A 121,004-nucleotide genomic window follows, 5' to 3' on the forward strand; every position below is an offset into this window, starting at 1 on the left:
AACTGAAAATTAATCATATAGATCTAGGTATAAAATGTAAAAATACAAGTATTAGTGAAGAAAACAGTAGAAAATCTTTGTACTCTCGGATGAAGTAAAGATTTTCTAGATACAACAGGAAAAGCAAAATCTATAAGAGAAAAAATGATAAATCATACTTCATTAAGTAGAATAACTTTTGTTCTCCTAAAGATGCTAAGAGAATAAAAAAAGCCATAGACCAAGAAAATATTTACAAATTGTATATCCAATAAGGACGTGTATGTAGAATATATCAAGAACTCTTTAAACTCAACAGCAGGAAAACCAACAACCCAACTAAAAATGGGCAAAAGATTGGAACAGACACTTCAAGGAAGACATAGAAGTGGCAAAGAGGCCGGGTGCGGTGGCTCATGCCTGTAATCCCAGCACTTTGGAAGGCTGAGGCAGGTGGATAATCTGAGGTCAGGAATTTGAGATGAGCCTGACCAACATGGTGAAACCCTGTCTCTACTAAAAATACAAAAAAATTAGCCAGTCGTGGTGGCAGGCGCCTGTAATCCCAGCTACTCAGGAGGCTGAGGCAGGAGAATCACTTGAATCTGGGAGGTGGAGGTTGCAGCGAGCCAAGATCACGCCACTGCACTCCAGCCTGGGAGACAGAGCGAGACTGTATCTCAAAAAAAAAACAAAAAAAGGGGCAAAGAGGCACATGAAAGCATGCTCAGCATGTCCGTCATCAGAGAAATGCAAACTAAAAGCACAGCAAGCTGCCACCGCACGCCTATTCCAGCACGACGTTAAAAACACTGGCTACACCAACGGCTGCTGGGGACGTGGAGGAGCTGGATCTCCCATCACTGATGCCGGGAAAGCAAAACGGTGCAGCTGCTTGGGAAGACAGTTTTGTAGTTTCTTAAAAGGTTTTGTATTCTTGTTACTGAGTTTCTGAAAAGGTTAACACTCACCTGCTGTACGACTCCTCTCCTAGGCCTCTCGCTGGGAAATATATGAAAATGCCTGTCGCTGTGAAGGATGTCCCCAGCTGCTTTATTTGTGATGGTTTCAAACTGGGAACAACCCAATGTCCATTGATGTGGAAACAGATAATCCGTGCTGTATCCAGCCAGTGGCGTTCCATTCCGTCACGAACAGGAGTGGATTATCCGCACACACGACGTGAAAGAATCTCAAAATTACTTTGCCGAATGAAGGAAGCCGGCATCACATGACAGAGTAAACACTGTAAGAGATTCCGTGTGTTCAAAACATGGGGAGATGCAAACTGACCTATCGTGTTAGTCGGTTCTTGCACTGCTGTAAAGAAATACCTGAGACTGTGTAATTTATTTAAAAAAAAAAAAAAAACAGACTTAATTGTAGGCTGTACAGGAAACACGGTGGCTTCTGCTTCTGGGGAGGCCTCAGGAAACGCACAATCATGGCGGAAGGCCTTACTCATTTTTAAGCGTATATTTAAGTAGTGTTAAATATATTCACATTGTTGTGCAACCAATCTCCAAAACGTTTTCATCTTGCAAACAACAACTCCCCATTTCCCCTCCCCTGGTCGCTGGTAACCGACATTCTACTCTCTGTTTCTATGAATTTGACCACTTAGAACTTTGGGAGGCTGAGGCGGGCAGATCACAAGGTCAGGAGATCGAGACCATCCTGGCTAACACCAGTGAAACCCCGTCTCCACTAAAAATACAAAAAATTAGCTGGGCATGGTGATGGGCACCTGTAGTCCCAGCTACGGGGGGGGACACAGAACCGAACCAGGTCCAGTCTGTGGCTGGCCCAGTCACGTGGCTGGAGCAGGAGCAAGAGAGGGGGTGGGGAGGTGCCACACACTTTTAAACAAGTAGATCTCACGAGAACTCACTATCATGATGACAGCACCCAGTGGGGACAGTGCTAAACCATGAGAAACCACCCCCAAGATCTAATCACCTCCCACCAGGCCCCACCTCCAGCACTGGGGATTACAATTTGACATGAGAGTTGGGTGGGGACACAGAACCGAACCATTACCACCTGTGAAAACAGAAGCCAGGTCAGTGGGCTGCAGAGAGAGGGTGGAGGGAGAGGGCAGGAGGAAGGTGAGTGGCTCTGGAGGCTTGGTGGGGGGGGGGGGATCTGTTCATTATCTCGATTGTGGTGATGCTTTTGGTGTCATTTGCAAAAGGCAAAATGTATCAACTGATAACACTTTAGATAAGTGCAGCTTGTTGTATGCAAATCATACTTCAGTTAGCTGCTGAAAGAGAGATGTACATCCACAAAACACCACACACAGGAAGATGCCTGCGTAGTTAAGGGACTGGGGCATAAATGTCAGCATTGAACCAGGGGCTGAGTTCTGCAGCAGGAGTGGAGTCCCACAGCAGGAAGCAAGCTGAATACACACAGAGACCATTAGGACCACGCAATGGCACGGTGGCCACAGCCGCCGAGAGTGCCAGACGGGCCAGCAGCGCAGCAGGAGCTGCACCAAGGGGCTGCCCCGTCCAGGAGAAGTCTAGAAACCACAGCCAAGGACTGGCCCTGAATATCTCATTCTGGAAGCAATTCCAAGGGAAGCCCAGCCTTGGCGGCTCTGCAGAGGTGACTCAGAGCAGTGGTCCATCCTGCCATGCACAGACCAGCCTCAGAGCAGTGGTCCATCCTGCCATGCACAGACCAGCAGTCCTCCCTGGGCAGAGGGACTTCAGAATGCACCAAATTCATGCACTTGGTTCAGGCAGTTTCAGAAAGTTGCAGTCTGCTTGCTCTCTCTCCCAGGTGAGCTTTAGGCAAAGATGTTCTTTTGAGGTACCAGATATGTCCTCTCCTTGCTCCCGGTAAGGGTGGCTGAGAGCTGCTGCCGGACACTGAAGCCCTTGACCACGTGGGCACTGCTCATGGGATGTCCTCAAAGCTGTCCCTGAAGGACATCCCTGGAGAGCCACCAGGGAGCCTGTCCACCTCCTAACTGGCTCGGCCAGCCCCAATTTCAGCACACAGGGTTCCTCTACCTCTCAGCTCTCATGAGTGATGCTGTTGTGAACATGCAACATGGGTGTGCAAATATTTCCTTGAGACCCTGCCTTCAATTAGATGTCATTCCTTTTTATGACTGGATAATATTCGGTTGTGTAGATTCAGCCTGTGTTTCATCAGTTGATGGACATGTAGATTAATTTCACATTGGGATATTACAAATAATGCTGCTAAATTTTGTGGACAGTTTTTTGTGGACAGGTTTGTGGACAGGTTTTTATGTGGACACACTTTCAGTTCTTTTGGGCATATATGTAGGAGCAGAATTGCTGGGTCATGTGACAACTCCATGTAACCTTTGGAACAACTGCCTGACTCTGTTTTCCATGGTGTTCACACCGTTTTACATTCCCTCCAGTGATGAATGAAGCTTCCAATTTCTCCAGTCCCCACCAACACTTGCTGTTTTCCAGTTTAAACAAAATTATTAACAGAGATTGTAGCCACCCTAGTGGGTGCATTTCCCTGAAGGCTAGTGATGTGGAGCATGTTTTTGTGTTGATCGGTCATCTGCGCATCTTCTTGGAAAAATGTTTATTCACATGCTTTGCCATTTTTTAATTGAGCTGTCCTTTCATTGTCAAGTTGTAATTGTTCTTTGTGTCATATAACCCCCTTCATATATGCCAGATACAAGTCTCTTATAGACAAGTGATTTGCAAATATTTTCTCCCATTTTGCAGATTGTGTTTTGGTTTTCTTGATGATGTCCTTTGAAGCACGAATTTTTTTGATTTTGAGGAATTCAGTTTATCTTTTTCTTTTGTTTCTATGCTTTTTGGACCATATCTAAGAAAACCAAGGTCACAAAGCTTCACCCCTACGTCTTCTCAGTGATTTATAGTTTGAGTTCCTATGTCTAGGTCTTTAACTTGCTTTGAACTAATTGTTCTATGTGGTGTGAGGCACCTGTCTCTTCCTAGTGACGACTGCACTCCCCCAATAATGACTCCTGACTCCACTGCATATGAGTCCCTCTCCCCTACCTTCTGCCTAGAAAACTCCTATTCATCCCATCAAAACCCAGCCCTGGGTGGCTGCTGGGTTATGGTTTTTTCACACTCCTCGGCAGCTTTAACTGCTGCCTGAGATGTGGGCTCAGGGCCAGTGCCCTGCAGGGCCTGTCATAGCCCTTCTCACCAGCACTGAGACTGGTCACCTCTGAGTCTGGTGGGCCCGGGGCCCCCACGCAGATGCACACAAGTGTTGCTGTGTCACTGGTGATCATACAGTCGACATTCGCGGTGACATTCATGCACCGGGGACTTCACAATTCCCCAGACTTGTCATGAGAGCTGCTCAGCCCCATGTTACAAATGGGGCTGGGGGGATTGAGTAACTTGCTGAGTTCACACAGTGAGTGGATGGCTGGATGAGTTCCTAAAACGAAGGTCGATTCTGCATGATGAAGCCAAATTGGAGCCCAAAATTCTCTCTTCCAGCCCCCAATAGCATATTATTGGTGCCCTGAAAGGAATATAAAAAGACCAGATGCCCAGGACAGGGGGCGGTGCCTGATAAAACAGCTGCATTAGAGAGTGACTTTGCAACTCTGGAGGGAATCCACTGAAACCCAGCGCTCCTATAAATAGCAGCTCTTGCAAAGCAGCGGGTGTGATTTTTCGTGGTGTTGGCGAATTCAGAGATTCAGAAATCCAGAAATCCATGTTCCTGGAGAAGGGAGTGGGGTGGGGAGGGAGGTTGCAAACAATGCCATCTTCAGGAACAAAACTCCTGCATAACGAAGCCCAGGTTTCTGTGTTTTCGTGGGAGTTCCCAGGCACCTTCGGGCAGGTGGCCCCAGGCGATGTTGTGTGTCTCTCCTGGCTGTGGACGAATGGACGCCTGGGGTGACGCTGGGCCAGGGGCCTGGGGCTTGTGGGTGTCGGCTCCCATCTCTGGATTCTCCCCCGCTCTCCTCCCACCTCCTCAGCCCTTTCCCTCCTCCCACCTCCCCCGCCCTCTCCCTCCTCCCTCCTCCCCCGCCCTCTCCCTCCTCCCTCCTCCCACCTCCCCCGCCCTCTCCCTCCTCCCTCCTCCCACCTACCCCACCCTCTCCCTCCTCCCACCTCCCCCCACCTCCCACGTCCCCCCACCTCCCACGTCCCCCCACCTCCCACCTCCCCCACCTCCCACCTCCCCCCACCTCCCACTTCCCACTTCCCACTTCCCCCGCCCTCTCCCTCCTCCCTCCTCCCACCTCCCCCGCCCTCTCCCTCCTCCCACGTCCCCCCACCTCCCACCTCCCCCCACCTCCCACCTCCCCCCACCTCCCACCTCCCCCACCTCCCACCTCCCCCCACCTCCCACTTCCCACTTCCCCCGCCCTCTCCCTCCTCCCTCCTCCCTCCTCCCACCTCCCCCGCCCTCTCCCACCCGCGTGCACCCCCCTCTCCGCGCTACTCACCGCCCCCCATTCCCTAGAGGCCACTTGCTCCCCCGTCCTTGGCCCTGGGCCCCCAGTACCGCCCCGTGCCCGCCTCACTTCTCCCCTGGAAGCGCGTCCGTCCGGGAAACGGTCCTAAGGCCGTCCCCACTCGCTCCAGAGCCGCCGCAAACGGCGATCAATCCGTCATTCAGACGCGAAGACAAAGCGTCCCTGGCGCAGCCCTGAGAAGCAGCGGGACGGCGGCGCGTTCCTGAGTTCCCGCCGCGCGGGCGCCTGGCGAGGGCTGGGGGCGAGGGGGGACCGGGGGAAACAAGGTGGGGGTCGGGGGGCGCTGGGCTCACCCCAGGCCCGCAGGTGTCTCGGGACGGCCCGGGCTCCCCGCGCTCCCGGCGCTTACTCCGGAGCCGCCTCCTGTGCGAAACGCATCCGTGCCCCGGCGCGGGGACCCTGCAGGGCTGTGGGTTCGCGCGGCCGCTGATCCTGCATCTTCCCCCCACGGCCCCGCGTCCAGCCCGCCCCGCCCGCGGTGGGAGACGCGCCCTCCAGGTGCGGGGGAGACGCGCGGACAGCGGGATGGAGACGGTGAGACCCGCCTGACCCCGCCCCGCGCTCCAGCTTCTCCAGGAAGAGGTTTCGCCGCTGCCCGGGGGGTCCCCGTCCCTCCCCAGCCCGAACCCCCGAGCCACGGCCCCGCCCCCGCCTGGCGCTCCCGGGACCGCGCGGCCTCGGACCCCCAGCCCCGCGCAGCCCCCTGTCCCCGGCTGGGTCCCTCGGACGCCGCGAGGCTCGGCTCGGCGTGTTCAGAAGCCCCCCAGCTCCCGCCGCAGCTTCGAGCCTCAGAAACGCGGGGCAGAGACGCGGAACGGAGCCGCCTGGCGCCGAGACTCCCCCGTGGCTGCGCCGCCTTCTCGGGGGCCCGAGGCGGGGCCGGGGGGCGCGCTCGCTTCTTCCCCTCGCGGGGGTCTTCCCAGCCCACCGGCCACGGCCGCTCCGTTCCAAGCGCGCTTTTCATTCCGCGTCGTCTTATCTGACAAACGTTAAAAAGAGCGAGGATGGGAGGCCCCAAGTCCCGCCCGAGCCCCCGCGGGGCCGCCGCCCCCTGGAAGCCCCCGTGGCCACGGAGCCACCGCGGGGAGGGACGCCAGGGCCTGGGGGGCGCCTCCGGGGGACAGAGGCGGTCACGGAGGGGCTCCCGGGACACTCACGAAATTCAGATTCACGGGCAACCGACTTCGGACCCCCTCACTCCCTCCCTCAGCAGCGCGGTTCACCTGCCGGCCCGTGAGTCTCTGCCAGTCTCTCTTCTCCTGGTCTCTTTCTCTCTCTTTTGTCTCTCTCTATTTCTGTGTCTCTGTACCTCTCTCAACTCTGCCTCTTTCTCTAATCACTCTTCTGTTTCTCTCTCTTTCTGTCTCTATCTCTGCTTCTCTGTCTCTCTGCCTGTGTCTCTCATGCCTCATCTCTGTCCTCTGTCTCCCCCTCCCCTGGGCTCTCTCCCCTGGGCCGGGGTCCCTCCACCCCCTCACTCCAGGAGCTGCTCATCTCTGGCTCTGTTGTCCTTGCCGCGGCCTCCTCCTCAGCTCAGGCCCGCAGGAGGCCCGTCTCCTGCACCCCTCCCCGAACTCCATCCTTTCTGGTCCCCCATCTCCTCCACACCTCTGCATCCTCCATCTTCTGGTCCCCAGAGACCCCCTTTCAGTTCCTCACCCCTGTCTCGGTGTGATATGGCTTGGCTCTGGGTCCCCACCCAAATCTCACGTTGAATTGTAATCCCCATAATCCTCCCGTGTCAATCTCGGGACCAGGTGGCCGTGACTGGATCGTGGGGGCGGGTCCCCCACGCTGTTCTCGTTATAAGGAGTGAGTCTTCCCGCCAGAGCTGATGGTTTTATAAGAAGCTTCTCCCTCCCCTTAGCATTCATTCTCTGTCCTGCCGCCCTGTGAAGAGGTGCCTTCCTCGGTGATTGTAAGTTTCCTGAGGCCTTCCCAGCCTTGCAGAACTGCGAGTCAATTAAACCTCCTTTCTTTATAAATTACCCAGTCTCGGGTTTTCTTGATAGCAGCGTGAGAACGGGCTTGTATAAGGTGTGTCCCAGGCTGGAGGTTGTCCGAGTCCCGGAAGGGTCCCCAGCACCAAGACTCCCCGGTGATCGCTGACCATGAGGCCCACGGGGGTGGAGGGTCTGGGCCACGGTGGATGGTTCTGGAGCTGCCCAGCCTCCAGCAGGAAACCTTCCTCTTCTGCACTTGAGTGTCTGCGGAAACTCCCATGACACTTACCAAAAGGAGGAACCTTCTCACTGTGCTGCGCCTGTGCCTGGGAACAGCTTCGGCATTTCTCAGCCGCTCATCTGTCAGGGCATCCAGTGGGACCCAGCACTGCTCCGAGGGTGGGGGATGCAGCTGATGAGATCACATGCATCTGTGAGCGTAAGCATGTGCAAGCATAAGGATGTCACCTCCAGACTGCACGGATGTGGCGTGTGTGTGTGTGTGCGTGTGGGCACCGTGAAATAAGATTTTGAAATCAATACCCTTGACATTAAGCAAATACCTTTGTAAATAACTTTCTGGTTGGAGAGGAAATGAAAACTTGTTTGCAAGTTGTTTAGAGAAGAAGGGCCTCTTGAGTTCTCCAAGCAAAACCTCCACAAAGTCGCCAAAGGGAGCTCCGAGGGCAACTTAAAGGCCTTGACTATAAAACAGGAAAGATAGAAAACAAGCCAGTCAGGCTGCAGTAAGGCAGTAAAACACACTCCAGGAAAGTGGAGGAAATGAATTATTGAAAGCAAAATAGAAAGTGATAAAATAGAAAAATTAAAAAGCAGACTTGCTCAATAAAACCCAAAGCTAGACTTGGAAAAGAATGAATTTGACCAAGGTAAATAGAAATGAATCAATAGAAAGACAAGACCAGCCAGGCGCAGTGGCTCAAGCCTGTCATCCCAGCACTTCGGGAGGCCGAGGTGGGTGGATCACTTGAGGTCAGGAGTTCGAGACCAGCCTCACCAACATGTTGAAACCCTGTATCTACTAAAAATACAAAAATTAGCTGGGTGTGGTGGCAGGCGCCTATAGTCCCAGCTACTCGGGAGGCTGAGGCAGGAGAATCACTTAAACCTGGGAGGTGGAGGGTGCAGTGAGCCAAGATCACGCCATTGTGCTTAATCCTGGGCAACAGAGCAAGACTCCATCTCAAAAAAAAAAAAAAAAGAGAGAGAGAGAGAAAGAGAAAGAACGAACGAACAAACAACCATGGGAAAGAGGAAAGGGAGTAAGGATAGATTCTGAAGAGGTTTGAAAATTCAGAGAGAAAGCTTCACACACATTGATACCGATACATTTGAAGACCTTGATGAAATGGATCATTTCTAAGGCAACATGGGGAAAACGGACTTCTTCTTTAACTCATTCATTCCTAGATATTTGGAGGCCTCTCCCAGGAGCCAGGCTGCTGAGACCGCAGGAGACAGACAGACAGACAGGGACCCACGCCTTTGAGGCGCTGACCTTCTCACAGGATCCAAGTGAGGCAGAAAACCACGACGAGCCACGACCAGGAAGACATAAGATGGTGCCCATACCCCCACCAGCAGCCAGGGGACCTGCAGAGCCAGCCCCGCAAACCTCCAAGAAGCAGGCTTGGCCTGTGTTACGTGGACACAGTGTCCAGGGACTGATGGACAGCTCCCACGGCTGGGGGGCCAGAGCTGGGCACGCCCAGGCCTTATACTGTGGCCCACCCATGGACAGACATGACACACACAGAGGCAGACACGACACCTGCCCAGAAGTACATGCACACACACAGACACTGAGAGACACAGACACACATACACACTCACCTCAAAATATGACAAACACACACATCGAGATACACACAGAGATGCACTCAGCTAGAAATACACACAGACACAAACGTATCTAGACACACACAGAGATGCACCTACATCCAGACACACAGAGACGCACTCATCTAGAGATACAGACACACCCACATCCAGACACACACAGACACACTTACACACAGACACACCCACATCCAGACACACACAGAGACACACAGTCACCTAGAAATACACACAGACACATCCAGACACACACAGACACACTCATACACAGACACAAACACATCCAGACACACACACACTCACCTAGAGATACACATAGACGCACCCACATCCAGACACACACAGAGACAGAGTCACCTGGAAATATAGACACAAACACATCCAGACACATACAGACACACCCATAGTAACACACACACACTGGCACAGAAAAACACAGGTGCACACACACCCAGTGGCACAGACACAGACGCAGACACACACACAAATGCACAGAGGCAGACACCCAGTAATACACATAGACACAGCCAGTAACATACAGCAAGAAAAAAAATGGAAAAGAGAAAACCACAGGACAGTATCACAGAAAAATATGGATGCAAACGTTCTGTAAATTTCCATTTTATAGTTTTAATTTCACAAGCCACGCATAGACGACCAGCGACACAGATGGTGTCTAGATCCCCCATGGCTGTCCCATGGCCCAGCCCCTTCGCCTCCCTAGAGCTGACGCCATCTGCCTGGTTTAGGGTGGCGTCTCTGCTGCATATGGAAACACACAGTGTGACTCCCGTCTGCATGGTTTAGGGTGGGGTCTCTGCTGCTTATGGAAATGCACAGTGTGACCACTGTCTGCCTGGTTTAGGGTGGGGTCTCTGCTATATACAGAAACACACAGTGTGACCACCGTCTATATGGTTTAAGGTGGGGTCTCTGCTGCCTATGGAAGCACACAGTGTGACCACAGTCCACAAGGTTTAGGGTGGGGTCTCTGCTGCATATGGAAACACGCAGTTGACCGCTGTCCGTCTGGTTTAGGATGGCATCTTTGCTGCATATGGAAACACGCAGTGTGACCGCCGTCTGCATGGTTTAGGGTGGGGTCTCTGTTACATACAGAAACATGCAGTTGACCGCTGTCCGTATGGTTTAGGGTGGGGTCTCTGTTACATACAGAAACACGCAGTGTGACCGCCGTCTGTATGGTTTAGGGTGGGGTCTCTGTTACATACAGAAACACACAGTGTGACCACCGTCTGCATGGTTTAGGGTGGGGTCTCTGCTGCCTATGGAAGCACACAGTGTGACCACAGTCCACAAGGTTTAGGGTGGGGTCTCTGTTACATACAGAAACACGCAGTGTGACCGCCGTCTGTATGGTTTAGGATGGCGTCTCTGCTGCTTATGGAAACACGCAGGGCTGCCTTCTTGGTCGCCTAAATAAAACACAGCAGACAGAAGCCAGCGAGGGATGGAAATAGCACCTCGTCATAGTCAGAAGCGAGTTTATCTCAGCACGCGAGGGCGTTCTGACAGTAGGGAGTCTATTAATGCAGTTCAGTACACCCGGAGCTTGGGTGCAGTCTCAGGAAATCGGGAATGGAAAAGCACTTCCTGCGTTCCATCCAGGGCGTCTACTGAGACGCACAGGGGCTGTCCTATGTGTTCTAAAAACTCAGAGGCATCCAGGAATCCTGGAATAAGATGTGGGTGGGGATTTGCAGAGAATTGACATCCCTAACACCACCGAGTCTTCTGATCCCTAAACAGGGTCTATTTCTCCATTTCCAGTGACAATCTTTAATTTCTCTTGAAATGTCGTAATTTCCACTGCCGTGTTCTTCCACATCTTCTGTTAAATTTATTTATAGACACTTGATATTTTGGGTGCTGTTTTAAATAACAGCTTCCAAATTTGATTTTTAGTGGTTTGTTACTGATGTGTAAATTTTTATATATTAATTTCTTTATTATGTTAAAATACACATAACATACAATTTACAGTATTAAACTTTTTTAAAAAGTTTGAGACAGGGTGTCACTCTCTCCCAGGCTAAGTGCAGTGGGACAATCACAGCTCACAACAGCCTCCACCTCCTGGGCTCAAGCCATCCTCTGGCCTCAGCCTCCCAAGTAGCTGGGACCACAGGTGCGAACCACTACACCCGGCTCATTTTTTCATGTTAAATACGTTTCAGTGTGTAGTTCGGCAGCACTGAGCACGTTCCCAGTGCTTGATTTTTCCTGTGGGGTGTTAAGTAGCTGGTTCAGGCTGCCTTAACAAAGCCCAACAGTTGGTCGGGCGCGGTGGCTCACGCCTGTAATCCCAGCACTTTGGGAGGCCGAGGCAGGCGGACCACTTGAGGTCAGGAATTCAAGACCAGCCTGGCCAACGTATAGTGAAAACCTGTCTGCACTAAAAAACACAAAAATTAGCTGGGCATGGTGGCACACGCCTGTAATCCCAGCTACTTGGGAAGCTGAGGCAGGAGAATCACTTGAACCTAGGAGGCGGAGGTTGCAGTGAGCCGAGATCACACCACTGCATTCCAGCCTCAGTGACAGAGCGAGACTCCATCTCTAAAAAAAACAAAGCCTCGGCTGGGCGCGGTAGCTCAAGCCTGTAATCCCAGCACTTTGGGAGGCCGAGATGGGTGGATCACGAGGTCAGGAGATCAAGACCATCTTGGCTAACACGGTGAAACCCCGTCTCTACTAAAAAATACAAAAAACGAGCCGGGTGAGGTGGCGGCGCCTGTAATCCCAGCTACTCGGGAGGCTGAGGCAGGAGAATGGCGGGAACCCGGGAGGCGGAGCTTGCAGTGAGCTGAGATCTGGCCACTGCACTCCAGCCTGGGCGACAGAGCAAGACTCCATCTCAAAAAAACAAAAACAAAAACAAAAAAAACAAAGCCTCATGGGCGGGCAGCGTGAACAGCAGACGGTTACTCTCACAGTCCTGGAGGCTGGAGCCCAAGATCAAGGTTTCTTCTTGGACCCGCACAGGGCTGGGTCCTTCTGAGGCCTCTCTCCTCGGCTTGTAGACAGTGTCCCCCTCATGCACAGCTCTAAGTGTCCTCCTTCTACTAGGACACTGGTCATGATGGACTAGGGCCCACCCTGATGGCTTCACTTTAACATCATTACATCTGCAAGGCCCTATCTCCAAATAAGGTCGCCTCTGAGGTCCGGGGGTCAGGGCTGTAACGTCCGAGTACAGGGCGGGGGTCACCTCTGAGGTCCGGGGTCAGGGCTGTAACGTCCGAGTACAGGGCGGGGGTCACCTCTGAGGTCCGGGGTCAGGGCTGTAACGTCCGAGTACAGGGCGGGGGTCACCTCTGAGGTCCGGGGTCAGGGCTGTAACGTCCGAGTGCAGGGTGGGGGTCACCTCTGAGGTCCGGGGTCAGGGCTGTAGCATCTGAGTCCAGGGTGGGGGTCATCTCTGAGGTCCGGGGGTCAGGGCTGTAACGTCCGAGTCCAGGGTGGGGGTCACCTCTGAGGTCCGGGGTCAGGGCTGTAGCATCTGAGGGCAGGGCGGGGTCACCTCTGAGGTCCGGGGTCAGGGCTGTAGCGTCCGAGTGCAGGGCAGGGGTCATCTCTGAGGTCCGGGGTCAGGGCTGTAATGTCCGAGTGCAGGGTGGGGGTCACCTCTGAGGTCCGGGGTCAGGGCTGTAGCGTCCGAGTGCAGGGCAGGGGTCATCTCTGAGGTCCGGGGTCAGGGCTGTAGCGTCTGAGGGCAGGGTAGGGGTCACCTCTGAGGTCCGGGGTCAGGGCTGTAACGTCCGAGTGCAGGGTGGGGGTCACCTCTGAGGTCCGGGGTCAGGGCTGTAGCGTCCGAGGGCAGGGTGGGGGTCGGTCACAGTTCAGCCCGGGACATGAGGTTCTTCGGTGTCTTCTATGCACCCAGCCATGTCCTGTGTGACGCCACCACCTTGCTTTCTCCTCTCATCTCTTCCTCCGGGCACTAGACTTCACCCCAGCACCGCACAGGGCGACACCAGGCCCCAGCCTTGCTCCTGACGTCAGGGACAGCTCCTGTGACTCACCCACAGTCACACGGGGGATGTTTCCGGCTATTCCTGGTCTGCTGGGATTCCTTGTTGTTTTTTTGAAAAACCCATGAATGAATGTTGGATTTTATCAGAAGCGCTTCTGGTGTCTGGAGATGAGTGTGCGATTTCCTTCCTTCCTTTGCTAGCGTGCTGCACGCACGGATGCCATTCCTACGGGCGGCTTGCTCACGGGGGCCTGGGTCGGTGACTCCTCAGGCACAGATTTTCCACCTTGCTGTGGGTGCCATCGCCTAACGACTGTCATCGCACTGCCTGGGACAGCTCACACCGGCAGTTCCCATCGGACGGCTCCTCCCTGGGCCAGGTTGGACGGCAGCGGCCCTCGGCAGGCATCTTGCAAAACGCCATTTCAGGACGATTTGGAAAAGGAACATGAGTCCTGCCCCTGGCTGGAGCCTGGCTTAACACCTTTCAGTGAGATTTTTTCTGAAGTGCCAGCATTAGACTTTCCAAAATCGTCAGCAGCCGCTCAGAAGAAAACTGCGGCAGTGTCAGTGGGCCACCGTTTTGAGAAATGCTGAAACGTGTCTAGGGGAAACCTTAAGACCCCTGAAGGAGGCATGAGTGGTCCTGAGCAGATGCACGCGGGGCCAAGCATCGGGCGAGGTCAGTGCAATGCCACAAAGGTCCCCACACCTTTTTTGCAGTTTTATGGAGTTAGACGGGTTGATAGCAAAGTTCTTACAGGAAAGCGCTCTGGTAAGAAGAGCTGGGAACACACTAGCAGACGGAACACTCTGAAACCTCAAAGAAGAAACTGTGGCTGGTGCAGGTGCAGACGCCCCAGGCGTGCAGACAGGAGACCCCAGGACACGAGTGGCTGCAGGTGCAGACGCCCCAGGCCTGCAGACAGGAGACCCCAGGACACGGGTAGCTGCACAAGTCACAGGGGCAAGGCTGGAATTTTGAATAAAGGGTGCTGGCTAATAACCCAGTAGCCATTTGGACAAAGACTTTGTTCTGCCTCTGCCACCCCTGAGACAGCAAGACCAGCCCCTGCTCCTCCTCCTCAGCCCACTCGATGTGAAGCAAACGCAGATGAGGGCATCGATGATGATCCACTTCACTTAGTGAATATATTTTATCTTCCTAATGAGTTTTTTAATAACATGTTCTTTTTTCCAGCTTACTTGATCATAAGAATACAGTATGTAACATATATAACATACAAAATATCTGTTCATCAACTGTTTATGTTATTGGGAAGGTTTCTGGTCAACAATAAGCTACTAATAGTTAAGTTTTTAGGAATCAGGCCAGGCGCAGTGGCTCATGCCTGTAATCCCAGCACTTTTGGAGGCCAGCGCAGGAGGACCGCTTAAGCCCAGGAGTTCAAGACCTAACGTAAGGAGACCCCATCTCTACAAAACACCAACATTAGCCGGGTGTGGTGGCGTGCACCTGTGGTCCCAGCTACTTGGGAGACTGAGGAGGAAGGATCCCTTGGGCCCAGGATTTCAAGGCTGCAGTGAGCTGAGATTGCACCATTATACTCCAGCCTGGTTGACAGAGCAAGACCCTGTCAAAAAAAAGTTCTGTGTGGGTTTTCTCTGTGCAAGCATCATTGCCCCTCAGCCTGCATTGTTCAAGGGTTAACCACACCCCCCGAACGGATGAATGCAACCATATTGCAGAGGAATGACACAGTCAGACTGAAGGAAGCTGGGAAGTAAAGGAACACCTGAAGTCACCGCGGGGACAGTGCTGACGGGACACTGACAGTGAGGCTGAAGACAAGACACACTGTGCCCGGATGCCAGGCTCTGGGTGGTGGGTCTGTCCCTCACGGGGGTGCGCCAGCAAGTCTGGAGCCAGTTCACCTGCAGCTGGGACTAGACAAGCAGGTGAATGTGTGAAAGCCAGGTTTCTTCCGACAAGAGACGCAGCAGGTGAAGCGGTGGACGAGAACAGGCCCATGCTGCTGGGGTGGGCGAGGAGGGACCTGCGCCGCTGGGGTGGGTGAGGAGGGGCCCGTGCCGCTGGGGTGGGCAAGGACAGACGTGTGCCCTGGGGTGGGTGCGGACAGGGCGTGTGCTGCTGGGGTTTGCGAGGACAGGGCCCATGCCCCTGGGGTGTGCGAGGATGGATATGTGCCCTGGGGTGGGTGAGGACGGGGCATGTGCCCTGGGGTGGATGAGGATGGGGCACGTGCCCTGGGGTGGGTGAGGACAGGGCCTATGCCCCTGGGGTGTGCAAGGAGGGGCCCATGCTGCTGGGGTGGGCAAGGATGGACATGTGCCCTAGGGTGGGTGGCACCAGCATGAGCTCACACCGTCGGTCTACACACATGTGGATGTGTTTGTGTGTGGGGGTTAGTACACAGGCATGCATCTTCTGGCTCTTTGCCCAAGAGGGCCTAGACACCGGGAGGCCCCAGTACCAAAGGAAGCACAGGGTGCAGGTCTCAGTCCCCGACATCCCCCTCCAGTGAGAGGACCCCGCAGGCCTTGGAGTCTTGGCTGGTGCCAAGGCCGGCGCAGGGAAAGTCAGGCTGAGCCTGGAGCACTCACAGTCCCAGTACGTGAGGAAATGCGTGAACGGGAGCAGGGCTTGTGGGGAGGGGACCTGGGAGTCACGATGAAAGCCCTCAGGGCCGGGTGACAGTTTACTGGATTGTAACCCTCAGAATAAAAAGCCGCGAGTCCACAGTGATGCACACGAACAATTTGGTGCGTGAAGAAGTTAGTGTACATGGAGCTGCCCTTTCTCAGGCTGAAGAAGTTCCTTCCGGCCCTAGTGGGAGAACTTTTATCGCAAGTGGGTGATGGGCTTTGTCCAGTGCCTTTCCATGTCCGCCAGGATAGAACAAACGTGACGTTTGTCCGTGGTTCTGTCAGTGTACAGCACGTCACTGATCACTTGCATGTGTGCCCAGAACCGGGGCGGCCACCCAGCCGATATACATGCAGGACCCGGCTTGGCCTCATGGGATGGCAGCTGTGTCTTGGTTTTTATTCAGTTCAGAAGGTGGGTACGGACTGGGCGCGGTGGCTCACGCCTGTCATCCCAGCACTTTGGGAGGCCGAGACAGGCGGATCACTTGAGGTCAGGAGTTTGAGACCAGCCTGGCCAAAACCACCCATCTCTACTAAAAATATAAACATTAGCTGGGTGCGGTGGCGGGCGCCTGTAATCCCAGCTACTCAGGAGGCTGAGACAGGAGAATTGCATGAACCTGGGAGGTGGAGGCTGTAGTGAGCCAAGATTGCACCACTGCACCCCAGCCTGGGTGACAGAGTAAGACTCCGTCTAAATAGGGAAGGGGAGGGGAGGGGAGGGGGGCGGGGCGGGGCGGGGCGGGGCAGGGCAGGGCAGGGCAGGGCAGGATTCCTTCAGGTCCTGCATATGATGAAACTGCTGACTCAGCGGGCCCGGAGGACCCCACTGACACCCACTGGCCTCACAGCAAAGAGACAGTTCCTGGTTTTGAAATACATCTTTGCTGAGTTTTCCGTGCTCAACTGGCACCCCCTTTCTCTTCTGAGTTCCTGGCCTCCTCAGGGGTCTTGTGGCCTCTCCGGGGGTCTTATGGCCTCCTCGGGGGTCTGGTTAACCGTCCTTAGTTATAGGAAGGGCCTCATTTGAGGAGATTCCCTGGAATAGGAGGGAGAAGCTTGCAGAGCAGGATTCATGAACAATCCGTGTAAGTGCGGGGACGATACCTGGCATGTTACAGTCCAGATGCCGGCTGTCAGGAGCATGGTCACAGTCACTCATGTCTGTGGTTCACTTCCCACGCGAGGTCTTCAGCCCTATCGACCCCCAGGGCCCCAGACTCTGTAAATGGAACCACCAGCCACCCATTGCTTAAGCAGAAAGAGAGCCAGGAATGATCATGACTTTCCCCCACCCTCACCGCCACTTCCAAACAACGCTGGGGACCAAGCAGGGGTCCATGGCCCAGGCGCTGTGTTTCTGGCTAATGATTAGTTGGAAGTTCCTTTGGAATAAAACTCCAAGTCCTTGCCACAGCCGGCAGGGGCAACATTCTGCAAACCACACCCGCTTCCACGTCACCCTCCCTCAGAATCACAGGGCCCCTCTCTGGTCCTCAGACACTGTGGGGGGTGGAGGGACCAACCCCAGCCTCCTTTTCCCTACCCACCTCCTGAACGAAATGAAAAGCAAGACCCTGAAGTGAGCACAGGGGGCCAAGCTGGGTCCTGCACATGGATCAGGCTGGGCGGCCGACCCCGGTCGTGGGTGTACAGACGTGGCCCCCTGTGGGGTGCTTGGGGAGAGCTGCATCCTTCCACCCGCGAGGGGAGATTAAATCACTCACAGAAAGCACTAGCTGGTGGCGAAGGACATGCTTTATCATATACGGCAAAGCCATGTGGGGACGGAGAACCCAAGGAAATCCCAGTTCCCTATGGGAAGCGCGTCTGTCCAGCGTCTGGGGGAGGGGCATGTGGTCCTCAGGAAGGCCATGCAGGCCGCCCACCCCAAGCTCTCCGGGGACGGCCTCTGCGTGCGGCCTCATGACCTTGTGACCTGGGTCTGGGCTCTCAGGAGCACCAGGCAGGCAGGGAGGGCACACCCCGGAGGAGCCCTGCCTGTGGCCGAGTTGCCGTTAGAATTTCAACGAGGGCCACTCAGCTTGAGGACAACAGACCTACGACTCCTGCCACCCTGGAGGCCTGAGGCCCCACCTGCTCCGTCTGCTCAGGAGACACCAGTCTTGACTCAGCCTCTGTCCCTTTGTCCTCCCTGCCAGGCCTGGGAGCCCTGCGCTGTGGCTCCGCCCTGCAGGCCAGGGGGCTGGGTGGACATCCCTCAGGAAGAAAAGCCCCTGCCTGGAGCCGCCAGCCAGTGCTGGGGGGGCTTGGAGACCCCGGGTTGTGGACTTCGGGGCTGCAGATGGCCCAGGCTCTGACCCAAATCTGGTGCTCGCCGGAGTGGGTCTGTGTGTCCCTCCACTGGGCCTCTGGACCGGAACTTTCCAGGGACTCAAGCGTCCCCCTGAGACGTCTCAGCTGACCCAGCCCCTCCTATGCGGCGGCCAGCCTGAGGTCTGGTGGGTAGATTTGCTCCTGCAGCATCTCAGGGCTGGTGCCCTGCGGAGGGAGAGGCGCTGTCTGTCAAGCCTCACTCACTCCTGGCGAGGGCTCTGGTTTTCCAGCCACGTTACTGCACGGAGAGCAACGCACACAGACAAGGTCTCAGACGCTGCCTGCGCCCACCCTGGTCCTGCTGGATGACTCCTCCCTTCCCTCTTCTCAGGCCGTCAAAGCCCCCGACAGAGGGGACGATGGCCCTGGGGGACACAGTCCCTTTCCCCAGCTGTTCCCAGAGCACGGCTGGCTTCAGCCTGCATGCATCCACATCTTACGAGTCCAGCCCGAGTCCATCCACTTCTGAGGGTCCTGCTGCCCTCCCCCACCTGCCCCACGCTCCACAGAGCCCTGCAGAATGAGAGGGTCCTGGACCCGGCTCCTCTGCCTCGGAGAATCTGACTGCTGCAGGTGCAATTGGGGCTCTAGGAGAGGCCCTGGCACCCTGACGCCCGGCAGGCAGCGAGGCTGACCTGGGAGGGTGAGGCCACCCCTGCCCTGGCTCTGACAACCCTCTCTGTGCTGCTGCCCAACCCTCTCCCCATGCCTCCTCCGCTTCCCCCGGGGTTGGCACCTGGGAGCCTCCTCCGCTTCCCCCGGGGTTGGCACCTGGGAGCCTCCTCCGCTTCCCCTGGGGTTGGCACTTGGGAGCCGCGCTCTGGGACGACACTTCTTTTTGGCTCTGGGAATTTTTCCTCCCACATGGAGGCCCCCACAGCAGAGGACACCACCCAGCTAGGCCCACCTGACTGGTCAGGCTCAAACCCTCTGGTGCCCGCCCCACCCATAGGACCAGGTATAAACCGGGCAGCGACACCCCAGACGTGTGGCCCTCATCAACTCCCCTGGGCTCCTCTCCCTCCAGCCGGCCCTTCTCTGCCCAGGAAACGGTTTTCTGAAGAGTTCTCCATTCTTGAGCCTTCCCACTGGGTGGAAGACAGTTGGCCACAAGGCTGGAGCCGTAGGAGGCCGGGGAGGGTGGGGCCTGGGATCTGCTGCTCACGGGCTGTGTGACTGTGGGCACGAGACTTCATTTCCTGATTCATAAAGGTGGGACACGATCAAAGCTACTCCTCAGACCTTTGTGAAGGTTAAATGAGTTAAAACGTGGAGCACTCCTGACCCACGGTGAGGATTGTAAAACGCTGGCCACTGAAATTTTTCGTTTTCCCCTTGGCATTGTGACAATATATCCCCAATGGCATAGGATTTTAAGTGAATGTACCATTATCTGCTCAACAATTCTTTCACTGTGGACACTTGAGTGATTTCCATGTTCTCTCTCTCTCTCTCTCTCTCTCCTCTCTCTCTCTCCCCTCTCTCTCCTCTCTCTCTGTCTCTCTCTCTCTCTCCTCTCTCTCTCTGTCTCTCTCTCTCTCTTTCTTTCTTTCTCTCTCTCTCTTCTCTCTCCTCTCTTTCTCTCTCTCTCTCTCTCCTCTCTCTCTCTCTCTTTCTCTCTCTCTCTCCTCTCTCTCTCTCTCTCTCTCTCTTTCTTTGATAGAGTCTTGCTGTGTCGCCCAAGCTGGAGTGCAGTGGCGCAATCTCAGCTCACTGCACCCTCTGCCTCCCTGGTTCAAGCCAAGCCATTCTCCCGCCTCAGCCTCCCAAGTAGCTGGAATACAGGTGAACGCCAACACACACAGCTAATTTTTTAACTTTTAATGGATAAGGGGTTTCGCCATGTTGGCCAGGCTGGTCTCAAACTCCTGACCTCAGGTGATCCGCCCACCTCGGCCTCCCAAAGTGCTGGGATTACAGGTGTGAGCCACCGCACCCCGGCCAGTAATATTAACTCTTAGAGCTAACACTCTAACATGGAAAGGACAAAACAATTGTTTCTCCTTTGGGATTGTTTCCTTAAAATTTGGCCCAGAAATTATAATCCTGAGTCAAAGGGCGTTGATGTTCTCATTATCCTGGAAGAATCAACCTGACCTTGACTTTAGAAGGTTGAATTACCTCGGACTTGCGAACGGCAACAGGTCTGTCGTGGAAGCTGGGCCGGGTCCATCACAGAGGCTGAGCCAGGTCTGTCGTGGAAGCTGGGCCGGGTCTATCCTAGAAGCTGGGCCTCACTGGATTATGCAGATGTGTTTGTTTTCATTAGTATTTCTGTGTTTTACCATTGTTCTGAGCTTACTAATTATGTGCTTTACCATTTTTCTGAGCTTACTAATTATGTTCTATTTAAATGTTCTCTGTCTACTGATCTGCTACGAATGTAATTTGTAATTACCGGGAACACCCTCAGGGTGACATGAGGTCTGATCTCCAACCCCAATCCTCCCTGCCCCCTGAGAAACAGCAGGTTGTTTCTGATGCCCTGGCAAGGTGGATGGTAAAGACTCCCGCCCCCGCCCCTCCCCTCCCAGGCCTCACACCTGGCCCCCCACTCCCACCCCCACCGCTCCCCTCCCAGGCCTCACACCTAGCCCCCCACCCCCACCAACTCCCCTCCCAGGCCTCACACCTGGCCCCCCACTCCCACCGACTCCCCTCCTAGGCCTCACACCTGGCCCCCCACTCCCACCCCCACCGACTCCCCTCCCAGGCCTCACACCTGGTCCCCCACCCCCCACCCTTGCAGCTGCCCCTCCCAAGGCTCACACCTGGACCCCCCAATCCCAACTCTTGCCAGCTCCCCTCCCAGGGCTCACACCGTTTTACGTGAATGTCTGTCCCACCCCCTCTTGCCTGTCCCAGTGCCTCCTGGAACATGGAGCCCCTCTAGCAACTCCCGAATTTTCTTCTATTCATAGCAAATTGTCTCAAAAAATGTGTCTACATGCCTCATCAAAGACCCCCATCCAAGACCTTCCATCCAAGAGCCCCCCTGTCCAAGACCCCCCTGTCCAAGACCCCCCATCCAAGACCCCCCATCCAAGACCCCCCATCCAAGACCCCCATCCAAGATCCCCCATCCAAGACCCCCATCCAAGACCCCCCACCCAAGACCCCCCATCCAAGAGCCCCCTCTCCTCTAGTCTACTGTGTGAACATCACCTCTCTGCATCTCATGTGAGTCTGCAGCCTGTGGAGCTGGCTCCTCCTCTCCATCCTTCTCACACTGAGGGGCCCCCAGAGAGGTCACCGTGGCCCAAATATCTGTCCCTAGAAATTCTTCTGTGGAAACCTTCACTCCCAAGGTGATGCTGTTGGGAGGAGAGGCCTTTATGGGGGGGTCCGACCATGAGGGTCAGACCATCCTTGTGGACGGCTTAGTACCCAGACAAAAGGGACCTCAGAGAGCCCCCTCACCCCCTCCATCACATGTGGACGTGGCTAGGAGGCGCTGGCTGTGAACCACAGTCTGCTGGGGCCAGTTGGACTCACAGCCTCCAGAGCGGTGAGTCAAATGTCGGTCGCTTGAAGCCGCCACCTGGGGTGTTTTGCTGTGGCAGCCGGAGTGGCAGAGACTGGGGAGATCCTGGCCACAGAAGCGGCAGGGCCTGCCCCTCCAGTTCCTGTCTGAGCCATCACCACAGGTGCATCCTTCACCACCTGCCCGCTGCCCTGCTGGTCCATTCTCTGCCTTCCAGACATAAACATGAGTGCGAGGGCGGGGGTGGCCTGCGTGTGCCCGGCGCTGCTCCACACAAGCTCCCGGGTGTGCCAGTGAGCCGGACGCCCGCTGGGTTCCCACGGCAGCCTCTCTGTTCTTCTCCCTGATTGTAGAGATGTGACCCTTGCCTGCCGGCTACGGCTCAGGGAGGCGTGCTGTGTGTCCTTCACGACGTGCGCTGGGGGCCGGCCCCTGACAGCTGGGGGTCAGTGCTGTGTGTCCTTCGCGATGTGCGCTGGGGGCCGGCCCCTGACAGCTGGGGGTCAGTGCTGTGTGTCCTTCGCGGGTGTGTGCTGGGAGCCAGTGCTGTGTGTCCTTCGCGATGTGCTGGTGTGTGCGCTGGGGGCCGGCCCCTGACAGCTGGGGGTCAGTGCTGTGTGTCCTTCGCGGGTGTGCACCGGAGGCCGGTCCTGTGTGTCTGCTCCGTCGGCCCCCTCAGGTGGGTAGCTCAGGCGTCGCCGTAATGGGAATGTTTACGCCACGGAAACCGGCCAGTGCCTCCAGCCAGGGTTTCGTTTCGCTGCTGAGTTGCTTGTTGCTGAATCAGCACAGCGCAGACTGGCCTTCCTCTTCCCTGCGCTGTTTTGTTATGGGATGTTTCTAACATACGGAAAAGCACAGAGAATGATGTGATAAGTACCATCAGCCCCTCCCAGCTCTAAGACTCCTTGGCATTTGGCTGTGTCTGTGCCATGATTTTAAGTGGATTCAACCCGTCCAATCCACCCAAAGTGCCCAGGTGCCCTCTGTTGTCATCACTCTCCCTCCTGGGGCCGATTCCACATCTGGAGTGTCAGACCAGGGCACGTTTGTAGACCTCACAGCACACGTGTGACCATCAGCACTACACAGCATGGTTTTGTGTGGGGTTTTTTTGGTTTGTTTTGAGACAGGGTCTTGCTCCATCACCCAGGCTGGAGTGCAGCGGCACGATCATGGCTCACTGCAGCCTTAACCTCCCAGGCTCAAACCATCCTCCCACCTCAGCCTCCTGAGTAGCTGGGACCACAGGCTCGTGCCACCACACCCAGTTAATTTTTATTTTTTTATTTTTATTTTTAGAGACGGAGTCTCACTATGTTGTCCAGGCTGGTCTCAAACTCCTGGGCTCAAGCGATCCTCCCACCTGTGCCTCACAAAGTGCTGGGATTACAGGTGTGAGCCACCACAAACAGCCCTTCTCTTCCTTGCCTGGGTTAGGGACTCACTGAGAATAAGACAGGAGAAAAGGCGGATGTGATTTCAGAATAACAACTTTCTACCCAGCCCCAGCCCTGGCTGTCCACCCACGCTATCCTGCCGTCACCACAGAACTCGGAGCTCCTGGAGCTTTGGCTACTTTATCTTTGTGGCCCTTTTCTGCCTGCTTATCAGCCCCCTTTCCCTGCCTCTGCAAACAATGCTGGTGAAATTTAGATAAGAGTTGCATTGTACACAGATATTACAGAGGCAAGGAATGACACTGTTATAACATTGACTCCAACACACCATCCTCTCTCTCTCGCTCGGTCTCACTCTCTCTCGTTCTCTTGCCCTATGTCTCTCTCTCTCTGTCTCTCTCGCTCTCTGTCTCTCGCGCGCACTCTCTGTCATTCTCTCGCTCTCTTTGTCTCTTTCACTCTTTGTCTCTCTCACTCTCTCTCTCTGTCTCTCTCTCACTCTCTCTTGTTCTCTCGCTCCCTCTTGTTCTCTCGTGCTTTCTCTGTCTCTCTCTCACTCTCTCTCGTTCTCTCTCTCTTGCTCACTCTCTCTCTCACTGTCTCATTCTCTCTCTCTGGCTCACTCTCGTTCTCTCTCTCATTCTCTCTCTCATTGTCTCTCTCTCTCGTCTCTCGTTCTCTCACTCTCTCGTTCTCTCTCGCTCTCTCTCTGTCTCTCACTCGCTGTCTTTGTCTCTCTGTCTCTCACTCTGTCTCTCTCTGTCTCTCTCTCTCTCACTCTTGTTCTCTCACTCTCGCTCTCTCTCTCTTTCACTCTCGTTCTCTCTCTCTCGCTCACTCTCTAGTTCTCTTACTCTCTCTCTCTCTCATTCTCTCTGTCTCTCTCGCTCTCTTTCTGTCTCTCTCTTTCTCTCTCTCACTCTCTGTCTCTCTCATTCTCTCTCACTCTCTCTCCCTCACACTCTCTCTCTCTCTCACTCTCTTTCTCTCTCTCTCACTCACTCTGTCTCTCTCATTCTCACTCTCCCTCACACTCTCGCTCTCTCACTCTCTCTCTCTGTCTCTCTGTCTCTCTCTCTCTCTCTGTCTCTCTCTCTCTCTGGTCTTCTTTGAAGTCTTTCATTAAACTTTAGTAATTTTCTGCTCACAGATCTTAGATGTAGTTTGTTAGGCTTATTCCTAAGTATTTTTTATTTTGGGGTTTGAGTTTTAACATCTGTGTTTGATGCCCATATAGAAAACTGCGAATGACTCTCAAATGTTGATTTCTATATTAGAGCATCTTGTTAAACTATTTTAATTCTCATAATTTGTGGATTGCAATATTTTTTGTAAGTAATCATTTCATCAATACATAGTTTAGTTTCTTTGTTTCCAATTTTTAATATCCATAGTTTATTTTTAAATTTTTATTTATTTATTTATTTATTTATTTATTTATTTATTTATTATTTTTTGAGATGGAGTCTCACTCTGTCCCCCAGACGTGAGTGCAGTGGCGCGATCTTGGCTCACTGCAAGCTCCGCCTCCCAGGTTCACGCTATTCTCCCGCCTCAGCCTCCCGAGTAGCTGGGACTACAGGTGCCTGCCAACATGCCCGGTTAAATTTTTTTTTTTTTAATTCTTAGTAGAGATGGGGTTTCACCGTGTTAGCCAGGTTGGTCTCAATCTCCTGACCTCATGATCCATCTACCTCCCAAAGTGCTGTGATTACAGGTGTGAGCCGCCACACCCGGCCCATTGTTGCTTTTTCTTGTCTGGTTTTGAGTGGGTCCCCAAGTTCTTTGTAGGTTAGAGGCAGTGAGGATGAGTTGTCTCATTCCTGATTTTATTTAAAAATGCGTAATTGTGATGGTCGCTGTGCTTTACTTTTTTTTTTTTTGGCATATTGCTTTTGTAAAGTTAAAAAATTTATTTGATTCCTAGTTTGGTAAGAGTTTTATGTTAAAATACTGTTGGATTTTATCAAATATTTATCTGCATCTATTGCCATTAACAGGTGGTTTTTCTTTTTTGCACTGTTTGTGCGGCAAATCACGAGGCTGGGCCGTGGAGTGACTGTCTCCTGGGAGACTCGGGTGGGTGAGCTGGTCATGGCTGAGCTCCACCCAACCCTCCGCACTCCTCAGTCTTCTGATTCCTTCTCCACTTCCCCACGGAACTCAATTGTTGGATCCGTAGGGAGCACGGAGGTTGACAGGCTTCCGGGAGACCTGGGACGGTGGGGTCTGGACGGGGGAGGCAGGGGAGTTGCTGCCCGGCCCCTGCTTTGTGCAGCACCAGGCACAGGTTCGGAAGACACTGCCGCCACGCTTGGAGCTCCTGGATGCCACGGGCAGAGCCTGACCCAGAACCACTCGGGAAAGACATCCCAGGTGGTGTAGTCCAAGCTTCTCCTGCGCCGTGGGAGGAAAGCACATGAGGGTGGGGGTGTGCAGGGTTGTGACAAACAGGCCAGCAAACGGGCCAGCACGGCCTGTCCCTGGTCACTGGCCACGCCCGCCCTGGTCACTGGCCACGCCCCCGGTCACTGGCCACGCCCACTCTGGTCACTGGTCACGCCCACCCTGGTCACTGGCCATGCCCCCGGGTCACTGGCCACGCCCCCGGTCACTGGCCACGCCCCCAGTCACTGGCCACGCCCCTGGCCACTGGCCACGCCCGCCCTCCTGCAGAGTGAAGACTTCCCACCAGGCCACCCGGCTGCTGCCTCCCGGCGACGGCTCTCCCGTGAGGCCCACCCGCCATCCCCCCGCAAGGGGGAAACAGAGGCCCGGGAGTCGGCCAGGCGAACTGCTTTTCTAGGTCAACGCTGGTCCTCTCTTGCCATCCTGTAAATCAGATACTGAGTTTAAAAGCTGACCACAGAAAACCAAACATCGTATATTCTCACTGCTATTTGGGAGCTAAGCTATGCGGAGGCAAAGGCATAAGAATGATACAGTGGATTCTGGAGACTCGAGGGGAAGAGTGGGAGGGGCGAGGGATAAAAGACAACAAATATGGCGCAGTGTGTACTGCTCAGGTGATGAGTGCACGAGGATCTCGCAAATCGGCACTAAAGAACTCACTCCTGGCCAGGCGCGGTGGCTCACGCCTATAATCCCAGCACTTTGGGAGGCCAAGGCAGGCGGATCACGAGGCCAGGAGATCGAGACCATGCTGGCTAACACAGTGAAACCCCGTCTCTACTAGAAATGCAAAGCATTAGCCGGGCATGCTGCCAGCCGCCTATAGTCCCAGCTACTCAGGAGGCCGAGGCAGGAGAATGGTGTGAACTCAGGAGGCGGAGCGTGTAGTGAGTGGAGATCGTGCCACTGCACTCCAGCCTGGGCTACAGAGCGAGACTGTCTTGGGGAAAAAAAAAAAAAAAAAAAAAAAAAAAGAAGAACTCGCTCCTGTAACCAAATACCACGTGTACCCCAATAACTTATGGAAAAATAAAATAAATATACAAGTAAGTAAATAAATAAACAAATGCTGACTATGCCCCATGTAAAACAGCAGGGAAGGGCCCAGGGAGGGGAAGTAGGGGGAGAAAACGTGCGTGGCTGCCACAGCCCGCCGCCGCCTGTGCATGGCACGGTGTCCTTTCCATGACTCCATAGCCACTGTGTTCTCAAAGAGGCTGAGCCATCATTCGTCGTGTTCTCTGGGGTTGTTCCAAAATGCCGTCCACGGCCAGGCGCGGCAGCTCATGTCTGTAATCCCAGGACTTTGGGAGGCTGAGGTGGGAGGATCACCTGAGGTCAGAAGTTTGAGACCATCCTGGCCAACATGGTGAAACCTCATCTCTACTAAAAATACAAATGTGAGCCGGGCGTGGTGGCAGGTGGCTGTAATCCCAGCTACTCGGGAGACTGAGGCAGAAGAATCACCTGAATCCAAGAGGTGGAGGTTGCAGTGAGCTGTGATCACACCACTGCGCTCCACTCTGGGCAACAGAGTGAGACTCCGTCTCAAAAAATAATAATAATAACAAAACAAAAAAGCAACAAAATGTCATCCATGAACGTTGGCTGCCAGGTGGTCTTGGGGAGACTCCAGGCTCAGCCTCCTCCTGCTGCTCTCGTGAAGGAGCCATCCTGACTCTCCCTGGCCACCTGAGCCCAGTGCCCCAGCAGGTCTACTGCTCTGGGGGCATGAGGACCCCCAGGCCCATGGCTGTCCAGGTGTCCCCTTCAGAAGAAACCTGTGTGTGACCTGAATACTCTGCACTAACTCAGCACCACCAAAACCCAGACGTGCTGACGTGGGGAGCACGGGCTTAGCTGACGCATCACTGGGGCCGTGCTGTAGGGAACCACCCTGGGCCTGCATGTCTCGGCTCTGGGAGAACATCACACATGGACCTGGCCCACCTTGTGGGACTGCACCCCCAGAGGCCTCGTCCTATCAACAGCTGTCACACATTGTCACATAAGTGAGCCTTCAACAGCCCATGACGTGGGTGACGTGGCCCAGGTAAAGCAAGGGAACCCATGGGTCTGAGCCCTTTCTCTCCCTTTCTTCTGTGGAATGGGACCCTGGGTTGCAGCTAATGCTTTGTGGAGGACCGTGACAGCTGCTCAGGCTCTGCCTTTGGTGTCGGCAGAAGCGCCTTGGCCAGGGACAGAAGCTCACGTCTAGAGGAAGCGTCCGTTCCAACCAGGACACATGGCTGCACCCCCTCCCCAACCAATGGAGGGGTCCAGCAGAACCAACGTCCCCCTGTGACCAGCTTGTCCCCTGGGGAAGTTTCAGGCCCACAGCTCTGGCTCTCTGCTGCTGGTTGCTGGACCTTTGGCCGTGGTGATGGGGGGGCCACATCTGAGGTTGGGCACAGCTTCCATGCCTGCTGCTGTGGGCACTGCCCAGGCGCCACTAAGCAAGCCTGGGGTGACTGGTGGCGTCGCCAAGACAAGCCTCATCCGTGGACACGCAAATATCCCCACGCCCTGTGCCCCTCTGGAAAGGTTCGTCCAGAAGCCTCTCCCCGATCTGCTTGTCATTAACCTTCCAAACGGACAGCTTCCAAGTCCTGGACCATCCGGCAAACTGTGAGCCACATTCCCTGAAGAGGTCTGGCCCTGTCCTCCTGCCCAGGCACAGGACACAGCCAGTGAGGCCGCCCCAAGCGCTGTTTACTGGGATGAAGTCCCTGTGTTGCCTCCCTCCAGGGCCATCCCCAGATGAGGCTGCAGCATGCCCTGTCCACTCTCAGCTGGTGCCAGTGTTGTCTGGAACTGTCTGGACTTACCTGGAAACTGAGTGTGAGTGTATGATTCCTCAGTCCACTGGTGGCTGGGAATTGCCCTGGAGGGCCACTGGTGCTTGTGGAGGGAGAAATGGCAATGCCGTGTGTGTGGGTGCTGTGGGCATGGGTGCTGTGGGCCTGGGTGCCGTGGACGTGGGTACATGGCACAGATGGTTGGCCACCTGAATGAGTGGGAGGGGTGCAGTCCCAGGCCCTCCCAGAGACTGCCATAGCCTCCACCCCCAGTGACGGGCAGGGATGCTGAGAACGGCAAGTTTGATGCTTGGCGAATCTTGCACTGCTTAATTCATGACCGGTAGGTCACGTGGTCATCCGACACTTCTGTCTCTACGGAGGCCCAGTGGAAAGCCAAGAGCTGGATCTCCAAAGGATAATGGTTACTTTAAGAAGAGGGCATGATTTTTCTCCAGAACACTCGGGGGCTGAGCTGGGATTCTTCTGCAGGGTTTGTTGGAAGCTCCACATGGCATCCCTGTCTGACACGGACCCGTCGTCACCATCTGATTTGCTGAGACACCCGTGCAGAGGTGCCTGATGGCAGCCTGGACCTGCCGCCGAGCCTTCTGCTGCTGCGGGCCCCTTCAAAACTGACAGCCTCCTAAGCTTCCATATGGTCAAAGCGGCCTGCTTCAATATGGTGCATGAGCTCTCCCGGGTCTGAAGAACAGGAACTTGGGGCAGGTCTCCTCCTCCTCCTCCTCCTCCTCCTCCTCCTCTTCTTCCTCTTCTTCCTTTCTCCTTCTCCTTCTCCTTCTTCTCCTCCTCCTCCTTCTCCTGCTCCTTCTCGTTCTCCTTCTCCTTCTTCTGACAAGGTCTCACTCTGTTGCCCAGGCTGGAGGGCGGTGGTGCCATCACAGCTCACTGCAGCCTTGAACTCCTGAGCTCAAACGATCCTCCTGCCTCGGCCTCTCAAAGTGCTAGGATTACAGGTATGAACCACCATGCCTGGCTGGAGCACATAGCTTCATGTACCCCAGACCATGGGATGTCTAGAAATGTCACTGAAATGGCAGAATCCTTAATTTTGTGGGGTGTGTCTCCTACTCTAGAGGCACAAATGGGCCTCACTAAGACAATGAGAATCTTTACTACCTGCTGCCGCCAGGTCTGATCTCCATCACACCGTCAGTAGAGTGAACTGGCACTTTGCCCCGTGGGATGGCCAGGACTGAGATGAGCCAGGGCCCTGAGGTCTATATTCTGACAAAGGGATGGACAATGGGCACAGCTCTGGAAAGCGTGTGCTGGGGCATATTGCTGTCCCTGTCAGGAAAAGCAGCCTTCCCCTGTGGCTCAGCGCTTGTGTGTGGAGGAAAACGCTGGTCAGGTGAGTTTCCTCATGGAAGCCATGGCTGGGTGTTCCCTCACCTGGATCACATCTGGAAGAGCTGCTGCAATTGGAGTCCCCACCCAGTTGTGTTTGCAGCCATCCACGGTCACTCTCCAAAATCCACCTCTGTCCTTCACAGGTCAAGGAGGTGAAGTAAAAGGATGTAATAAGAATCTGAGATACCGGCTGGGCACGGTAATCTCACACCTGTAATCCCAGCACTTTGGGAGGCCAAGGCGGGCGGATCACCTGAGCTTGGGAGTTTGAGACCAGCCTGGCCGACATGGCGAAACCCCATCTCTACTAAAAATACCAGAATTAGCCAGGTGTGGTGGCACGTGCCTGCAGTCACAGCTACTCAGGAGGCTGAGGCAGGAGAATCGTCTGAACCTGGGAGGTGGAGATTGCAGTGAGCTGAGATTGCGCCACTGCACTCTGGCCTAGGCGACAGAGTGAGACTCTGTCTCAAAAAAAAAAAAAAAAAGAATCTGGAATACTGTTGCCAGTATGTGCTGTAAATCTTCCTCCTAGACTTCTCTGAAGGAGTCTGCAGCCCTTTGGCAGCGTGGTTGCAGACGGAAGGAAGGAACCTGTTCGCCCTGGAGAATGGCTGGGCAGCACCTCTGAGTCAAGCATCCCACCCGCTCTGACTGGCCCACAATCATGCGGCCGCTGGTATCTCAGAGCCCTTCTGTAAGGAGGTCCGGTCGCCCGGTGTTCTGTAAAGGGATCCGGTCCCCCAGCGTTCTGTAAGGAGGTCCGGTCCCCCGGCATTCAGGAGTTCTGAGCTGCTTAGTTCTGGAATTTGGGGAAAAGCCAGGATTCTCCACCATGCTGGCTGGTGCCATTTCTCTGTTCACCAGACCCACAGGGTTTGTCACTTACAGTGATTGCCATGGTCTAAGTGTTTGTGTCCCCGTCGAGAACGAGAACGGTGATTGAAACCTAATCACCCAGGTGATGGTGTGGGGAGGTAGGACCTTCAGGAGGCCATGGGGGCAGAGCCCTAATGAATAGATTGGTGCCTTTATGAAAGGGGCCCATGGGAGCCTTGTTTGCCCTGTGTAGGGGTGCAGCCAGAAGTCACTGTCTGAGAGGAAACTGGCCTTCATCAAACACAGCTGGCACCTTGGTCTTGCACTTCTAGCTTCCAGGACTGTGAGACACGCTTCTGTCGTTTATAAGCCACCCAGTTCTTTAACGATATTTTTGTTATGGTGGCCCAAACAGAGACCAGTGAACGCTTTGGCAGGCTACTTACGTGTTTTAGTCCTGGGGACACTTCAATCAGTTAGACATTCCCCAAAGTCCTATGGGGTGAAGGATGCAGGTGCTGCCCTGGCCCTGTCCCCCGTTGAGACCAGGATACGCCATTGTGCTGGAGCTGCTACCTGGTTGCCAACACTGAGACAGCCTCTTTAATGAGAGCAACTTCCACCACCGTCTCGGTCCACAGAGCCTCCCAAGATGTGGTGCCCTCCACCAGCATATTGCCCATGCCTTTCTCTCCTAGGAGGCATTGCTGGGGTGGATGAACAGGGCCATGGGATCAGTCCTCTAATGTTACCACGCCTGCGCTTTTGTCTTCTTTCCTCTCCGTTGTGCAGGGGAAGTTTTGACAGCTCACTTGGGTGGTGTGCAAGCTTCTGTCAAACAATGGGACAAACCGTGAGAGCCACTCCCAGCCAGTGCTTCTGCACACTTCTCTGCTATGTGAGTCCTCGCCGGTAAATCTATCCGGATCTAACATTCTGTTACCTCCTTGGTGGTCCGACAGCCCGAGAGTCCATGGCCTCAGAGGCCCCTGGGTTTTTGCTGATGTGAATTGGCCAAAACTTGCATTCAGTGTGTATGTGGCTTGTCTTGGGTCTGACTGTGCGTTCATCCCTCTGCACCCGACTCTAGTCATGGCTCTGGGAATAATGAGGGTCGGTGGGGGGTGATCTGAAGGGGGATTTGTCATCTTGCGGGGCTGTTTCCTCAAGTGAGGCCATCGCAGACCTCTGGGTACAGTTTGACTCACCTCAGACTCTAAGGAAGGGTCACTTCTGCTTACAGGGAGACTCAGGAAGGTCTAATGTTCAGGGGACTCAGAGTCAGAGAAATCCACCCTCTCCAGTTCTCGAGGTCTCATTCTTTCCAAATAAATGCCTTAACTTTGACTTAAGAGATTTGGTAAGACATTGAATTATTCTTTAGTTATTATTCACTAGCCTGCAAGATCAAATTTGTGCTCTGCATTAAAAAAGAAAAAGTTGACTCTGCAGCTACGTGAACGAAAAATTTTTTTAAGACAGTCATAGGAGGACTCTGGTTCTGTCTATACATTGAGCTGAGCACTTAAGGCCACAGCTTGTCATTTCCTTTGTCAGTTCCCCAGGATAGTCAGAAGCAGCTGCCCCAGGCCACATCCTCATATGCATGGTTTCTATCCCCATCCTAATGTCCTATTGCAAGAGCCCCCTGGTGTCTGAAACCCAGGCTTGTGATGGGCACTGCATTGCAGAGACCTCAAGGTGACGATTTTGTCAGTGACAACGTTCATGGATTATCTGCATCCTGCTTCCCACTCCTCACGCGGTCATCACTGACATCAGATGAAACCTGGTCTGTCCAATTACTAAGCCCAGATTCCCATCTTCGAAGTTCTGCCTTCCTGGAAACACTGCTGGTACCAGGAATGGTTGGTCAGGAACACTAAAGTCACTCTAGGTACTTTGGGTAGAAGGAGATTCATTGCAGGGAATTTTAGACTTACACAAATGTTGAGAACTTTGGGGAAGGAAGGTTATTTCCGGAGATCTGGAAGGGCAGGGATAGAAGGGTGGTGTCCACTGCCCCCTGACCACTGTACCTCTGACATGGTTAGAAACCGCCCCAGTGATCCCAGCTGCCTGCGGCACCTCAGGGTGATTCTCAAACTGACTCCAGAAGCCAAGCTACACCTGCCGCCAGTGACTGCAGGGGCCTCTGCAGAACAGACGTTGATGAATGAAACAAAGTGTGGTCTGCCCGTAGCAGGGAATGTCATTCAGCCTTGAAAAGGAAGGAAATCCTGGCCAGGCACGGTGGCTCATGCCTGTAATCTCAGCACTTTGGGAGGCCGAGGTGGGCAGATGACAAGGTCAGGAGATCGAGACCATCCTGGTTAACACGGTGAAACCCCATCTCTACTAAAAATAGAAAAAATTAGCCGGGCGTGGTGGCGGCACCTGTAGTCCCAGCTACTCGGGAGGCTGAGGCAGGAGAATGGCGGGAACCCGGGAGGCGGAGCTTGCAGTGACCCGAGATCGTGCCACTGCACTCCAGCCTGGACCACAGAGCAAGACTCAGTCTCAGGGAAAAAAAAAAAAAAAAAAAAAAGGAAAGAAGGAAATCCTGCAGCTTATGCCTGTCATCCCAGCTCTTTGGGAGGCTGAGGCAGGAGCATGACTTGAGGCCAGGAGTTCGAGACCAGCATGAGCAACATAATGACACCCTGTCTCCACAATAAATAAACAAATAAATTTTTAAAATTCACTGTAGTCCCTGCTACCTGGAGACTGAAGCAGGAGGACAGCTTGAGCCCAGGAAGTCGAGGTTGCTGTGAGCTATGATCTCGCTTATCTCTAAAAAAGAAAAAAAAAAAAGGAAATAAATTAATTCTCACACAGGCTACAAAATGGATGAACCTTGAGGACATTATGCTGAATCAAAGAAGCCACTCGGCAAAGGACAAACCCTATAAGGTTCCCCGTATACAAGGAACCCAGAGCAGTGAAATCCCCAGGGACAGGAAGTGGATGGTGGGTGCCAGGGGCTGGCGGAGGGGATGGGGAGTCAGTCTTTCATGGGACAGGGACAGCTTCAGTTTGGGAAGTTGAAGAAGTTCTGGAGATGATGACGGTGGTGACGGCTACACAGCAACGTGAATGTATCTAATGGCACTCAACCGTACACTTTAAAATTTCGTGCATTTATGATGGTAAATTTTCTGTTATGTGCATTCCACTGCAGTGAAAAAGAGTTAACTTCACATGAAATGAATTCGTGTGGTAACCACTGGTTCTGTGTTAATAGCATGGATTTCCATTGTTTCTATATAAAGTGGCAAAATATCTTTAATGCACATTTTAAAGGCATTACCACACGGGAAAGAAGCCAGACACAAACGAAGACAACGCAGTCTGATTTCACTGTTGTGCAATCCAAGAGCCGGCAAAACGGCCCAGGGTAATGGAAGGTGGGTCGCGTTTGCCCTCGGAGGGGAGGCTGGAGCGGGGGAGGGGCTTCGGGGCTTGTGGCGACCACATTCCTGGTTCCCTCGAGGGGTGTTTTGGGCACGTTGGGGTGTGGCCCCCACCACAACTCACGCAATCGTATGCACTGAGAACCTTTGCATCTCACTGCCTCTGATGTTTTCCCTCTTGATTTAAGACAAACCCATGAACTAAATGTCGTCAATAAAGCCACACCTGACATCAGAAATCCTTTTTTTTTTTCGAGACGGAGTCTCGCTCTGTCGCCCAGGCTGGAGTGCAGTGGCCGGATCTCGGCTCACTGCAAGCTCCGCCTCCCGGGTTCACGCCATTCTCCCGCCTCAGCCTCCCCAGTAGCTGGGACTACAGGCGCCCGCCACCACGCCCGGCTAGTTTTTTGTATTTTTAGTAGACGGGGTTTCACCGTGTTAGCCAGGATGGTCTCAATCTCCCGACCTCATGATCCACCCACCTTGGTCAACCAAAGTGCTGAGATTACAGGCGTGAGCCACCGCGCCCGGCCTTGTCATTGGAAATCTTAACCCGCTTCCTCCGGTAGACAACAAAACAAGGAAAAAGACCAATGACCTGACAGGCGTTCTGGAGCCCATGACAGACAGACTCGCTCCCAGAAACACAACCTGTGGAACCCCGCCCCCGCTTCCGGGCGTAAATGGAACACGGGAGCCCACGCCGTGTCGTGATCCACAGCACAGATGGCCACCTGGTTGAAAAGTTGGCATTGGACAGTGTTCACTGGGCACCCCGGAACCCAGGGGTGGGAGTAACAGGAGATCCCCCCATATTGGGAGATGGAGACCCTGCTCCCAGCCAGGCTGTGTGCGATGGGCACGTTCCAGCGCTTCTGAGGCAGGGCAGGTGAGCCCCAGAGTGGAGCTTGGCCCTTGGGGACTCTTGGCTTTGCCCAGGAAAGAACCCAAGGGTGAGAAGGCAGAGAGCAGCTGCTCAGGGCAGTTTGCATCACGTTTAGACCCACTTGTAATGACATGCAGTTTAGAGAGCGGTTCATGCAGAAATGTCTAGGGAAGGGGTAGGAACTTCTGGGTCATCAGGTCGTTGCCGTGGAAAGGATCGGCAAGGCTTGGGTGTTGCCACGGCAACGGTAAATTGACCTGGCACAGCAGAGGGCAGGTCTGACTAGAAAGCTGCTTTTACCCTGCCCCGTTTTACGTAGTCCTCAATCTGGTCCGGTGTCAGAGCCTGGCCTCTGGAGCCAAGTCCCGCCCCCACCTCAGCTCCACGTGGCGCTCAGGGCTGCACTGGGTCCCTGCTCGCTCACCCACAACACCCGTTTCACCCTGCCCCAAACGCCCCTGTGTTCTGTTGCCCCAAAGCCACCTGGAGCCTCCTCCACCCTGCTGGAAAGTGACCTTGGGCCCTGGCAGGACTGGACGCAACCTCTTGCTGTAGGGCCACCGTGCCCTGCGTCTGCCTCCCCGGCCAGGCCGGCCTCTGGGGTTGCCCTCCAGGCAAGCAGTGCCCGCCTCTCCGTCTCTCCTTCTGCAGCCGTGGCCTAGATGCTGAGTGACCCTGAGCCCCATGCCTCTCACCTGTGACCTTGGGGACACCAGGCCCCAGCTCAGGGCTGTTTTGGTGAGTGGAATAATCCGGGTGAACGGGTTTTAGGAAACTCAGAGCTTGGTTCACACACAAATCATCGTTATTAACTTTGCGAATGGCGGAGGAGGTGCCGGGTCCCTGATGCCAACGGGGCTTACAGTCGAGTTGGGGAAGCAGCAGTGACCCACACGAAATCCATTCAACAGACCACGTAATTGCAACATAAATCACGCACGTGCGTCGGGGACGGGAGCTGGGCGAGCAGTCGTCTTCTGGCACCCACGGCCTCCACGCCCACCTGCTGGGTGCTGACGTGGGCTTCAGCTCAACCCAGGGGCCGCCCTCCCGGTGGGAGGTGGGGGTCACTGAGGAGCGCCTGGGCAAGCTCAGTGACTCAGCCCTGAGCGGAGCCGACACTTACTGGGCACGTGCAGCCCCTAGCAGTCCAGGGTGGACATGTGGCCCTGCAGGAGTCCTAGGGGCTTCCCACAGGAGGGGAGCCCATGACCCCTGGCCAGACCTCAGAGGTGTGTGTGGGCACCTTTGTATGCCGGGGAGAACAGGACGGCGGTGTGTGAGGGCACCTGTGTGCGTGGCAGGGAGGGCGGAGATGTGTGTGAGGGCACGTGTGTGTGCTGGGGAGGACAGGGAAGGGAAGGGAAGGGAAAGGAAAGGAAGGGAGAGGAGGTGGCGTCCAGGGAAGGGCTGAATGGGGACCTACTGGCCAGTGGAACGTGGACCCCAGGGTGGAGAGGACAGAGGAGCCAGGGCACAAGGTCCCAGCCTTCACCCAGGGAACTCAGCAGCAGATCAGGGAGGGGTGAACTGGCTGGAACTTCCCACATCTGCTGCTCTGGTCATTTCATGGAGGACCCGAAGGAGGCAGGAGGCGTCTCAGAGCCGCTGCAGTGAGAGGTTTCTCGGCTCAGGCCCCCGCTGTGTTACCAGGGTCTGGGCACTGCATCCTCTGTGGCTGTAGGAAGGGAGGCAGTGGTGGAACGAGGTTGGGGTTGGGGACCCAGCAGTCCAGCGTGGGGTGGCCGGGTGGGTGAGGTGGGGCCAGGTTCCAGGAGCTTCCTGCCTGGGGTCCCCAAAGCTATCAGAATGGGAGAAAGCTGGCTGTGCTCTGGACGGGCGTGGGAGGCCTGTGGCGAGAAAGGGACTCAGGACAGCCCTGGAAGCAGGTGCGAGGGGAGCCCAGGCCAGCAGCAGATGGTGCTGGTGTGGCCCGTCGTGCATTCCCAGAGTGGCCTCAGCGACCCTTCTGGTCCCACCTGCTCCTCCCAGCCCTACCACCTGGCAAGAGGTGGGCCCCCTGCCCCCATCAGCCCATGGAGGAGCCGCATGTCGCCTGAAGCCCAGTCCAGCTAAGTTCTCCAGGGACAAGCAACGCCGGGGAGGAGGAGAAGGAGGAGGAGGAGGAGGAAGAGGAGGAGGGGTGGTGGGGCCCATCCTGGCCGGGGGTCCCCCTTGGCCGCCCTGAGTGTGTGGGGAACTCTGCCAGGCAGGCACTGGGTCTTGGTGGGGGGTCCTGACCTCGTATGACCTCTCGCCCCCCCCCGCCCACTGCCCTCCACACTGGACGAGGGGTGCTGTAGCATCTTCAAGCCCACGGACACCTGGCAGGGTCCCCTCTGTGCCCTAAGTCCATCCTCCCGTTCGTTTAGGTGGCACAGACACACACAGCAGAGGTGGACTTGAATCTGTCCCCGGACCCACACCCAGGGTCCCAGGGCAGCCCATGGGGCAGCAGGGCTGTGCAGGCAGTCAGGAGAGGCCCTGGGTGCGTTAGAGGTGACCACGGGCATGCACCTGTGTCTGTGGAAGGCACTGCCGGGGACTGGAGGGAGGCTGGTGGGGGCTGGTGGGGCTGGAGGGAGGGGGAGACAGCGACCCTCACATTGCCAGCCCTGGGCCCTGGCCTTGCTTGACAGTTGGACCCAGTCTGCCCTGGAGGGTTGTGAGCCTCTGAGGGTGGCACTGGGCGTTCTTACCCTCACTAGACAGCAGCACACCCAGGGCTGGGCAGCGGCGGGAAGGTGCTGAGGGTACTCTCGCCTGCCCGGGCAGTCGGGGAAGTGGGGACCACAGTGCCACAGGGCTCTCCCAGAGCCTCTCTCGCAGGCCTGCAGACACCACCTCTCCCTGTATTCTCATGGGGCTGTCCACCTGTGCACAGGCTCCCCGGGGGGTAGCAGGGGGGAGTGTCCAAGTCTCCTCTTCTTACGGGGACCCCAGCAGACTGGAGCAGGGCCTGCCCTTAAGGCCTCATTTTAACAAAATTCCCCTTCGAAAGGCCCTACCTGCAAATGCTGTCACACGGAGGTCCTGGGGGTCAGGACTATGACGCATGAATCTAGGGGACACGATGTAGCCGATGCAGGATGGCATCAGTGACACCTGCCCGCCATGTGCTTTTGCCTGCATAGTTGGGGCTACCCCTGGCTCTGGTCGTCCTCCCTGGGGGCCCTGCTCTCAGCCTCAGCATTTGTCCCCTGTCCCCTCTCACCCCAGCTGTGGTTTCCGTCCCAGAGGGTCCTGAGCAGGGAGACATAAAAGGCCAACGCCGACGCCAAGGAGCCAGTGACGGGGGCTGTTCCCCTCAGCAGGGGCTGGGACCGCCGGGCTCACGGGGAGGAACCAGGTGGGGCTGGGATCTTCACCAAGAACACGTGGACGGGGACCTCGTGTGGGAGACGGGAGAAGGGAGGGGGCTGCAGACCAAAGACCCCAGAACACCCACGGAGGGGCCCGGGTGGGAGGAGTCATGGGGGAGCCGGGGAGGGAGCAAGGGGAAGAGATGGTGGGGGGAGCTGGGGGCCCCGAGCCCGAGGGGAGGCCACGGGACACAGAGCAGGGAGCTCTGTGCACAGGGGCCAAGGGGGCCAAGGGGGCCTCGGGGACCACAGGGGCCCTGGGAGCAGAGGTGCAGCAGGTGTGGGAGAGACGGAGGGAGTGGCCGACCTTGGCGACCTGCAGTGCCCTTGGCCTCCCTTCGGGTCAGGCTGGCCCATCAGGCTCTGCACCCCCCCTGCTGTGGCTCCACGCTGGGATGGCGCTGGCTGAGGAACAGAGAAGGAGGAACAGGCTCCCGGCCAGGGAGCACCAGGGAAGGACGGAGGACTCAACCCTTTGAGGGCCAATGGGCCATGGAGGGAATCTTCCCTGGCGCCACTGGGCTGGGGTGGCCCTTCCTCCTTCCCCTGTGGGAACGGGGCCCTCTAGGATCAGCCCCTCAGGGACCGCTGCCGCCCTGTCCCAGCCACTGCACTGAGGCCCAACCATGGCCTCCCTCAGCAAAGGGGCCTCCAGGATTTTACATGGGGTCCCAGCGACCGCACCCAACCGTGGGAGGCTTCACCTTCAGGTGACCAGAAAAGAGTGACTAATCCTACCCTGAGCTCACCCTAATCCCAGGCTCCCCCATGGGGGTCCGGCTACAGGGACCTGAGCTCACCCTAATCCCAGGCTCCCCCATGGGGGTCCGGCTACAGGGACCTGAGCTTACCCTAATCCCAGGCTCCCCAATGGGGGTCTGGCTACAGGGAGTCTCTGTCCAAAAGTGCCTGGCTTCAGGGCTGCTGCAGAGCTGCCTTCGGGGTGGGGGTGACAGCCAGACCCCGTTCTCCTACAGGGAGGCAGGGACTTTTTGTGGGGCTCATTCACAGGAGGGGCTGGAGACCCAAGGGCCACAGCTCTTTGGGATGGTGGATGAGACAAGAGTTTCTCCAGGAAGCCAGCACAACGCGCGCCGGAGGGCCGTGCCCCCAGCCACAGATGGTCTCACACCAGAGACAGGTCAAGGTCAAGTGATGCAGCCGGGTATGGTGACTCATGCCCACAGTCCCAGCACTTTCAGAGGCTGAGGAGAGAGGATCGCTTGAGCCCAGGAGGTCAAGACCAGCCTGGGCAACATATGGAGACCTCATCTCTACAAAAAAAAAAAAAAAAAAACCCAAAATTTAAAAAGTTAAAAAAAAAAATTAGCCAGGCATGGTGGTATGCACCCGTGGTCCCAGCTGCTTGGGAGGCTGAGGTGGGAGGATGGCTTGAGCCAAGGAAGTCGAGGCTGCAGTGAGCTGAGACCGCACCACGGCACCGCAGCCTGGGTGACAGAGAGACCCTGTCTCAGTAAAAGAAGATCAAGTGACTAGTCCTGGTATTGAGGGGGGTCTGGAGAACCAAGAGAAAAATCCCTTATGAAACGCAGATTTCGTGAAAACACTAACTTTACAAAACTGGAAATCTGCCAACTATTTAGGCATGAGGAGTTGTCATGCAGGGTTGCCTAGCGATGGACAGGCACATTTCAAGAAATACGGGCTCAATCCATCAGGCCATATTATCCTACTTACTACCATTCAATGTAATTATGAGCTATCTTTCTCCTTGCATCCCAGGAAACTCCGCTCCTGTGCGGCGGGCTGTGTGTCCCTGTTCTGGGAGTGAGAGAATGTCTGAGGTACTGCTCCTAAATCTGAAAAACAAATAATAGTAATGATAAAAAACAAATTGAAATCATAAATAAATGGTCTCATTACAGGCGAGGTGCAGGCTGCTGGGAAGGCGGGGCTGGGGCACCCCTATGGCCGCGGTGGCCGTTCTGCGGCGGGGACCTCGCCATAATCTCGAGAGCCATAGTTCATTAAACAAGTAAATACAAAGACAGTCACAGTAAAAATTCATGGGATATTAAGCCACAATTCACCAGACTATAAACATCATTACGTCCTGACTTTCCTGTTATCAATCAGATGGGAGCTCCTCCTGGCGCATTTTCTGCTCAATTGTTTTGGACACAGTTTCTTTCTTTCTTTTTTTTTGAGACGGAGTCTCACTCTGTCACCCAGGCTGGAGTGCGGTGGCCGGATCTCAGCTCACTGCAAGCTCCGCCTCCCGGGTTTACGCCATTCTCCTGCCTCAGCCTCCCAGTAGCTGGGACTACAGGCGCCCGCCACCTCGCCCGGCTGTTTTTTTGTATTTTTTAGTAGAGACGGGGTTTCACCGTGTTAGCCAGGATGGTCTCGATCTCCTGACCTCGTGATCCGCCCATCTCGGCCTCCCAAAGTGCTGGGATTACAGGCTTGAGCCACCGCGCCCGGCCGGATACAGTTTCTTTCTATCTCACTTCTTCGTGGCTGTCTCAGGAAGGGACAGGAGGGAGGAGAGTGGCCTCCCGGGCTCCTGCGGCCTCTGCACGCCCTGCTTTGTCAGTAAGCGTGATGTCAGGCGTGGCCTCCCCACTTTCCTCCTTTGCGGGTGGGGCCCATTGTCCCTCCTCACTCCGCTCCCGTTAACTTCGGGGTGCACCATCATGATGCTGGTTGCGCGGACTCGGCCTGTTCCTCCCAAGGAATGGGATTCATGCTCCAAAAGTATCCGGCCTGCACCTGGGAGCCCCTCGGAGACGACACCCTCCTTCCTGCCCCTCCCACCCTGCACCCAGCACCAGCAGGAGGGAGCCTGGTGCAGCCCCCAGAAGTCCACGGAGGGGAAAGTAGGAAAAGTTACACTTTTAAGAATGTGGCCCCCATGCTTTTTCCAGCTCGTTTAAGCATTTTAAACATTGTTCTGAAATACACATAAAATGTGCCACCTGTGACTCCTCAAGGAACTAGAACTAGAAATACCATTTGACCCAGCCATCCCATGACTGGGCATATACCCAAAGGATTATAAATCATGCTGCTATAAAGACACATGCACATGTATGTTTATCGTGGCACTATTCACAATAGCAAACACTTGGAACCAACCCAAATGTCCATCAGTGATAGACTGGATTAAGAAAAGGTGGCACATATACACCATGGAATACTATGCAGCCATAAAAAAGGATGAGTTCATGTCCTTTGTACATGGATGAAGTTAGAAACCATCATTCTCAGCAAACTATCGCAAGAACAGAAAACCAAACACCGCATGTTCTCACTCATAGGTGGGAATTGAACAATGAGATCACCTGGACACAGGGCGGGAACATCACACACTGGGGCCTGTGGTGGGGTGGGGGGAGGGGGGAGGGATAGCATTAAGAGAAATACGTAATGCAAATGACAAGTTAATGGGTGCAGCACACCAACACGGCACATGTATCGCGTATACCCTAGAACTTAAAGTATAATACAAAAAAAAGTGCCACCTGACACATTCTAAGCGTGTACAGTTTGGGAGCGTTCAGTACATTTGCACTGATAAGGTTTGGCTCTGTGTCCCCACCCAAATCTCAGGCCGAACTGTAACCCCCAGGGTTGGCGGTGGGGCCTGGTGGGAGGTGATTGGGTCTTGGGGACGATTCCTCACAAATGGTTTAGCGCCGTCCCTGGGTGCTGTCTGCTCCACCCGGCCTGAGTTCTCTCTAGCTCTGGGTGTTAGTAAGGACGCAGCAGCTCCCGCTCACGCCCTTGCTGCTCCCACCAGGTAAGATGAGCCTGCTTCCCCTCGCCTTCCGCCATGACTGAAAGTCTCCTGAGGCCTCACCAGAAGTCAGGTAGGGCACCAGCATCAGGCTTCCCCTGCAGCCTGAGCAACTGAGAGCCAATTCAACCTCTTTTCTGTAGCAAGCACCCAGTCTCGGGTGATTCTTTATAGTGGTGCGAGAACGGACGAATACACGTCCTGCTGTGCCACCCCCCCCCCGCCCCCCACAGCCTGCTCTCGGGCTTTTTATACCCCCACCTCCTCCTTGCTCATGGCTGACAGATACCTAATGAGGAGGGGACCTGCAGGGGCCCACGCTTTTCCTGCTGGGTCATAGGCAGCAAGCAGGGCCGCAGGCCTTCATCCAAAGTCGGGTCTGAAGTTTCCTATGTTCCCAGCCATCTGACCCCTTCACTGCCTCCCACCCATGTACGAAGCCCCACCCAGGCTGGGCTGAGTCTCCTGGGGCCCCAGGATGGTGTGCCCACCTCTGAGTCCCTGGAAGGTCTTTCTGTGTCCTGCGACTGGGTCCTGCCCGCTGGGACTTGGGCCTCAGAGTCACCCAGGAACAAGGCACCCATCTTTCTCCAGCACAGCCCGTACTAATGAGAGGCAGACACAGACTCCGATCCCCCTCGCGCTCCTGTTTCCCTCCTCAGCACTTCTCCAGCTGCCCAAAGAGTGGGCAGGAGCCATCACCCTTGGGCTATAGAGGCTGAGACTCCCAACCCCAGCAGACAGAAGTTCTGGGAGCCACCTCAGCACGACCCAGCCAGGGTGGGCAGCGGGGACGGGCCACGGGGTGCTATGCATCTCAGCACCTGCTCCCAGCCCCTCCCACCCCCCTCACCTCTCCTTCCCCCACCCTGAGTCCAGGGGATAGGGTGGGGCCAGCCCAGCTGGGAAGAGAGTGGAGCTTTCACTTGGGGTGCCCCAGGGTGAGCTCGGGGTGTTGAGGGGGTGACACAGGTGGGCAGCACTTGGCCCTCACAAAGGTTGTCATTTTCACAGCAGAGAGTAAGGCCTGCCAGACACAGCTCTGGGATCTGCTCTGGTCCCCTCGACAGTGCGGTCAATGCCCTGTGGGTGGCCAGTGACCCACCTGGTGAGCCCGGTGGACAGGACAGTGTCCTTGGGGATATGGGACCGGCACCTCTGAGGCAGGGCCCGGCCTGAGGAGCCTCTGGGGCCTGCTGGGGTCCTTGGCCTCCGTCCACCGTGCACCTCCCATTCCCCCAAGCCTCTCCTCCGCACCCCTCCCTCCTCGCCTCTCAGGGACCCTGTGGCCCCTTCGTAGCACCCCAGCTTATGTGACCTCAGGTTACACAGGCAGCAGCTTGGGGGCACATCTGGGCTCCTCTGTCAAATCATCAGGAGGACCTGGCGGGCCGCACTTTGGCCGACGGTCCATGGAGCCATGGCCGGGACCAGAACAGAACCACTGGGGCCCAGCCCTAGACGTGAATTCAACCGCGAGGAGAGCTCTGACCTGGAGCAACAGCCCGAGACCCCTGCTGCACTCGAGCTGTAGAGAGGGAGGCCATGAGCTCCGACAACACAGACAGAAGGCCAGGCGCGATAGCTCACGCCTGGAAACCCAGCACTGTGGGAGGCCGTAGTGGGTGGATCGCCTGAGGTCGGTGGGTCACCTGAGGTCAGGAGTTCAAGACCATCCTGGCCACCATGACGAAACCCCATCTCTACTAAAAACACAAAAGTTAGCCAGGCATGGTGGCAGACCCCTGTAATCCCAGCTACTTGGGAGGCTGAGGCAGGAGAATCACTTGAACCCAGGAGGCAGAGGTTGCAGAGAGCTGAGATCTCGCCACTGTATTCCAGCCTGGGTGACAGAGTGAGACTCTGTCTCAAAAAAATAAAAAATAAAATAAAATAAACACAGATGGGAAAATGTCCCCAGCCCCCAAAATACCACAATGAAACCGAAAGCCAAACAAGCTCAGAAAGATACATTGCTGCATGCACGCCGTGGAGAATGCTAACATCTTCCGTTTACAAAGGGCTCTTATAAATCAGTATTAAAAACCGGAAAGGACATGAACAACTCACAAAAGAAAAAGGCAAATGGCTACTAAATACGTGGGGAAATGCAGAACCTCAGCAGCGAATGAAAACGTGCAGAGTAATGAGCGTCAGAGTGCGGCCGCTGAGGGCCCACCAGGGCGGCTGGTTCACATCCACAGCTGACGGAGGAAGGAACCGGCGTGAGCCCAGTCAGTGCAACTCCCAGGGCTTCTTACTGCAGCATCCCTCCACGTCCCACTCCCCACCCTCTGGCCTGTCTTCTGACAAGCCCTCCTTGGGTGTTTGGTTCCTACGTAGGCAACACTTACCTCCGTGTGCTGGTGACCCGTGGAGCTTCCAGAACAATGTGTGCAGTGTGGAGCTGACACCCCTGCAACCCCCAACAGCGGCTGCCTGGGCACTGCACTGCCCAGGCTTACCTTCTCATCCCTTAGCGGGGGCATCGTGGGGGTGTGAGCACACATGGTCAGCAGGTGCTGGATCTGTGCTGGGCTTCTGAGCGTCAGAGGCCCCACCGTGCCCCTCCAGGCTTCCTAGTCACCTCCATTGGGCACAGCAGGAAGCCCCCAGGCTGGGGCAGGGGCAGGAGTTCAGATGGAGACAGGCAGTTCAGCAGCTAAAGTCCCCGTTGTAACAGGCGCTGCTTTCCACCAGTGTGTAGCACCTGGTGGTGGGGACACCCAGAGGGGCCTGGGTGGCAGACCCCCACACCTGCTCCCACCTGCTCACTGACCTCCTGCCTGTCCCTATGGGGGTCTCTAGCCACCTGTGTACAACAGAGGGGGAATTAGACTGTGGCCACCCTCTCTAGACCTGCACCCCGTTCCTTTCTGCAGCAGGACGGGCTGGCCAAGAGCAACCGATTGTGGAGGTAAGAGGCCCATAGCTGTCGGGCATGGAGCTGGTGGGCGTGGGGCTGGCGGGGCGTGGGGCAAGCCTCTGGGAAGGGACTGCTGAGAGAGCAGCAGGAGGACCAGAGGCGATGAAGGGAAGGCAGGGCGGGGGCAGCAGCAACAGAGGCCCTAACCTGAGCCGCCCTGACCCCGCTCTCTGGCCCCTGTCCAGGGACAGGTGCGTGTGGGAAGTGAGCAGAGAGGACAGAGGCAGGTGTGACTGTGGGCAGGGCGGCCTCTCTAAGGTCCCCCGGAGTAGTGGGGGATCTGTTTGCAGGACAGAGTCATGGGAAGCCTGGGCCAGCCAGGGAGGTCCTGCCAGTGGGGAAGGAGGTGGCTGCTCCCATGGCTGGGCCAGAGGTGTCCCTGATGTCTGTAGATGGTGCTGGGAACCAAGAAAGCGGCTGCTCTTCCTCCTCCACACACGGATCGAGGTGAGGAGGACGGGACGGGTCAGGGATGGGGCGGGCGCAGGAAATCCAGCTCTCAGGCAGGTGAAGGGGGCCGGTCCCGGAGGGGGTATGAGGCTGGCTGGGAGGCCCCGGGAATGCGCGCGACGGCAGGCCGGCTGCCCACCCGTGCCACCTGCCCTCTCCCCACAGGTCCTTGGCCCAGCTCCTGGGGGCCGTAAGCTTGTCCCGCAGCAGCTCGGGGGATACTGCTTAGCGGGGCGCCTCGTCATTGGTCGTTCGCCTGCTCAGTCTGGGGCAGGGGCTGGGACAGCGTCTTTAACCCCTGCTGCGGGTGCGGGGATTAGGACAACGTGGAGTGAGTGAAGGGATGGTGCTGTGAGCTCTCAGCGCGGGGAGACCCACGCCTGGCCGGGGCAACAGGAGCGCGCGGGGGTGGGGAATGGGGGGAGCTGGGGGGAGGAGCTGGGGGAGGAGCTGGGGGGGAGCTGGGGGGAGGAGCTGGGGGAGGAGCTGGGGGGAAGAGCTGGGGGGAGCTGGGGGGGAGCTGGGGGGAGGAGCTGGGGGAGGAGCTGGGGAGGAGCTGGGGGAGGAGCTGGGGGGAGCTGAGAGGGAGCTGGGGGGAGGAGCTGGGGGAGGAGCTGGGGGGAGCTGAGAGGGAGCTGGGGGGAGGAGCTGGGGGGGGAGCTGGGGGGAGCTGGGAGGGAGAGAAGGTTGATGACGTCAGTGGTTCAGTTCTGCAGCAGCCGTAGGCCGCGGACGTGAGACACCAGCTGACGCCCAGAGCCTCACAACCCCTGGACGCACATTCTCCCAGGGCCGGTGCCTGGAAACAAAGGCCACCCCCGCCGGACGGAAACTTCTAGGCTGGCAATGGAGATGGGACATCCGATGACCCCCTCTGTATCCTCCTCTCCCCTGGGGTCCTCCAGGAAGGCCTGCGTGGTCAATGACCCACTTTGTTTTGTTTTGTTTTTGAGATGGTGTCTTGTTGTGTCTCCCAGGCTGGGGTGCAGTGGTGCGACCTCGGCTCTGGGGTTCCAGCGATTCTCCTGCCTCAGCCTCCTGAGTCGCTGGGACTGCGGGTGTGCGCCGCCACGCCCGGCAATTTTTTTTTTTTTTTTTTTTTTTTTGAGACGGGGTCTCACTCTGTAGCCCAGGCTAGGGTGCAGTGGCGCTATCTCGGCTCACTGCAAGCTCTGCCTTCCGGGTTCACACCATTCTCCTCCCGACCAGCTGGGACTACAAGTGCCCTCCACCACGCCCGGCTAATTTTTTTTTTTTTTTGGTAGTTTGTTTTTTTAGTAAAAACGGGGTTTCACCGTGTTAGCCAGGATGTTCTTGATCTCCTGACCTCATGATTCACCGCAGCCTCCCAAAGTGCTGGGATTAAGGCGTGAACCATGTTGGCCAGGCTGGTCTTGAACTCCTGACCTCAGGTGATCCACCTGCCTCGGCCTCCCACAGTGCTAGGATTACAGGCATGAGCCACTGCACCCAGCTTCAATGACCCACTTGTCCACTGCCCTGCACTTACATCCTCAGGCAGCTGGAGCCACCTCCTGCAGGAAGCCCTCCCCCTACCACGCACTCACCCACAGGCGGGGCTTCCCCTTGGGTTGCCATTGACCCTGTGGTCGGCAGTGCACCCGGTGCTCCCAGGTGTGCCTCCCTGTGTGGCCCATGAGCTCTTCTGGGTGGAGCTCAGAAATGCTGCTGGGCAGTTTTACTGAAGTTTGTACATATATGATTCGATGAGTTTGACAAACGACCCAGCCGTCAGGATGCATGAGAATTCCTACCACCCTGGACCTGCAGCCACCCCTCTGCCTTCTGTAGCTACAGTTTTGCCTTTTGTAGAATGTCATAGAAATAGAATCATACAGCACATGGCTTTCTGAGGCCGGATTCTTTCACTTGGCCTAATGTGTCTGAGATTCACTCACATCTCGGCCACGCTCCCCGGCCCGCTCTGGTCACGGCTGAGTCGTGTTCCCCGTGTGGGTGCACCACAGCCTGTCTGTCCAGTCAGCACCCAAGGACAAAGGGGTTCTTTCCACTTCTTGGGTGTTACAAATAAAGTGGCTATGAACATTTGCATGCAAGTTGTGTGTGGCTGTAAGTTTTCATTTTTCATGGGAAAATACCTGTAAGTGGGATTGTTGGATTGCACAGTAACGGTGTGTTTAATTTTTATAAGAAACTGGGCCGGGCGCGGTGGCTCAAGCCTGTAATCCCAGCACTTTGGGAGGCCGAGACGGGCGGATCACGAGGTCAGGAGATCGAGACCATCTTGGCTAACACAGTGAAACCCCGTCTCTACTAAAAACACAAAAAAAAACTAGCCGGGCGAGGTGGCGGGCGCCTGTAGTCCCCGATACTCGGGAGGCTGAGGCAGGAGAATGGCGTAAACCCGGGAGGCGGAGCTTGCAGTGAGCTGAGATCCGGCCACTGCACTCCAGCCCGGGTGACAGAGCAAGACTCCGTCTCAAAAAAAAAAAAAAAAAAAAAAAAAAGAAACTGACAGACTGGTTCCCAAAGCATCATTTTGCACTCCCATCTGCAACGTCTGAGCATTCCAGGTGCTGTGCATCTACTAAATTTTAGTCATTCTTTTTTTTTGAGGCAGGGTCTCACTCTGTTGCCCAGGCTGGAGGGTAGTGGCTCTATGACAGCTCACTGCAGCCTCCATCTCTCTGGTTCGAGCAATTCTCCCACCTCAGCCTCCCAAGGAGCTGGGACTACCAGTGTGGAGTCCTGGTGTGTAGCCATGTCTGGCTATTTTATTTTTTATAGAGATAGTGTGTTAGGCTGTTCTTGTGTTGCTATAAATACCTGAGACTGGGTAGTTTATTTTAAAAAGAGGTTTAATTGGCTTATGGTTCTACAGGCTGTAAAGGAAGCGTGGCATCAGCAGGCTGTAAAGGAAGCGTGGCATCAGGAAGCTTCCAATCATGGCAGAAGGCAAAGGGGGAGCAGGGGTCTCACATGGCAGAAGCGGGAGCAAGAAAGAATGGGAGGGGAGGTGCCACACACTTAACCAGATCTCACAAATACTCACCATTACAAGGACAGCACCAAGCCACGAGGAATCCACCCCATGACCAAAACATCTCCCACCAGGCTCCATCTCTAACACTGAAGATTCCATTTCAATATGATGTCTGGGCGGGGACAAATATCCAAACTATATCAGATGGGGTCATTTTTTTTTTTTTTGAGACAGAGTCTTGCTCTGTTGCCCAGGCTGGAGTGCAGTGGCACGATCTCGGCTCACTGCAAGCTCCACCTCCTGGATTCACGCCTTTCTCCTGCCTCAGCCTCCTGAGTAGCTGGGACTACAGGCGCCCACCAACACGCCCAGCTAATTTTTTTGTATTTTTAGTAGAGATGGGATTTCACCCAGATGGGGTCTTGCTATGCTGCCCAGGCTGGTCTCAAATTCCTGGGCTCAAGCTATCTTTCCGCTTTGGCCTTCCAAAGTGCTGGAAGTAGTAGCATGAGCCACCGCACTTCCCAGCTTGTCAATTTAAAAAATAAAAATTAAAAGAAAATTTTAAAAAATATAATTAAAATTAAACTGATTACTTAGACATTTTAAAGTCTCACTCAATATGTTGAGAGATATATAATAGTTTTCTGTGTACAGGTCTCATGCAAATTCTGTTAAATTTACCCCTAGTATTTTGTGGTTTTTAAATTCTCTTTTTAAGTGGTACTGCTTTCATAATTTCAATTTCGAATTGACTGTTAGTACACAAATAGAATTGACCTTTTTTTGGCTTTGTACCTTGTGGCTTTGGTAAACTTGCTTATTCGTTTTAGTACCAGTTTGTAGCTTAGAATTTTCTGCAGACAATAATGTTATCTTCTTGTTTTGAGACAGAGTTTCGCTCTTGTTGCCCAGGCTGGAGTGCAATGGCGCAATCTCAGCTAACTGCAACCTCTGCCTCGTGAGTTCAAGTAATTCTCCTGCCTGAGCCTCCTAAGTAGCTGGGATTACAGGTGCCCGTCACCAAGCCCAGCTTATTTTTGTATTTTTAGAAGAGACAGGGTTTCACCAGGTTGGCCAGGCTGGTCTCGAACTCCTGACCTCAGGTGATCTGCCCGCCTCGGCCTCCCAAAGTGCTGGGATTACAGACGTGAGCCACTGTGCCCGGCCATTAATGTTATCTTCTAATAAAGATCACCTGAAATTTCGTTTTCAACTGGTACAAATTTTGTTTTCCTTGCCTCATTACTTGGGCATGTCCTTTGGCATAACACTGAAATAAGTGGTGACGATGGACAACCGTGCCCTGTCCCTGACCCATGGAAAAGCTTTCAGTTTCTCACCACTAAGCGTGACGTTGGCTGTGGGTTTTTGTAGTTTCCCTTTGTCAGGTTGGGAGTGCAGGAGTAGAACAGATTCGAATCTCCTCCTGGTTTACTGAAAGCTTTCGTCGTGAATAAGTGTTGAATTTTGTAGAATGCTTTCCTCGTGTCTATGGAAATGACCGTGTGGTTTTTCGGTGTCGGTCTGCTAACAGTGAACGACAATTGATTTTGAAATGTTAAACTAACTTTGCATTCCTGGGTAAGCTCCACAAGGTCATATGTATCCTCTTTATATATTGCTGGAATTGATGTGACGTTTTGTTAAGGGATTTTTGCGTCTAGGCTCCTGAGTGGACTTTAATTTTCTTGTCATGTCCTCGTCTGGTTTTGGCACCAGGGTGATGATGGCTTCACAGAGAAGCTGGGAAGTGGCCCGTCTTCCTCTGTGTCCTGGAAGCGTCTATGTAGCAGGGTGCTTTTCCTCCATTAGTGTTTGATGGGCTCCACTGGTGAGTCTTGGCCTGGACTTCTTTATGAGACGGGCCCTTTCCTAACTCTGGCAACAGACCTTTGTGCTCAAGAGCCCTGGCTCCCTCGGGGCTCCTGCCCCCACCTTACACGTGACAGAGGGGGACCAAGGGCTGTGGCATCACTGTCCTGAGCGCCTCCTGGCTGGCCACACCCTGGCACACCCCCTCCTGGAGCACCCCAGCACCAGGCCCGCTGGACGGAAGGGCAGTCGTCCTGTTGACCCCCACGAAGATGGGGGCAGGGAGGGCACGGTGTGCCATCGATAAAGCGTTGAGTCTGGGGTTTTGTGCAGCACATTCAACAGGAGACAGCAGGAGGGCCGAGGGAGGCTGGAAGGGCAATTTGAGGATGGGCACTAAGAGGCTGAAGGCTGAGTAGCCCCTAGTGCCTGGAGGACAGGCAGCGGGCCAGAAGAGAGGCCCCAGACTGAGCTCCAGAGGCCACCAATGGCACAGGCTGCTCAAACACAGACAGGGAAGAAAAGACCTCAGAGCTGCAGCAAGGGGTGGGAGAGGGATGCAAGCTGGCAAGGAAGTGGCAAGGAAGAAAGCAAGAATTTTGGCCACTGGAGCAGCTGTATGCAAATGGTCAACAGGGCGAAATGCTGCTGAGGACACCACAAAGCTGCGTCTGACTCTGCTGCAGGCTAGGAGGCCAGGTGACCGTGGCAGCAGAGAGAAGGCACCTCGGGCCAAGTGCCCCTGCCTTCTGGCTGTGGCCTGACGCCCTCTCCTGGTCTCCTGCACACCCTCGGCCTCTGTTGGCACCTGGACCAGACCACTCCCAGTCAACCTCCAGCCAGATGTCACTGCCTGACAGTTTCTCCAGCTGGAGGCCCCAAACACTAAATTCAGCTAAAAACGACTGCTGCCCCCACTCACAGCAGCAGCAGCCGGGGTGGGGGGGGGCCTCTGCCTCTGTCCCATGCTCTCAGCCCCCCTTCCCTGCCCCCACTGGCAGGGCCCTGACTGTTCATGCTCAGAGGCCCCAGGATTGGGCAGGGAGAACCCTTAGCCCACAGCATTTGAAGGGGAGCAGGGCGGGGGCGTGCCGGCCGAGAGTGGACAGGCCCTTTGGGGCCCACTGCCCTTCCCCAGTTGGAAATGCGGACAGCCCAAAGAGCAGGAGGGCGCGCTGGGAAGGCCCTGCAGTTTCCTGAGCTCATACAGGCTTCCCAGGGTGGGGAGCGAGCCACGGTCAGCAACAGTGTGTGGCAGAGCCCACAGGAGAAACGTTGCCTGCAGACCATACACGGGCAAGATCTGGGACCTCCACTCTGCAGGGTTCCGGGTCCCCCTCACTTCTCCCCACCCACCACCTTCTGCAGCACGGGCTTAAGGAAATATCAGTGCCTTTCTGCAAAGAAACAGAGGGTCCGTCCAGGTCTGGCTGCCTCTTCGGCTGCCTGTGTTTAGATCTCCAAAGGCTGCTCCCGGCAGCCCCTGCCCAGCTGCTCAACCTGAAAGAGGGGTTGGCAGCAAGGGCTGGGAGGCGCCAGGGCGCTGCGGCCAGACCCCAGGTGAGTTCCTTGACTCAGCGCCGCGCGGGTCACTGTGGCATAGCTGGGAAAACTGCCGCTTCTCCCTCGGGAGCGGAGGCAGAGGACCACGTCCTTCTTGGGGGTGCAAAATTACTGCTTGGACAACGCCTGCGTGCAGCAGCCCCACAGACTCCCATGCAGTCCCCCCGCCACGGGTGCAGCACCCCCGCCCCGCATGCAACACCCGCCCCCTCCGGCACAGCATGTCCCCCACGTGTGCAGCACCCCTGCCCCGAGTGCAGCACCCCCGCCCCGCATGCAACACTCGCCCCCCTCCAGCGCAGCATCCCCAACCCCCGCGCGTGCAGCATCCCTTGAGGGGCAGGAAACTCTTTGGGACACCCGGGGTCACGCCCTGCAGGGTAAAACCCCAGTCCTGGGCAGCCATCTGCAACCCCTCGCCATAGGCCCACCGCCTGCTCCGTCCCGGGATGCGCCTTAAGGGCGGGTCGGGCGGCAGCGGGAGCTCTGCTGCCTGATGGGACCGGACGTGGCAGGCGGCTGGCGGGAAGCTCCCAGGTCCCGGCCTCGCCCTGGCCTCGCCTCGCCCCCTCGAGTCTCCCCGAGCGCTCGCAGCGGCAGGGCGGGGCGGAGAGGCGCTGATTGGCCGGCGCGGGCACCGCTTGCAGCCGCCGCCGCATCCCACTGCGTTCGTACAGGCTCGTGTCGGCTCGGCTCCGCTGCGCGGCCCGGCTCGGCTCGGCTCCCCTCAGCTCCGCTCGACTCGGCTGTTCGGCTCGGCTACACGGCTCGGCTGCGCGGCTCGGCTCTGTTCGGCTCGACTCGGCCGCTGGGCTCGGCTGTTCGGCTCGGCTGCGCGGCTCGGCTCGACTCGGCTCTGTTCGGCTCGGCTCGGCTGCGGGACTCGGCTGTTCGGCTCAGCTGCACGGCTCGGCTCGGCTCGGCTCGGCTGCGCGGCCGCGGACGGGCGTGCGCTGGGGGCGCGGGGCGCGGGGCGCGGGCCTCGGCGGCGGCGGCGGCGGCGGCGGCGGCGGAAGCCAGGTGCCCCCGCCCGCCCTGTCCTCTCGACGAGGCGGAGGCGTCGCCGCGGGCCGGGCCTCGGACTGCCGCGTCGGAGTGGACGCGGGGGGCGGCGGCGCGGGCGGACGCGGGCGGCGCAGAGCAGCGGGGCCCGCGGGGGCGCCCCGGCCCGGTCGGCGCGGACGGCGCTCGGCGGACGCGGGCGGACGCTGGGCGGCCCCTCCCTGCCCGCGCGCCCGGGCGCCCCTGGCCGGCGCCGGGCCCCGGAGCGATGACATCGACGGGGAAGGACGGCGGCGCGCAGCACGCGCAGTATGTGGGGCCCTACCGGCTGGAGAAGACGCTGGGCAAGGGGCAGACAGGTGCGTGCGGCCGGGGCGGGGGCCGGGGCCGGGGAGCCCGCGCTGGCAACGCGCTGGGTGGGGGGCGCCCGAGGGAGGCCCCGGCCGCGAAGCCACGGGCCCGGCCCGAGCCCCGGCCGCGAACAATGGGCGGCCCGTGCGCCCCCGTCCGCTCGTGCGTCCCGGTTCCGCTGCGGACCCCGCAGGCCGCTTGGCTGCGGTCGGCCGGGCGCGGCCCAAGGACACGCGGCGCGGCGCGGGGCGCGCGGGCTGACGGGGGCGCACGGGCCGGGCCGGGCAGGCTCCCCTCGGGCCCCGTTGCAGGTGCGCGGCCCGGGCCGCATTGTGCACCCCGGCGACCGGGCCCATTGTGCCGCGGGAGGAGGGGGCCGCGCGGGCGCCCATCTGCCGTCTGCCGCGGCCGCGCTAATAGGCGTGCTGCCCGAGCAGCTGCGCCCCCGGCGGGACTCCCACCTCCGCGCGCCGGCCACCGGGGCCTCCGGGCAGGCCCGATCTCCCTCCGCGGTGGGGGCGGGAGAGTGCGGGGACCTGCAGAGGGCTGGACAGCGCCTTGCGCTGCTCCGGCTCGGGCTCGGGCGGGCGGAGCGTCTGTGACCTGCATTCCCGCGGGGGAGGGAGAGGCCATTGGTGCCGGGACCAGAAGTGCGTGGGACCTGACCCGTGGAGCGGCCCCGCGGCCTGCCGGTGGAGGGGGCTTCCCGGTGGGGCCTGGCTGTCATGCTAGGGAACAGACGGGGTCCCTGCCTGTTCTAGGGAACCGGCGGAGGCCCAACCCAGGCCAGAGACAAGCCAGGCTACCCTCGCATGTGGCCAACTCTCCCCGGCCCGCTGGGCTTGGCTAGCCCTTCATCTGGTCCGTCAGGCGCGTTCACAGAGTCGCCTTTGTGGAGGCTGGGGCTCAGCCATTTTCTTTCTTCTCCTAGGACCGGCCTGTCTCTTGGTGTCCCCGAGGTCCCAGGGCACTGCTTCTCCCTTCCAATCGGAGAAGTTCCTTAGACCCGGGCAGGCAGGGGTGGAGGGAAGGAGGAGGAGGGCGCTGGTGCAGGGTGGAGGCTCAGCCCCTCACGGCTGCACAGAGGAGGAGCTGGGAGGTGGCGTTGGGGAAGGAAAGTGGGCCAGGCCCAGGCTCTTGGGGGAGGACCGTGGCTGTGATGTAACTAAGGCAGAGCTGCAGGAAGGGGTTTGGGCCGGGGGATTCAGGGGAGCCCCCTTGCATTGGGTGCACAACTTTCCCCCACCAGCCACGGCTCGGAGGGGCCCCTGGCCACAGAGCAGGGTCTGGGCAGTTGGATTGGTGTGGCCTGGGTTGGAGAGGAGGTGGCATTCAGCGCGTGTCACCTGGGTTCAAAATTCTCGTCTTTCCCGGAAAGAAAAACTAGTTTGTGAAATTCGTGGTGAAGGAAGGGCCCAGGGCAGCAGGATGCAAGAGTCAGTGAGATAATCCAATTAGGGTCCCAATAAAATGTTATTATAAGGAAACATTCGCGTGTAAGTGAAGATACGATGAGTTATGTGCTGTGCGATGAGTTATGTGCTGTGTGCGGCCTCGGTGGGAAGGGGCTGGTCTCCAGTCTTCATGGAGTTCTGCTGGCGGCAGTTAATTACGGGAGGTTTCCACTGTAATTAACAGTAATGAATACAAAAGGATGGGCTGTGTGTGTCTACAACGTGCTGAGAGAGATATTTAGAAAACAGCTCGAGGTGGGGGCACAGAGCGGCCCCTCTCGTGAGTTCTGACGGGCAGAGCGCAAGTGCGTCGCTGGCAGGGCCCTGGAGAAGGCCACCATTTCTGTATGTCTTCCCGTTGCTGCTGCTGACAGCTCACTGGGAGTTGGGTGGATGTGGGGCCCCGAGTGTGTGTGCTGGGCCACTTGGCACCAGATGCCAGGAGAGCTGCCAGGTCCCAAGCTCAAGAGGGAGATAGGCTTCCTGCCAGGAGACCTCCGTGGGAGAACGGGAGGCTGGGCTTCTGGCCGCCACTGCCCGAGGACGGTCTGGTCCTGCCGTTGAGAACGCTTCTCCGGGGACCTGGACACAGGGGAGTTGTGGAGGCCTTGCTTGGGGGGCTGTTGGTGTGGACACGACTCCAGCCCCTTCCCTGTGTCTGTGGCTGGCAGTTTTGTTTGGCCCTCTCTGTTCATCTCCTCCCCTCTGCCTGAGTCCTTGGAAGTGGGAGCTGCTCGACTCGAGGTGGCCACTGAGAGGGAGGTGGTCAGTGGCAGTGAGCCTCATGGTACCACGAGAGTCCTTCCACCCAGCTGACCCAAGCTGGGCCTGTTGGAAGGTGGGCCAGAAATTTGCTCCAAAACCTGCCCTTGGGGAGTCTGGCCGTGTGGGGAGGGGAGACCACACAGCCTCCCTCTGGGGCCTGGAGGATGCCGCTTCTAGGCACTTCTAGGCACTGTAGGCTGTCTTCTTGTGCCTTTCAGCGCGAGTGCTCCATGGTCTCACCTGTACAGCACCCGCCTAGCTTGTTGGGTCTGTGCCTCCTGCAGGGCCGGTGTGGCTGCAGGGTCATCCTTCTGCATGGGGTGTTCTCTGCACAGCTCCCCTCCGTGGCCGTGGGGGTCGCCTCCAGTGGTCCCACTGCTGGAGCCAGGCACCAGGTGAAGCCATCAGAGCGCGGAGCAGCTGTGTAAGCCTCGCTGGCTGCTTGGTGGTTTCTGGCCGAGACCTGGGGGGATGTAGGCTGGGGTCAGGGTGGGCACCCACCTGCAAAGGTGCTGCCCCAGCTTTTCTCGGGGCCGAGAAAGGCTTGTGTGGCCTCATCTGAGCTTGACCCTTGCAGAGATGCCGAGACACAGTCCCTGCCAGCGAGGGCAACTGTGGAGGTTGGAGGGTGCAGACGCTCCAAGTTGGGGCATGCAGGTCCAGGAGGGTATGTGGCACAGGCTGGGTGGCGTTCGTCCCTGTGTGCCTTTGTCCCTGTGCCCCATCAGTATGCAGAGCAGTGCACCTTCTTGCCCAAACCTGGGCTCAGCTCCTGAAACCTGGGGGGCCTGGGAGGGCCCTGTGGGAGGAGCTGGAGAACCTCGGGCCCTTGGAGCTGTTTTCGGGGGCAGGCGGGTGGGCTGCGTGGGACGATGAGAGGCCTGCCCTTGGGAATCCTCTGTCTGGGGGGCGGGAGAAGGAATGTGGCTGGGATAGGGCTCCCCCGGGAGGGAGCAAAGGAGATAGGATGAGGGGCTGCACTGCAGCTCACCTGGCGGTGTTCACCTGCTGTGGCGTGGGGGAGGGCCCTAGGCTGCCAGGGACCTGGGACATCCCCTCCACATTCTCAATGGCCTTTAGGAGAATTGAGCCCTGGTGGCTGCCAGGGTGGAGAGGGGTCCTGGGGTGGGAGGAGCCAGTGAAGATGGAACAGGTGAGGGGAGGGAGAGCCTGTGCCTGGGAGACCCTGGGGGTGACCGCAAGTCCAGAAGCTGGAGGCAGATGTGGAGGGGAAGGAAGCTGGCCTGAGATGAGGTTGGTTTAGAAAGTTGAACAGGATGGGCAGTGATTGGCTGTGGTGTGCAGGCCCCTGGAGATGGCCCTGGAGATGGGCACTGGAGATGGGCACTGGAGATGGCCCCTGGAGATGGGCACTGGAGATGGGCCACCCCTGGAGATGGGCCCTGGAGATGGGTCTTGGAGATGGTCCCTGGAGATGGGCCCTGGAGATGGGCACTGGAGATGGGCCACCCCTGGAGATGGGCCCTGGAGATGGGCCCTGGAGATGCCCGGGGAACCGGCATGGCGGGCAGCCCTCCCACCTGAAGTCTCCATGGCCCCCTGAAGTCCCTGGAAAGGCCCATTTGGTGTCGTTGGCCACCATGCCAGTGACTGCGCCAGGGTGGAGGCCTCAAGTTGCTGCCCCTAGAGTCTTCCCACCCTGGAGATGGGCCCCGGAGATGGGCCCTGGAGATGGGTCCTGGAGATGGGCCGCTGGAGATGGGCCGCCCCTGGAGATGGGCACTGGAGATGGGTCCTGGAGATGGGCCGCTGGAGATGGGCCGCCCCTGGAGATGGGCACTGGAGATGGGCCCTGGAGGTGGGCACTGGAGGTGGGCTGTGCAGGGCCGAGCCTGGAGAGCTCTTGGGCAGACAGGACCCGGCAGCCTCCCTAGCTGTGAAAGTGGACTCCGCGTGCGAGACCCTGGGAATTCTGCGGCCCTCCCCGCGTCAGGCCCTGGCTGTCTGACCCCAGCTGTTTTGTTAGAGCGGCAGCTGTCTGGGGCTAGGCTGAACCCCTCATCTGCCCTGCACGGGGTTTCCACAAGCTGGGGTCTCAGAACGCTGTTCTCAAGGGCGCCGTGCACAGAGCCCGGGGAGCCGGCATGGCGGGCAGCCCTCCCACCTGAAGTCTCCGTGGCCCCCCGAAGTCCCTGGAAAGGCCCATTTGGTGTCGTTGGCCACCGTGCCAGTGACTGCGCCAGGGTGGAGGCCTCAAGTTGCTGCCCCTAGAGTCTTCCCACCCTGCATGCCCTCCGCGGGGAGCCCCTTTCCAGCTGAGAGCTGGCCTTGAGTGTCCCTGTCAGGGCCCTTGGCACAGAGGTTCCGGGTGGTGAGGACAGGCGGTTCCCCAGGCAGGGGTGGGACGGTCGTTGGAGGTGGGAGGGTCGTTGGAGGCGGGAGCCCTAGGCCCCTGTCCTGTCCCCACCCGCTGTGGCCTTGGACACCTCAGGTGTGTGTGTGTCCCTGTGGACATAGGTTTCCCTGCCTTGTCACTGGCTGGCAGTGGCTGAAAAGACACTGGGCAGAGGGCACCGCCCGGCCCTGACCGTGCTGGCCGTGCTGGCCTGGCTCTGCTGAGACGTGTGTACGCCGTGGATTTCCTGGATGTGGAAGATCTCAAGGCCAGGCTGTGCCCCCACCCCCAGCTGTGCCAGGGAGGGCTTTCCAGAGGCACCGCGGCTGGCTTCCGCCCCGCCTGCTCCACCATCTGCCCAAGCAGGGAGTTGTGTTCAGAACCACTGGGGCATGCAGGGCCTGGGCTGTGATGCGAGGTTGGCCCCTAGGCTTCCAGGGGATCTGTTTGTGGCAGATCTCACGCGGGCCCAGCTGGGGCTACTAGGCTCCTGCCCGCCACCAAAGCTCCAGAGACTGGGTCCCCATCATCGTCGGCTGCCACGGTGGTCAGGGCCCCTTCCTTGCTCTGAGGGTGGCTGTACAAGGTTGCGCTGTACAAGATGTGTGTGGACCCCCACGTCCCCCACTCCTGGTGCCTCTTCCCTTCCAGCCACCTCGAGGACTGTGTGGGGCCAGCAAGGCCTATACCCCAGGACACCAGAGTTGCTCAGACTGGCTTCTGGACCTGGGCCTGAGTGACCTCTCCTGGTTCTCACTCCCAGAGTCGTCTGCTGAGTGACCCCGGGGCCTCTCATCATGGCCTCACCGTGCTCTGGCGCTCTGGGAGCCTTGCAGCAGACAGGAGACCCCCTCCAGGCTGGCCCGAAGGCAGGTCCGACCCCAGTCCCCGGGAACAGCCTGAGTGGGCTGCGCCTCCCCGTCGGCCACTGGCTGCACCAGTCTGCCACTGGCACTCAGGAGTAGCCGTGGGGAAGGCCCCTTCGCCATCACCTGGTGGCGCTTGTGTGAGGGCTTCTGTGCCTTCCAGTCCTCACTAGGCACAGACCAACTTCTTTGGGCACCTGGGGAGGGTCAGGCTGTCCCTGAAGTCAGCAGCGCTGCTGGGCAGCTGGCACCAGGAGAGGAGGCGGGCTGACCCCTATGACTGCCGGCCACCGGCATCCACCTGTGCGGGGCTGTGCCTGGATGGTGGCACTGTGGGGCGTCACCGTGCAGTTCTGGGCCCTGCCCTCGGCTCTGGACAGCCCACCTGGACCCTGGCCCCTTGGAAGCAGAGGGACTGGGGCCTCAGGGCCCCTGTGTGTGGAATGGGGTTTCCCTGAAGCTTGTGCGAGGTTCCAGTGGCTGGAAACACCAGGCCGAGCAGGAGGACGGCAGACCAGCATCTGTCAGGCCCCTTGGGGCTTGCATGTCTGGTCCTCTGTGCTGCCCTGAGCTCTGCAGGAAGTTAATGGCTCCGCACCACCTCCTCTGTGCAGGGCAGCCCCGTTTCCACCTGTCGGGCTGGTGCCTGTGTCAGGCCTAAGCCCCAGGTCCTAGCCTGGGCTAATGGAGCTGCCTGCAGGCCTGCCCAAGGCCTCGTCCCAGGGATGTCCGCCGGGCCAGGCTGCCCTGAGCCAGCTGCCTGGGGCTCTGGACAAGATGGAGGCTGGGCTGGGGCAGAGGCTGCAGGGACAAAGCAGGGATTGTACCAGGCCGGCTGCCTTTCAGGGCCCGGCCCGCCAGGTCCAGGCCTTGTTCCACCGCCTCTGAGGGGCCAGTGTTCTGGGCCCAGCAGCTGGGAGCCAGGCCCCACCCACAGAGCAGTGCTCCCGAAAGTCCTGCAGTTAAAGAGAAACTCCTCGTTTTCCTGGAAGGCTCCAGCTTCCCAGGCTCTTTCTGCTTTCAGTCCTGGGGCCTGCGGAGGCTGTGGCAGACCTGCGCTGCTCTGCCCCAGGGGCCTGGGCTGCAGGCTGGGCCTGGCTTCCTCCCCGAACCCTGGAGAGTGACAGCACCACCCCCGGTAGATGGCAAGGTCCCATCGGTTGGCATGCGTCTCTCTGGGCACCGTGCTCCTTGTTGGGTGCCATGTCCTTGGGCTGAGCTTGGGTCCTGTCTGCCCTGGGGGTGCCATCCTGTGAGGACAGAGCTGCCTTTCCTGGGTGGCCATGGCAGCGTCGTGGCGCTGACTGAGGGGAACTGACACTTTTATGCTGGGGCTGGGCTGTGTGGGGCTGGGTAGGGCTGGTGGGAGTCCCAGGCACCTTGACCTGAGGGGGATGGAGGTGCCCAGGGCATTCACGCCGTCACTGCCCACTTGGCTTAAGCTGGAGCCCAGGGCCCTGGAGGGCAGGCTGGCCTTCCCCGCCCCGGGCAGAGGCAAGAGGGTGCCTGGATGGCCGCCTGCATGGTCCCGTGATACAGCGGGGACGGCTGCACATGGGGCTGAGTCTCAGAGCCGTGGGTTGTTTGCGGGGGCACAGGGAGCCTGCTTGGCCAGGAATGTGGCCTCTGTGGGTGGCTTGGCCTGGGAGCCCCCGGGGAACCCCTTGTATGGGAGAAGGGGTCAGGATAGGGAGCGAGGGGCAGTGCTTGGTGGCCCTCCATGCTGAGGGAAAACCCTGCACAGCTGTCGTCAGGCCCGTGTCCTCGGCACCCTGAGTCAGCCGCAGGGCCAGCCGCTGCCTGAGCTGCCTGGTTGGGGCTGGCCTGGGCCCCTGATTGGCTGCTTCCCTGGGTGGGGGTGACGTCACTGCGCTGGGTCCGAGAGTTATCTTGTGCAGACAGAGGTGACAGGTGTGATGCCTGCCCCCGGAAGGGTGGTGGCTAGGGTGGCCATGTCAGGCACCTTGACCCTGCCCCCGGGAGTGCAGGGGGTGGAGAGGCAGCCCCAAAGCTGGGTTCTCAGAGACCTGGGGTGGCCAGATGGGGGCTCATTCAGCTGCCCACTGTGTAGCCCCTTGCTGTCATTAACTTCCTGCAGAGCACAGGGCAGCACCGAGGGCCAGCCAGGCCAGGGGGCCAAAGGTTCCCTCCCACACAGGCCCCGAGGGGTCCAGGCAGGAGGCAGTGGCCCCAGTCCGTAGAGGCCAGGGCAGCCTCTTCCCCAGGGTTAGGCTGCAGGCCCTGCCGGTGTGGCTTCGGGAGCCCTGGTCCCCATGCTCAGGCTCCCTCCTGCTCATCTGTGATGGGGCCTGGGTGTACCCAGGTCCTTGGTAGGCACCAGGAGATGCTTGGGGTCCCCTGGAGCCTGGAGCCCCCCAGCCCCTCCACTTGCTTTTGGTGTTTGGGGTGGAGACTGGCCGTTGGCACCTGCGGCCGTCCCTGGCGTTCATCCTGTGCCATCCGGGGTCTTGGGGTCCCTGTGCCAGCCCCATGGTGACTTCTTGCAGACAGGGTTTGCGGGGGGCTACAGAATGACTCCGTCCCTTCCACAGCACATGGGCACCTCCAGCCAGAAGGAGCTGGGCAGGCAGCCCCACCCCAGGCCAGAGCCACAGAGCTGTTGTGACTGGGGGTCTCTGGTCAGGATGCTCCTGTGCTGTCTGTTGTGGGCAAGGCCCCCAGCGCAGGGCCACCTCCAGGGTATGTGGTTCCAGACACTGGCTGAGTGGTCACTTGTGTCCACATCGCAGTTTCCCTATCTGTGAAGTGGCTTGGATGGGACGGTGGGGTGGTGCCAGGGGGTTGCGCCTGCCGGGACTGAGCCCAGGGCCTGGCCCTGCCGCTGGGGCCAGCGTCACCCTCAGGGCAGAGCCAAGGAGGGGAGATGGCTTGTGGGCCAGGGTGCCCGAGGGTGGGGAGAAGCAGTTCAGATGGCATCAATGTGTGGCTCTTACCCAGCCGATGGGATTTCTGTGGAGCTCTCTCTGCTGAGGACAGCGAGCGGGGAGCTATGAGTTGTGAGCTGTGATAGGGATTGTGGCAAGGCGGGGCTGGTCAGCTGGGCCTAGCTGGGGACGCCAGGGCTGCATGGTCCCTCGGGGCTCAAACTGGCGGCTGCACCCCCAGGGCTCTGGGCTGGTGAGGAGCTTGTCCTGCCCGTCCCTCTGCTGCCACAGTGACCCTGGACGCATCCCATGTCGCCCACTGTGGCCCTGCCTTCTGCCGGGTGGATGTGGGGGATTTGAGGTACAGGGGAAGCAGTGAGTTCTGGACCTGACCGAATTCCCTGGTGCCATCGGGCCCAGCCTCCTTCGTCCTTGGTACACTGGGGTGTGGTGGCTGAGCCCCAGCTCTGTGGTTCCCGAGGCTTTTCTGGGGTGGAGGCCTCACTCCAGGTCCTGGTGTTTTCACATGGGAGCAGAGGCGAGTGCCCCAAGCCTGGGGAGCGCTGCCCCGTAGCCGCCAGCAACACCCCCCACCTCTGTTATGCAGAAATAGTCCCAGGCACCGTTTGTTGTAAACATTTGGTGTGCACATATAACAGAGGAACTCTTGAAAACCAAAGGGCCGTTATCACCCTGAGAAATTAGCACTGATTTCTAGAAACCGGCAGGAAGCCAGTCAGATGCTGGGATTTTAACTTTAAAAGAACATTTCCCAGGCCTGGGCCTCCACCACCAGCCCAGTCTCCCTGCAGGAGGGACTGGGCAGGTGCTGGGCTCTGCTTGGAGCTGTGGACTCAGTCTCCCGCCCTCTCCATGGCTGGGGGCTGCTCCCAGGGGTCCTGAGCCTTAGCGTTCCCCGGAGGCCCGGGCGTGGGGTGGGCCTGGGCTCCACATCACTCAGGATTTTCCAGATGAAGCTGACACTGGTTGGGGGACCCCATTGGAGAGCCGGGGTAGCGGTGGCCTCCTTTTCCATAACCCCTGACCCCGGGCGGTGGCCGCCTCCTCCGTAACCCCTGACCCCGGGCGGTGGCCTCCTTTTCCATAACCCCTGACCCCGGGCGGTGAGCTCCTCCTCCGTAACCCCTGACCCCGGGCGGTGGCCACCTCCTCCGTAACCCCGACCCCGGGCAGTGGCCGCCTACTCCGTAACCCCTGACCCCGGGCGGTGGCCACCTCCTCCGTAACCCCTGACCCCGGGCGGTGGGCTCCTCCTCCGTAACCCCTGACCCCGGGTGGTGGCCGCCTCCTCCGTAACCCCTGACCCCGGGCGGTGGGCTCCTCCTCCGTAACCCCTGACCCCGGGCGGTGGACTCCTCCTCCGTAACCCCTGACCCCGGGCGGTGGCCACCTCCTCCATAACCCCGACCCCGGGCAGTGGCCGCCTACTCCGTAACCCCTGACCCCGGGCGGTGAGCTCCTCCTCCGTAACCCCTGACCCTGGGCGGTGGGCTCCTCCTCCGTAACCCCTGACCCTGGGCAGTGGGCTCCTCCTCCATAACCCCTGACCCCGGGCAGTGGACTCCTCCTCCGTAACCCCTGACCCCAGGCGGTGGCCGCCTACTCTGTAACCCCTGACCCCGGGCAGTGGGTGGCTCCTCCGTAACCCCTGACCCCGGGCGGTGGGCTCCTCCTCCGTAACCCCTGACCCTGGGCGGTGGGTGGCTCCTCCGTAACCCCTGACCCCGGGCGGTGGGCTCCTCCTCTGTAACCCCTGACCCCGGGCAGTGAGCTCCTCCTCTGTAACCCTTGACCCTGGGTGGTGGCCTCCTCCTCCGTAACCCCTGACCCCAGGCGGTGAGATCCTCCTCCGTAACCCCTGACCCCGGGCAGTGAGCTCCTCCTCCGTAACCCCTGACCCCGGGCGGTGGGTGGCTCCTCCGTAACCCCTGACCCCAGGCAGTGAGCTCCTCCTCCGTAACCCCTGACCCCGGGCAGTGAGCTCCTCCTCTGTAACCCCTGACCCCGGGCGGTGGCCGCCTCCTCCGTAACCCCTGACCCTGGGCGGTGGGTGGCTCCTCCGTAACCCCTGACCCCGGGCAGTGGGTGGCTCCTCCGTAACCCCTGACCCCGGGCGGGGGGTGGCTCCTCCATAACCCCTGACCCTGGGCGGTGGCCGCCTCCTCTGTAACCCCTGACCCTGTATGGCGGCCGCGAGTACCGTCTTCCACCCGTCCATGTCCTTCCTGGGCAGCAAATGCTGCCAGCACCAAGCTGGGCACAGGGCCAGCAGAACGCCCTGGCCCGCCTCGGGACACACATTCTGGAATGTTCACTGTGTGTCCCACACATGCAGGTGGTCTTGGGGGGCAGACGCCATGTGGGAGAAGTGGGGCCCTGTCAGCTCTGTTCTCCGTTGTGGTGGGGGCAGGGAGTGGAGGACCCGCCAGCTCTGCCTGGGCCCTGTGGCCGCCCACCTGCGACACTGTGGCCCTGGGAGGCGTGCAGATGAGGAGCCGGCCCAGGGCTGGGGCTTCCCATCTAGCCGTGGCCCTCCCCAGGCTCCTCGTGGTGCTGGGACCCTGCGGCGTCTGCTCCTCTGGCTCAGGGACTGCCAGCAGCACGGCTGTGTGACCCTCCCTCCTTCTGTCCCTGCTGGTGCCCGGCTCCCAGCCTGGCCTCAACGTGGGGCATGGAGCTCATTTCATTCAGGCCACATGAGTGTCGGGACAGCCACCGTGGGGCGTTGGGGAGGACCAGCAGACAGAACAGTGGTGGAGCCGGTCACAGAGCGGCAGGGGGCAGGGGATGCCCTGCCCACTCCGCAGGCCTCTAGGCTCCCGTCTTTGCAGAGCTGCCCTGCTGAGGCGCCTGGCCTGTGTCTTTGGCACGTGCCCCTGGTGTCACACCTCACCTGTGAGCGGTTGATGCGCGGCTGCCCTCACGTGTCCGTATTTTGGGATTTCCTGCCTGGTGTCTTGTGAGTCGGTACTCTCGCCTGGGGTATGGGTGCTCTCCCGGATGTGCCTGCGTCTCACGGTGAGTCTGTCTGCCTGGGATTGTCACAGCCTGGAAGAATAGGTCGCTTTGCCAGCCCCCCACCTTCCTGCACGGTGTTGGGGGCTCAGGAGCCCCTGGAGCCAGGGCCAGCGTACCCGGGAGTATGTTCCTGGAGCAGGGGGACCTCACTTCTGGGCCAGCAGCCCTGCCTCCTGCAGGCTGCTCAGAGCCCCTTTGGGCCCACAGCAGCCGCTGGCGCAGCCCCTGCCTGTCCTCTCTGGTCTCCAGGGAAGGCAGCGGCGGCCGTGGGTGGTATGGAAGCCCCTGCTCTGCTCCCAGAGCGGACTGTGGGAACACAGCAGGGAGCTAGCGGGCTTTGAGGAAGAGGAAGAGACCTTGCGCCCTGTTCCGCAGGCGGGGAGGCCCCAGGGAGCTGTCCAGCACCAGCCGTGCTGAAGTCTGCAGCTTCGGCCTCCTGTGAGGGCGCCTCCCTTGGCGCTGGGTCCTCACAGCCCAGCTGCAGCTGGAGAGAGATGTGTGAGGGTCAGGAGTTTTTGGCAAGATCCCAAACCTGTTCTCAGCTGTGGTTCTCTGGTTCTGTGCTGAAGAGGGGCAGGAGGAAACCAAATGTGCTCGGTATCTCCTGCGGGCCAGTCCCCCCAGCCCTGGGCCCTGAGCAGACCCCCAGGCCCCACCCCTCGTGCCCTGCCAGGGCCTCTCTGTCTTTAACTCAGGAGAGAGGGAGGGCCAGGGCCCCGCAGAGCTGAGGGTGCCCCTGCGTGTGGGTGCCGGAAATCAGGCATGGAGCAGCCTGGGGAAGGCTGGGGGGCCTGGCCTTGCACTCTCCTGAGGCTGTGGGTGTCAGGGCTCCCCGAGGCAGGGCAGGCACCGCAGGCTGTGGTGGGGTCTGGTCCAGGTGCCCTGGAGCTCGCTCCTGGGAGCCCTTTGTGACAAACTCGTCCAAGTCACCTTGTTTCAGGGCTCATGTGGCCTGAGGGTAGGTGACTTGCAGGAAGTTGAGAAGGTGGCCTAGGGTGCAGATGGGCATGGGCAGAGGAGCTACTGCTGCAAACCCAGCTCCAGGCTGCCACGACCTGAGCCTAGTCCATGCCTGAGCCCTGCCTCCTGGGAGGAGCATTGCAGAGGGTGGGTGGTGCTGAGTGTAACCCTCTGGCTGCGCCACCCTCCTCCCGGGACTTGCCCCTAAGGCCAGCTGGGCCAGCCCTCCTGACTCCTGGTGGGTGAGAGGCAGCGTCCCCCTGGAGCTCCCCACACACAGGAGAGGGTCCTCTAGGGCCTCATCTCATCCTGCCTGGGCACTGGTGGAGGGCCAGGACTCAGGAGGCCAGGACAGAAAAGGCCACTCAGGCCCACAGCCCCTCACTCGGGGACAGAGGGTCTCCTGCCAAAGGGAGAGGGAGTGGAGTGGGAGCAGCTGACCACCGAGAGGGAACAGGCGTTGGGAGCCCAGCCCCCAGCACAGGAGGCGGGAGGGGCGCTGAGCTGGAGAGCGAGGGGCTGTGGTTGCCTCTGAGGAGACAGAGGGCTCAGATCAGCTTGGATGTTTGTTGACCCTAAACCCCAAATCCCCGGGGATTTGTGACTAATGGAAGTGCACAGATGAGCACCTTCTCCAGCAGAAGCCGGGGCGGCCGAGGGCGTTTGCAGATGGTGTGGGCGGGAGGACGGGTGGGCCCCACAGGGCTTCCACCAGGGGAGGTGCCTGGATGCAGGCATGTGCCTGGCCCCTGACCCATGGAGTGCTGAGTCCCCCATTCCACAGCTCGCTTGTGGGTCAGCTGGCATGGGGCCTCGTCCTCAGGGGACCTGTGTCCACGCTGCCCTTCCCCTGGGGCAGTGCCCTCGTCACTGCCTGCTATGACCGGACTGGCCAGGCGTGCCTGCCGGAGGGAACTTGGCAGTCGTCCCCGAGCCCAGGTTGGAGGCTGCTGTGTGTAGCAGAGCGTGTGAGGTGGCCACCCCTCACCCCAGGCCACAGCGTCCCTGGCTCACTGGTCACTGTGGGGTCCTCCCCAGCAGGGCTGTCCTGCTGGTGCCCCTGCTGGTGCTGGGGGTTGGAGCTGAAGGCTGCCCTCGGGCCCTGGGCTCCTGGCCTCAGCCCCCTCTCTGCTCCTTCCACTCAGGAGGCCACAAAACCCTCAGACTCATGGGGCATGGGCAGGGGCAGCGGAGGAGGGGCCCTGGTGGTTGGAGCTGGCTGGCTGGTGTGAAAAGGGGATAACTGACACCCCACCTCTGACAGTGTGGCCTGAGCCCCCATCACCCCAGTTGGGTGGTATCCGGCAACCCTGTTAGGTCCCTTACCTGCTGGTGCTGGGTGACAGTCCTGTTGTGGCACCTGGTGCACTGATGGTCGCCTGTGGACCCCGTGCTGGTGGGACAGAAGTGGGCTCTGTGCTGGGCTGTGTGGCTCGTGGTGACGTTGGATAGACCAAGCCCCCACAGGGCCTGTGCTGAGAGTGACCTGGGAATGTCCAGGCATATCTCAGGGAAACACGTTGAGTGCTTACCCATGTGGGGAGGCGGCCGGGCTCCAGGCCCCACTGCCCAGCTTGGGGTGGTGGCATCGTGAGAGTTGGGATGGGAGGCAGGGGCAGCAGACCTGGTCAGAGGGGGCGAGCGGGGTGAGCCTGGCCTGGAGTTGTACCCAAGCCCCTGCTCCTCTCCTGGGCTTCAGTCACCTGCTGGGAGACCTTCCAGGGCCCTTGGCCTCTTTGGGTCTGTCTGGGCTTTCCTTAGAGGGGCCTGCCTAGCTCCGCTCAGATTCTGGGGCTGTGTTGGGTGTCTCAGCTCTTTCCCACCCCTCTTCCTACCCCTCCAGGTCAGGTGGCAGCTGCAGGTCAAGGACTGACTCGCTTTGACCAGTCAGTGTGAGCTGACTTCGCATCTGTCTGGGTGAAATCCTCCAAAGCCAGCACCCTCTCCCCTCCTCCACAGAAGCTGGTGTGGGTGCACAGTGCCTGCAGCCTGGCCTGAGAGATTGGAGACTCAGCCCTGCGCCATTGTGTGGATTGCCCCTGCCGCAGCCGCCTGCAGGTGCAGCGGGATCCAGGCGCGGGCAGCTGGCTCCCTGCCCAGGGCCTCACTCCTCTGTGTTGCCCTCCTGCCTCCGGGCCCCGTGTCCTTGATGCTGCCCCTCTTCCTGACCCTGCTGTCCTGTCACATCCCCTCTTCAGGTAGTGGCCACGGGAGGAGGCTGTTGTCCCAGCCAGCCCTCCCTCTGCCTCAGCCTCCCAGGACGGATGTCCCGTTGGCCGAGTGTTGCACCTGCCTCTGCTCCTTGCCTTGCTCTGCCTTCCCCTCCATCCCTGTCCCGGCACCTGGAGGAAGTTGGGGTGGGGAAGGGTCCTCGGGGGAGACCATCTGCACGGTCCCTCCCTGGAGGTCAGCTGGAGCACTGGCCTCTGGAGGGCATAGGGGGCTCCCTGGTTCCTGATGTGGCCCCTGCCTCCAAGACCACAAGGCACTCAGGGACAGACGCTGACGTTTGGAGGGCAGCAGCCTGCGGCCCCTGCCTCTCCCCTCTGCCCTTCCTGCAAGCCACCTGCTACCCACTGTCCGCTAAGCAGCTCTATTCTTACTGCGCCCTGGAGATTACCTCTGCAGCGGCTCCTCTGGGACAGGCCGGCTTGCTGCGTTGGGGGCAGGGCTCAGCACTTCCGCCCTGTGGGAGGGTGACCAAGGGGCCCTGCATGGAGTCCCTCCCCAGCTCTCACTGCACCTGTGTCCTGGCACAAGGCCCCTGAAGGTGTGGCAGGCAGGTGGGTGTGCAGGCCCCCGCCTCTGGTGGTCTAGGGGGTGGGGGTGGCTCTCTGAGGGGTGTGGGCCTTCGTCTCTGATGCTCTAGGGAGTCGTGGGGGGGGCTCTCTAAGGGACCTGAGCAGCCTCCAGCCCCTCCCCAGGGAGGTCAGTCGCCCTGGGAGGGGGCTTGGGAGCAGCCCGGGCCAGGCTGCCTCGTCCACAGCCCTGGGCCAGCTGGTGGGGCAGGGAATATGGACACTGCCCTCCCAGCCCTGAGCTCAGGACCCTCCACCGCTCCGCACTTGGCACAGGAGCTGATGTTGCTCCTGAAGCCCTACGTGCCAGCTGGCGTGGGAGGGGTGTGTGTGTGTGTGTGTGTGTGTGTGTGTGTGTGTGGCGTGTCTGCATGTGCAGGTGTGTGCGTGCGTGCCCACCTGTGTGTGCAGGTGCCAGCCTTGCCCAGCTTTCCTCCGTGGCTCGTGAAGCTCAGGATGGCTGGCAGAGCCAGTGGCAGCCCCACCGTGTGAGAGCTGAGGAGTTGCGATCCCAGGGCTTGCCTGCAGCCAGCACCCCACAGTTACAGGCAGCGACCTGCCCGCCCCAGCCTCTTCCTCTAGGAAAATATGCCCCATCCTGCTCAGGGGTCTGGGATGGGGGACTGACCAGCGGCACCAGCTCCCCGCAAGGGCACAGGCTTGGCCGTTGACCTTTGCTCCCCAGCTTTGAGGACCCAGGGTTGAGCCAGGAAGATGGGGTGTGGAGCTGTTGGGCTCAGGGCAGCCTGAAGATTGTGCTCTGTGCCGAGGTGGGGAGGTCCGTCCTTTCCTGGTGTGGCCCCAGCCAGCGACCCGCATCTCCTGCGCCCAGTCCTTCCTGCCTGCCTGCGTGGCAGTGACCCCATCCAGCCGCTGCTCCTTGACCCCGCAGGCCCCGCACCCCTTGCAGAGTGACTGGCCCAGCCCCAGGCGCCCCTCCTGTCCACATCAGACCCTGGTCCGCACCTGTGCCATTCCATCCCCAGCCTTCCCAGATCCCCACAAGACCCCACAAGCTCCTAAACCCACCCAAGATACGGAGACAGGACCCTCCCGGCTCTGCCCCAGCTCCTCACCCTCTTTGTTGCCTGCACCCCTGCCGAGGTCAGGGTGTCCCTTGGCCAGCGGCTCCTCCTGCCTGCCCTTCTCCCAGGCTTGCCTTCCACTCCCTGCCTGGCCTTCCCCTCCTCCTACCCGGCCTTCCCCTCCCTGCCTGGCCGCCAGAGGCCACTTAGAAGATAAACTGGGCCCAGCATGGTGGCTCACACCCGGAATCCCAGCAGTTTGGGAGGCCGGAGCGGGTGGATCACAAGGTCAGGAGTTCAAGACCAGCTTGGCAACCAGGTGCGGTGACTCATGCCTGTAATCCCATCACTTTGGGAGGCCGAGGCGGGTGGATCACGAGGTCAGGAGATCAAGACCATCCTGGCTAACACGGTGAAACCCCGTCTCTACTAAAAATACAAACAAACAAAATTAGCTGGGCCTGGTGGTGGGCGCCTGTAGTCCCAGCTACTGGGGAGGCTGAGGCGGGAGAATGGTGTGAACCCGGGAGGCAGAGCTTGCAGTGAACTGAGATTGCACCACTGCACTCCAGCCTGGGTGATAGAGCTAGACTCTGTCTCAAAAAAAAAAAAAAAAAAAAAAAAAGATACACTGAGCCACACCTGGGCTGTCCCTGCCACTTAGGACCCCAGAGGGTTAGCCCCACTTAGCCCCACTGCCTACAGCCAATTGCATGGGGGGCGAGCAGAGCTGGTGTTTGGCAACATGGGAGGGCCAGGGCCCCGAACCCCTGCAGAGGATGCCAGCGAGCCCCAGGCTCAGGATAGGCCACAGAGAGCTGGCATGAGGAGGCCTGCAGAGGCCAGGACAGCTGTGCCCAGCACTCGGCCCCCTGCCGGCTGGAGGGTGCGGGGGGTGGGCCTGTCACTGGGCCATCACAGGGCCTGGGGAGGGGCTGAAGGGTGCGGGGGTGGGCCTGTCACTGGGCCATCGCAGGGCCTGGGGAGGGGCTGGAGGGTGCGGGGGTGGGCCTGTCACTGGGCCATCGCAGGGCCTGGGGAGGGGCTGGAGGGTGCAGGGGTGGGCCTGTCACTGGGCCATCGCAGGGCCTGGGGAGGGGCTGGAGGGTGTGGGGGTGGGCCTGTCACTGGGCCATCGCAGGGCCTGGAGGGTGCGGGGGTGGGCCTGTCACTGGGCCATTGCAGGGCCTGGGGAGGGCCTGGAGGGTGGGGGGGTGGGCCTGTCACTGGGCCATTGCAAGGCCTAGGGAGGGGCTGGAGGGTGCGGGGGTGGGCCTGTCACTGGGCCATTGCAGGGCCTGGGGAGGGGCTAGCAGGGTGTCAGCCTGCAGCTCGGAAGAGAGAAGCCCAGGTGTCTGCTCCCTCCATGAGGGTGCTGAGGTGCATGCATGTGTGTGCACGTCCGTGTGCAGGTTTGTGTGTGTGCGCCTGTATACCTATTAGTGTGTGTGCGCGCGTCTGTGTGTGGCACGTTGACATGTGCAGGTTTGTGTGTGTGCGCCTCTATACCTATTAGTGTGTGTCTGTGTGCGTCTGTGTGTGTGTGTGTGCGCGCGCGCGCACGCGTCTGTGTGGCGCGTTGACATGCGGGTGTGTACATGTGTGCCTGCCTGTGTGTGCAAACGTGTGTGCACATGCATCTGTGTGTGCAGGTCTGTGCATCCTTGTCTGCCTGCATCTGGGATGACAGGCAGAGGCTCCTGGGGTTTTGCAGGGAAGGGGGCCCCAACGTCACCACGGCACCTTGGTAGCCATCCCCTGGGCTGCCGAGGGTGGGGCCTGGCAGGTGCGAAGCAGAGGGAGCTGCAGGCCCTAGAGGAGGCTGCTGTGGTGGCTGCAGCATCTGCATGGGCCCCCCACATCTGCTGTCTCTTTCCCATCCCAGCCCTCTCTGAGGCCAGCGTGGGTCACCGGCTCTGACTGGCTCCCGCCAGCCACCTCTGCGGTGTCCACTACAGCCCCACTGCCTGCAGAGGGCCCTGCTGGCCCCTGTGCCACTCTGGCTATGCCATGGTGTCCACACAGGAAGTGTGTTCCAGCCCCACAGAGTCCACTTGGGGGGCTTCTCATGTCAGACCCTTGGCCACAGCGTCATGCTCATCTTCCCTTCACGGACCCCCTCTCTGAGGCCCTTGTTCCTGCTGTCTGCCCTGCATGGCCTTCAAGGAAATTGCTGACCCCCAGGACACCCCCTCCTTCATGGGGTGCCTCAGGCCCCAGCTCTGCGGGGGTTCTAGACCCTCTAGGGGCCTCCACACAGCCCCTAAACTAGGACACTAGCTTCAGAGACTGAATCACCAAATAGTTACAGGATTCAGTCAAAATGTTTCATCGGGCTAATCTCACAATATTGACTTGTGAAAACCGGTTAATAGAAGTCTAACGTGATCATCTGGGCTCCGCTGGGACTGGGTCCCGCCGCCTCCAGGCAGGTGCAGCCTCCAGGAGGGTTTTCCCAGAGTGTGGGCAGGCCCGGCAGGGAGGGGCTGTTTGCTGCTCCATTTGCCCAGTGTGCCCTCAAATCCACAGCCTCAGGGCACCTGTGCCCTCCAGGGAAGGCCGCCTGGGTCTCCTGCCCACCCTGGAGTTGAGCCCACCTGCCCTGCAGCTAGAGGGGGCGGGGGCTGCCCAGGCGCCTCCTCCATCACCTCCTGGTGGAGGGTTCCTGGTCCCAGGTCCTTCCACTCCAGAATCCACCTTTGAGCCCCATGCCGTCCGCAGCCCATCCTCTGGCCTCCCTGGGGCGAACAGTGAGGCTCATGGTGTGGGGAGCACAGGGCGGGCCTGGCCTTGGGCCCCAGCCTCCCTCCACCGCTTCCCAGAGCCCACAGTTCCACTGCTGGGGCTTTCTCTTGGCCACCTGGCCAGTTCCCCTCCCTGTGTCCAGCAGTCCCCCGCAGCCCCACACTCATGCCCCAGGGATCCATCCAGCTCCTGCTGGTCCCTTTTGTAACCCCTGGCTTTGGGGAGGGTGGAGTCCAGGGTCCCAGGTCACCATCCACCTTAGGAGTCCAGCGTCCAGCCCCAGGGCAATAGTCATGGGAGAACTGGGGAGGAGGCTGTGCGGGGTGGGGGTCTTCACACAGTGGCCACCAGGCTGGGGGTATCCTGAGGCCAAAGCCTGTGCCAAGTCCCCCCTGTCTTCCCAGAAGGCACCTGAGTGCTGCGGCCACTCCTTGTCAGGTCCAGGGCCTGGACCCTCAAGGACACCTCTGTGGCTGCCATCCTGACGAGCAGAATTCACCACAGACCCTCAACCTGATGGCACAGGTCAGGGTTCACGTCGGAACCCTTCCCGCTGGTCCCTACTAGATCTGAGAGTGAGTCGGGTGGGGTGTGTGTGTGCACATCTGTGTGTGTGCAGTGGTATGTGTGCACATCTGCCTGTGCAGGTGTGTGTGTGTGTCTGCCTGTGCTGGGGTGTGTGTGCGCACATCTGCCTATGGAGGGGTGTGTTTGTGCATGTCTGCCTGTGCAGGTGTGTGTGTGTGTCTGCCTGTGCTGGGGTGTGTGTGCATATCTGCCTATACGGGGTTGTCTGTCCACCTGTATGGAGATGTATGTGTGTCTGCCTGTGCAGGAGTATGTGTGTGTGTATGTGTCTGTACAGGTGCTTGTATGCCTATGCAGGGCTGTGTATGCACATTTGCCTGTACAGGGGTGTGTATGTCTGCCTGTGCAGGCATGATGTGTGTCTGCCTGTGCAGGGATGTGTGTATGTGTCTGCCTGTGTCTGCCTATGCAGGGATGTATGCGTGTCTGCCTGTGCAGGGATATGTGTGCACATTTGGCTGTGCGGGTGTGTGTCTGCCTGTGCAAGAGTGTGTGTACACACATCTGTGTGTGCCGTCTGACCCCAGAGGCATGGGCCTGGCTTTCCTAGGGGCCTGCAGTTCCCACTCTGGTTCTCTGCCCCACCCTAGCCGTCCCCTTCACCCCTTGCTGCCTGGAGCTGGGGTAGTTGGGGAGAGGCTGGGGCTGCAGACGGGCAGCTGGCCTCCTCATGCTCCCAAGGCCGCCTGGTCTCCCTGTGCTTGGTTGTGCTGCTTGGGCTGTGGGAGTGGAGCTCCTTTGCACAGGTGTTCGTCATCTGTGTTTCTTTTCTTTTGAGAATCGTGTTTCCTTGGAGAATTACCTGTCCTTGGCTCATTTAAAACAGTTGGGGTGTTGGTGGTTTTTGTAATGATCTGGTCAGGGCACTTTCCACGAGGAGGGCCGTCCCCCCAGTTCACTGGGGCTGCCCTGGTCAGGGCGTGCCGGGGGTTTTGAGTCACTTCCATGTCTCCTTGGAGGCTGCGTGGCGTCTGCGGAAGCTGGTGTCTGTGCCGTGGGGTTCTATTTGTGGGTGTTGTAGAGAATGCGCCGTCCAGAGACAGAGCCGCTGCTGTGGTGGGTGGGGGGTGCCTGAAGGGCACAAGGACGCTTTGGGGGTGTCAGGTGTGTCGGCCCCCAGGTCGTGGTTTCACACACATGTGCTTTAAATGTGTGCTGGCTGTCGTGTGTCCGTCACACCTCCACAGAGCTTTGGGAACTGCCGAGATGGGGAGCCTGCCGGAGACACAGGTTTTCTGAGCCCACCAGCGGCTCCAGAAGCAGAGGGGATAGCCCTGCATGCACATGGGGCGCTCATGGCGTCGTCCTCGCAGAGCGGTGACGGACGCAGAGTCGGGGTTCAGGAGTTCGTGACGTCGGCCTCCCAGAGCGGTGACGGATGCAGAGTCAGGGTTCAGGAGTTCGTGACGTCGGCCTCCCAGAGCGGTGACGGACGCAGAGTCAGGGTTCAGGAGTTCGTGACGTCGGCCTCCCAGAGCGGTGACGGACGCAGAGTCGGGGTTCGGGAGTTCGTGATGTCGGCCTCCCAGAGCGGTGATGGGCACAGAGTTGGGGTTCGGGTGTTCGTGACGTCGGCCTCCCAGAGCGGTGACGGACGCAGAGTCGGGGTTTGGGGGTTCGTGATGTTGGCCTCGCAGAGCGGTGACGGCCCAGAGTCCACGCCCAGTGCAGTCATGCTGCTGTGTGCGATGGGTGCTGGGCCTGCAGACCTCGGTGCTTCGAAGGCCCCACTGCCAAGCACAAGATGCCCCTTTTGTCCTCATCAGGCTCTCTGGTCTCCAGGAGTGGATTTGGGGGCTGCGAGTGCCAGGCACACACTGTGTCCCCGAGGGCTGGTCCCCCACCCAGGCACACCTGTGGCCCTGAGCCAGCACAGCCTGACACCTGCCCTCAGAAGCCCTCACCTGCCTGGGGTGGGGCCATGGGGGAGGCTGGTCCTCCATTCTCGGGGACTGGGGGACCCCCCTTCTGGTTGAGAAGGCCACAGGTGCCCCCCCCCCGGCACAGCGGGGCACCGCCCAGACCACCGTGGCCTGAGGAGGAGGTTTGACAGCCACTTGGTAGGAGGGCCTGTGACGGCCCTTTTGTGCAGAAGGTGGGTGTTCCCCGGTCTCAGAGGCCAGGGCCCTTGCTGGCTGGGGTGGGGGCTCCTGCCCAGGGCCCCGCTGAGGGGGGCAGGAGCAGGGGCGGGGAGAGCAGCCGTGCGTCTGCCTTTTCTGCTCCGTCACCATGGCAACAATGGAGATTTGGCAGGAAGGAGGAGGGGGCGGGCTTTGGAGGAGGCAGCCCAGGTTTGGAGACCAGCTGGGGATCCTCAGGGGCCTGAGGTGGGGGCTGCAGCCTCCGGCTGGCTGGGTTCCTCCTCCCTGGCCACTGAGCCAGCCTCGCTGAGGGGAGAGTGGGCTCTGGATGTGCTCTGAGCTTCCTTCCTCACAGCCTTGCTCCTGGGCCAGAGCAGCAGGAAAGGGGCCGGAGCAGGGGGCCCAGTTCTGCCCCATCTGGCCCTAGTTTGGGGAGGGAGCCTGGCAGGGCACCAGCCTCACCCTGTGAGCCCTGAGGGCCACCCCAGCCGATGGGCACATCCCCGCCGGCCCGCACCCCACCCTTCCTCCCTCTGCTCCCCAAGAGAGCCCAGGTCTGGCCCAGCGGTGGGCAGGGGAGGGGCTGCCGATCACAGAGTGCCAGCTGGCCACACTCCCGGCCCACAGCTGCTCCAGCCACGCCACCACAAGGCCAGACCTGGCTCTGCCCGCAGCCCAGCCCAGCAGGTGTGTGCCGTGCTCCCTGGCTGACCAGGGCCCCTGTGCACTCACACGCATGCTCAGGGGAGGAGTGTGCTCACACGTGAGGGATGCAGCCCCCACAGCAGGGATGGGGCACCTCGCCAGCACCTGGTGGGCTGCACCTGCCAGGAGGGCCAGCTGTGCAGATTCCCGTGCTGGTGCTGCCTGCCCCCGTGTGTGGAGGCTTCTGTCCACCAGCCTGGCTTGGCATCCGGGCCCTCGTCTCGCCCTCCCCAAAAGAGCTCAGCCCCTGTGCTGTGCTGTCCTGTGGGGAACGTGTCCTCGCTCACGGCCTTAGCAGCAGTGTGGTGGGAGGAGTCTGAGCTCTTTGGTCGGCAGGGCCAAGGGAGCAGGTGCCCTCGGAAAATGGGAAAATGCGGGACAGGGTCGGGCTGGGGGGAGGGGTTCAGTGGTGGGAGGGGCCCAGCAGCGGAGCTGGGGAGTTTATGGGAAAACCTTTCCTGAGCCAGGGACGGTGGCTGGGGGGTCAGATATGGCAGCCCCTGCCCACATGGGATCCTCCTGCCTGCTGGGAGTGGGCAGCAGCACCCTGGCCACCCAGAGCAACCCCGCGTCCCAGGCCCGTCGGGTCTCTGCCCCGGCCACACACAGCAACCGCGCGTCCCAGGCCGTCGAGCCCCACAGCCCACATGGGCCTTGGCACCCAGCTCCCCAGTAGGACTTCCCCACGCCAGGAAGGAAGTGGGCATGGGCGTCTGGGGTCTGTGTGCCTGGAGCTGAGCCATGTGGCCTGGGCTCCCTGCACTGCCCACCACCCACTGACCCTGACCACGCAGGTCCGCAGCGGGGCCTGGGCAGAATGGGGAAACCAAGAGGAGGGGCCTGAACTGAGCCCGGGGTGGTGGGGCCTGGCACCCCCGCTCCACCAGCCCCTCCTGCCGTCTCTGGGGGCATCAGTGGCCCCAGAGCCAAGGAGCAGCCTGAGGGGCTGAAGCTCAGGCGAGGACAGGTGGGCGGCTGCTGCTCCACAGTGGTGGGCAGCCACAGCGCCCGGCCCTGCCTTCCGCCGCGAGGAGAATGGGCTGCCTCCCACACTGGACACGCAGCGCGTGCCGCTTCCTCACACGCTTTACTGTAGCCAGACTTGGAAACAGTCATGTGATCCCCAGGGATAAATAACTGCGTTTTTTCTCCATTGTCCTTAATTTAAAAACAATTGTTTGTTAATTTAAAAGGAAGCGTTTATCTTCAAATATAAAGAGATTCAAATTTTCCTGTATGAACTAAGATTTGTGTTGGTCAAAAATACCACACCCCAAAGTTGCCATTGTTCCATTGTTTAAAATTCTACATGCAAATGGAATCTCCAGAGGCCGGGCAGGAGGAGGACGGCCTGGGAGTGACCAGGCTGCTTCTCCGCCTGGACAGCTGTCTCCGTGCCCCTGTGGCAGTTGGAGGCTGGGGATGCCACTGCCCCACAGTGTGCTCCGGGTATCTCAGGATGCTGGGAACTTCCCTCTGCAGAGAGTTCGCGTCACTGGGATCCCAGGATGAGCTTGTGTGTGGAAAGGAGTGTTCATTAGACGCTAAGGAACCTCAGAGCGTGCTAAGGTGCAGCTTCAAAGGCAGCAATTCTTTGGAACTTAGGCCAAGGAAGATTTGTGTTTTGGAAATGGCAGATATTTTATCACTGACATTGTTTAGTGTAGGGTGATAAAAAGTAGACTGAATTTTTAAAATTAAAATGAAATTCACGTAATATAAAATTAACCATATGGAAGTGTACAATTCAGGGACCTCGCATTCACTGTGCTACGTGGCCACCATTGTCTAGTTCCAGAACATTCCACCCTGCGGGACCCTGCACCATTGTGTCTTCTTGCCCCTCCTCCATCCGTGGGAGCGTGGCCTGCCTTCCGTTTCTGGACACGTCACAGACGTGGGTCCCAGGCTGTGCGTCCATCTGCGTCTGGCTTCGTTCACGCAGCAGAACGTCCTCAGGGCCATATCTGCTGCCATCCCTGTTGGGGTTTTCTTCCTTTTGAGGCTGAATGCGCTTCCCTATGTGGACCAGACCACATTGTTCACGCATCATCTGCCGTGGATGCGTGGCTGCCTCCACCTCGTGGTTCTCAGGAGTGGTGCGCTGTGGACCTGTGTGTGAGTACCTGCTCGGGTCCCTGAGCTCAGTTCCTGGGAGCCTAGACCTGGGAGTGGTAATTCTGTCTTTACCTTTTTAAAAAAATTAGTTCATTTACTTTTTAGAGACAGGGTCTCACTCTGTTGCCTGGGCTGGAGTGCAGCGATTCGATTCTGGCTCATTGCAGCCTTGGTCTCCTGGGCTCAAGCAATCCTCCCACCAGCTTCCCAACGTGCTAAGATTACAGGCTTGAACCACTGCACCTGGCTTGTGTTTAACTTTGAGGAGCTGCCAGACTTTCTCATTGGACCTAGTTTTAGTCAGCCTCCTTTTTTTTTTCTTGAGACGGAGTCTCACTCTGTCACCCAGGCTGGAGTGCAATGGCGCGATCTCAGCTCACTGCAACCTCCGCCTCCCAGGTTCACGCCATTCTCCTGCCTCAGCCTCCCAAATAGCTGGGACTACAGGCACCGCCACCACGCCTGGCTAAGTTTTTGTAGTTTTAGTAGAGACGGGGTTTCACCGGGTTAGCCAGGATGGTCTTGATCTTCTGACCTCGTGATCCACCCGCCTTGGCCTCCCAAAGTGCTGGGATTACAGGCATGAGCCACTGCACCTGGCCCTCATTTGGGTTTTTTAAGGCCCCACAGCAAAGGCAGCCCTAGTGCCCACTGGACGGCTGGCACCCCTGCCTGCCTGGGGTATGCCTCGCCCCCTCGGGTCCCTCACTTTACTTCGTAGAATGCGTTAGCTTGGAGGAGCCTGTTACCTGCTTGCTGCCCACAGGGTGGTCCCGGCGGAGGACTTGGAATGGCTGCCCCTTCTGTTGCACGGGCTCCACCATGGCCTCCTCGGCCACTGTCCCCTGGGAGGGCAGTTGTGGTAAAGGCTGGAGCTCCAAGCTTTGGGCAGGTGAGTGCCCCTGGCGGTTCTGTTCTGTGATGTAGGTTTTTCAGACTGGGAAAAGTTGAGAGTTTCAAGGTCCGTTGCCAGTGGGAACTGGAACCAGGCAGGCTAAACCAAGTTCATTATTGCTCCCGGCAACCCCAGGGCTCACCTGGCTCACGGGGACCTCTGCAATGGCCAGGGCCTGGGACCACCCGATCTAGGGCAAAGGGAGGGGGAAGGGGAGGGATGTGATTATAAAATTTCTGTTTTAATTTCAAATACAATAATGTTGGTAGATAAAAACACACAAACCAAAGCACTTTGATTTTATCAGTAACTATTAAGAGTCTGGAGGGTCCTGAGGCCAGGGGGTCTCACGAGCACAGAGTGTGATGCCCATGAGGACGTGACCACAGCATTGAGTGTTCTGTTTCCTGGGTGGCACGTCCGCAATGCCATCCACTGTTTGGCAGAGTCAGTCTTCTAGAGATGCTCTGGTAAGAACAGGTTTTTAGGCTCATGTGCTCCCTTCCCGGTGCCCGTCATCCCTGCCTGAGGCTGTGGCCCAGGCTCAGCTCCCTCAGGCTGAAGGGCTTCCCACACGTCGTGTCCAACACATTCCCCCAGCTTTCCTTCAACTGCCGATGGTGGTATTTAGCCTCGGTTTTGGAGGATACTTTTGCTGGATGTAGAATTCTGGGTTCCTTCAAGTGCTTAGCAGGTGCTACACCGTGGTCTTCTGCTGGTGGGAGGCAGCCACCACCAAGGCCCTGGGTGTGATGCTCGTCTCTGGCTGATTTTGAGGTTTTCTCTTTATCCTTCGGTTTTGTGAGTTTCGCAGTGACCCACCTTGGTGTGTTCCTCCAGGTGTCTGTCCTGCTTGAGGTTCAGTGAGCCCCGTGGATACACAGACTGATGTATTTAGCACATTGGGGAAAATTCTTCATTTTTGTTTTAAGTTTGCCCTCTTCAGCCGGGTGTGGTGGCTCATGCCTGTAATCCCAACACTTCGGGAGGTCAGGGAGGGCAGATCATGAGTCAGGAGTTTGAGACCAGCCTGGCCAACGTGGTGAAACCCCATCTCTACTAAAAATACAAAAATTATCCAGGCGTGGTGGTAGGCACCAGTAATCCCAGCCACTCGGGAGACTGAGGTAGGAGAATCACTTGAACCTAGAAGGCGGAAGTTGCGGGAGCCGAGATTGCACCACTGCACTCCAGCCTGGGGGATAAAGCAAGACTCCATTTCAGAAAAAAATAAAAATAAAATGTGTCCTCTTCCCTATTTGCTCTCTCCTGTTTTGAGGGACTCCAGGAACAAGTGTCTTAGACTATAAGACGGACCTGCAGGCGTCTGACATGCTGTGAGGTCTCCACCTCCCTCTTTTGCTCTGGTGCTTGTCAGGATAGTTTCTGCTGGCTGGTCATCGAGGTCACTGTTCATATGTGTGGTATTACCTTACCCTTTTCTGAAAATCCTAACATTTGGGTCACCTGTGTCCTGCTTCTGTTGGCTGTTTCTTCTCTTGAGGGTGGGTTACCTGTGTCCTGCTTCTATTGGCTGCTGCTTCTCTAGAGGGTGGGTCACACTGTGTCCTACTTTTGTTGGCTGTTTCTTCTCTTGAGGATGGGTCACCTGTGTCCTGCTTCTATTGGCTGCTGCTTCTCTTGAGGGTGGGTCACTTGTGTCCTGCTTCTATTGGCTGTTTCTTCTCTTGAGGGTGGGTCACCTGTGTCCTACTTCTGTTGGCTGTTTCTTCTCTTGAGAGGGGTCCCATTTCCCCACTTCTTTGCATACGCCATAACATTTTGTTGGATGCTGCGTGTTGTTTATTTAGAGCAGCAGTTCAGACTGAAGTAGGAGCCGTCATCCCGGTGGGGCTCCCTGCCTGTGTTGGGCTTGTGGGGGGCTGCTCAGCCAGATCCAAACAGGACTTCAGCTGGGCTGGCACTGGGGGCCTGCCAGCAAATTTCTGTTCAGCTGTAACACATATCCAAGGGCCTGAACCCCTGGGTGGGGAAGTTGTTTCTTTTTTTTTCTGTAGTGCCGTTAAGTGCCTGTCCCTAATAGAAGCTCAGTGAATACCTAATTGATTGACTGATTGATCGGTTGATTGATTGAAAGCAGCAAGTGTCTGGGAGCTCCTGGTTACAGGTGCGTGTCAGGTGTGAGTCTGGGCACCAGGAGGCCTTTGCCCAGCTGTGTTTTGGGCCCTGGGACGTGATTCCCTCTTGGGTGGTGTTTCCAGCTGCTGGCTGCTCAGGCAGCTCCGAGCACTGAGCTGTTGGGTTGGTGGCCTCTCTGCATCTTTCTGTTATCTTGTTCTGCTCTGCTGGGTATTTTCTCATTTTTTCAGTCCTTATTTAAATAGTTTCTTATTCTAGCAGTTATTATTTTTTATGTCTTAGAGCACTTTTATGTTTCTTAGTTGTTTTTGTAGACCTTGTTTATAGATGCAATCACTCATTAAATCCTAGCACATTGGTGCAATCAACAGAATTTTTGAAATACTTGTTTTGGCCAGACGCAGTGGCTCACGTCTGTTTTCCCAGCACTTTGAGAGGCCAAAGTGGGTGGATCACTTGAGGTCAGGAGTTCGAGACTGTCCTGGCCAACATGGTGAAACCCCGTCTCTACTAAAAATACAAAAATAAGCTGGGTGTGGTGGTGGCACACGCCTGTAATCCCAGCTGCTCAGGAGGCTGAGGCAGGAGAATCACTTGAACCCGGAAGGCGGAGGTTGCAGTGAGCTGAGATTGTGCCACGGCACTCCAGCCCGGGCGACAGAGTCAGATTCTATCTCGATAAAAACAGAAACAAGAATGTTTGAAATACTCATTTAACGAGGGCCAGTGCTCCCGCTTCAGCTCCAGGCTCCGCACCTCCTCCTGCACCCAGGCATATGGTCATTAGTCTCGAAGGAAGCCTGGTTGAGTGTGGAGCCTCCTCTCTCTTGGTTAAGAGAGAACGTTGTCTCGTCTGAGTCTCTGGAAGGCAGGGCCTCTGCCCAGGGGCTTGGTGTCTGTACACGCATGTGAGTGTGCATGTGTGCACCTGTGTGTGTGCGTGTGTGTGTGTGTGTGATGGCCTAATGGGCAGGGAGTGGGGCGGCCTTGTCAGGATGAGACAGGTTTTGCTGCAGGGCCAGCCCCCACTCTGCTGGGTGTGACCCCGACTATCCCTCTTGTTGGCCTAGAGAGGGGAGAGGCCGGCCAGGGCTGCCCCTGACCTGTGCACACCCTTGGCAGGTGCTCCGGGGTGTCTGCAGCCCAGCCCACGGCCTGCCCTGCACTCCAGCTGACACAGACATTTTCAGTTTCCCAAGTCCCCTGGAGACAGGCAAGCCCAGGCCCACCCTCCGCCTCCTCTGCCTGCCTGCTTCTAGAAGGTTCTTGAATGTTTTGAGGTTCCCCCGTCATGGCCAGGCTCCCTCTTGTTTAATTCAGGAAGGTTTGACAGGTGAGCATGAGGTCCGCCAGCCTGGGCCTGGGCCCCTCCATGCAGGCCCTGCCTGGACCTGTGGCTCCTCCAAGTCCTGTCTCCATCCCCTTGGTCCCCAGCTCCAGCCTCTTCCTCCACTGCCTGGGCTGTCCCCTGGGGACACACCTCCTCCCTGCACCCTCCTCCCTGGTTGTCTCCCTCTTCGTGGCCTGCCTGGGGGATTCCTCCGGTCACTCCTGTCCTCAGCTCTAGGTGGGGCTGGCAGTCCCAGGGGCTCAGCCTCCGTGTGGCGTCCAGCAGGTGCAACTCCCTGCTTTTCCGCCTGACCTTAAGAGCCCGGCTTGAGCCTTTCGTGGAGAGGGCGTCTGTGCCCCCCAGGGCCCCCTCGGCCCTCTGGCTGGGTGCTGGCAAGTAGGCCTCAACCCTGGAGCCTGCCGGGGGCCTCCCACTAGCATCTTTCATTTAGGTGCAGAGCAGAGAGGGGTTTTCGACGCTCACAGCAATATCCTCAGATCTTCAGGGTTCAGATCTTTGGGCTGCCTGTGGGCTCCTGGCTTGGCCGACCCTGGGCCTCTTCCTGGTGCAGCCCGAGGCTGCGCTTTGGAGGGGAGGGACAGTGTAGGGGTTCTCATTTAGTCTTCACTTCCCAGGAGGGGGTGTCAGGAGACCCCTGAGGCTGGACACGCCCGGGGTCACACCAAGGAGGGAGGCACGCGTCTGCAGTCTGACCCTGGCTCCGGCCCACCCTTGCCCATCTCGGGCTGCACAGATGCCGCCTCTGCTTGGAAGGGACCTGGGTCCTGGAACAGCGTAGGGCTGGGAAGCTGCTTCCTTCTCCACTCTCTGGTTTCCAGTGGGAGCTGCATCCCACCTTTTGTTTGGGTGCTGGGTTAAGAGGTGGGAGCCAGGCAGAGGCAGCGGAGCGGCTGCAGTGCGTGTGAAATACTTCGGGGCGGCATGAGTTTAACTGGAGAGGTTCCTTCCAACGTGAGCAGTTGTCTCCCAAGAGATGCGCCGCCCCTCCCTCTGCACCTGGCGCTGGTGGGCGGCGGAGGCTGTGGGATCTGTTGATGTTCTGAGGATGTGCTGAGGGCCTGGCTCCTTCCTGCCCCCTGTCCCGGCTCCTGTGTCAGGGCTGTTACCGTGGGTGTGCGGGGTGGGGGCGCATACAGCCTGGATGCCTCGACTGAGGAGGTGAAGGGTTGGGGAGCAGGGACCTGGGCGCTAATGAAGGAACGAGGCTTCGATGTCTGCAGCAACTTCAGAGGCCCCTCTCGGGGCAGGTGGGGGAACCCCCAGCCTGGGGAGCAAACCTGCCGGCCCAGCACCAGGGTCTCTGCCTGAGATGTGAGCACAGTGGCCTGACCAGGGCCCGGGAGAGGAGGGGGCAGGTGGGGGCAGGGGCGGGCAGGCTGGGGGTGTCACTGGACCTGCTGGGGGTCTAGCCTGAGGTTGGGGTGCCAGGTGGGGGGAGGGTGCGCCTCTGCCGCATCATCGGGTGTATTCGAGGCAGGGTCAGAGCCAACTATGTGTCGGGTGAGAGCCCAGCCCAGCTCCAGCTGTGGGCCCCCGATGGGAGCATGCAGGTGGGTGATCGGGGTGAGCCAAGCAGATTGGGGGGTGGGGGTTGGCCAGGCCTCATCGCAGCTCACAGCCCCTAGCCCCCTTCTGAGCCGTTTGGTGCCCTGTGTGTGCACAGTCCCAGGTGGGGCCTGCCCTCCTCCAGCCTCTCCTCCACCCTGTCTGCCGTGTGCCACCCATGGGGTGCTCTGGGGAGGGGTGGGGGTCCCTGTATCGCTGGGGGAGGTGTGCTGGCCACAAGGGGAGCAGCTTACGGGGCCGAGGCTGGCTTAGGATTCAGGAGGCTCTGTGGTGGGCTCTGGTGAGTGAGGAGCTGTGGGGACGGTGCAGAGGGGCCTGTGCACCTCCTGAGTTTGCAGTTGCTATGGTGCCCACACCCCCAGGATGCATGGCTGACCGCAGTCCCCCTGGGTGACCTCAACAAGCGTGTGGCCTGGACAGGGCCTCCGAGGTGCTGAAGACCTGCTTCCGAGGACACTCCACTCTGGCAGTCCTGTCCATGGTGCTGGACGAGCTCTGGAGACCCCACAGGCATGCAGGTCTGACCGCCCAAGGCTCGGCTGCCTGTGGGGAACTGGACACGCTCCCTTCAGAGTCTCCCAGTGCCATGTCCACTCCCCAAGCCAGGACCGGGGGGTGACGGAGATGAAGCCTGTGCTGGCCCCAGGTGGGGGCTGCTGCCTGCCCAGGAAGCCCCACAGCCAGTCCCAACCTGGTGATGTGGTGTCAGGAGGATGGAAGGTCTCGCAAACCTGGGTTTCTGAGCTCCTCAGGTGTCTGTGTCCCCTCCTGGGAAAGGGAACAGAGCTTTGCAAGACTTGAGGGGAGGGCAGTGCAGCTTGGGAGCCTTAACTTGGCCAGAGAGCAGCCCGGAGGGTTGATGTCCAGGTACCTCCAAGGCCCCTGCACCCAGGACCTCCCCGAGAGCTGTACCTCGTGGGGGACGCGGTGCCTCGTGGGGGATGCGGTGCCTCGTGGGGGACGCAGTGCCTCGTGGGGGAACCTGGTGCCTTGTGGGGCATGCGGGGCCTCGTGGGGGACCCGGTGCCTCCTGGGGGACGTGGTGCCTCGCGGGGGGCGCGGTGTCTCGTGGGGGACGCGGTGGAGACATTGGGGTCATGGCCGTCCAGGCTTCAGAGACATCAGAACCGGGGACCCTCCCCCAAGTCCTGTCCTTAGTGTCTTGAGACTGGGGGTGGGTCTGAGACCTCGTAAATGCTTCCGTGCAGAGCCTTCAGTTAGGAGCCGAGGCCTCTGGCCAGGTTCAGGCACATGGAGAGTGTGCGTGGGAAGTTCTGAGACCGTGAGAGGGGCAGGGGTGTGCTGCGGCCACAGTGGTCCTGGAATTCGAGATGCCTTAGGAGGTTCCTGATGAAGGACTCTGCCCACGGACAGTCGTGTGAGCGGAGGACGGCACTCGTGAGCTCCCTGGGGCTCCACAGACAGCAGAGACGTGTTCTTTCACGTTCTGGAGGCGGGAAGTCCAAGGTCCGGGGTGGGCCGGCTCTCCTGAGGCCTCAAGGAAACCCTGCCCCAAGCCTTCCCTGCTGGGTGATCCCGGTGCCCCCTGGGCCTGCAGAAGTGCCCCCCACCGTCTTGCTTTCACCCTCATGTGGCCCCCCGCCGTGTCCCCAGCCACTTTTTCCTCCGTCTTTGATAGGAAGGCTGGTTGTTGGGTCAGCGTCCACCCCAGATCCCCAGCGATGCTATGTTGAGATCCATAACTTAGAAACCTCTGCAGAGGCTATTTTTCCAAGTCAGGTCACATTCATGCACCTCAGGCATTGGGACACACATGGGGCCACCATTCTACCTCCACACTCTCCAGCTGTGATGTGGGACCTGGTGGACCCCGCGGTGTCCCCATGGCCTCCGGAGCTGCTCCGTGAGCCCCAGGGAGCCCCAACATCCCCCTGGAGTGACAGCGGGTCCTGCCGGCCAGGCGGAGGGAAGTCTGCTGGGTGTCCACCTGCCAGGCCCTCACCCGCCACTGCCTCATGCGGGGGGTGCCCCAGCACTGGGTGGGTCTGAGTGTGGGGGCAAGAGGAAGAAGGGCAGGGAGAGCCAGGTGGGGACAAGGTGTCCTGGTGAGGTGGCCCCCACCTGCCCTCATGATCCCTCCAGCCAGACAGTGGGGGCTGTGTAGCCAGTGTGGGAGTTGGGGGTAGGTGAGGGACCCCTTCACTGCGGTGGGCCCAAGTGGCAGGAACTCCCCCAACATTTAAAGGAGAAGGGTACAGGACCCCTTCACCAGGACCTGGGCTGCTTTGTGCCCCGGCAGGACGGGGCAGCTACGCACCTGCTGCCCCGCCCTCTATCTGTGTCCAGCCAACAGGCCGTCCCTCCCACGCTTCACCCTCCATCCTGGCCTGGGAGGTCCAGGCTCAGGACCTGTTGGAACCGCTCGAACAGAGGGAGTCCTGGGGGCCAGGCAGGGCCCTGTGGAGCCTGCTGGGGCTCTGTTCAGACAGATGGGGATTCTGGACCTGGGCCTCTGCCAGGTGGGCTCCCTGGGACCGGCTGGCAGGGTGGCGGGATGTGGGGGCAGAGCAGGACCCCCTGGCCTTCATGCTTCCCCTTCCTGGGGCCCCACACATCACCTTGTGGGCCCAGAGAGGTGTTCTCCCTACCTCCACGGGCGAAGAATCTGGGGCCTTGTCAGAGACCGTGGGGTCGGTGGGGCCTTGTCAGAGACCGTGGGGTCGGTGGGATTGGCGCCAAGGCCCTGCTGCTGAGGCCACGTGTTTCCCACTGAGCGAGGCTGCTCCTGCCAGGCGTGGGGACTTGGACCCTGGTCCTGAGCGCCGCCCCGGGGCCTGGGATGGGAAGCCCGACGTCTTCACGGTCCTGCGCTGCATGGCCGTTTGGTCCCGGCGCCCTCAGCACTTGGAGTCTCAGCTCCCCGGGTCATCAGTCCCAGCCGCTCGGCAGGTGGCTCTGGTGAAGGCGTCACCCAGGGCTGCCCGGTCTGCAGGCTGGGCTGGAAGGGCTACTTCCTGGGGGGTCCCACAGGCTGTGTGGGGGCCTCAGGTCCTCAGCACCTGGACGCCCTACAGGGCACTGCTGCAAGTCATGGCCACTGGGCTCGCCTGAGCTCCCCAGAGTCCAGGAGGAAGCTGTGGTGTCCGTGTGGTCTGTGGATGAGGCCCACTCAGTCCCAGAGGTGCGGGCTGGTGACAGCGATGGGGCAGGTTGTCACCTGTGCTGGTCTCTGGGAGCCACCTGGGTGGGGTGGGGTCAGGGCAGGCCTGTCCAATGACCCCACTCCTCGGGACATTTCCTCCCTGCAGCCTGGGCCAGGGGCTGCGTTCAGCACCAAGGACAGCAGCCCATCCCGCGCGCACGCCCTCCCCTACCCAAAGCTCCTGCCCTGCGTCCTCTCCACTGGTCTTTGGGTAGATGAGCTGCCCCCGTCCTTTATCTTGGAACCCACCCCCTTCTGGGTGAGGGTGGGTAACAGACACCCAACGGTGTCCCCAGGTGGTCCTCCAGGCCGTGGCACTGGGTGTGCACTGTGGAGATGGGAGGAGGTGTGGGGCGGGGGAGGGCTTTGGGAGGCCCCTCCGGAGCCGGTGCCTCAGACCTCTGGAGAGTGGAGTTGGGGCCCCATGGCTGGGGAGGGCTGAAGCAGGGCCAGGGCACGGGTGGGAGTGTACACTGGAGAGAAACTGAGTCAGGAAGCTGTCTGGTGAACCCAAGGGATAAGGGCTTGAGCACCAGGTCTCCACCGCCCAGCGGGCTCCTGGCAGCCCCAAGCCTCTTCCCTCCATGCGTCGGGGAAGTGAGTGCAGCTGCTTTAGGTCATTAGGGAAACAGCTGTTTCCTCTGTGCATGAGGCTTGTGCACGGCACGGCCAGGTCCCCAGTGCATCCCCTCATGTGACGCTGAGAGGCAGGCCCCCGACTGCCCGGGTGCAGGGCTTGGATGCTGAGGCTCTGCTGCCCTATGCGGTGCCATGGTGAGCACACCTCACCTGTCCAGCCTTCCCCCTAAACCCAGCTCTCTGGACGGTGGGCCAGCTCCTGGCTCCTAGCCTGTGTGTGTCCATTCAGGAAAGCAAACAGCAGCACACACCAGTCCCTGTGAGGCCTCGGGTGCTCTGGGTGCCCACCTGCATGGGATGGGCAGGGCCACGTGGCCATCAGGGCCTGGATGGAGGCCTGGGAGGCAGCGGGCACTGGGGATGTGTCAGGGGCGGCGCTCTGCTGGCAGCTGGGCTTGGGTCTGTGAGGTGTGAATACCCGAGACGGCCCTCCCAGGGGAAGGCAGAGGCTTGAACTGTCACTTTATTCCTTTCAGACTCCGCAGGAGAACAGGACACACTGGGGAGGACGCACGTAGCCCTCGGGGGGGAGCCCAGTCCTGGCAAGCTTGGTCTCAAGCCTGGGTCTGTCCCAGCAAATCTGGGTTGTGCAGGGAAGGCCCTGGGGTGCCAGGAACTCACAGAGGCCCTGGGTGAAGGCGCTGCGTGTCTTCTGTGCGTGACTCCCACCCGTGAGGTGTCCTCTCTTCAGGAGGTGGTTGCTGGCAACGGGAATGGGGCAGCGGACGGACCAGCAGCCACGTGGTGGGGAGCAGAGAGTGGGTGCAGGCACGGTCAGGATGTGGCAGGGCCACTGGGAGGGAGCTCAGGATCCCTCAGCCAAGTGCAGGTGGGGAGGGCCCTGGAGTGGCCACAGGAGGCAAGTCCATGAAACGGGACCACCCTGCCTGGTGGGAAGCCCCTGGGTCTGCATGCGGGGGATGGGGGGCAGCACCCCAGGCCGTCCCCGCACCTGCTGTGCAACTTCAGTCTGGCGCATGCCAGGGTGGTGAGGGGGCTGCAGAGGGTCCTTCCCCAGTGCCAACACTGCCACCCGCCCCAGGGGCCCTACCCAAACTAAAGAGCAGCCGGTCCAGCCCGAGGTTCGCCTGGCTCCTGGGCCTGCAGCCCCCCATCCCCTCTCTCCCCACAGCCCCACAGGCTTCCTGGGGGCAGGGCGCTGGCGGCAGAGCTGCAGGACTGCGCCCTCACTGCCCCTCCAGAAAGTGCCAGCCCTCCTGGGTAGCGGAGTGCAGGGGCAGGGGCTGTGCTGCTGCCTCGCCTGGCCCAGGCGGGAAAAGGCCCCTCACTTCTTGGACAGCCTGGTCAGAGACCATGTACAGGGTGGTCCTGGGGCTCCCTTTGACTCTCCTGGCTGACTCAGGAGCACCCGAGGGCACCCGTGATAACGCGCCAGTCTGCTCCCTGAGGCCCAGCAACCTCATGGCATACCTGTGGCTTCCCTGGGATGCCCTGGGGCTCCACGTGCCCGGGCCCTTCCCTGTGGGGGGCACAGGGAGACTGGGCACCCGCCAGCGCACGCTCCCACAGAAATGGTTCTGGCGTGAACTGCTGTCCCCCGCTGCTGTGTGCCACCCACCTCCTCAGGGCCCTGGGCAGTGATCTGTGGCACTGCGCGCCTTCCCTCTCGATGGCCCAGCCTGTTTGTGTAAAGACAGTAATTGGAGCAGGAATCTCAATTGGAAAATAAGCCATGAGTTCCAGGGGTGAATAATGAAGGGTGGCCCTGGGCTTCCCCACTCCAGCCTCCCGTCCCCCATCCTCCAGGCTACGGCCCAGTCAGGAGGGCCTCTCGTGGCACACTCCCCACTCCCTCCCTCCAGAAAGTGGCAAAACTGCTCACAACCCAAACATTCCTCTCAGAGAACCCCGGAGCTGGGGGGGACCAGGACACAAGAGGGCTGCACCGCTGCTGGGGACCCAGGGAAGCTTTACCTCGGGGGCCACCTCCGTGCTGGGTTCTGAGGTGTGTGTAGGAGTCTTCAGAGTACTGTAAGGGGCAAAGGACTTTCTCGGCATAGGGGCAGTAAGTGAAAGAGAATGCAGGCAGGAGGAGTGGTCAGAGCTCCAGGACGCAGCTGGGGACGGCTCTCCTGCAGCCCAGCCTGCTGCGTCCTGGCTGCCTTTACCTGAGCCACGGTGGGACTCCTGAGCACAGGCAGGAGGCTCTCGGTGGCTGTGGCTCCTCTGTGACTCCGTTGCTGTTCGAGAGGCCGCCTGCCACCTGCAGCCCCCAGACCCCAGCCTCATGGATGTGGGCAGGCTCTGTGGGTGCGGCAGGCCCCCCCCGTGGCTCCATCCCCTCCAGAACTTCCTCTGGGAAGGTGGGGGCTTGCCAGGAATGTCGTGTTCCACATGGTCCACTGTCCTCACAGCCCTTCTGAGCCACATGCGCTGGCAGGGGATGGAACCACTGTTTCCTCATCTGTGAAAAGGGGGTGAAGGGGCCCCCCCAAAGCAGCGCCTGGAGCAAGGCCAGTGCTCCGAGACTCGGCTGTCCTGATTTGTGATGGGCCCAGCAGTGTCCTTTCAATGTCGGCTTCTGGGAAGTTGGGCCAGGTGGCTGTCACTCCCTCCCGTTGTCAGTCCCCACTTTCTTTCCTTTTCTGGAGGTCGGACCGTGCTCGCCACACCTTTTGGCTCCTGTCATTCAAGGATGTGTGCGCGCACACTGGGAGTGTGCCTGTTTGTACGTGTGTGCACGATGGTGTGCGTGCACTGTGGGGGTGTGTGTAATCGTGTGTACATGCACGAGTGTGTACGGGCGTGTGTACTGTGTGTGCATGGGTGTGTGCACACGGGTTACTGGGGGTGTGTGCACTGGGTGCTTGTGTGTGCTGGGCGTGTGTGTGCATGGGTGTACGTGTCCTGGGTGTGTGCGTGTGTGCACAGGTGTGTGTGCACAAGTGTGCACCGGGTGTGTGTGTGCACGCATAGAGGTGTGCACACACCAAGAGGTGTACACAGGTGCGTGTCTGTGCGTGTGGCCACACGTGCTGTCCCCGCCTAGGGCCCTGCTGCTCTGTAAACAGCATCCTGCCACGCGCAGCAGTGAGCATCTTCTGCGGTCTGATCAGGTCTCGCCACTGTTTAATGGCTGCCCCGTGCCCTTGGTGGCTGTGACCTAATGACTTACCTCCTGTGTGGGGCCATCTTTTGTGAAAATGCAGAACCACAAGGGCCACCCTCCCTGGGAATGCTGTCTCGGCGGCCTTGGGGACTTTGACCACAGCCTCCCTCCTACTTCACCCCGGCCCTCATGACGCCCTGGGGCGGGGTGTGGGCCCTACATCCTTTGGGGTCTCCTGATCACTCCTGAGGGGTCTCCTGAGGGCACGGGGGCTCCTGAGGGTGCCTTGTGCAGGCACTTCTGGGTCATTTCTTCCGTTCTTTGGGAGCCTCTGTCCTGGCCTCTGTATTCTCCCAGGAGTTTGTCCTGGGGGGTTTTAGGAGCTCGATGGCCTTTAGACCAGAGGCCGTTGTCAGGGACCATGCCTTCGCCTTGCAGCCGTGTTTGGGGGACATTGAGCTCTTGCTTCTTTCCATATGTGGGGCTGAGTCCTTCCTGCAGGTGCTCCCTGCCCTGGGGTGCAGGCCAGCCTTATGCCTGGGGAGGGCTGCGCTGTGGGCACCTCCGGCTGCCCTGGATTATGGGTGAAGGGCACCAGGCCCTCCTGAGTGCTCCCCTGGCCAAGCGAATCACAGGCCTCGTGCTGGATCAAAGGCTGCCAGGGAGAGGCAGCTCCCCCTCCCTGAGCACCCCCTGCGGAGGCCCCCCCCTCTGTGCGCAGCCTGTGTCCCCACCCGGCCTGCAGCTCCCCCTGCCTCTGGGGAAGCCCGTGTCTTCGGCAAGGTCCTGGGTCCCCCACCCGGCCTGGGCTCACCCAGATCCAAGCATGATGCCACACAAATGAAACTGACGGAAAGGGCAGAGTAAAGCTAAAAGCCGATGGGGCAGGTGGAGTGGATGCTTAACGCGTGAGACGAATGAAGGATTAATTTCCCATAAAAATCAAAGGGCTCTTGCAAATTGGTAAGAAAATGCACACATGTGCGTGCACCCGTATAAAAACGAGCACAGGAAAGGAGCCCAGAGCAAACCCACATGGTCAGTAAACACTGGTGACGTCCCGCGGGTCACCAGGGTGAGGCCGAGTCCGGGTGAAATTTGAGCACAGCACGTGCACGGAAGAATGGCACCCACTAAAGCCCAGTGGGAACACCAGCCAGGCTCTGGGTGTCTGGGCGCACCTGGGAGGTGGCGTCCCCTGTGATAACCTGAGCCGGCTCTGGGTGTCTGGGTGCACCTGGGAGGTGGCGTCCCCTGTGATAACCTGAGCCGGCTCTGGGTGTCTGGGCGTCCCCTGTGATAACCTCAGCAGGCTCTGGGTGTCTGGGCGCACCTGGGAGGTGGCGTCCCCTGTGATAACCTGAGCCGGCTCTGGGTGTCTGGGCATCCCCTGTGATAACCTCAGCAGGCTCTGGGTGTCTGGGCGCACCTGGGAGGTGGCGTCCCCTGTGATAACCTGGGCCCCACATGATTCCAACATGCCCCAACACGGAATGGGCCCGTGAGTGCACCTGGGGACCTTTGATGGTGGGAGAGGGCCTGGGTTGTGGGCACCCGGGGCGTCTCCAGTGTCAAGACCACAGCTCGGGCCAGGTGGGGCTCAGGGGTGTGGCCGGGCTCTCCTGGGCAGGGGCAAGTACCTGGCTGTGAAAAGAGTGGGGAGAGGAGAAAGGGAGGGTGGGCCGAGGCGGGGAGGGGGACCAGGACCATGTGCCCAGCCGAGGCACATTCCCAGAGCACCCTGCCTGCCTTTTAGATAGGTCTGGGAAGGAAGGGGCTGCGGGGCCACGGAGGTCCAGGGCAGTGCTGCCTAGGGAGCCACCTGGGGCCCGTCCTGGTGTCCTGGGGTGCACATGGGGCTGGCGCTCAGGTGCAGAGCAGTACCTCAGCAGAGGAGGGTTGCGGGTGGGGAATATCTGCAGAAGGCTGCAGGTGGGGGTCTCAGGACAGGGCGTGCGGGGGATGGCCTTCTTGGGCCATGCGGGGGCCTCGAGGGTACCCTGGCTCCCAGCTGAGGGTGGTTGAAGGCCAGAGGGAGGGGATTTGGGTGCTCTGGGACAGGGGAGAAGGCGAGGGGGGCCACGGAGACCCGAGAAGCCCAAAGAGCCGGCGTGGAGGGAAGACGCAGCTTTGTGGGGGCAGCACGAGGCCAGCACTGAGCTGTTCCAGACAGCGACCCAGGGGGCGGGGCCGAGTCCGCCCTGGAGTGGGTGGGGCCGTTGCTGTCCAGGATGTGGGAGGAGGCTCCCCACTTGCAGAGTCCAGCCGGGTGCTCGCTGCAGGCTCCCCGGGCGGGTCTGAGCGAGGCTGCTTCTCTCCCGCAGGCCTGGTGAAGCTTGGGGTTCACTGTGTCACCTGCCAGAAGGTGGCCATCAAGATCGTCAACCGTGAGAAGCTGAGCGAGTCTGTGCTGATGAAGGTGGGCGGGGCCGGGGAGGGAGGCGGGGCTGGCGGTGGGGTGAGGCGGGGAATAGCACAGGGAGTGGGAGCCGGCGGGGACCTGTGGAGCTGTGTGTGGGGGTCCTCAGGCTCCTGGGCTGCCGCACCCCTGCTGGCCCCCTGACAGGGCACCTTTGTCCTTCTTTCTCCCCTCCGGCCCTGCCCACCTTTCTCCTGCCCCCAAGCAGAGTGGGCACCCCTGAGGGGACTGGCCCCAGCTGGGCAGTTGAGTTGCTGTACTGACCTGCTGTACTAGTGGGCGGAGCCTCAGTGTCCCCAGCTAGAATCCAGAGGAGGCCCCTGCCTCAGAGCAACCCCTCGCCTGCCAGGGCCCAGCTTAGCAGAGGGGAGCCCTGCCTTCCTCCTCCTCGGCTCCATGTGGTGGTGTCTGGTCACCGTGGGGTCCGGGCAGGCCCCCTGGGTGGAGGACTCCTGGGCTCTGACCCACCTCTCAGTGGGGAGGGGGCTGCCCTAGCTGCTGGGAAGCCTGACCCTGGGTGTAGAGGCAGAGGCTGTGGCTCCCAGTTGCTCCCAGTCCCGCCCACAGTGGGACCTGGGCTGGCAGTGCAGGACCCTCCCAGCACCAGGGCCAGCTGAGCCCCCGCCCTCCCTTCCCCTGCATTCACTTCTTTTCGTGCAGGGCTGTAGGTGGGGCAGGACACGGGGACGAGGGCCAGTGGGAGTAGCAGAGAGAGGAGAGGCTTGTGGAAGCTGCTGATGGTTGGGGACCCTGACACGTTGAGCTCCCCCCAGCTGCTGGGGGTGTGGAGGAATTAACCACACTAAACTGGGAAGGCCCAGGGACCCCATGGGGAGGTGGGAGCGCCGTTAAGGGCTGCTGAGGGCTGCTTGGATGGGGCTGGCAGGGTCCGACCCTGCCTTGGAGGAGAAACCGAGGCCCTGGAAGTGACAGGACCAGGACAGTGCCTGGCAGAGAGATCCAGTACAGGGTGTAGCTGGGGAGAGTCCCATGCTGAATTTGGGAGGTGCCTGTGAGCCCTGAGTGAAGGAGGGCCTGGAGATGCGGTGGGGGGGAGGTGTCCCTGTCACCTGCAAGTGCCAGGCACAGTTGCCTGCCTGGGAGGAAAGGGCTTGGGGACAGGCTGGCCAACTCGCCAGGGCTGGGACCCCATCACAAGACTGGCCCCAGCCCCAAAGCCTCGTCCACCCTGGCTCCTGAGTGTTGGGTCCCCCAGGCCGTGGCCTCGGCTGGCCCCACCACTGACACGGCAACTCCTCTGTGCTGGGCGGGGCACCAGGTGCCCGTGGCCAGGCTTGCATGTCTGAGGGAGGAGGCCCTGCCCTCACCTCGGAGCAGGACTGGGTATCCTGAGTCAGGTGCCCTCAGGGGTCACTTCTGTCCCTCCCTGGGGCCCTCCCCACTTGGGGACAGTACCAGCTGGGAGCCTGCGGATGGGGACACGTGCCCTGAGCACGGCCTGCACACCCACTCTATGCCCCGCACGCACAGGTCACCTGCCCCCACCTCGTGCTAGTCCTGAGCCCACAGAAGCCTGTCCCGGCCCCTCTTCCTGTGAGGCCTCCACCATGAGGAAGGACCGAGCCCAGGCACAGCCTGCCTGGAAGGGCCCTCCATCCGACCGGCTGGGAGCCTGGGAGGCCCCATTCCTGAGGCTAGGCTCACAGAGAGGAGCAGCACCGAGGCCCAGGCTGCCTGCCTTCCTGGGCCGGGTGGGGAGGGACCCTCCTGCTCCAGGGGACCCCAGTCCTCAGCCCTACAGGCTGCTGTCAGCCCTGGGGCCTGGGCTCCCTCCACTGCGGCTCTCCCTGCCCTCTGCCCTCTCCACTAGCCAGGGCCCCAGCTGAGCAGCCCACGTCCCTGCGTCCCCCACAGCTGGCACCAAAGGTGGCGTCTGTGGGGAGAGAAGAGTGCCCCAGCCCTGTGGGCGTGACATGCTCTGGTCTCTCCCATGCAGGTGGAGCGGGAGATCGCAATCCTGAAGCTCATCGAGCACCCCCACGTCCTAAAGCTGCACGACGTTTATGAAAACAAAAAATATTTGTAGGTATTGCTGGGTCTGAAGAGCTGGGGTGGCCGAGGTGGGGGCTGTCGCTGCAGAGGCAGGCGGCTGGGGCTTGGGGAGTGCTGGGGCTGGAGACCAGGGGTGCCTACTGCACCCCAGCAGCCCTGGCTCTGCCAGCATGAACACTGCCTGGGTAGGGTCTCAGCCCCGGCCGCTGTGGTCTCTGCTTCCTGACCAGACCAGAGACCTGCTTTGTGGGGCTTGCAGAGCCACCAGCCTGAGGCCGGCAAGGGGGAACAGGGCCTTCTGGAGGGAGCATAGGCATTTCAGGGCAAGGGGCCGGAGCACCTGGCCCTCCCCACATGGCCACGCTGAGCCTCCTGGCCTCTGCCTGGGACTTCCCCAGCCCCACTGAGCCATGTCTCCATCCCTGAGGCTCCCCAACATGAGGCATAGCCAGCAGGCTCCCGCCCTGCCTGGACCCTATCACCCCCACCGCCACCGAGGCCAGCAGAAATCCCCACCGTGTCCCAGGCATGCCTGGCTGTGAACCCCACCCCCCCACACCCAGCCTCAGGGAGCTCCTGGGAGTGGGCACAGCGGTCGCGCATGGGGCGGTCTCCTCGTGTGCTCTGATGGGCTTTCCCATGGATGAGGGCTGCTGCCCGAGGGCTCTCTGGCCTTGAGCCCCACCTGACCCTCGCTGGTCCCCGGGCGGCATCCTGACCTGCCAGGTGATGCCAGCCCGGCGTCTCTGAGGAATCAGGCATGGAGGGGGCAGGGAACATAAAGGGCTGGGCTGGGGGCTGCCCTCAGGGTGAGCTGGCTGAGGGTTTGGCAGAACCCAGCCACTCCCCTTCCTCCAGCAGCGACTTCCGCTCAGGCCTGGGTTTCTCGCTCAGGCCTGGGTTTCTGCATTCTCGTGGGGAGCATGTGCTGGTGGCCAGCTCGTGTGTAGCTGGGGAGAGGAAACCCAGGGGTGGGGTGTGGGGAGCCCGCCTGCCCCGCCATGAGCAGGGACACAGAAACTGTCACCAGAGGCCTGGGGGGCGGGGGCGGTCCTGGCCCTGCTGCTGGTGAGGTGGACTGTGATGAGGGGCGCGGCTTCCTCGCTGTGACATGGTGCCGGTGTAGTGGGGCCCTGGGGAGGCCTTCTTGGAGGGGAGGGTGGGGGAGTGCGGGGAGGACGGGCACCGCAGGCCAAGGCCCAAGGACAGGAAAGAGCCCAGGAGGTGGGCACGGCTGCGCTTGGGGCTTCTCCTGAGATCTGGCCCTGGGTGTTGTCCCACGGCCCCCGGACACCGTGTGGCCTATGCTGAGCCTTGGGCCTGGCCACCCCCTGCCCAGAGTTCCCCCCTATGGCCCCCACCACCTTCCTCTGCCGTGGGAGCTTCACCACCACGACCTCTGCTCCCATCCCCACACTGGGCCCCGACTCCTGCCAAGACCAGCTCCTGGGACAGCCGGTCCCCCCGGTCCCCAGTCCACTCTGAGCGTGTGCCAAGGCCCCACCCCTTTGTCCTGTGCAGCCCCCCGACATCACCACGGCCACACCTGGGGCCACTACCCTCACAGGCCTCCCCCTGGAGCTGGTTCAGCCTGGGCGGAGCGGCCCCCAGGCAGCTGCATCCAGCATCCCACGGGCCTCTCACCAGGAACCAGCCCCTCAGGACCCTCCATGTGGCTGAGACCCCATGTTGGGGGGTGCTGGGAGCCCGCCAGGGTAGGAAGGGGAGGGCCACACCAACCTTTTCCTCACCCCCTCCCCATGGCCTTCACACCTCCTGTCTCCCCCTCACAGCGGCCCAGACCGTCCCTGGGCCCCTGGATGTGGCTACGTGGTCTCCCTGCTCAGTGCCCGTGCCACTGAGGTGCAAGGGGACCCCAGGGTGTGAGGGCCAGAGCAGGCAGGGCAGAGCCCCGAGGCCACTCCATGCACTGCTCCTTGGCCCCAGCACCCACCCCACTCAGCCTGTGGGTTCCAAACCCTCCCTGGCTGCTCTGCCCCAGACCCATCCCTTCACCCGCCCCTCTTCCCCACCCTGCCCCAGGCTCCTTGCAGACTCATTTGAGGCCCACCCCCGGGAACCCAGATGGTTTGAGATCTGCCGTAGTCAGGGCTCCTCTCAGCTGCCTCCCCAGCCAGTGGGAGAATGGGGGCGGCCTGCAGAGAGGCTGGCCAGGAGGTGGCTGTGGGAGGCCCTGGGATGAGGAGGGGCGGCCGGCAGCCACAGCTGGGCGCACTGGGGGCCCCGTCTCTTGCAGGTATCTGGTGCTAGAACACGTGTCAGGTGGTGAGCTTTTCGACTACCTGGTGAAGAAGGGGAGGCTGACGCCTAAGGAGGCTCGGAAGTTCTTCCGGCAGATCATCTCCGCGCTGGACTTCTGCCACAGCCACTCCATATGGTGAGCCCCACCCCGGGTGCCCCCCACTCCCCAGGGACCCCAACCCCCAGGGTGCTACCGCAGATGCCCTGTGCCCCAAGGACTACATCCCCTAGTGTGCTATTCCGAGGTGCACCGTCCCCCCATTAGCTGCCCCTCAAGTGCACCGTCCCCCCATTGTCTACCCCTCAAGGGCACCGTCTCCCCCCTTAGCTGCCCCTCAAATGCACCGTGCCACACCAGGTGCTGCCCTTCCCCCCGAGGAACATCAACCCCTGGCACCCCCGCCTTCCCCTGAGTGGGCAGTGTGTTGGGAAGGTTTCTGCCTGGCGCCCACCCAAGGGCTCTGGGAGCCCCTCGGCCTTTCCAGGGGCCATTGCTTGCATCCATGCGTGCTTGGGGGCCCTAGGTTGGCCTAGGCTAGAGCAGGTGTGCTAGGGAGCAGGAGGGGGCAGCAAGGAGCCTGCCAGGGGGCAGGAGGGCATGGCAGGAGAAACAGGGATGCCTGACCAAAGGCCAGAGCCAAACGAACCAGGCAGGTGACTTCTGATTGGCTGCCTATGACATCACCAGGCTGGGCTGCCATTGGCCCCTCTGCGTGATTGGCGTTTGGAGAGGCTGTGGGCTCTGGGCAGGGGGTCTCCAGGGTGGGGAGGTGCTCAAGGCAGAGACTGGCCCTGTTCAGCCTCACCGCCCTCCTCCCCAGCCACAGGGATCTGAAACCTGAAAACCTCCTGCTGGACGAGAAGAACAACATCCGGATCGCAGACTTCGGCATGGCGTCTCTGCAGGTTGGCGACAGCCTGTTGGAGACCAGCTGCGGGTACGTGGCCCTCTGCCCCTGCTGGCTCTGCACGGGCTGGGCTGGGGGAAGGGGAACCGGTGGGCACCCCACAGGCAGGCCCCCCACAAGTGCCTGAGCCTCCCAGCACCACACAACCTGGTGGTTTTGGGGAGACAGGGCTCTCGGCACAGTAAGGGTAGGGTACGGTCCTGGCCCTGGCCCGCCTGGGTGTGAGGCTGGGACCTGCTTACGTGCCTCTCTCCTGGGCACCCCCTGGGCCCTGCCTGGCTGAGCGGGCAGACAGCCTTGGGCACACCAGAGACCCAGCACCCCACCTTGGTCTCCTCCTTAAAGCCTGCCTGCGGATTCAGGGACATGGGGGCGTCTCGCGCCACAACCCTGGGAGCCTCCTTGAGGGCCCTGCGGTGCACCATCACCCCGGGGGGAGGGCCTGGCAGCGCCCGGAGCCCTGCCGCTGACCTCCATCCTTGCCCGCAGGTCCCCCCACTACGCCTGCCCCGAGGTGATCCGGGTGAGTTGGCGCTGCCCGTGCAGCTTTGCGGGTCCCAGGGTGGCAGGGACCTGACCCCGGTGGGACCCCAGCCTGCCGCACCCCAAGGTGCTGCTAGGCCGCCTGTCCCGGGGCCGACTCCCTCTGAGCCCAACCCCGCCAAGGCCCCCGCCGTGCCCTGCGCCCCCCAATAGCCCGGGCACTGTTGTCTGCAGGGGGAGAAGTACGACGGCCGGAAGGCAGACGTGTGGAGCTGTGGCGTCATCCTGTTCGCCTTGCTAGTGGTGAGACCCCAGCCCCCTCCACCCCACCCCGGCCTCTCCCCAACCCGCCTGCCCAAGCTGACCCCCGCCCGGCTGCCCGCAGGGGGCTCTGCCCTTTGACGATGACAACCTGCGGCAGCTGCTGGAGAAGGTGAAGCGGGGCGTGTTCCACATGCCGCACTTTATTCCGCCCGACTGCCAGAGCCTGCTGCGGGGCATGATCGAAGTGGACGCCGCACGCCGCCTCACGGTGCGTGCCCTCGGAGCGGGGCGGCCCCAGAGTGTGGCGGGGGGGCGCGGGGGTGGGCGTGTGCCCAGATGTGTGGACACCCAGGTGTGTGAGTAGGTGCCCAGGTTTGTGGATGTGTGCACAGGTGTGTGTGGGTGCCCAGGTGTCGGCTTGTGTTCAGGTGTGGGTGCACAAATGTGGGCATATGCCCGTGTGTGGGTGCCCAGGTGAGTGTTCAGGTGTGCGGGGGTGCCCAGGTGTGGGTGGGTGCACAAATGTAGGCACATGCCCAGGTGTGTGTTCAAGGGTGTGGCGGTGCCCAGGTGTGGACACATGCCGGGGTTCATGTGGTTGGGTGAGGGCATAGGTGTGGGCATGTGCACTTGTGGGGAGGTGTGTCCAGGTGCATACGAGCACTTGTACCAGTGTGGGGTGTGCACAGGGGTGGGGGGCTGTGTGCACACGTAGGTGAGACCTGGCTATAGGTTACACAGAAGCACTGGGGCTTCCCCATCACAGCCATCCTGCTTGCAGACGCTGCTGGGGCAAGCTCCAGGCAGGGTGAATAGTTCCGCTGAGGGCCCCCCGGCAGCTGTGGGGGCTGGCAAGAGCCAAAGGTAGCCCCCAGCTGCTGGTCCCGACCTCCTCCAGGGCTGCCTGGTGTGGGGACCGCACATGCCCACTTGACAGAAGCAGGTCATCCTCTGGGCTGGCCCTTCCAGGGTAGCGTTGCCCTGTTCCCAAGAGGCCACCACCTCATGCCCCACGAGCTGTCCCTGAGTCAGGGTGGAGAGAAGGGGATGTGTGGCTGGCCGGCCCTCCCAGCCTCCTGCCCGCACCTGCACCCAGCCCCGCCCCGCCGCACAGGTGGGCCAGGTTCTCCTGGCTTCAGCTCCCTCTTGGCTGCTCCCTGCTCTCCTGCCTTGGTTCCTTCCTAGAGCCACGGAGGGGCCCGGCCCAGGCAGCACAGGCACCTGGGGCAGCCCTGGCTCCAGCTTCCCTCCCTCCCTCCCTCCACTCCCTAGGCCCCTGCCCCTACCTGGAGCACTCCCCCCAACCCCGGCTCCCCGCCCCCCGACTTCTCTCCTTGAGGTTTGTGTTCTCTTCTCCACTTGGGAGAGGCAGGGGCAGGGGTGCTGGCCTTGAGCCTCCGGGAACGCAGCCCCCTCCCCATCCTCCTCCCCACCTTCCCCCCACTCACTCGCCCTCGCCCTCTCCTGCTCTCTCCGCGCCCCCAGCACCCCCGCCTTCCCCCTCACCTCCTAATGTGGGCTCTTTCCGTCCCTCGTCCGTACTAACTCCCTGTTTCTCTTTCCTTGTAGCTAGAGCACATTCAGAAACACATATGGTATATGTAAGTAGCTTTTCCACCCACTAATCGCCTGCTTTGCCTGTTGCTGTGGCCTGGAGGCCCTGCTAGGAAAGGCGGGGGGAGGGCGCCGGCCCAGCGCAGGCCCTGCCCCGCCTTGGCCCTTGGCCCTCTGTGGCCTGCGCTGGGTGCGGGGTGCGGGCAGGACGCAGGAGGCCTCCCCGGGCTGGGCACAGGGAGAGTGGCAGGACGCAGGGCCCCAGGTGAGGGCGGGCCTCCCACCCTCCCAGCCGCCCAGGCCCGGCCGCAGCTGATGACCGGGCGGCCTGCCCTGTGTCCACAGAGGAGGCAAGAACGAGCCAGAACCAGAGCAGCCCGTTCCTCGCAAGGTGCAGATCCGCTCGCTGCCCAGCCTGGAGGACATCGACCCTGACGTGCTGGACAGCATGCACTCCCTGGGCTGCTTCCGAGACCGCAACAAGCTGCTTCAGGACCTGCTATCCGAGGAGTGCGTCCAGGGCTGCTCCTGGGTGGGGCCCTTGCAGTAGGCGGCTGGGAGGGGCACGGGGCCTGGGGTGGGAGCACTGCCGTGGAGGAGCCGGCGGCCCCGGGTGCCAGCGCGTCTCGCCCCTCTCGCCCACTGCAGGGAGAATCAGGAGAAGATGATCTACTTCCTACTCCTGGACCGGAAAGAAAGGTACCCGAGCCAGGAGGACGAGGACCTGCCCCCCCGGAACGAGATAGGTACGGTCCGGGGGTGGCCTCCAGCCTGGCCTGCACTGCCCCACCGGGATCCAGGGGCTGTCTGGCCTGACCCTCATCTGTACTCAGACCCTCCCCGGAAGCGTGTGGACTCCCCGATGCTGAACCGGCACGGCAAGCGGCGGCCGGAGCGCAAGTCCATGGAGGTGCTCAGCGTGACGGACGGCGGCTCCCCGGTGCCTGCGCGGCGGGCCATTGAGATGGCCCAGCACGGCCAGAGGTGTGTGTGCCCCGAGGCTGCTGGGCCTCCCTCCCTGGGCTGCGCGGCACTGCCGCCTGGCTCATTGCTGCCCATTGGCCTGGGGTCTTGGCTGAGGCCATTGGGTGGGGCTGCATGGGCTGAGCTGGGCTGAGCTGGGCTGGGCTGGAATGGGCTAAGCTGAGCTGGGCTGTGCTGTGCTGGGCTGGACTGGGCTAGACTGGCCTGGGCTAGGATAAGCTGGGCTGGGCTGGACTAAACTGGACTGGGCTGGACTGGTCTAGACTAGGCTGAGCTGGGCTGGTTTGGGCTGGGCTAGACTGGACTCGGTTGAGCTGAGCTGGGCTGTACTGAACTAGACGGCTGGGCAGGTCTGGGCTGAGCTGGACTTGGTTGGGCTAAGCTGGACTAGGCTGGACTAGGCTGGACTAGAATGGGCTGAGCTGGGCTGGGCTGGGCTGGGCTGAGCTGGGCTGAGATGGATTTGGCTGAGCTGAGCCAGGCTGGGCAGGGCTGGGCTGGGCTGGGCTGGCTTGACCCAAGCTTGGCTGGGCTGAGCTGTGATATGGTCACACCATGCTCAGAGCCATCAGCCCAGCAAGCCTGTCCCCCTGGCCTGGACAGTGCTGGGCCCGGCTCTGGGTGGCAAGTATGGTGTGTGTGGCCAGGGACATCACAGAACTCAGCAGTGATGAGCAGACCCGTGGCCGGAGGAAGGGCGCCAGCCCCCGTGGAGCCTCTGCTGGGTGGGGGTGGGCTGCCTGCACGAGGTCCTCAGCAAATCCGTGGAGCCGGTGTGGCCTCTTGGGGATGAGCTCAAACGTCCCTCACCAGGTGGGGGCTTCCAGCATTTGGGGACAGCCCTTGGGCCCAGGAGCACACCAGGAGGTCCAGGAGCCTGGGCAGTCTCTGGTCTGCCCTGTGGTCTGGGCCTCAGCACCCCAGGGCCCCCTCCTTGTACTGGGGATTTAGGGGTGGGACAGGCGAGGCCTGTTCTTTGGGAACTTGGGGGAAACTGTGGGGAACTGCAAGGTAACTTGGCAGCCATCAGGCTAAACCTGTTCCAGCCCCAGCCCTGGCCAGAGTACTGGTGGTCCTAATTCTGCCAGCTCCCAGGCCATGGTCCCCTGGGAGTCCCAGGCCCTCCCCAGGGTTTCAGGCTGGCCCAGCCTCCCAACTGGGGCCCAGCCCCAGAACCTCCTTCCCAGGGCCCACTCAGCCACAGCCTTGACCCCAGGACAAGGGGCCCTCCTATCTACGTTCTACTGCCCTGGCCTTCAGTGACCTGCATGTCATGGGTGCACCCAAACCTGCAGCCCAGGTGCCTGCCTCCTGCCTTTGTGGCCACCTCCCCGGGCTTCCCTGACCCTGCAGGGCAGGCCCCACCACCCCACTGCCTGCCTCCGGTCAGTGGCGTGGGAGGCCACCCTCTTGGCCTGTGCTGCAGCTCCCAGGCCTGGCTGCCTGGGCCAGGGCGTGGAGCATTTCAGGGCCTCTGAAAGGCCACTAGTCCTGGCATGTCCCAGTCAGACTCTGCTCTTGGCAGGGTCACCTGTGCAGCCAGCAGAGACCCAGCTGCTTGGTGCTGGGCCACACGGGGCTGCTGACTGGGGACGCAGGGGTCCTGGGGGCCGGGGGCTGGGGTGGGGCCGGCCAGGCCACCCTGCCCAGCAGTCACACGGTGTGGGGCGCGCCGTCTGGCCCAGCCTCCTCTCTCGCCATCTTTGTGCGCCGGCCTCAGAGCCGCGTGTTCTTACCTGGCGTGGCCCGGGCCCTGGGGGCCGACCTGTGCCCGCATGTGGCCGTCAGTAACTGTGTTTTCTCGCTCTGTTCTGCTGTAGTAAAGCAATGTTCAGTAAAAGCCTGGATATCGCTGAGGCCCATCCCCAATTCAGCAAAGAAGACAGGTATACACCCCGACCACCCATCCCCGCACCTCCCAGCCCCAGACACGCTGTCCTGCCTCAGGCCGGGCAGGCACATGGGCGGGTCTGGTGGCGGGCTGGGCTGCAGGGCCCCTGCGGCAGTGGAGCCGGCCAGCAAGCCAGGGAAGGGCCCGCGGGCTAGGCAGAGGCCAAAGAGGAGGGGTGGGGCTGCCGAGGCGTGGCACGCCTACCCGCGAGGGACTGGGCACTGTGGCTCACAGGGCCTGGGGCTAGAGCCTCGCGTGGCTGCAGGCTGAACCGCCCCTCCTGCCAGCCCCTGTGTTGTGTCCAGTGGGCCTCGGTGGCCCTGCTGCCCCTGGGGCCGGCCAGAGTTGAAGCCCAGCAGCCGTCCTGTGCCCACCTGCAGGAGCTGAGGAGGGCAGGAGGTGCCGCCGTCAGAGGGGCCTCTGCCTGGGGCCAGTCTTCCAAGCCTGGGCAGGTGGCGTCTCCCAAGGCTGCGCCACGCTGGCTGCCGGTCGGGCCTCTTTGAGACCTGGCCCCGAGCCTACCTGTGACCCCCACCCTGCCTGCCCCCACCCTGGCTGCCCTCAGGGCTGGCGCCATCTCTCCTGCCCCTGCCATTGTAGCTCAGTGTCCCAGCGGCTGCCTGGCCAGACAGGACCGGGGCTCAGCCCCACCACCTCAGGGCTTCCGGCGCCTCTTCTGTCTTCCTTGTGCCCAGTCATGAGATCTGGGCGGGCTCGACAGGAACCACAGGTCCAGGCCCTCACTGGTGGCTGCTGCCACTATGAGGGCTGTCCGCAGCTCGCGGCTCAGCCCTGAAAGCTCTGGGTCCAGTCCTAGCCCTGGGTGCCATCCTGACCCACATAGGCTGGGTTGGGCATGGTGTCCCCGCCGCCTCCCTGCCCCTTGGCTGTGTCTGGTGAGGGAGTTGGAGGGTCGTCGCTGTGGGGCCCAGCCCCCGGGTGTCCAGGAGCCAGGTGTGTGGCCAGCGTGGCGCTCTCCATGGTCCAGGGCCTGGGCCGTAGTGTGGACCAGCGAGGCCCCTAGTGGCCGGCTGGCGGTGGGCAGGCCTGGCGGGCAGCGCAGGGTGGGCTTTTACTCTTCTCTGTCCTCTTCTCTTCGGCGGCTGCCTCGGCCCCTCCCTGCACTTCCTTCCTCCAAGGATGGCAACTGCCACTGTCCGGGCGTGTGGGCGCCGGCTCGTCCGTGCAGTGTGGTGGAGCGACACACGGCCATCCTGGTCCCTGCATGGGGGTGGCGGCCGCACACCGGAGTCTCAGCCGGGCACACCAGGCCAGGGCCTCCCTCCTGCTGTCAGGTGTCAGGCCGAGTAGGGCAGTGGTGGGACAAGGCCCCACCGTCCCTGCCAGCAGCCGCCCCAGCCTGGCCCTGCCCAGGCCCTCCTGGTTGTGAACAGGGAGGGCTGGCCGCTGACCCAGGCATCCCTCATGGGCATCTAGGGACGTGGAGGACCCGGCTGCAGGCCCTGGGAGAGCTCAGTCGTCGGGGGAGGGGAGGAACTTGGCAGCAGGGGCATGGGAGGCTGGAGCCAGCATGAGGCCTGGAGCAGAAGGGGCTGGATACAGGAAGCTCACAGGAAGCCCCCGTCTGTCCCCTCGTCCCTCTGTCCATCCCCACGCTGGAGGGTCCCTTGCTGCGGCCGTCTGATGCCGCATTCTGTGCTGTGCCTGCGCTGCTGGCATGGGGTGGCCCCCACACGTGGGCTCTGATGGGGGCCCCAGTGGGGCTGGGCACAGCCAGGCGCCCTGGGCCCTCCTGGAATTGGCAGGGTGTGCAGCAGGACCCAGGGCCTCGAGGCTCTTGGCCTGGGCTCCAGGCCTCCTGGAGGGTTTACCTGGAGGGTTTACCTGGGGGGAGCAGAGCCCAGTGCCTGCTGCTCCGCTGCCCCCTGGCTGAGCCGTGGCCCTGTACCTTGTGACCTCCAGGTCTCGGTCCATCAGCGGTGCCTCCTCAGGCCTTTCCACCAGCCCGCTCAGCAGCCCCCGGGTGAGTGATCCCCCGCCCCCACCCAGCCCGGATCCTCACAGGCCCCAACCCTGCCAGTCAGCGTGTGCCGGGTGGGGGCAGGCCTCCGCGGACCCTGGGAAGCGGCCCCAGGCACCCCCACGCCCGAGCTCCTGTGGCGGCTGCTGCTCTGCGGCGCGGGCTGCTCTGCTAACTGCACGCTCTTTTGTTTTTTGTTTTGTTTTCTTGTGTGTCACTTGTTTTCTTTTGTGGCGAACCCCCCTGCCCCTCCCTGCCTGCCTCCCCACCCTCCCGCTCCTGCCCGCTTCTTTCTGGTCCTCCTGTGCTATGTGCCTGTGGGGGACTGGGGTGCACGTGCCGCGCGGCTGCCCCCCGCCCCGCTCGCTCCCTGCGCCTCCCTGTAGCCTATTAGGAAGCTTGTCCTGCCCCCACCGCCCCCCGAGCTGCCCTTCGTGGCCCGCCCCCTGACCACCTCCATGGAGCCCGAAGCTTGTGGGAGCACCTCGAGGCCCGGATACATCCTCCCTCCGCAGGCCACCCCGCGGCCCGACCCCAAGACCCAGACCTTGCCGTGCAAGGCCAAGCTGACCGACAAGCCTCTGCAGGGCACCAAGTCCAACCCCTTCCCGGCCAGCACCCCGGCCCGGTCTCCCGCCGCCGGCCTTTGTCCCCAGCTGGCACCAGCCTTGGGCCCGCCTGCCCTGCGGGTGCCCCCCAGGCCCCCACCCATTGGGATTGAACCAAACACCAAATCTGTCCCCATCATACAGGTGACCCCTCACCCCTCACCAAGGGGCAGTCCCCTCCCCACCCCCAAGGGGACGCCTGTCCACACGCCAAAGGAGAGCCCGGCCGGCACGCCCAACCCCACACCACCGTCCAGCCCCAGCGTCGGAGGGGTGCCCTGGAGGGCGCGGCTCAACTCCATCAAGAACAGCTTTCTGGGCTCACCCCGCTTCCACCGCCGGAAACTGCAAGGTGAGTGTCTGCCCGGAGATGCCAGAGCAGGGCTGGGAGAGAGGAGAGGCCGCCCCGGGGAGGCCCCCCAGCAGTGCCAGACCAGTCCGCAGGGCCTGCGGCTGCACGGGTGGCTTGGGCCTGCCCATGGCTCACTGTCCCGAAAGCGTCCAGCCGTAGCCTGGGTCCTATACCTGCCGCACAGGCTGGCACCCCCTCCAGACATTCTGTGTTCCCGAGTCTACCCACTCCGTGTCCTGGGGCCAGGCACACAGCAGGGAGAGCTGGCCACCACGGGGGCACTGCCAGTCAGGAGGCCCCATGTGTGGGCATCAAGGACCAGCCAGTGCTGCTGGAGAAGGCACAGCCAACTTCAGCACCAGAGGCGGGGACAGCTCCCCCTTAGCCCCGGGGCACCATGGCCAGTGGAGCCTCTAAGGTGGCCGGGAGCTGGGTCGGGACTGTGCCCCGGGGGACTGTCCCAGTGTGCGGGGGTGGACTTCTGATGACCCTGACCTCGGCGCAAGGTGGCCGGGGCAGGGGAAAGATGGAGTGGTCACCAGGCCTTCCCTCCTGTTCATCCCGTGTGCACAGTTCCGACGCCAGAGGAGATGTCCAACCTGACCCCAGAGTCGTCTCCAGAGTAAGTGGCCCCTGCTGGAGGCCTCCTGGTACCTGACACTGGGCTGACCGGGTGAGGGGCACGGAACCCTTCCCCTGTGGCCGACGGGGGCTCCTCCACCTGGCTCCACCTCCCACTGCGGGCAGGCCCGTCTCGGCCACTGAGTCTCTGAACTTCAAATACCCAGCAGTGAGGGGAAGGCCAGCCAGGGGAGGAGGCCCCAGCTCTGTTGAGAAGCTTCAGGCCTCAGGAGAGCCTGGGGTTGGCTGGAGGCGAGTTGGGGGGGGTACGCTGGGCAGAGTCTCCCGAGGGCCTGAGCTTGCCAAGGGCAGAGACTCAGGGTCGGTCCGGTCTCAAGGAGAAAGCAGCCTGTGTTAGGAAGAAAGAGGCAGCCCTGGGGCAGCAGGCCTGGTGGGAACATGTGTGCAGGGGCGGAGCAGAGCAGCCAAGCTGAGGCCCGGCCCCGCCGCCTTTCTGAGCCGTGAGAGGTGCCACTGCAGACTCTACAGCACCCAGGTGCTGTGATGCCCTGGGGGCCGCTGTGACGGGCGGCCAGGCAAAGATGTCCCCAGAGAGACCCCTTCCCAGTGCCCAGGCCCTCTCCCTCTCCTCCACGACGGCCTCAGTCACTGGGCAGTGTCTCCGTGACCAGGCGACTGCTGGCGTGCACATACGAGCCTGCAGCGTGACCCCAGGCCAGGCAGCTGCAGAGAGCGGTGGCCAGGCCCGAGTCACTTCACAGGAGACCCCGGGAAACGAGGTGTGGGCAACTGTGGACTGAGTAAGAAGAACCTTCATCCTGCTGCTGGCTTTAAACCAGGGGCCCCCGTGGAAACCACTCAGTGCTAAGCCCCAGGAGCGGCATCTGCAGTCTGTGCCAGGATCCCGCCCCAGTGGCCTTTCTGCGCCGGTCAGGCGGCCCCTCCAGCCGGGTGCCTAGGTCGGAGGTGTGTAGGCATCATCGCAAGCCCAGAGGCACAGGGCTCAGCAGACTTGGGAACCCTCTGCCTAGGCCCTGACATTGCCATTTCTGCTGCCACCAAAAGCTTTCATGAACAGACTCATAATTATCTTCCTCAGAGAAGGTGGCTTTGACGCCACTGCAGCTGCCTGCGCTTCTCCCCTCCCCCATCTTGAGACGGCCTGGAGGCCCTGACCCCTCCCGAGGGCCCGGCACGGACGCCTCCCACAGACCGTCTTTGGTGATGACTCGCTTGCTGGGGACCTGAGACAACCCCCAGCCCCATGTCAACTGGGCACCTCAGAGGAACAGAACCAAGGGGCTGTGTGTGCAAGGGAGGCAGTGGCTTCAGGAAGGGGCACGTGCGGTTGTTTGGGACATGCAGGGCTGCAGGCTGGACACTCAGGGCTGATGTCCTTGAGTCTGAAGCCCTGGCTGGAAGCCCAGGCAGTTTCCAGGTTGCAGCCTCGAGGGGCGTTCTTTCTCTAGGAAGACCGAACCTGGTGGATGCACCACCCTGAGGAAGGGTCCCCCGCCAGACTCAACAGGAGACTGATTTAAGTTCGTCTCATCTAAAAATCGCTTGGCAGCAACACCTAGACTAGCGTCCGGCCAGGCTGTGCACTGTCCACCACGTGGGTGCTGGAGTCACAGCACAGGCCCCTCACCCCTCATCGGCCTGGCCTCCCTGGGCCCTCCAGCATCTTTCACACATGGGACTAGTTTTGCCAAATGCTGCACCCCCGGGCCTCAGAGCAGAGAGTCACGTTTGTGCCATCTTTCCTGTCTCTTCGTCGGGCAGAACGGTGACCATGCCGAAACCCGTCTGTACCTCCAGAACTGCCTGGCTGCCCCGGGCACTTCCTGGCCCCAGGTCCTGGCATAGGGGGAGGGGGGTAAGGTCAGGGCCAGAGCTGGCCCTCGGAGCTTTGAACCCAGAACAGACAGCCAGCAAGACCAGCAGGACACTGAGGCGGCGTCGAGGGGCTGAGCGATGGCTGGGCCCGGTCCCCGTGCTTGTCTAGGAAGACTCCTGGGCCTCACGGGGACGGCCACAGTGGCCAACGAGGCACCTCCAGGAATGGGAAAGGGGAGTTGAGAGGCTGCTGGGAGGGGCCTCAGAATCAGTCGGGAGAGGGCACCACTGAGCCCCAGCCCTGCTGGCGCCTCCTCCCGGTCCCTGCCTCTGCCTCTCAGTGCACCTGGTTCCACCTCCAGGCAGCAGCCACATGGGACGCCGGCAGCGAGAGCCACCACTGCGAACAGCCACCCCCGTGCACTCTGCCTGAGAGTCTCGGGGCTGTGCTAGAGGCGCCCCTGGCTGTGGTCCTCATGACTGGGCTTCCTGGCTCCCTCGCTGGTGGGTGGGGTTCGGGTGCCCTTGAGCTGGAGAGCAGAGGGCCTCTGCACGTTGGGGTGAGCCTGCCAGCAAGACAGGAGCAGCCTTCTGTGGCCTCAGAAGCGCCTCCCCGCTCTCCTGTTGGAAGCGAGTTGCAGGCCCCGCCTGCTCCTGGGGGTGGGTGGCACAGGTGACTTCAGGAGCCCAACTTGAGCCACCTCTCACAGGGGCCTTGGTGAGGGCTCACCTGTGGAGGGACATTCCCAGACTTGGGAGCAAGTGGCAGGTCGGCAGCCGGGCCAGGGGTAGGGAGGGGTGTGGGGCAGCTAGGCGGTCTGGGTAGGTGGGTGGTACCAGCCGTTGTTACTGGGCCCTGTGTCCAGCAGAGGAAGTGATGTCAGTCAGGCCTGCCAGTCATGAGGTTAGCAGCACTGCCCTAGTCCAGGGTGGGGACCACCCACTGTGGTGGCATCTGGGAGCCAGGGTCTGCGTGGCTGTGGCAAGCCCTGAACCACCCTTCCCCAGCCAGCCTCAGAGGTCTGGAGGCGATCTCTCCTCTACAGGGTAGGGACCTGCCCTGCCCGGCTGGAGCCACAGGGAAGCCACATGGCCACACATACTAAACACAGGAGGGCAGCCCCAGGGGTGCTGAGGCCGCCCTGTCTGGTGGGAGGGCATGCAGCTCCTGGTGTCTGTGCCATACCTGTCCTGCCGCTGCCTGCGTACAGCTCCCTGGTTTTCCCAGCTCCAGGCTGGGCACCTCAGCCAGGAGGCCACTGGGCACCTGACTAGGGCTCAGCCAGAAACGGAGGAGCAAGGCCAGGGGCAGGGGCCACCCACTCCCCTCTCCTTTCCTTCCCAGTGGGGGCTCCAGCGAGTGCTGCCCGGACACAACTCTAGGGAACCAAGAGGGGCCAGTTAGGGCCATGGAACCTGGCTGGGCCATGGGCCAGGGTTAGGGCATTAGGGCTTGGATAAAGGTTATGGTCAGGGTTGGCGTTGCTAACGGTGATGGTCAGGGCATATGGGCTAGGGTTAGCACCGCGGAGACAGCTGTGTCCATCACGCAGGAATTGAGGATTCCACTGTTCCAGCCCCAGGTTCGAGGGAGGCAGGGGTGTGGACAGTACCACGCCTCAGTCCTCACAGCCTGTCTCCCGCTGCCCAGGCTGGCCAAGAAGTCCTGGTTTGGGAACTTTATCAGCCTGGAGAAGGAGGAGCAGATCTTCGTGGTCATCAAAGACAAACCTCTGAGCTCCATCAAGGCTGACATCGTGCACGCCTTCCTGTCGGTGAGGCCACAGGGCGCCAGGGGAGGCGGGCAGCCCTCCCAACCCCACGCCGCCCAGCCCCGAGAATCCAGGCTCCTCACTTAGACGGGGCACGTCCACACACATAGCACAGACGTCCGCTCAGCTGTTGGCCGGCCTGGCTGCCTTCACTGGACAGGCGCTGTCTCCCGCCCAGCCTTCTGAGGGAGGGTCCCTGCCCGTCTGGGGCACTTGGCCTGTAGAGGGAGTCAGGGCCTTGCTCAATGGTCCCCAGCAGCCCTAGGTGTGTGCTGGGCGGGCCTGGGCAGCTGGCACGTGGGGCAGAAGGCAGGGCTCCAGCTGGGTGGGTCTCAGAGGGGGGACGTTTCCATGAGACTTAGGGAGAAGCCCTTGTGAGGCCGTGACCCCAGGGACCCGTGGGGCTCTCACCCCCCGGCCTCAGGTATCTCGGTTTCCCTGGTCTCACCCTGCCCTCGGAGGCCAGGTGGCTCTCACAGTGACCGCGCTCAGGCTCTTGGGTGGGCTTCATTTCTTTGCTGGGCATCTTTGGGTTAGGAGGAGCAGAAAAGCCCCTCAAGCGTCAAATGGAGAAGTTTCATTGCCAGGACTCCAGCACCCAGTCCCATCAGGAGGCCCCTTCCTTGTCAGCCCTGCCCCGCCCTGTACTGAGGTATCACAGGGGCTGCCCCCACCTCCCCCCGCCTGCCTCCCCAGGGCTGCTGTCCTGCTGTGCTCACTACGCCCAGGCCCCAGGATCTTGGCAAGATCAGGCTGTGGTTCCCTGTGGCAGCTCTAGCTGGGGGCTGGTCTCCACCCCACCTGACGCTCTGCCCCCAGGCACTCAGGCCGCTGCTGCCCTGGCTGCAGCTGAGGTTCTCTTAGCGCCGTGGGGACAGCTTGGAGCCCCTGCAGAAGGCTCCAGGGCCAGGAGAGCCCAGCGCTGGGCAGGCCTCAGGCTGCGCTTGGACCCTGGCCTCGGGGACCCTCAGCGTCCCCGTCCCCACAGGCTGCTCACTTTCTTGGGCCTCCTCCCTCACCACATCTCTTCATGCTGCCCCCAGTTGCCACAGCCAACCTCAGACTCAGCAGTGGCCTCAGCCCCTCCCCATGCCAGCCCCAGTAAGGCGGCCGTGTGCCAGCCTGGGCCCTGTGTGCTGGGTGGCCCTGAGTTCTGTTTCCTGCAGCCACCCCTCGGTACTGTGGAGCCCACACAGCCAGTGCCCAGCACCATAAGTCCTGCAAGCAGTGGGAGTCCCAGGAAGCCCCAGCAGGAGGGCACAGCCCCAGCCCTGCCCTGGCACCTCCCTCTCAGTGGCAGCTCCCAGACTCCCCACCTCCCACTCAGCTCCACCTCGGACCCCCACCTCAGGCTGCAGGGTCACCTCTCACCTCTATCTTTGCCCGTAAGGCTCCTCTGTGAGGTCCTGGCTGTCCTGTGCTGTGGCTGCACAAGAAAAGTCCATGGCAGGGGTTCAGCCGCCCCTGCTAAGGGGACCAAAGCTTTGGAGGGTGGGGGCTGGAAACGGCCCTCTCCCTGCTCCGACCGTCTCCACCTGCACCGTGCCCCTCACAGATGTGGAAGCAGAGGTGCCTGGGTGCTCACAACGTGTGCGCGGTGGGGCTGGCTCGCCCCAGGGCTGCCTCCCCAGAGGGCCAGGGTGGGACCTGCCAGGCCAGCTGCGCTCACACTGCTCCCTCTCCACAGATCCCCAGCCTCAGCCACAGTGTCATCTCCCAGACGAGCTTCCGGGCCGAGTACAAGGCCACGGGGGGGCCAGCCGTGTTCCAGAAGCCTGTCAAGTTCCAGGTGGATATCACCTACACGGAGGGAGGGGAGGCGCAGAAGGAGAACGGCATCTACTCCGTCACCTTCACCCTGCTCTCAGGTGAGCCGGCGCCCCCGGGGCGGCTCCGGGCCCAGGCCTGTCCAGGGCTTAACCCCCTGTCTCCCCTAGGCCCCAGCCGCCGCTTCAAGAGGGTGGTGGAGACCATCCAGGCCCAGCTGCTGAGCACACACGACCCCCCCGCGGCCCAGCACTTGTCAGGTGAGGCGGGCTCAGCTCCGGCCAACCTGCAGCCTGCGAGTGGGGCGTGGCCAGCTGGTGCTGCGCAGACTCGAGGCATGAGAGCCCTGGCGCAGCCTCCTGGCCCCTCTTGACGGATGCCCCCACCTTCCTGCCCCAAGCTGTGGCTGCACCCCTCAGGGAGCAGGGCCCCTCCCCGGCCCGGCGGGACCACCACCTGCCTCTGCACGCCAGGGACATAGGGCGCGGCCGCACCACACTGAAAGGCGCCTCTTGTCCACTGTAGAACCCCCCCCACCAGCGCCAGGACTAAGCTGGGGTGCTGGGCTTAAGGGCCAGAAGGTGGCCACCAGCTACGAGAGTAGCCTCTGACGCTGGCAGGTAAGGCGCCCGGCCTGTGCTGGGGCGGGGAGGGGCTGCGGGCAGGTCCTCGGCGGAGCCAGGCTGGTCCTGAGCAGGGCCCTCCATGCCCACCCACAGGTCTCGGCCCTGGACAGGCCAAGCATGCCCCGGGCGGCCCATCTGCTGGGGAGCCAGACACAGGGCAGCCCGCACAGGCCCTGGGAGAGCAGTGACAAGGCCCTGCCCTCGAGGCTCCCCGCCATGGCACCCTAGGCGGGCCGCGGGCTGCCTCATGGGCTGTGACTTCTCATCTCTCCATACTTCCTGACAGCCCAGGGCCATGCCTCCAGCAGGGCAGAGGGGCTTGAGCCCAGCCAGAGCTGGGGCTTCACCACAGCCTCACGGGCTTGTGCAGGGGAGGGTCGCCCCAGCCTGGAACCACCAGGGGCCAGGAGCCCAAGGGTCCATGCCACTCGGCATCCTGCAGGGAGGGCTCCCCCCGCTCCCCTGGGCCCACGTGTGGTGGGGGCAGGGCGGAGCACTGGGCACATGCATGGGCCTGGTCTGCCAACAAGGGTGTGTGGGCGCGCCTCTGAACAGCGGTGTGGCGTGGGAGTGCTGGGCGTCATGTGGGGGGAGCACCCGGCTGGACCCTGGGGGGCCCCTCTCCTGGCCTGCATCTCTGCAGCTCTGTGGCGTGCTAGGTCACCTCCTGTGTTTCCGTGTGGGGTCCTGGAGGCCATAGAGGGCCCCCACCCCACTCCCTGTCATCCTCATTCCATCCTCATTCCATCACCTGTGGGAGCCCCCCCGAGAGTGTGCTTCACCCCACTGCGGGCTGGGGGCTGAGGTCCCTAACAGCCCTGGCCCTAACCGAAGCCCCAGTGGGTGGAGGAGTTGCCCCCTTCTCCTGATTTTGGGAGCCAGGCTGGCACAGCGGGCAAGGGGGAGCAGGGTTCCAGGTGCTCAGCCCCGCAGATACATGTGGCTCTGCCCTACAGTGGAGGCTGTGCCATCGGCCGGCAGCAGCTTCTGGCTCTCTGAGCCTTGAAAGCCTTCATCTTAGGAAGGGAAACCAAGGCCAGGGAATGACAGGGCAGCCACCAAGGCCAGGGACGGACAGGGCTTGTCCAGGAGGGCAAGCAGAAACGGGCCCCGGGTGCTGCCCAGGGTGTCCCTGCACCTGAGCAGCCACATGGGTGCCTCAGGCTGCTCCTGCGTGGGCTGTGGGCAGAGCTCCCCCAGCCTGGCCCTGCAAAGTGTGGTCCTGCCTGTCAGCACGTACCACTCCCCACCGAGCCAACTCCCAGCCCCTCTCCATTCCTGCCCTGGACCCTGACCTCAGTGGAGCCCATTGCAGAGGCTCTTGGGGGCCTATTCTGGGCCCCATCTGTCTGCCTTTGGACTTGAGGGGCCCAGCCTGTCCCCATGATCTCGCTACACCCAGCCCTGCCCCCCCCCCACATTGGACACTTTTGTCCAGTGAGCCCAGCTCCAAGGACGTGTGGAAGGTGTCTAGCCAGCAGGGGCCCTCCTCAGGCACTGCTCACCCTCCTGGAAACCCCAGACCGGCCGAGGAGGGGGGCTGAGAGCCACCAGTGAGCAGGCACAGGCAGACCAGGGCATGTGTCCACCCTCTGCAGGTGCCAGTGAGGGCCTCGAGGGAGCAGCCCCTCCCAGGGCCTTGCTCCCACCCCAGTCCTGGCCTGGCAGCACCAACATCCCCAGGCCCAGCAGCAGGGGAGAGGGTTGAGGAAGAGGGTGCCTGCCTTGAGTTGAGGGGCAGATGGAAGCCACGGGGTCCTCAAGCTGCCGAGTGGCACAGTGAGGATGCATAGTGACCGACGCAGGCCACGGCCAGGGCAGGGTTGTCAGCCCAGGGGAGGTTGCCAGGCCCACCCAGGGCACCAGCCATATCCAGGCTCAGGCTGCTGGAGGACCCGCTGCTGCCCAGGTGGCTCCGCCTTGTTTCCCGCCCCTGCAGCCCCGCCTCACTCCAGGCCCTGCCCCCTGCACTGCCCCCTCTAGGCCCCGCCCCCTCTGGATCTGGCCCCACCCAATCCCTCCCCCTTACCTCTGGGGCCCCACCCACTCCTGGCTCCGCCCCCTCCCCATCGAGGCTGTGGGCGTCCAGCCAGTCGGAAGGCGCGGGGCGGCCCTTTCACTCACTCCCTCCCTCCTCTCTCCATTCTGTGCTCCAGACACCACTAACTGTATGGAAATGATGACGGGGCGGCTTTCCAAATGTGGTAAGAATCCCCCACGCTCACCTGGCGCCTCCGCCTGCCACTCCACCGCTCACCCTCAGCCCGCTCTGGCCAACCCGCCGCCCCGGCTGTCTCGGCTTCCCTGTGTAAGATAGACGTAGGCAACCAGCAGCCCAGATGTCCCCGGCCCCATCCGCTACCGGGAGCAGCCCAGGTCGCTTCCCTACCACAGTGGGCCCAGGCGGGGCTCCTGGCCAGACCCCTCTGCCAGGCCCTAGGATCAGGGCAGGCCCAGGAAGGGGCTCCCAAGGCCTGAAGCCAGTGAGGGTCCCACTGGTCCAGGCTGTGGCCTAGGTGCCCATCCCTCTGTCCACTGGAGGCTGTGCCTGGCAGGGAGCTCAGGATTCAGGTGGTGGTTAGGCTGAGGAAGTAGGGTTGACGTGCCTCCATCGGCACACCTGGGCAGTGAGCGCAGGGCCCCAAGAAGGGTGGGCTCCCCATTTCCACCCGTCCTCAGGACTGCCCCCATCCCAGAGACCCGGGACACGACTCTAGCTGCCTGTCCCCAGACCCCCAGCCTGCCTCCCACACCCACCCCCTCCATGCCTGTCCACCCATCTGTCCATCTGTCTGTCTGCTGCTGAACTGTGTCCAAGCTGGTCAGGAGTCGGGCTTCAGGCCTCTCTGGGGAGGTGTGGTGGGCACGCCCTCTCCCTGTCTTCCACTGGGCCTCACGCAGTGGGGCCAGCAGCTGCCCCCAGGGTCCTGCGAGGCTGCAGAGCTCCCAGCAGACCCTTGTCTTTACGCTGTCATCTCCAGAGTGGGGTGGGCTGTCCCTCACAGCTGTGAGGTGGGGAGGCAAGGGGGCGGTGCAAGGCCTTCCGGGCCAGGCCTTGGTGGGGAGGGAGGGAGGGGTCTCACCACCTGCCCCGAGCCTCACTTCACCAAAGGAGCCCTGGGTCCTGCGCAACAGCTCGGAGGCACTGGGGTCCTAAGCTCCTGGCCCCACGGCGCACAGCTCCCCCACTGCACAGGCCCCCAGCGTGCAGAGCCCCTGCCGGCTGCCACCTGCCCACCCCGCTTGCCGCCCGCCGGCTCCGCTCCGCCCCATCTCAGCCTCATCTCTGGGTTCTCTCCCTCGTCGAGGCCCCTTTGTTCATTTGTTTGTTTGTTCTCTTTCTCTCTCCTTCCCTCCCTTCCTCTTTCTCTCCCCCTTTTTTTTCTTTTTTCTTTTCTTTTGTTTTTTTTTTGTCTCTGTTCTGTGTACCCAGGCAGCCCATTGAGTAACTTCTTTGACGTAATTAAACAACTTTTTTCAGACGAGAAGAACGGGCAGGCGGCCCAGGCCCCCAGCACGCCCGCCAAGCGGAGTGCCCACGGCCCACTCGGTGACTCCGCGGCCGCTGGCCCTGGCCCCGGAGGGGACGCCGAGTACCCAACGGGCAAGGACACGGCCAACATGGGCCCGCCCGCCGCCCGCCGCGAGCAGCCTTAGACACACTAGCCTCCCCCCCCAGCACAGCACTGACAGCGGCTGCCTCGCCGCCCGCCGCCCGCCCTGCCCCAAGTGGACCCGCGGCCGCGCCGCCCGTCCATCCAGACTGTCCTCAGAGCCTGGGAGGAAAGGAAAGGGGCGCCGGGGCCGGCCTGCGGGCTGTGCCACCCGCGCCCGCTCTCTTTCCTCTCTCCTGTCTCTTTCTTTTCTCTCTCCTGTCTCTGTCTCTGCCTGTCTCTGACAGCGTCGCTTGTTTCCACTCTGATACCAGGAATTATCCCGAAAAGTTAACATGTCACCTCCACGAGGCCATCCTCTGTGACCGAAGGCGGCTGCTGCGGACCCGCCCTCCCTCCGCTCCTGCTGCTGCTGCCAGGCAGCGAGGCCCAGTCCAGCGCCCCGTCCACCCCGCGGCAGCTCCTCGCCTCAGCTCCGCACGGCCCGTGGGAGGAGGGCCAGGCTCGGGGGAGCCTCCTCCAGCCCGGCCAACCCGGACTCCCGGTCACCTGACCCCTCAGCAAGAACAGCCTGCCTGGCGGCCTTCTGGGGCCGGGACCCCCGGTGGGCAAAGTAGCCACAGGAACAGACCCCGTCCACCCCGTCTACTGCCTCCACGCCGCACCTGGAGGCCTCCTCGCGCCTCGCGGCCCATGCCCCGCCTCCCTGGCCGTGCCGCCTCCGCCTCCGTGTAGTCTTGGCCTCCTCAGGCTGCCTCCTGTCCTCCCGTCTCACCTGCGCCTCCCTTGCCTCATCTGGGGCGACTGTGGGCTCTGGCGCTCCTCCCTGGCTGAGGTGGAAACAGAGACCCTAGGGCGCCAGAGCCTTCCCAGCAGGCCAGGTCGCTGGGCTGGGATCAGTGTTATTTATTTGCTGTTTTAATTTATGGATTCTCTACACCTCTGTTCAGGGAAGGGCGGCGGCCGCATCCCCTGCCGTCTGCCCATCTCGGGCCGGGTGGGGTCTGGGGCCAGGGCGCCCTCTGAGGACAGAGCTGGTGGGGCTCGGGGCAGCTGGTGAGCTACTGTAAACTTTAAAGAATTCCTGCAAGATATTTTTATAAACTTTTTTTTCTTGGTGGTTTTTGGAAAAGGGTGTGGGGGTGGGGGCGCCGCTGGGACAGGGCCAGGTTTTGTTTCAGTCCCTTGCTCCCGGTTCTTTCTACACACACATCTAAGATGGTGCGGTTCGCTCTGTCATGGGTTCCGTTTTCTCTGTGGAGAAGCAGCTCCACCTGTGGGGGCTCGGGGCAGAGGGGCAGCATCTCGTAGCGGATGGCAGCGCCAGCGCCCCTCTGTCAAGACCCAGGCTGGGGCGATCTTGGTTTTGTGTCCAAGGGTGAAGGGGTAGGAGGAAGGCCCCCAGCCGGCCCTCCCCACACACAGGACGGCAGGGGCACGTGGGGCTTTTCTTAGTAAAATTTTAAAAAGTTGAAAAAAAACAAAGGACAGAAAGAGTCGGTGGCGCTCCTCCGATGGGCGTTCTGAGCAGAGCGAGGCCCAGGGCGTGGCCTGGAGGGGGCTGCAGGCCCCCCTGCCCAGTGCCCACCGCCGTGCTTCACCCCAGCTCCAGCTTCTGTGTTCCCTTCAGCCCATGTGCCCAGCCCTCCCAGGCGGGCACAGCCCGGATGCAGCGGCCATGGGGGGCGGCGGGTCTGATGCATGCGTCTGCCGCGGAGTCTGTCTGCTTCAGTGCCTGCCCTGCCTCCCACCCACCTCGTGTATACATTTTAATGCTTCTGTTGACATGAGACCTCTGCCACAGGCTGGGATTTCTAGACGTAAGAACAAAAGCAAACACCTAGGACAGCAAACGCCGGGCGGTCCAGGCGGGAAGGGGCTCTCCACGGAGATCGAGGACACGAAGCAAAATGCCTCTTGCTCGCCTTCCCCTCTTGTGCTTCGGACACGCACGGACTCCAGCAGGCGCCACAGAAATGGGCGAGCCCCTGCAGTGTACCCCTGTCGTAACTGTGAGCGACTGCCGCTCGGAACAATAAATCCCTTCCGCAAAGACAGCGACGCAGGTCTTCCTCCGGGCAGGGCGCGCGCGCAGGGCTCCGGGACAGCCCAGGACAGCTTCCTGTTCCCCACTTGCGGCCCCTGGGCTGCGCCAGTGTGAACGCAGCTACCCTCTGCCCAGCTGAAGAGGGCAAGGGTCCGGGCAGCTGGGGTCAGAGGTCACTTCCGGTACGTGGGGCCATCCCCTGAGGCTGCCCCAGCCTGAGGCGGGCTCCCGTTAAGGGCCGGGGCGGAGTGCTCTTTACATGGCACCTCTGCCACTACAAGGCCTGCATGGGCCACCCCAGGCCTGGGCCTTTTCCTGGAGAATGAGCCTTCTTCCCACTCCTCACTTGGGAAGAGGCCGGCTAGGGTGCCATGACCCAGCCTTGGGAGTGAGGGGCCCAGGCTGAGCACAGCCCCGGGAGCTAGAGCGGGGATGGTCCCAGGCATGCCTGCCACAGAGGGCAGCCAGGGCCGAGGGCTCCACTGGCACGACGCCCTGGCCCAGCTGCCCCTCTGCCGCCGCCGCCGAAGGGCGAGTCCAGGCCCATGCTGTATGAGGCCAGTGGCCAGGAGTCCACTGCAGCCTGGAGGAGGCCAGGAGCAGGCCTCAGCAGGGTCCAGGCAGACTGTGGCATCCACCCACGCACACTCCCCTCCCGTGTGAAGGACTCGGGCATGGCCGGACTGCACCCAGCTGCTTATCATTGGAGCAGGTGCTAAGCACACGGCAGCTGTGGTGGGATGACGATGGGGTGGGGGCCACATCCCTAGTCTCAGTCCAACAGAAGCTAGTAGCTGTCCCACCTCTACCGTGACAAAACATTCCCAGACATTGCCATGAGTCTCCTGGTAGGGGACAGAATCACCCCCAAGTGAGAGCCACTGCCCTGAACTTCAAGCTGTGCCTGTACCCATCTCTCTGGAGGGAGCCAGGGGGTCACCATGTCTGTCAGGCTTAGTTAGCTCGGGGCTCCACTCAGAGCCCGGGACACGAAGGGAAGCTGAGCCATCCCGTTTGATCCTGGACTGCCAAGTGGCTGAGCTCACAGGAGGTGGGTACCCCGAAGAGAAGGCACTTGGGAGGGGCCCAGGGAATCAGACTCCATTCCAATCCCTGGCTTATCCAGTTTCCCGGCTCATTTTACCTTAAGGAACAGGCTGAGGAAAGGAATTTGGCTGCTACAGTTCAGCGAAGCAGGGACGGTCTGTGGGGTCACAGGCTGCCAGCCCCAGACCAGAAGCCTTCCTGACCTGTGGTCCTGCACCTGCTTCTCTGAGTGGCTGACACACACCCTCCTGGTCCTCCTCTAAACATTCACGGTGAGAAGCCAGCCTTCTCAGGCACATGACTGGAGGCCCAAAAGGAAATAGTCAAGAACCCTGCCAGCTCCCCAGTCTGCTCAGGAAGGGGCTGTATCCTGCAGTCCCACTTCTGACACCAAGCTCTCTTGGTTGTAAGTAACAGAACCCAAAGCGAGCTAAGCCAGAATCTGCTGGTATTTCTATAAAAAATGAAAACAAATATGGCAGGACTTCTGATGTGGCAGACACTAGTCTCACTTTACACCAGTCGGTCCTCACATCATTTCTATGAAGAAATTAAGATGGAGATTGAAAAAGGATGTGGTAGTCGCTCTGCCCACCTAGAGGACGGTTTCGCAGTCCTGGTCCTCAGTTCTCAGGTGGCTAATCTGACAGGCACATCTGGGGTCAGAGCCTGCCACGGCCTGGCCTGAGAACTAGGGCCCTGCTGAACGAGCCTACTGGTGAGCCCACCCATGGCATGGCAGGTGGGTGGTGGGGACGAGTCTGACTCGCCTCCCACACAGGACGCGGCCCCAGCACGCAAGAGGTGGCTGCTCCAGGGAGGGGCCCTGCACACAGCAGTCCAGGCCTAGCTCTGCTCTGTGGAGAGCCTGCACTGGGCTTTTCCCAGTCAGCTGAGGGCAGAGGCACAGAGCCCCGGCCTCCTAAGCTGTGAGATGAAACGACTCCTCATGTTACAAAGCCTCAGAGCTTGCAGGAGGAGGCTCATGCCTGTGTGCCGGCTCCAGGGTGGGATGTTCCAGCTGTCCTGCTCCCATCCCCTGCCAGGGAGCTCACCACAAGTGGCCTGGCCCTGCCAACCCGTCCTGCCTTCCTCCCTCCCTCCAGTGGTGTGGTGCCCAGGCCCTCTGCCGTAAGTCCAGTGCCTCCCCACTCGCTCCAGTGACTTCTCCCCCCTCCCACCCCAACTCCCCACCACCAACCCAGGTCTCTCGGTGTGATACGGCAAGGGGTCGGGGTCCACAGAGAGCCAGAGAGGAGGCAGCCAGCAACAGAAGGGAGAACCAGCGCGACCTTCCAGGCAGCGGGGCCTGCTGGAGAGTGGGCAGGGCCGACAGACGTGCAGGGAACACGACCTGGGGAGCCATGTTCGTGGCCAGACGGGCCCGGGAGACGACGCTGTAGGTCTCATGCTGGGGGGTTGGGCCCTCTTGTGCACCTGCCCCTAGGACCCTGTAAGAACACCTTAGCCTGTTAGGTAGATGTGTCGTCTCCTGTGGTTTCCTATCACCGCCATAGTTAAGTTATTGCAAACTAAGAAGCTTAAAACACCAGTACCTCACAGTCCCAGAGTCAAGGACTGGGCAGGTCTCACTCAAGGGGGTCTCCCTGGTCTAGAATCAAGGTGTGCTCCTCCTGGAGGCTCCAGGGGAGGACCTGTGGCCACCTGCATCCTGGGGCCTGGGGTCTCCACCTTCGCAGCCAGGAGCGTGGGTGAAGCCTCCTCAGAGCGGTGTCCTGCGCGCCCCAGCCTGCGTCCAGCTTCCATGATGAAGGCCGCGTGCTCTCACTGGGCCCAGACCACCTCTGCCTCT

At 60.6% G+C, this 121,004-nt stretch overlaps 1 protein-coding gene across 15 annotated transcripts; it reads left to right on the top strand.

Annotated features, from left to right (window-relative positions):
* Positions 1 to 52,575: 52,575 nt before the first annotated feature.
* Positions 52,576 to 118,152, top strand: BRSK2 (BR serine/threonine kinase 2). Of its 15 annotated transcripts, none has more exons than XR_012088833.1 (22): positions 52,855 to 53,020; positions 92,506 to 92,600; positions 94,558 to 94,643; positions 96,871 to 97,011; positions 97,697 to 97,813; positions 98,273 to 98,306; positions 98,501 to 98,569; positions 98,652 to 98,798; positions 100,100 to 100,131; positions 100,430 to 100,594; positions 100,733 to 100,830; positions 100,918 to 101,068; positions 102,889 to 102,954; positions 104,883 to 104,943; positions 105,327 to 105,900; positions 106,474 to 106,522; positions 109,970 to 110,093; positions 111,778 to 111,958; positions 112,028 to 112,117; positions 112,383 to 112,477; positions 114,640 to 114,687; positions 116,412 to 116,471. XR_012088833.1 is itself a non-coding variant. In XM_073005051.1 (21 exons), the coding sequence occupies exons 1-21, from the start codon at positions 52,930 to 52,932 to the stop codon at positions 116,429 to 116,431; spliced, it is 2,439 nt and encodes an 812-aa protein (XP_072861152.1). In that variant the 5' UTR covers positions 52,855 to 52,929; the 3' UTR covers positions 116,432 to 116,535. The 15 variants fall into 15 exon arrangements, 10 of the variants coding, with proteins under 10 accessions (XP_072861228.1, XP_072861325.1, XP_072861152.1 ...); XR_012088885.1 differs by having other exon boundaries at positions 105,693 to 105,900; XR_012088839.1 differs by lacking the exon at positions 116,412 to 116,471 and adding an exon at positions 115,965 to 116,011.
* The last annotated feature ends 2,852 nt before the right edge of the window (positions 118,153 to 121,004 follow it).

Source organism: Chlorocebus sabaeus, chromosome 1 (assembly GCF_047675955.1).
Source record: "Chlorocebus sabaeus isolate Y175 chromosome 1, mChlSab1.0.hap1, whole genome shotgun sequence".
NCBI classification, from domain to species: Eukaryota; Metazoa; Chordata; class Mammalia; order Primates; family Cercopithecidae; genus Chlorocebus; species Chlorocebus sabaeus.

Bases quoted from the DNA above. Each gene is read 5' to 3' on its own strand.
- BRSK2 (XM_073004898.1), top strand. From the start codon at position 52,930: ATGACATCGACGGGGAAGGACGGCGGCGCGCAGCACGCGCAGTATGTG. The intron at 100,595-100,732 runs GTGCGTCCAGGG...CGCCCACTGCAG, and splicing joins CAGGACCTGCTATCCGAGGA to GGAGAATCAGGAGAAGATGA. The intron at 110,094-111,777 runs GTGAGGCCACAG...CCCTCTCCACAG, and splicing joins TCGTGCACGCCTTCCTGTCG to ATCCCCAGCCTCAGCCACAG.